At 41.5% G+C, this 141119-nt stretch overlaps 12 protein-coding genes, 1 long non-coding RNA gene and 1 pseudogene across 20 annotated transcripts; 9 read left to right on the top strand and 5 right to left on the bottom strand.

The window, feature by feature from the left end:
• Positions 1-112: 112 nt before the first annotated feature.
• Positions 113-3006, top strand: sumf2 (sulfatase modifying factor 2). Of its 2 annotated transcripts, none has more exons than XM_056406549.1 (9): positions 113-305; positions 392-539; positions 630-744; positions 1109-1153; positions 1253-1403; positions 1601-1656; positions 1934-2018; positions 2174-2315; positions 2418-3006. In XM_056406549.1, exons 1-9 carry the CDS (start codon positions 206-208, stop codon positions 2518-2520), a joined length of 945 nt encoding a protein of 314 aa, XP_056262524.1. In that variant the 5' UTR covers positions 113-205; the 3' UTR covers positions 2521-3006. The 2 variants fall into 2 exon arrangements, with proteins under 2 accessions (XP_056262524.1, XP_056262528.1); XM_056406553.1 differs by having other exon boundaries at positions 114-305; positions 395-539.
• A 100-nt stretch (positions 3007-3106) lies between these two features.
• On the top strand, positions 3107-9996 carry bicdl2l (bicaudal-D-related protein 2-like). Its single transcript, XM_056406535.1, has 6 exons — positions 3107-4886; positions 5413-5532; positions 5616-5777; positions 6343-6422; positions 6532-6652; positions 9057-9996. Exons 1-6 carry the CDS (start codon positions 4374-4376, stop codon positions 9414-9416), a joined length of 1356 nt encoding a protein of 451 aa, XP_056262510.1. The 5' UTR covers positions 3107-4373; the 3' UTR covers positions 9417-9996.
• On the bottom strand, positions 9920-17459 carry abhd11 (abhydrolase domain containing 11). 3 transcript variants are annotated; one of them, XR_008830594.1, is made up of 7 exons: positions 17208-17459; positions 15237-15372; positions 14696-14869; positions 14317-14487; positions 13347-13528; positions 10652-11963; positions 9920-10568 (listed from the first exon to the last, which is right to left on the bottom strand). XR_008830594.1 is itself a non-coding variant. In XM_056406565.1 (6 exons), the coding sequence occupies exons 1-6, from the start codon at positions 17348-17350 to the stop codon at positions 11828-11830; spliced, it is 942 nt and encodes a 313-aa protein (XP_056262540.1). In that variant the 5' UTR covers positions 17351-17459; the 3' UTR covers positions 9920-11827. The 3 variants fall into 3 exon arrangements, 1 of the variants encoding a protein (XP_056262540.1); XR_008830595.1 differs by having other exon boundaries at positions 11756-11963; XM_056406565.1 differs by having other exon boundaries at positions 9920-11963.
• A 6641-nt stretch (positions 17460-24100) lies between these two features.
• LOC130189140 (claudin-4-like) lies at positions 24101-31605 on the bottom strand. The gene is made up of 2 exons (XM_056407829.1): positions 29772-31605; positions 24101-25825 (listed from the first exon to the last, which is right to left on the bottom strand). The coding sequence occupies exons 1-2, from the start codon at positions 30257-30259 to the stop codon at positions 25174-25176; spliced, it is 1140 nt and encodes a 379-aa protein (XP_056263804.1). The 5' UTR covers positions 30260-31605; the 3' UTR covers positions 24101-25173.
• Positions 31606-39674: 8069 nt separating this feature from the next.
• Positions 39675-42548, top strand: LOC130212284 (claudin-4-like). Its single transcript, XM_056443483.1, has 3 exons — positions 39675-40326; positions 41091-41100; positions 41922-42548. The coding sequence occupies exons 1-3, from the start codon at positions 39839-39841 to the stop codon at positions 42546-42548; spliced, it is 1125 nt and encodes a 374-aa protein (XP_056299458.1). The 5' UTR covers positions 39675-39838.
• A 1749-nt stretch (positions 42549-44297) lies between these two features.
• Positions 44298-45363, bottom strand: LOC130212299 (claudin-4-like). Its single transcript, XM_056443484.1, has one exon. The coding sequence runs from the start codon at positions 45361-45363 to the stop codon at positions 44731-44733; it is 633 nt and encodes a 210-aa protein (XP_056299459.1). The 3' UTR covers positions 44298-44730.
• Positions 45364-62196: 16833 nt separating this feature from the next.
• On the top strand, positions 62197-65173 carry LOC130191663 (uncharacterized). The gene is made up of 4 exons (XM_056411317.1): positions 62197-62314; positions 62528-62602; positions 62722-63062; positions 64877-65173. Exons 1-4 carry the CDS (start codon positions 62263-62265, stop codon positions 65171-65173), a joined length of 765 nt encoding a protein of 254 aa, XP_056267292.1. The 5' UTR covers positions 62197-62262.
• Positions 65174-67109: 1936 nt separating this feature from the next.
• On the top strand, positions 67110-80477 carry LOC130191662 (uncharacterized; annotated as a pseudogene).
• A 2792-nt stretch (positions 80478-83269) lies between these two features.
• On the top strand, positions 83270-83902 carry LOC130192052 (claudin-like protein ZF-A89). Its single transcript, XM_056411895.1, has one exon. The coding sequence runs from the start codon at positions 83270-83272 to the stop codon at positions 83900-83902; it is 633 nt and encodes a 210-aa protein (XP_056267870.1).
• Positions 83903-85072: 1170 nt separating this feature from the next.
• Positions 85073-90489, top strand: LOC130192053 (claudin-4-like). The gene is made up of 2 exons (XM_056411896.1): positions 85073-85579; positions 89171-90489. Exons 1-2 carry the CDS (start codon positions 85173-85175, stop codon positions 89391-89393), a joined length of 630 nt encoding a protein of 209 aa, XP_056267871.1. The 5' UTR covers positions 85073-85172; the 3' UTR covers positions 89394-90489.
• A 1839-nt stretch (positions 90490-92328) lies between these two features.
• Positions 92329-93613, top strand: LOC130188706 (claudin-4-like). 2 transcript variants are annotated; one of them, XM_056407181.1, is made up of 2 exons: positions 92329-92967; positions 93247-93613. In XM_056407181.1, exons 1-2 carry the CDS (start codon positions 92329-92331, stop codon positions 93292-93294), a joined length of 687 nt encoding a protein of 228 aa, XP_056263156.1. In that variant the 3' UTR covers positions 93295-93613. The 2 variants fall into 2 exon arrangements, with proteins under 2 accessions (XP_056263156.1, XP_056263150.1); XM_056407175.1 differs by having other exon boundaries at positions 92329-93613.
• Positions 93614-96079: 2466 nt separating this feature from the next.
• On the bottom strand, positions 96080-109023 carry nf2b (NF2, moesin-ezrin-radixin like (MERLIN) tumor suppressor b). Of its 2 annotated transcripts, none has more exons than XM_056407161.1 (17): positions 108844-109023; positions 108353-108468; positions 107460-107585; positions 106773-106895; positions 106296-106379; positions 105895-105963; positions 105726-105808; positions 105514-105589; positions 105273-105410; positions 104045-104119; positions 103840-103953; positions 103605-103727; positions 102337-102554; positions 100934-101036; positions 100236-100375; positions 99986-100157; positions 96080-98586 (listed from the first exon to the last, which is right to left on the bottom strand). In XM_056407161.1, the coding sequence occupies exons 2-17, from the start codon at positions 108440-108442 to the stop codon at positions 98539-98541; spliced, it is 1782 nt and encodes a 593-aa protein (XP_056263136.1). In that variant the 5' UTR covers positions 108443-108468; positions 108844-109023; the 3' UTR covers positions 96080-98538. The 2 variants fall into 2 exon arrangements, with proteins under 2 accessions (XP_056263136.1, XP_056263126.1); XM_056407151.1 differs by having other exon boundaries at positions 108709-109022.
• Positions 109024-109630: 607 nt separating this feature from the next.
• mettl27 (methyltransferase like 27) lies at positions 109631-118363 on the top strand. 3 transcript variants are annotated; one of them, XM_056408686.1, is made up of 7 exons: positions 109631-109815; positions 110535-110658; positions 110890-111018; positions 111351-111486; positions 111682-111774; positions 111904-112151; positions 112895-115235. In XM_056408686.1, exons 2-6 carry the CDS (start codon positions 110539-110541, stop codon positions 112110-112112), a joined length of 687 nt encoding a protein of 228 aa, XP_056264661.1. In that variant the 5' UTR covers positions 109631-109815; positions 110535-110538; the 3' UTR covers positions 112113-112151; positions 112895-115235. The 3 variants fall into 3 exon arrangements, with proteins under 3 accessions (XP_056264661.1, XP_056264644.1, XP_056264651.1); XM_056408669.1 differs by lacking the exons at positions 109631-109815; positions 110535-110658; positions 110890-111018; positions 111351-111486; positions 111682-111774 and adding exons at positions 116397-116480; positions 116774-116902; positions 116979-118363 and having other exon boundaries at positions 112125-112151; positions 112895-115826; XM_056408676.1 differs by lacking the exons at positions 109631-109815; positions 110535-110658; positions 110890-111018; ... (1 more) ...; positions 111682-111774; positions 111904-112151 and adding exons at positions 116397-116480; positions 116774-116902; positions 116979-118363 and having other exon boundaries at positions 112893-112965; positions 113116-115826.
• A 1258-nt stretch (positions 118364-119621) lies between these two features.
• On the bottom strand, positions 119622-123351 carry LOC130189754 (uncharacterized). The gene is made up of 3 exons (XR_008830864.1): positions 122732-123351; positions 120340-120438; positions 119622-120046 (listed from the first exon to the last, which is right to left on the bottom strand). It is a non-coding gene; the product is annotated as an uncharacterized LOC130189754 (long non-coding RNA).
• Positions 123352-141119: the final 17768 nt, after the last annotated feature.

Here is a 141119-nt window from a genome sequence, read left to right as displayed (position 1 = left end):
TCCGTTGTTATACAAACTAATAAAATAACGTGTGTGAAGTTTTTAATAATTCCGAACTCTTTGTTTTACACGGAACCTTTATCTCGTAGCACATTTCCGTTGCAACGGTCAAATCCCTCCGACGGAGAAATGTGACCAATCGAAGGAGAAGTTTCGCTGCTAGTTTACTCTTCAACTTTGTGTTTGGATAAAACTATTACAAAATATGCTCAATGTCAAATTAACGTCGTCTAAAAGCAGCTCGTCAAAAATGAACGTTACTCTTGTGTCGTTGATGTCTGCGGTGTGTTTACTGTCAGCGGCGGGTAAGAAATCCCCTTTTAAATTTCTAACCGCACCAAAACATATATTATATCCACATGATGGAGACCAGTCTCCTCTTCACAACCAGCAGCAGGTGAGGTGTTGAATATTCCAGGAGGAACGATGTTAATGGGAACCAGTGCAGCTGATGCGAGGGACGGAGAGGCTCCCACCAGGGAGGTTGAGCTGCAGCCCTTTGAAATGGACACACATCCGGTCACAAATGCCGATTTCAGGTAATCCCACTTGACATCTCAAATTGAGATGTTTTTGATAATTAATGAAAAAATAAAAAAGATTTAACAAAGTAAATCACTTCCCCACAGAGACTTTGTGAGAGCGCAGAAGTACAAAACTGAAGCCGAGACGTTTGGTTGGAGCTTCGTGTTTCAGGACTTTGTTTCAGAAAAGCTGAAGAAAAAAGTCACTCAGAGGATTGAGGTACTGGGGTCCTGAGTTTGGATTTAGTAAAAAAATAATCGAAACACAATTGTTAGTCTGATATCAATTGATTAGTAATTAACTTAACAAGTAGCTGTTCTGTATTTTATATGAAAAAAACAAGCCAATAATTGTATTGAATAATTTAGTTGTGGGTATTTTTTAATTATTTTACGGATAAATAGATCAGTTGATAGTGAAAACATACTAAGTAGTTGGTACTCTATAACATTACAAAAACATTTGGCTGCTTCACATACTTTCTGTACACTATTCCAATTCTCTTGACATAATTTATGGAGAGCAACTACCATTCGAAAGGCCTTCTTGTGAATGACCCTTGACCCGTGTTCCTCCCATCCAGTCAGCTCCTTGGTGGTTGCCCATAGAACGAGCATTTTGGAGGCAGGTGAGGTCCCGAGTGAATCCCTATCTCTTCTTCTATTATTTTTGTACATCTCCTCACCTCATTGCCCGCCTCTCACTCCTTTCCCCCGGTACCGTCTAGCCTGCAGGACCCGAGTCGGGCATTCGAGAGCGCCTGAGCTTCCCCGTGGTTCACGTGAGCTGGAATGATGCTCAGGCCTTCTGCCGGTGGAAGGGCAAGAGACTGCCTACTGAGGAGGAGTGGGAGTGGGCGGGGCGAGGGGGGCTGCAAGGTACACCGTTTATACACTGAATACATGGAATAAATACTGTCTGCACCAGCATGATGATGAGTAGTTCTACTCTTTACAGAGCTTTGATTTACGTTGACACTTCTCCAGTCAAAGACAAAACACAGGACGCTCAATAATCACTATATATGTTAATAGTTTGCTGTCCTCTTATGGCTTTGCTTCCTCTTGTGTCGTAGGTCGGACTTATCCGTGGGGAAACAAGTTCCAGGGCACCAGAACCAACCTGTGGCAGGTCAGCCGACAATAAAAATGGCAAAGCGGCTTTGACAAGGGATTCACTGACATGTTTAACTTTTTCACTGAAGATAGTTATTGCGCTAAATATGTACATGTGGGTGCACAACTTCTTACACTTTATAAGATCTACCTATCTAAAGGTAATCATTTGGTTTAATTGCCCATGTGGACTCGACCTAAGCACTCATTTGTATGAACTGACATACATTTTAAAAAATGTTTTTGTGAAAGCATGTGAAATGTTCCTTGCAATAATCGTCGTTATGTTTTAGGGGTCGTTCCCAGATGGAGACACTGCAGAGGACGGATACCACGGCGTCTCTCCTGTCACAGCATTTCCTTCTCAGAACAGTTATGGTAATTGTCCATGTATTAAAGTTGAAAAAAAGAATAATAAGACTTCAGAAATGTTCATACCAAAGAGAGACATGGTCTTAATATAATTATGTAATGTTCTGAAGATTGCTGTGTGCTTCCCAATAGTAGACGAGTGATGTTGATTCTTCGTGCAGGGCTGCATGATATGATGGGAAACACGTGGGAATGGACGTCCACTTCCTTTCCATCAGCACAACCAATGTACGTGCTGCGTGGCGGTTCCTGGATCGACACCGTGGATGGTTCAGCCAATCACAAAGCACGAACCACAACCAGGTGAGGGATTTATAAACAAGAGAGACTAAATGTTAAGACTCTTAAGTCCACAAAGCATCTGTGCAGCAGTCCGGCCTGACTTTATGATTCTGTGTGCTAAAGGATGGGCAACACTCCTGACTCCGCCTCCGACAACATGGGCTTCAGATGTGCTGCCAGCAACGGACACAAACAAGGGAAGAAACCAGTCAAAACTGAACTCTAGCAACTCACAGGAAGTCCAAAACAATAATACAAGGACAAGAATGTTCAGAGGAGCAAAGTAGAGAATAAGGGAAATAAATCCAGGGACAGAGTAAGTATCAATGACTAACTTTGGATTTGAATGGATGACAGGAGGAAACAAACGGCATTTCTCCACAACTTTTTTTTTAATGAATTACAAGAATAAACACTTTATACCGAACATTCAAGAAAGACACATTTTTGCATAGACTGAAGAGACTTCTCATTGCATAATGTCACTGGATGTAAGAAGAGCCTCTGACTGTTGTGGCCTCTCTTCCTGACGCACTCTTTGTTGATCCTTTGATGTGACTGGACTATAAATCAGTCTGTTTATTCACGGCCGCCCATAATCCCGTCTTTGTCTTTCTGTTTACTTTCTCATCATGAAAACCCCGCTAAGCGGAACCTTTGGACTCATTCTGTCACGCAGCAAAAAATAAAAGTTTTTTTCATCTAAACTCCAGTTTTGTTTGAGTTTTAAATAACTGCATAAGTTAGTTAGTGACCATGTAGTCTTAAGCTTGTCACGCAATACAGATATTATGAAAGTGACAGTTTTTAGTAACATTTTGTGTTGCCAAATATTTACATAGGGGAAAATCCGATGCTTACCATGTTGAATATTAATCAACTCGTTATTCTTGTGCAGAGATTTGCTTTTTTTGTCTTGTGAATAACAATTGTTTCAAAAAAACATTGTAGCAGCAAAAGCTCCTGGAATTAGAGGCACTGCCTACCCAACAGGCAGACATTTTACCATTTAAGAAATAAGGCTGAATCTGAGTATAAATTAAGTTTGACCTGTTTAGAATAATATTTCAAGTTACTGGGTGTAAGGAAGAAGAAAATAATACAAGAGTTCTTCTCTCAAGACTGCACCCTCCGTACGTATTAAACAAAGATGTGCACAAAGTGTGCGCCACAAACAATCTGGCGTGGCGCTTTAAGAGGGAGTCAGAAGAATCAAGACGTCAAGCACAAAAAACTTGGTCTATTATCACATCTCATATCTAATTGTTGTACACAATGTTATGACCACTAAGTGAAGAACAGGACAACTCAGAACATTCTGTGGCCCTCTAAAATGATATTAATAATAATACAAGGTCATAAAGTTGTTTACAGTAGATTAACTAGTAATTGGGGTGTATTGCTGTTCTTTGGGTGTGACATTTAAATCAACCCACACCTGCATGATGCTTTTTTAAAATCTCAAAACAAAAACATAGCAGAGTAATCACTTTTAAAACGAGCCGTGTTCGTGTTACTGACTTGTCTTCGCTCATGTGAGTGGGAGGTTCGTCACCATCTCGACTCTAAAAATAAATTGATGACTAAGCGAAGGGGGCAAAAAATACCGATAAGTTACACCACAGAGATTCAACATGGATTCCTTTGACCCTGACGAAACAACTTTATCTGTTTTCGGTGGTCACCATGTCCAGCCCTCTGCTCTGTTTAATGCACATTTAAATCAGAAATCATGAGTCTAGCCTTTAATAATCTGATCGAAAGTCCTCCTCCCTTTGTTCCCCTGCAGCTCTGGTATGTTTGCACATCACGTGTTTGACTAGCAACTGTAAAGGAGGAGGAGGAGGAGGAGGAGAAGCACACAGGCCACGTCCAGCCACAGGCAGCGGTGACATCATGTCATGTCGCGCGTTGGTGAAGACGTAAGCAGTTCAGGAAAAACCAGTTGGGAGACATTCTGTTTTCACCTTCCCTCCTTGTTTTACTGTCTCGCGCTTCCCATCGTTCTTAATCCTCTGACGGTATCGGCGGTCGGTCGGGTCGACTCAGCTCCTGCCTGCGACGTGGACCGAGCTGAACATGGACCACACTCAGTCTTTCTCATCCCTCAACTCGAGGCTGAGGCCTCGAGTCACCAGCAACGAAAAGATCTCCTCTCTGAACAAGCTGGACGACGGACGGGGCGCGTCACTCGGGAGGCAACGTCTCCACAGAACCACATTCCTGCCCACAGAACCGGAACCAAAGGCCTCCGAAAGCGAACCTGAAGGCGTCACGCAGAAGCGGGAAGAGTCGGTCGGCGATGAAGACAACTGTGCCGATCGGATAAACAACACCGTCTTCATCACGAAGTTAAAAGACTCTGGAGAAGAGGCGGTGGAAGACAACAGAAGCGCGTCCTCGTCCGAGGAGAAAGACAACCCGGGGGAGCTGACCTCGGAGAGGTCAGGTCATTCCTCACAGGGCAAAGCTTCGGACGGGGAAGGAGGGAGCCCCTTCGAGACGGGGCTCATGAACGGGACTTTACCGGACTTGCTCAACGGCGGCAAGCTGCTCAGCAGACGGCGGACAGTGGGACACGTCTCCGAGACGGTAGGATGACGCTCTGCGTGTTTGAAATCATGGAGCGTTGGTGAGCGTCCGCGGAAACATGTTGTTATTCTACAGCGCATGAAATTAAATCTCATGTGCGACACACGGGCTTGAACAACGCGACCTGCTCAACAGGAGTATCGTGTACTCGACAGAAACGCATTTAAAATGTGTCCCGCAACACAATGTAGGGTGGGAGCGTGACGCCGCAGAGCAATAACACCTGAGCGAAGCGTTATGGTTTTACACCTCGTGTTGACAGGCCTTGATTTGTAGTTCAGAGATTGACAACGGAAACAATATTGCTGTGGAATTGTGTGCGTCATGTCTTTGTTTATGACTTCTAGTTCCCTGTTATCTGCATGTGTCTGAGCGCGTGTCAATGAATGCGTTCATTTGCGCATATTTGTGATTGCTGAATCACTTGTTTACAGTTTCACTCAGGAATCTAGATTTGCAGTTTCTGTTTGGATCGTGTCACATAAAGGGGGGAAATGAACCGATGTGATGTTTTTCTCGTTTGCAGCTCAAAGAAGTGCGCAGAGAGGTGGAGCTGTCTCGGAGACGAAGCATCAGGCTCAAGGCGCAGGTGGACAAACTCCAGGGGAGCAAAGACGGACCGGGATGGAGCAAGTCCAGAGAGAGGGTACGAATCCACGCCGAGCGAACATCGCCGACGCACGACTCTGCAGGAGCGTTGTTGTTTACTCCTGTTCCTTTCTACCCCAGGTCAAAGATGAGGTTCTGTCCATTCTGCGGCTGCTGCACCCGCTCACAGAGGCGGGGTCCGGCATGAGTCCTCAACCCTCTCCCGAGGACCAACACCTGGACACGTCTCTGGCCCAGCTGCAGAATGTGGCCCGCGAACTGGCGATCAGCCACACCAAACAGGTGAAGGCAACACCCACCGAGATACAGCGCGTTAGCCGGCAATCATGTCGAATCTCGGAGTTCACTTTATTATTGGGCGTGAAGAATGTTCACTTTGCACGCACGGGCAGAACCAAAAGAGAGGAGGACTGGCGACAGTTAAGGGAGATAATTATAAGTGACTCTAGTCACTTATCATGAATTCATTGTTTCACCCCGTCAGAGAGAGACGTGAATGCATGTTTGGAAACGCAGCGAGGAATTCATACCATGAACAAGACAGTTCAAATGACAGGAGCCTTGAAAGAAGCCCTGAGGTCTGTAAGAGGATGTTATCGCTCACGCATGGGCACATGAGCCCTCATTGGCTGGATGCTGAGGCCCAGCTATGTGGCCAGACAGGTTTACGAGCAGCAGTATCAGTGTTCGGAGTACTTCTGGTTTTTTTACTGTGGAGAATGTCACGAGGTGTCTGACTGACGTGCGGCATGAGATCAGAATCCTGTTTGTTTTTAAAAAACAGATTAGAAAAAGTTATGTCTGAGTCAGAATAATAACCTGCCTCCCTCTCCGCTTCATTCACCAGTTCAAATCTGGAAAAGGAAAAGGAGAGGAGAGCGCCGTTCTGCAGCAGGCGCTACGGGACCGAGACGATGCCATCGAGAAGTAAGTGCACACGGAGTCACAGCGAAGGAATCAAGAGGAGGAAAGAGGAAGCGAGGAGACATGAATCTATTTCGAGGAATGTGTCATTCTTTCTGTTCCGCTCGTGCAGGAAGAGGAGGATGGAGGCCGAGCTGCTGCGGAGTAAAACAGAGATGATGTTGCTGAACAACCAGCTGCTGGAGGCCGTGCAGAAACGCCTGGCGCTGTCGCTGGAGCTCGAGGCCTGGAAGGTAAGACCTGAGACCAGTGAATGTTCAACGGGAATAAACTGAACGGGGAGCAAATAAATCACTCAAATATAAACTAAATATGGAGTTTTAAAAAAGAGTTTACACATACACACACACACACAATTAACCCTCCCATTACCTTTAGGGTCAATTTGACCCCATTCAATGTTTAATGTCGGTGTTCTTTGGGGTCAATTTGACCCCAGGCTGTTTTTCACTGTGTCAAACATATAAGAAATATCAACTTTTTTATATATTTAAAGGGCTATTTAGGTAGTCAACAAACAAACTTAAAGTACCTCACACTTAAACTTGGGAAACAATATTAATTCTAATAATTTTCTGGAGGTTTTAATTGCTGGGGTCAAATTGACCCCGAGGGTAAAATATGTTAGTAAATGTAAAGGTAACAGGAGGGTTAACCCTTGTGTTGCCTTCGGGTCAATTTGACCCAATTCAATGTTTCACCCTTCTGTCGCCTTCGGGTCAATATGACCCGATTCAATGTTTAACCCTCCTGTTACCTTTATATTTACGAACATATTTTACCCTTGGTGTCAATATGACCCCAGCTATTAAAATCTCCAGAAAATTATTAGAATTAATATTGTTTTCCAAGTTTAAGTGTGAGGTACTTTATGTTTGTTTGTTGACTCCCGAAAGAACACCGACATTAAACATTGAATCGGGTCAAATTGACCCGAAGGCAACACAAGGGTTAAGTAAACGTGATGTTCAGCCATAGAACACACACACAGGGCTCTCAAGTTTTGAAGACAGGCAAGAGTGACATTTCCATCAGCCCCCCCCCCCCCCCCGCCCCAGAACGAAATTTTCGGATATTTTCGACAGTCGCGCGCAATTCCAGGATGCTTTATTTTCATTGATTGCTGGATAAAATCTTACCCAGATACGGGTTTTTTTCTGATTGGCTATTGTGTAGCCCATTTCTTTTTTTTGATTGGCTGATAAGTGGCTCCTCACAGCAGAACTCCAGGGGAGCGCTTGATTCCTCCACGGTGAGGGCAGCGCGGCCAGCTCATGTTTGCGCGCTGCGGCACATTAAAACATTAAATAGCCGAGAGTTTTTTTCAGCGTGAGAAATACGATGTGTGGCGGGAGTGCGTGACTTCAGACCGAAATGCGTGAGTCTCACGCTCAATGCGTGACACTTGAGAGCCCTGCGCACAATACATGAAACAGTTGGAAGTCCTAACACATTACATTCAGCTATGCCAGCTGGTTTTCTGCCAGGGTTAATTGGCCGCAGTTAAACTTAAACTGCTACGCTTTGAAAGTGTTGTTGAGTTTACTGGTGATCCTTGAAATCCAAACTGATTTCACTTGAACTGCTTTGTTTGCTATTTGGAGCTAAAATACCAACATGTGAGTATTGACATGACTTTAAAGAAAAATTCTGTCGGTAAATTCTTTCTCTGAAGATGATTGGATATTATTTAACCCTCACCGACTCCATTTTCTTTGAAATGTTTTTTGTAAAGTTTGCACTGTGTACCCTCCTGTCTTTAAGTCTTTTGGCCGTTACATTACATTTAGCTTTTATCCAAAGCGACTAACTATAAGTGCACAATTTCCTCAAGAAAGCCAAACTACAAAGTGCCATTTAACTAAAGAGCTACTTGTTGGTTTTTTAAAGTCAGAAGAGACGTGTTTTAAGTCTGCGGCAGAAGATTTAGAGACTTTCTGTTGTCCTGATGTCAGTGGGGAGCTCGTTCCACCAATCAGGAGGCAGGACAGGAGGTCGTGGGTTTGTTGAGTGTTCAGCTTCAAGCCGATTGGCTGATGCAGAGCGGCGTGAACGGGCCGGGGTGTGAGCCTTGACCACGTCCAGGATGAAGACTGGCCGATCTGTTCGTACCGATGTGGTCAGACAGTGGAACACAATAACAATATGAATCTTTGTGGATTGGGCTTTTCTTTGTTCAATGTCAGTTCACTGAATCTTTTGTTGACATTTTTATTGTCTCAAATTCTCGTACTGACTAGATACTAATTGTTTCCACCATTTTTTAAAAACAGTAATCACCAAAACACACACTAGAACTGGAATTAGTCATTTATAAATATATGGAGAAAAAAACATTAGGGAGATGAGAGATACAAAATAATAATAATCGTAACCTAATATTACGCATTTAACTTAAAAAAATGATAAAAGTCCTAAAGTGAAGGGTATGACTTAAAGAAAAAGGCCCTTTATGACCAGTTTGCACACCAAACCCACCATCTGTGACAAATTGATGATTTAAAAACCTTATTGTTGTATTTATCTTACTATGCAGCCCCTTATTCACTTTGAATAACGACCATATTTGTCCACCTTTTGATCACAGTTTATAGGTTTTAATAAATATATCTGCCTGTGTTTCTTCCTTTGATTCAGGATGACGTTCAGCGGATCCTCCAACAGCAGCTGCAGAGTCAGCAGCAGGCCGAGCTGGCCCAGAAAAAGCCCTCTCGCCTGGGCATCCTGAGGAGGAACATCAAGCCCCCCATCCAGCGGCCAACAAACTTCCCCTGGCTTCAGCCCGTCTCTCCCGTCACCAACCCCAAGCAGATCTTCATCCCCAGAGCAGCGGTGCCCGTCGCCGCGCCCGCCTCCCCCAAACTAAACTGGAGGGACAAGCGGAGGAGGCCCAAGAGGTCCGAGAGTCCCGATCCGGGCCAGAATGCAGCGGGGCAGGCGGCGGCGGCCGGGGGCCAGAAGGATGGAGCCGTCTTCCAGGTCATATCCCTCGATTGAAACCGAAAGGACTTTGCACGTCGCCCAACTCCTCACGTCTCGTAGTCTGAAGTCCCCCTTCAGTCACACATGTATTTATCTTATCGTTACTGACGCCTGAAAGCTGTTTTCACATTAATCTGCTGGAGGGGGAAAGTTTCTCTGTGATTATTTAAAATAGTTAACCATCCTGTGTACGTAGATATATGATTTGTGACATCACAGATTGTAGTCAATGGTGACTTACACCAACAGGAAGGCTCCAGTCGGGTTATAGACTCGATGAGGGGGAAGTAGATGTCAATCTAAGAAGTGTTAACAAGGTAATTGGACCTCTTGAGAGGGGATCTTATATATACACTCTTGGGAAAACGTGCTTTGGCTCTTTGACTATTGTAATTTATTTATAACTGACCCATCTAATTGTTTAATACCGTGACAGTTGAATGCCTTACACTTCACTTTAGAGCTTTTCGATGTCTTTTTATTGTTGTATTTTCAGGATTCAAAAGAAAAAAAGCACAAACTTTGTCACAGATTTGTCATTTTATTGTATAATATTTTGTACATTTTCAATTATATATAATTAACCCACTCCTCCTATATGCTTCTTTGTCAGATTTCAAATGTAATATCGAGGATGAGTGCCACCATTGTGACGACGTGTTGAACAAACTGAGACGTAGATAGCACAGCAAAGTTACACCTGATAAGAGAAAAGGCATGCTCATAGTGGAACAATATTCAAACCCTGAACAGAGGATTACAGTCTAACAGCTTTTCAATATGATTGAATAAATTCAATTGCCTATATTGTTGACACAGAGCGTTCCCCCCCTTAGAGAGAGATACTCGCCCCAGTGCAACGCTACAGAAGCTGCAGCCTGCACTCCAACATCACTTCATAATGTGCAACAAGACAAATCTGTCCTGTAGTTGAGGAGGGAGAGGGGGGGGGGGGTGTAAATGATGCTTCTCCACTAACTTTATAAAAAAATAATGAGGGTTTTTACTCAACTCAAATCCGATCGTTTGAAGCCTTTTCAGACTTCTGTATTCACATCAAACGAACATAAAACACCGATTGTTGTAAACATCGAGCGCCATGAAGGGACACGCCCTCATCCGTTCAGCTTCCTCCTCCAGAGACCGCACACAGAACTGGCAACCCAGCTGCCAATCGAAAAAGTCCGCTAGTTATTTTTGAAGAATACAAATGTAGTTTTTTTTTAAACAATTTTCTCATCAAGACTTACAGAAATGGAAAAAAGGAGCTCTCGACAAGAGGCACACCTTTACGACACCCTGCTTATTCATACAGATGGCAGTTTCACGACGGGACTGGCTCCAAACGAAGGAAACGGAAATAAAATGATAACACTATTAAGACTAGATAACGACACATTGCAGCATCTACTTGTGAGATACCCATAGAGCCTTGCCTTTAGCTGGAAAGATAAGTGAGATACAGATAAAAAAAATCGGAAAAACATGTTTAATCAAAACACTGTGGACAAATACAAAGACATAACGACATTACCACGGCTTATTGACAGACAGGAGAAGAGTATAATCGATTAATTATTAGCATATCCACTTATAACCTGAGATATTCAGGAAACAGATTGTGATAATACCGCATTTAAGTGTTTCAGATTGGTTTTCATAGAATATGTTTATAGATCATAGATTATGTTGCCATACAAATATAACCTCGAGTCATTGACCTGTACATCCTCATCTCTGACATCCAGCAGGTGCACAGGACCTTGAGAAATAGTTCCATGGCCAAAATATCGAATCTACATTACAATTATCAACATCAAAATAAGTCTCTACAACAAACCATCTGTACACGTAAAGTCTCTGCAGAGCCAAACCTCCAAACTCCCTCGGCAAAGAAACATCTCTTTTTCTCAGAATATTCTTAACTCGGCTTCTCATACACTATTTGTTCCATTCCAGTGCCGTCAAAAATGAATTATCCAACCGTTTTACTGCGTGTCCACCTCAGCAGTCCCAGATTACACTCGGCCTAACGCTGCGATTCCTACTGGCATAACATAAAGAAAGCACTCTGCAAATGAGAGCGTCTTTGGATTAGTACATCGCCTCCAAAACAGCCCCATTAAATTATATATTGTCAACGTACCGACCAATAAATCAATGACACGTCTAAGAAGCAGCCAATCTGGTTAGACTACCCCGTCTAGCAGAAAGCAAAATAAATCTTCTGCTGCGCTACGCTAATACTGTTAGGAGGAGGATTGGCTGCTGTAGAGTACATTTGGTCCAGTGTTGGCAAATATTAGCATAATTCATGGCTCCACTTGCTCTTGCTGAGGCTGCAGAATACTAACCGTCATTTTCAGTGCGGGCTCGCTCAGGAGTGCTGAGCATTGAAAAGGTCCCGAGGTGGAGGCAGGAGGCAGCTAGGACTGGAGGAAGGAGCCGACGGAGCTGATGAAGTCTAAGGGTTTATCTGCGTGGATCCAGTGGCTCGCATCTGGGATGTACTGGATGTCGGCGTTAGGGAACAGCCTATGGATTTCTGGGTAATCGTCAGAGCTGGATCAGGAGCGAAGACACGGGGGAGGGGGGAGGGGGTCATTAGAATATCAGGCAAAATGAGGCGTGTCAGGGGGGGAAGAGAGGAAGATGAACGATGAAACACAGCTGGTGTCTTCAGACATGCGGTTGCATCCAGTATGAATTAAAAAATTTGACTCATCATTTTATCAGGCGTGTTGACACGGTTATTATGATTGTACCTGGTTAAATTGTCGATTTATTGTCATGTTTCTTTTATTGCATATATGTACGCAATTTATATTTATGGACGACATACTTTCCAGTTTGGGCACCTAAATATGTGTCTGTACGTGAGAATTAACTGTTGAAAGTTGATTTAAATTGTTCTTATGTATGTTTGTATGCGAACAATATAAATCAACTTTCAAGAGTTCCTTCGTGCTTCCAACGGTAAACGCCCACAATATTTCAAGTATCCAATCACAACCCTCGAACAAGTGGGAAACGATCCTCCGCAGAAATCCAGAAGCGAGTCTCCGAGACGCCGGCTTCACTCCCGGTGTAACGGTTTAAGGAGCGACTGTGTTAACTGGCGACTTTGAACCGAACGCGTCCGTTGTTGGGGGGAAGCCGGTCGGCACTTGACGCCACTCGGTGCGAGCGCGCTCGGCAGCCCCGCCCCCTTGTACTCAATGCGTGCAGACAGCGTGACGTGGAGCGGCGCTAAATCGTATTGTTTTTAACGTACGGATAACTTGTTGGTGTGGATACACCGTGCAGCGTGACAGCAGCAGATGTAGCGGGCTGACATTCAAGCTCGGCACGTCCCATCAAAGATGTTTTATTGCGAAGAGCGCCACTTCACACTTTCTCCGCGTCTCACGGCAATCTCAACGCCTGTTCGGTTGAATAACTGAAAGCTGAATAAAGTTGTGATCGATTTAGTTTTCGCAGTGCTGATGTTTGGTGACATGTCTGTCATTGCTATGAGGTGTAAGTTGACGTTATATTTCATAATTATTATTTGTCATGTGTGTTAGTGCCGTTTGTGGCTTAAGAAAATCTGACTGATGGAAACGTTGCGCAGCAGCAAATATAAAAACATTGCGACAACATAGAACAGTGTGCAAATGATACTTTTTTTGCTTTAAATCATGGAGAAATCGATCCAGAATACATTCAGTTCAAGCTTAACCTAAGACTCAAAGATCTGGACCTCCGGGACCGGCACGATGCAGGTTGTTTCGACTGAGTTTCTTTCATGAAAAGGTTGTTCTTGCTCAACCTCATTCAGGAACAAGCGATACAACTAGGCTGAGGCTATGAAAGATATAATAGATGGCATGTTCCGTATTCTAAGCTTGTGTATCTAATCCTATAAAAAAATTTAAAAAAACATCCGCCTGAGGTGTTTCATACCTGATATAAGCAGAACTGGCTCCCCCCAAAAACAATGTAGGTCCGTCATAGACCGTGTCGAAGCTGGGGAAGCTCATGATGTCTTCAAGGTGCGCCGAGATGACCTCCAGGTTGACCCTCCAGCCGTAGTGGCCATTCTGTTCCACCAGGTTAGTGAGCAGGAACTGACGCACTGAGCGCTCCTGAGGGAGGCAAAGACAAATAATGAGGAGACCGTTTTAAAAACAAATACATTTTTTGTTTGTTTCACAGCTTGATTTTAAAAGCAGCTACAATCAAGATTTTTTACATTAAAGGATCTGTATTTGATATTCAGAGCATTAATATAGCAGCAACCAACTATTATCCATGTGGGAAGATGCAATGGAGTAGAATCTACCTGAGCAGAGAATGACATCACTCTGTTATTATGCAAGCCGAGTGTACATGGGCAGGCCGGCAAGGCATGCTATTATTGCACGTTCAAACATGTTCACACATGTTCACACATGTCCCACTGGCTAACGAACAGCCGAACCCCACAACCCAGGTAAACAGTGTTGGCTGTGGGCTATTAGCGTAGCGTTGCCATTAAAGAGCCAATAGAAATGCTCCCAATCCCACATCCTGCTTCTTTAACAGTGGATCACATGACTCCTTGTATGTGAAGGGGCTTGTTTGTAGAGATCACAAGAGAAGTGTCCGCCAACGCTGCACCGTGTCTCACAACTTTCAGCTCATCATTTTGGTTTTATAGCGCACAGCTTAACCGTTTTGTTTCACTCTCACTGCTATAATATAGGTTTTTTTTTGCCTTAGAAGGCAGCCATAAGACACATATGATGCAAACTATAGGCTTCCAGCTCAGGCCATAACATCAAATAAATACACACACACACACACAATATAATATATAATTCATAAAGTTCGAGACAGAATAGTTCACGCCATCTTCAAACTGCGAGGGGGTGAGAAGAGGAGGAGTCCTGACCTTGACTAAGCTGCGCAGCTGATCCTCAGCCATCCGCCTGGCGGTGGAGCGTGGGATGTCACTGGAGATCTGCACCGCCTTCATGGCCTGGATGTAATAGCGAAAGTTGGTGCGTGTGGTGGTCTGGGCTGGACTGATGTCCACGACCACCAGCCGCTCCACTAAACCAGACTGCAAACAGAGACACATAGAGAGGTGTGAACCGGTGGGGAGAGACGAGAGATGAGATTAGGGAGAATACAAAAAATCAATGAGAAAATGGAAAGGCGAACAGCTCGCTGTGGCCTGAAGACCAGAGGAGGATTATTCGGTCCAGAGAGGACGGGGATGCACAGTGAGAACTCTCAGGTGACATCAGTAAGTCACGGCGGCTGCTCACCTGCGACAGGGCGGTCGTCATGGCCGTTTTCCCTCCCATGCTGTGACCGATGAGGACACACTTGTCAATGTGCAGCTGGGCGAGGAGGTGCGTCAAGTCGTTGGTCATCGCTTCATAGGTCAGCTCCAAACTGTGAGGGCTGTTGCCGTGGTTACGGGCATCTACAGTCAGCACCTAACTGGACAAAGGACAGTTAGGACACTTGGAATGGGGGGAGAGAGCCAACGGGAAACAAAAACACTTTGACGTCAGCTTTTATTTTTGGGGTGGTTTTGAAACTGGCAACACAAACAAAGACTGCATTGTGCACATCAGGTGATGAGTTTCCTCCAGCAAGCCAAAGGGCAGATTATCTCTCAGTGTGTATTACAACTGTGCAGACTGGTGAGGAGTCGCGTCACGTGACCCGCAGCACACTGGTCCATTGTGCTTTCGTAAGAGTGCTATTGTCAGGCTGCTGGGAACAAACTCAAACGCATAAAGGTGAAGTGTTTTCGGTGTCAGGACACAGACGGGCGTCACGTCTTCATCACTGCATTACCTTTCGGCCTGTGCGCTGCACCAAGGACTTCGCGATTGAGTGGAAGTTCGATTTGCTGCCAAAAAGGCCGTGAAGAAACACCAGGGGAGTGCTCTCCCCCTTCCCATCGAAGACATCGTAGGTCAAGTTCACCGGGCTGAGAGACAGAAAACACAGTTAGAAAGAGCCGGGAGAATCTGGTAATGCCTGTGGTGAGATATGCCACAACTACAGGAAAGTTACAAAACTCTGAACACGGATTCATCTGCAGCCTCCATGGCGTAAACACATTTGCAGAGCATATTGTTCTCCTAAATTGACGGATTAAAACAGGATATAAGGGGATACTCTATAAAGAGAAGGCAGTGCCATCATTGTTCAACGACATGTGACGTGCCTATTTGAAACCGTTCTGAATATACTGGTTCAACATTAGGAAAACCCACGTGTAGTAGAGTAGTTTTGTTTTAAAATGTTTAAATAGGTTTTTAATGAATACATAAATCACTTAACATTCATGTATGATTTGGAAACGTCATTGACTTCAAATGTAAATGTTCCACTCTAGATTGGGTACATGAGCACCTACAGAGTAGCTCTATAAACAGTCTAACGTGAAGCTTTAATATTCAAGACTTGTTGAGACAATTTAATAAAAAGTGTTGACGCAACTCAAATATATGCTTATTATTTTTTGGATCCTTCGTTTATTTACTCAGTCTTTAAAATGTGACAATAGGGAAAAATGCAAATTTCGGTTGCTAATATAAGAGGTGGAAGCACCACTTTCCATTTACTCGTGTTACTGTACAAGTCGCTCGTTGTTTACTTGTAGACCAACATCAGTAATTCTATTAATTATTCGAATGTGCCCTATTCATCACAAGTATTGTTCCTCCCTACATATCAAGTTTCACCTGTTCCAGAGTGAGAACAAAAGAACCACGAAGAGAGATGATTCTGCAGCCGAGAAGAAGAAGCTGCTGAAGTGTGTGTGTGTGTGTGTGTGTGTGTGTGTGTGTAAACTGCAGCATCTGCTCTGCAGTAATACACGTGTAGTGTCGTCCACTTTGAGGATGTTTTGTTCTACGGATTAAAGGAGTTTTAAAAGCCGTTTTGTCCAAAGCTCGTTATATTTGTTGTCGGTCATTTTTGTTTCATTGTCTGAGAGTTTCAGATTGTAATTCTTGTGAGGCCACACAGAAGAAGGCGGTTGTATATTTAAAATACACATATTATGTATAATCCATCAGTTGTCTGCACAGACTGCAGAGGTCTGTATGGACACAACTTGTTGCTGATGTTCAACTCGTGTACATGCAATCTAGTTTGTAGACTACTCCTTAATTTAACAGTATATTTACATCACATTATATACTTACAATTTCACTAAACTACTTTAGCACATTTTAAGGTATTTTGCAGGAGTACAACGTCTTTAGAGTACCAGTACTTTTCCCTGAGTGTAATATTTTAGGACTCACCTCTGCTAATAGGAGATTGCATTAAATCCCCCTCCATGTGGTGGACACTCTCAGTATAAAATCAATATCCCAGACATTAGGTTGAAACCTCCCAGTGCTACATGAATATAGGATGCATTGGAAGAGGGGTCGTGTTGGACTGCATTCATTTGGCTAGGTTTGGCTGCTTAGCGTACAAGTAGCATCGCGTACTAAATACTAAATATGACACGGATCATCGTCTTGTATAATAACCAAATACAATAAAGCGTCACGCACATAATCCACAACTGAAACCCCCCTTTAGATAATCGCGGTGCTGCGATGAACCCTCTTGCTAACCGTCTGAATGTCATATGTGTGTAAACTGTGTAAAAATAACAGACACATTAGCTTTTAGAGAAACAAAGACACGGAGAGATCATTTCCAACGGAAGCGGCCGCTTTGAAAGATAAACACCGAGCCGCCCACGCAGCACCATCACCCCGCGCAGAGGGCATCAGTTAGCCGGGGAGCTAGCAGGGGTACCTGGATGAGCTGGCTGTCCGGACCGCGAGAGCCACCGGGGCTCTCGGGGGGCCCCCGTACAGGTCTTGCTGTCCGGGGAACACGCGGCACGACGGCCGCAGACTCAGCAGCCCTCGGTGGAGCAGGCGGCAGAAAGCACTCATCGCAACGTAGACTCCGTTACCGGGCGAACGACCAACCGCATGTGCGTTTCTAAACGGCCACAATGACAGCGGAGACTCGGAGCGCCGGGAGGTCGAGGAGATTCAACGGAGCTCCGCTTCGGTTTGTGAACAGTTGATGCTGCGTCATGACGTGGCACGCACACGGTGGTACCGGGCGTGGTGCCCTGAGTTTAGTCTCTCAGGCTGTATTATGCCATATAATGCGCATAACCCTGTCACAAATATATACAATATTTGATATATATATATATATAATACAATGTTACATACAAATATATATATATATATGCTCTGACCTCAAGGTTCTATGCTCTCTGACCTCAGGGTTCTATATAGCATAGAACCCTGGGTTGAGAAAATATATTCTGACCTCAGGGTTCTATGCTCTGACCTCTGAGTTCTATGCTCTGACCTCTGAGTTCTATGCTCTGACCTCTGGGTTCTATGCTCTGACCTCTGAGTACTATGCTCTGACCTCTGGGTTCTATGCTCTGACCTCTGGGTTATATTTTCTCAACTCAGGGTTCTATATTCTGACCTCAGGGTTCTATGCTCTGACCTCTGAGTTCTATGCTCTGACCTCTGGGTACTATGCTCTGACCTCTGGGTTCTATGCTCTGACCTCTGGGTTCTATGCTCTGACCTCTGGGTTCTATGCTCTGCATTCAGGATTATATGCTCTGACCTCAGGGTTGTCTAATCTCAGTGTTATATGCTCTGCATAATAACGCTTTTCATCTTATTTGGTTAATATTAATTTAAAACGACCATTGACATGGATTCTAATTTGTAATTGTTAAATATGGTTGTAGTCAACACACGTTCCTTCTTATATACATGCACTTTGAATTTAGACAATAGAAGAGAAGGGAAAAGCAGCACTAAAGTACAAATATACACGTTACTGTGTTGAGCCACTAGGTGGCGCCAGAGCGGCACGATGTGAGCTACACCTTCTCCCCCTCAACAGAAGGACATCCTTAGTGCACTGAATGGAGCTGCTCCCACTGTAAGAACAGCTGGCCGGAGATGACCAGATCTTTCATTGCCTTGTAGAGGACACACACGTCTTAGTGTTTGATGTTTAACTCAACAAGCTGCTCTTTTATTGTGAAAAAATATAAAACCCCACGTTATGTTGGGGACTGCTGCTGCTTTGGTTTCACACTGTACATCAGGAGAGTTTACTTATGTGTATTGTATTGTATAACTTGTTGTGTATCATTGTGCATAGTGCTTATGTGCATGGCTCTTGTCATGCAGGAACACACAAACAAGCAGACTACGGGCCCGGAGAGCCTGGCCTCCTTTGCAAAACATGCATTGCTATGGGAGAGATGTCTGCTGGGATACTGCCGTGAGCTGTCACCATAGTGACGCCATGAGCCGGAGGCCGGGGGGAGCGCACGGTACACATTCAACTGAGAGGAGAAAAAAGGTAACTGGTGGATTCATTTATCCATTCAACATTCGGCCAAAGCTCCAGTCTTAAACCAAGTATTACACAGAACCAGCACCATGGTACTGATAGTCCGACCCGGTGGCATTTCACCTCTGCCCTCCGTACTGCGGTTGTACTTCTTGACTGTGTAATGAAGCTGAGCGTCAGCCAGCCGACGTCAGCTCTTCTTCACGCCACACCGAACACAGCAAAGACAGTCTTTGTTCTCAAAGTGCCTGCACACACACACAAACACACACACATGACAAGCAGGTTAGTGATGTGGCTTTTTCTAGTTTACTGTAACAAAAACATCATGAATGCTTTAAACATCTCATTGTAAAAGGAAAGTAAATGAAAAGTATTTGCCTAGTTTGACTACAATACTTATAATGGAGGTTTGACGCTGTTGACTAACTTGTTGTTGTTCCAAATACATACAAGTACATACATATACTGTCTATTGTGAAGAGATATGGAGACAGAAAACTTGGACTTTATTCTCATAGAAACTGATGAATCAGAACAATGATGCTCTTTTAGTTGAAGCTCTTAAACTGTCCCACATACTGTATTCAGCATGTTTCTATTGTATTACATAAGATTATTGGACCTGGACAATAGTTAACACAAAGTTATCTGGACAAAAATTCCCCTACAAATAAAACAAAATAACATATTTTCTAATTGATATCTAATATATACACACCCGATAGTATAGTACACAGTAATAAATAGTACTCAGACTATATTTATGCAACAGTCCATACAAAAGAAGAAAAAACATGCAAGGAAAGGAAAGGAGGGATCATTCAGGAAATCATTTATTTTATTTGAGTAAACTTTATAAACCACAGAGCGAGACGATGAAATCTTAAACGCTGTTCCAGCAGAAGAAGCTGTGTTTGATGATTTACTAAACTGTCACATAAACTTACAATGAAATATGATGCTGTTTACAATACAAAGGATCTTGACTTCTGCTTCTCTGATACTTCTGCTTCTGCTCGGAAACCTTTGTCCACTTCCTAAATGTTTTCATTTGGATTGTATTCCGAAATATTCAGTAAAAAAAAAAGAAGGGCCGTAGTATTAGTTCATGGAGAGAAAGGTCAAATGTTTGTTTAAAAAAGCCTTAGTGTTTTAACAAATTGCAAATATCCACATTAATAAGTCTAAGGCGCCATTTCTTTGTATATTGTGGTATTTATATGTATAAATGGTTATAAGAAATGATTTATAAATCTGTATAAATATGTAAAGTCAGACCTTTTCCTGGAAAAGTTATTTCTCTTAACAGATTTGTTGTCAGCGCCCTGATATCAAAACGGAGTCGGCGGTATTTATTTTGTATCTGTCTTGTTATATAAACAGTTATATCAAAATATTTCTGTCCAATTAGTCGCCATATTTGTATCTCACAACACCTCCGATTTATCTGTATTTACAGACATATAAATAGTTTGAAGACTTTTCAGTCATGAAGTCATAAAAGACAGCTCGACGCTTCCTGATAAGAACTTCAGAATCATCAGGAAAGGAATGTTCTGCCTTCTGGGAAAAACACGGTCAGGAAACCAAAGTCGGTGCACAACAACAACCACAACTTAAAAGCGGAGCCCCTCTTGCGGCGCGATCACACGAGACGCAATGCCAAATGTAGCCACTGGTGTAAAGTAGGAGGGCCATGGCCCTTTCCTCCCTTCCTACCCCCTTACCTCCTGTGCCCTTGATCAGACCACACCCATCTTCGCCCCCCTCGTTTTTTGTTCTCAACGACACACCTGGACAAAGTTCTTGTGACGGCATCTTACACATGTGTGACGCTATCGCACTGACAAACCCGTCCAACAATCAGAACAACTCTGATCGCTCTGGGGTCTTTTTCTCTCAGATAAATAATTACATTTTCTAAAACATTTGTCATCAGTTTGTGTTTTTGGCACTGGAATATTTAATGCTTATTTAATTAAATTTTCATGACATTACTGAAGCTTTGGGCTCTGAGGGATCCCAATTATTACCAGAGAGACCTGCATCTTTATTTCAAGATAGAAGATTTCGAGCAAATTTATGTTTCAAACATCTACAAAAAAGGGAATTTTTTTCTGTCACTAAAATGTGATATGTAATTGATATATATATATATATATATATATATTATTGTGTTTTTGCTTATCGCATATCTTTCACCTTGTGTGGTAGTAACCACATCTCCTCTGACTCCTTTGTAATGAATAATAATATCTAAAATGCAACATGGCCGATGAAGAGTTTGCAACAGATAGTTTATCTACTTTACACAACTTTACAATCCATCAGTCAGCGAGGTTAAAGAAACCTGCGATAACCTGGGCTCATGCTTTCTAGAGTCTCTATCAGGGACCTGTTGGACTTTGCCGTTGGGTCCTCATCTTGTTCGTCAGAAATCTGCTCCCTGTCAACTTCACGTGTTCCTGCTGGAAAGAGAAGGTGAAATTCAAATGTTCAATCAATAACATCCGTGGCCTTTATCATCTTGTCATAACTCCTTTTTCCTGCCATGTCACGCAGCTCTAGTTCTCACTTTGTTCAGCTGTACATTCACAGTGATGAAATCCCTTGTTGTATTTTTTGTTTTTCTTTCATATTTAATTATTTGAATGTATGCTAAAGCTCATTAAAGGTACTCTGTGTTTTGACCACTAGTAGAGCTATGGAGCAATGTTTGTACACGCAGGCATGATACTGGAGTTTAAATAAATACATGTTAGCATGTTGCCGACGAATTTTTTCATTATTGATTTAATACATTTCTAAACAATTTAAACGCCAACCAAACAACACGCATACCATGATTGGTGACTTTCTGGTGTATGACAGAGATCCATAGATTACTCTATGGACGGAGGAGGTTGCAACAGATTCTCACCCCAACCTAAATAAACTTCGGTCTTCGGAGGAAGTTAGGGTTTAGACAACAAAACCACGTAGTTTCAGGAAATGACAAACGAGTCACGTGACTTGCGATTAACAACAATAATTACTTCAAATTTATGCACAGGGTGTCCTGGACAAAAGTACTGTGTTTTCTTAAGCTGCCCACCCTGTGTTGACTATCTCACTCTTTATACGTTGTCTGATAAAAGGCGATTGACACCATTTAGCACCTATTTCTGTGAACATGGTCCTTTATGATTACAGGGGAATGGCGAGGTGCGTGTGGATGTGATGGCAGAGAACTGCCTTTTGAAGGCTGATGAAGTGTATTTGTTTTTATTTATTACTTTTACATTCATTTATTTACATTTTTACAAGGCTGTGAAATATCGTGTCTCTAGTTTAAACCCTCATGTGATGTTTCCTGGCTCATCAACAGAGACAATGTTGATATTTAACCACATCCTGTTGTATCCTATCCAACAGAGACAACAATATTATGCTTTAATTCATATTAATTGATAAGCAATATCTAATGATTACAATTTTACAACTAATATGTAAAGACTAGGGCTGTGAAACGATTAACATTTTTAATCGGGTTAATCACAGGTTTCTGTGGATTAATCATGATTAATCACATATTACCGATATTCTCGGTATATTTTGTGAGAACATAGAGATTTATGACAAAAGACGGATATATACATTTATACATTCTTCTTTACAATGGTGCTGCAACTCAGCAGTTATTTAGCAGTTTTCTTCCATATGGAACATTAATACATCTTCATCCTAAACAGAATGTTTAACCCTCCTGTTACCTTTCGGGTCAATTTGACCCCATTCAATGTTTAATGTCGGTGTTCTTTGGGGTCAATTTGACCCCAGGCTGTTTTTCACTGTGTCAAACTTATAAGAAATATCAACTTTTTTATATATTTAAAGGGCTATTTAGGTAGTCAACAAACAAACATAAAGTACCTCACACTTAAACTTGGGAAGCAATATTAATTCTAATAATTTTCTGTAGGTTTTAATTGCTGGGGTCAAATTGACCCCGAGGGTAAAATATGTTCGTAAATGTAAAGGAGGGTTAACCTCTTCCACTCCACTGAGGACGCCGGCGTCCTTAAGACCCTCCCCTTCCCTTTAAACGGCTCGCTCACGCAGACCAGGTCAATAAACATGGGCATGTTTGGTATCCCAGCATTCAACATATCCTCATCTTTGCAAAGAACATATACATTTTCTTTTATTTCGTAATAATTTTTCACAAGAGGAGCCCTAACACACAATGTCTAAAGTCGCGATCAATGCAGCAAGTCGGGTCTTGCAACATTTCGACGGAGAAAACGTACAGAATACACTTTCTAAGTAGATGTATTAGCGGAGGTATTAGCGGAAGTACTAGCGGAAGTTAGCAAAGAGCTAGCGGAATCAGAAAAGGTAAAAAGTTTTACAAAAAAACTTTTTTTTGGTGCGCTGTGTCTTCCCTGACAGTAACGTGTTGAAGCCAGGAGACCGCGCTGTCTTTGCCCGGGCCATGAACACGGTGATTTGCTCCGTTTATGTTTGACTACATTTTATGAGTAACAGTTAGGGGGGTGCTAGTGACTTTTCATGCGCGAAGACCGGCATCTGAACTCTGCGGCAACCGCGATCGACATATTGAGCACCCCTGCATTAAAACATTGGTGCAAGTGACTTTTTTTCGTCCCGATGTGCGCACACACGCCGGCATCCGGCGAGACGGGGATCGGAGTCGTGTTAACGTGACACGTAGAGACAGAATGACATGCTGCTGGTTCGAGACGACCAACAACAGACGGATTGGAAGCTCATTCTGCGCATGCGTTAAATGCGTTAAAAAAAATAACGAAGTTAAACCTGTAATTTAATTAACTGAGTTAACGCGTTATTTTTCACAGCACTAGTAAAGACTAATTATTACATTTACATTAGACTTTTACATTTGTTGTTCGATAAGTTGTTCATCAGTTTGTCCAAGATTCTGCTTTTTGTCAAAACTATTGGGAACATTGTTGGAAACGGTTGCGTTATTCTTTTTCTGTTTTAATTTTCTTTGAGAGGCGTATGGCGGCCAAATGAAGCCCACGACACCTGCTACACCGAAAGTTATTAAGAACTAAAGAGAGAGATGAATAAACTCCCTAGTAACGCTAAACAAAGAGCCCAACTCCCAAAGCCCAACCCTACTTTCAGCTTTTTTTACTATTTGACTTGGACTGAAGCGTGTTTGTTTGGTGGCACATGCTTCGTGAGATCGCTCCTAAATTCTTCAACTAAAATAAAAAGTTTATTCTGCCTTTATTGAGCAATGAAAAAGAACCGAAGCAACTCACATACTACTTAGCTTGACTTTTATTAAAATCTTCTACACATTTGAAGCACTACTATGAAACATTTAACCAAGCATTTATTTTATAAATCCGCTCATTTACAATGTTTGATGACTAAAGTATAAAAAAAAACTGAACACAAAGTCCAAAGAACAAGAGATGGATATGCATTGATGAAATATTTGGTAAATATGAACCACAAAACACATCCTTTTGATGTAGAAACAGCTATAGTCATATTGCCTCAGGCTGTCACACACACACACACACACACACACTGGACCTTTGGCTCTTTGTTTGAGAGCAGGTATACAGGCCGATGATAAAGATAGATGTACAAACAAAAAAACAATACAAATCTATTACACACACAGTGGAGTGTACAGAATACATTTAAAAAACATTTCATGACAGACATATTAAATACATGTGCATATAATATAGACACATGAAAAGTCTCTGTTTCACAACTGAAACCGTCTGTAAACAGGGAAAAACCGAGGAAGGAGATAGCGTTGCTACCTGGGGCCGTATCATGGATCCATCTTCAGTTTCAATCTCGGTAGAAACTCTCCTAAGCAAATATACATGCAAAGCACAAACACACACACACACACACACACACTGAACAATCGCACATTCAAATCTATGTAAAATGAGAGCGAGCTTGTCAGCGGCGCACAACATTTTAAATAAAGGTTTCACTGAAACACGACACCAGCAGGCCGACAGCTAATGAGATGGCGACACACACTCGAGAGGAAGGTGTTTCAGATTCAGAAAATGCCACCGAAGTTAAAGCATAAATACAACGAGTATTTCCTGGAAAACCGGTTCTCGTGTCCATCTACAGGAAGGTGGAGCGTCTTTAACCGGACAAACCTGCTGCATGAAGCGGAGCAAGACTTTAAAGTTCAAAGGCGAAGCAGAACATTCTATCATTGTACACACATCTTCATTTCGGAGTCTTTTTGTGGGGTTCACCCTGTGGTTTTAGACAAAAAATATATACAAAGACACACAAAAACACTTGTGTGCAACAACCATCCTAATTTCATCCTGCTTTCCAAATCCATCTCTCAGACATAGTCTTTCCTGTCGTACCCTCCCCCTGCACTGGCGCTGCGCGGCGCGGTGTAGGCCATCCGGGGCGGCTTGTACTTCTTCTCCTTGGGCGGGCAGCTGCTGCACAGCATGGCGCCGCCGATCAGGAGCAGGGTGGCCGCTCCCCAGCCGATGTAGATCGACGCCCCGAGCTCCCTCTTCTGCGCGCTGATCAGGAGCGGGTTGTAGAAATTCTGGATGACGACGGTGGCCGTCCAGGAAACGGGGATGAGGACCAAAAGGCCGGCGAGGACAAAGAAGATTCCCGCGATGATCATCACTTTGGCTTTGGACGCCTCGTCTTCGATGCAGTTGGTGCACTTTGCGCCGACGATGGAAATCATGACCCCCAGCACCGCGAGGATGATGGCGACGATCATCATCGCTCGGGAGGCCTGCAGGTCCGGTGTCAGGGCCAGCATGGAGTCGTAGATCTTGCACTGCATCTGGCCGGTGCTCTGGGTCACACAGTTCATCCACAGGCCCTCCGAGATGGTCTGAGCTGTGATGATGTTGGCTCCGATGAAGGCCGTCACCCTCCACATGGGCAGGATGCACGTAACGATTGCAATGATGAAACCGATCACTCCAAGGGCGATGCCCACGATCTCCATGCCCATCGACATGCTGGCTCTTGGTGTGATGACAGAACTGAATGGAAACGGCGAGTCCACTGATCTCCCAACAGACCGTTCAGATTACAGAGGAGGTCCTTCTCCTCGGTCGTTCTGGCGTCCTTTAAAAGTGCGAGCAGCACCTGTAAAGAGGGCGTGATGTTGCTATGAGAGGCTGCCACAGAAACCAGAGCTGCTTTATACCTCAGGGGATTGAGGAGGAGCCCCCACGGTGATGATGTCAAAAGGAGGCTGTCTTCACACACACACACACAAAAAGAAGAAGAACACACCACCTGTGCACATATTGGTGGAGGAGGGGAGCTGGAGGCAGGACGAGTGAGGAGGTATGTGATGCTGGGAGGGTGTGGCTGTGGTTTGGGGGTTGGTCACCAGTAAGATGGCAGTCTCTTGAGAAAAGAGAACGAGAAGTTCTGTTTATTTTGTCCAAAAAACAACATGTGAAGTTCCTTTATATATAAACACAGACTTGCATAATGCAGTCGTTACCCGCAGTGCAGCACAGAGGTAGATTCAGCCTCTGGCTATACTTGAAAAGTGTGTTGTGAGTCAGCACAGAAACGTAAACACACACACACACACACTCAGACAGACTGTCCCTCTGATACTGATGATTTGTCGTTGCTTCCTGGTTGCAGTCTTGAAACAGTCCCAGAAACTGCGGTGGAAACCGGAACAACTGCACCCAGAACAAATATGAGCCGAGAGAACACATGACAGGCGGCTTCTAGGACACCTTTAGCATACAGACAGCGGAATCCTCTCAGTATCGGTTAAACTCTTTACTCTGAACAAATGATTCATGTGTTGTGTATAACAGGAGGAAAACACGAATAGCTTCTGGTATTATGTGAATTGTGTATTACGTTAAAGATTTGACAAAACTTAACATTTACTAAATTTGGAAAGTAAGGATTTTTGTTTTTCTTCTGTGAAAATGTTAAATACAATGTGTGTTTAAAAGCTAAAGGAATGAGATAAGTGCATCGAAACTGTCAGAGTCGATTTGTTATTAACTGTAAATCCAATTTAAATCAGGAAGCTCGACATTTTTTCAGGCATTAAAAGTTTGACAATGTTCAGGATGCGAAGATAAAGGATTTAATCACGGATCTTAATACAAAACCAAACAATAAATGGACAGTGGTAATTCTTTATTATTGGGATAAATCGTGAATGTAAGAATGACTTGAAAAAAGTGTCTAGCTTTTCTTTTTTGTAGTTTACGTAAAAAGGTGTGCAATACAAATATTTGTTTCCGAGCTAAATATAAGGGAAATCAATTTCAATATGTTTTAGTGGCATTTTAATAGTTTGTTTTCTATGATTATCTGGATAATATTGTGAATAGCAGTTATTTTGTCTGGGATAACAGTGAAATCTATAATTTTCATATGATCCCATGTCCAATGGCAAAATGTCCTGCCATAATCTATGTATTTATGTACTAATATTTGGGGGCATTGGTGTTGTCTGGAAATGAATAGCTCCATCTAAATGAATGTATTATTCTCTCCAGATTTTCTTTTGTGTCCTTATCCAAAGAACAAATGTTTGCATGTGCAGAGACTAATACGTATAATCAACTGTAATTAAAGCAGCCGCTGCCTCCTTTGCCTCATAAGCTTCAGATAAACTTCTGAAAAAAGGAGACGGTAAACCTTTGCCCCGCATCACTGACATTTCAAGCAGGAAGAAGTCTTCTAATGACCAGAGAGAACTCGATACAGCGAGATTTATAACCATTGTGAATCTATCCGTTATTTATTTGAACAAGCTCCACTCTCCTCATGATTGGTAATCTACACTATCCAATAAATGTGTTGAATTTAAAATAAAATCACCTCTGATGTAATGATGTTGTCATTATCAAGAAGACCACACATCAGGGTCATTTGAATCTTTTTGGAAACATCACTCCCTCCAAACCTAAATCTCACGAGGCTATGACTGCTCGTCGCCAACTGGCTGATGCAAAGTGTGTGTCAAACACAGTCGGCCCTTACAACGATTAAAAAAGACACACGCTCCCCAAGGCTGAACAACAGGGAGGCTCTTTTTGTGCCACCGTGTTGATTTAACAACATCGGTTGATGCGCTACTGCAGAGATAAGAGCGATAACCTGAAGGCGACCTGTACCAGAATACCTGCGTTAACAAAACCAGAGCGGAAGTTGCCTCTGTTTCTGCTCGCAAATGTAAATTCTCCAAATGTAACTAACTATTATCAAAGTGGAAGAATGCAAGTTCAAACTAACACACGATATATGTACAAATTGTTATGTCACCAGTGGTGGGAGGTAATTCAGTATCTTCACAACGTATAATCAACCAATAAATGATGATTATAATATATTAAGTTTGGACTTTATTACAATTAATCAGTAAATGTTATGCAATAATATAGTGTGTACTATTTTTTAATGGCTCTGCACAATGAAGATCCTTTTGCTATTTAAAGTATATTTAAATGCCATTACTTTTTATTTTCTGTAGACATTTTAATGCAGGACTTGATGTTGATTTACTTGAAACAGAGTATTTCTACACAGTGGGATTGCTTTTTTCATTTATTAAGTTTTTTTTCGACACTCCTGTGAATATAAAGTACCGCACAACACACCCAGTGGTGAAATAAGTACTTTTACTTAAGTTAAAGAGCTTTGTTTGGTGTTCTCCAGAGGAGCAAAACTAGGCTGTGTGTAGGAGGATTAACAGGCTCGGCTACCTGAGCACACCTGCCAGAACACAGAGGGTTAATTTGACTATTCAAAAGAAGAAAGAGTTGGTTTCAGACACCAGACGGAAGAAACTTTCCTTCCCATCACAACAACATCTTACATCTGTAATTATTATCTCAATAATTGTTAATATGAACCCGGATAAATTAAGCCCGCACATAATGTTTCACAGTTAAAATCTTTATTAATTCATTTATTCTAAAGTCATTTCAATAATTTCAGTAGATCTGAAACTCAAAATGTTCTCTCAATATTGGCAAACACATACAATCTTAATGCATCAAAAGCCACACAAGCCGTCAACCTTATTAGACAATGTCTAAACACAGCATTTAATGCGCAGAGAAATGTCACCCAACCAAATATCTATTTTACATAACTTCTTTTTACAGTCAACTCCGCCATGCTGTGGAGCCCAATGTGAGCTCCGTTTTGCTCAACTGCATGATGTTTCACGTCCATCAATACATCTATATTTTTTGTAATAATAGCAAGAAAAATATGAAGTCCCGACAGTGGGCCTTTACAATAGTTGACAGTATGATACTTGATATTTACACAGCATTGATCAGTATATATATATATATATATATATGTATATATATATATATATATATACATATATTTAAATATATGTATATATATACATATATATATATATATATATATGTATATATATAGATACATATAAATATATTTTTAAAGAAATATATATATATATATATATATATATATATATATATATATATATAAACAGGACCATCAAACATCTGTATAGAGCTTTCAAATCTATTTTTCAAAAGCATCAGAAAGCTACCTGCACATTTACACTTTGCTCCATAATATTCTCATACTCTTCCCAAAGGCTCTTTTACCATCTTACAACAAGTTATAATTCATCTTCAGGTCTGTGCTCATTTCCGGACAATGTCCAAATAAGCAGCATGCAAGTGAAAATAATACAAAGGAGGTCACACTTCTTCCCCCTCCCCCCTCGGTCCTGTCCTCTGCCCTCACACGTAGTCCCTCTGGTTGTAAGCGCTCGGGTCGTTTGACTTCTGTGCGACGGAGTACGCTATACGACCCTGAGGGTTCACGCTGTACCTCATGGGCTTCTCTTCCCGTGGGGGGCAACTGCAGCAGAGGATGGACCCTCCGAACAGCAGCAGGGCCGCGGCGGTCCAGCCGAGATACAGCGCCACCCCGATCTCCATCTTCTGACCGCTGTGGATGAGTGGGCTGTAGAACTCGATTATGATGGTGTGTGCCGACCAGGAAACGGGCACCAGCTGCATGAGAGCTACCGTGATGAACGCGCCGCCCGAGGCGGCCATCACCCTGGCTTTGACCCCTTCGTCCTCGATGCAGTTGGTGCACTTTGCCCCCACCATGGATATGAGGAGAGACACCGCCCCCATGATGATGGAGACGACAGTGAGCGCCCTGGCGGCCTGCAGGTCCTGAGGTAAAGCCAGCATGGAGTCGTAGACCTTACACTGCATCTGCCCCGTGCTCTGGAACACGCAGCTCATCCACAGGCCCTCCCAGTACACCTGAGCTGTGACGATGTTGGAGCCAATGAAGGCCGAGACCCTCCACATCGGCAAGGCGCAGCTGACCACACACAGCACCCAGCCGAGCACCGAGAGAATGACGCCGACCAGTTCAAGTCCCAGAGACACCATCGTGCAATCGGACAGGCGTTCCTCCTCTTGGATAAAAAGCTCTTATGAGTCCTTCCTCTCGTCTCGGTTACTCTTTATCTGAGTTTCTCTTTCCCTCGGTTTTCCTTGCTTCCCTGTCCTCCGTTGGTTCTTCTTGCTTTCGCCCGTCCAGCTCTACACTCGGTCGACCCTCTTTTTCCCGCCAGGTGCGTCCCCTCCTCGTCTGCGGCTACGAGCGCCCGCTGCCGAATCCAGAAGAGTTGATTTGTCGACGTGTGCTTCCTCCACAAACTCTCCGCTCAGACGTCGTTACCCTCTGTTCTTCTGCTCTCCGGCAGTCGAGGACCCTTATCTGTGCATTGTTTTATGACCGAGGGGTCAGGCCCTCCTAAGAGATGACATCACTCGTCAAACCAAACCAATCAGGCGAGGTCTGGGCATTGGCCTCGTTTACTACCTGGGTGTGTTGGTGCTCGTGAGTGTGTGCTGTTTCACATGAAGAGTAGTTTTATGGTTTAACCTTTTGCCCATGGTAGCTCTGGGTGTGTCGGCTTTATTGCCGTCAGGAGGTAATGAGTGACCAAGAAAAACTTGTTATGTGGTTGATAGGTGACCAGATGAGACTGTTTGGAATATACAAACATGTATTATAATAGCTGTGTGTGTGTGTGTGTGTGTGTGTGTGTGTGTGTGTGTGTGTGTGTGTGTGTGTGTGTGAGTGTGTGTACATGTTTGCTCAGTGTGGGATTGTGTTGGAGTTAGACTGAGGACGGGGACTTTGGCACATGTTATTGCAAGCAGGCTTTCTCCGTCTGTTTTCTGTTTTATATTTTCTGTTTTCATTCTTTTTTGTTGTTGTTGTGACGTGACATGTTTTTATAGCCGCAACTAAAATATGATGCGACAGTTTTTACGGCTGTTTTTATAGCACATAGCTTCTCCACTGGGTCACACACGTGATGGGAAATCATAAAGTCAAATTCTGAGTTAATGACAAACTAGAAATGTTGCAAATATATTTTATAGATGTGACTCCTGTGAACTAAACTAATCCAACGATGTGTTAGTTGGTTCTCTTCCCTGTTTGTGACACAGCACCAAGCCCATTGGAAAAAGACTTAATATGAAATATTTTAGAGAGTCACAGATATACACTTTTGTTTCAAAGACTCAGTACTTTCCTAAAACAGTTTCTGACAAAATTGACTTAAATCTGTGTAAAAAGTGTATTTTTTTAAGATTATTTACTGCGTTGGAATAATAAAACATTTCAATCAGGAGAGACAAATGAATGAAAAAAAGATTGTAATTGATAAATAATAATAAAGTCAAGGCAGCACGTCTTTAATGTGGTTCTGGTTGATGATTCTGCTGTGACTTTGTAAGCAGTCAGGTTTGTTTATTTTAGATTATGTATTCTTTAAACACGTGTTTATGTGTTACTTTGAACTCGTCTGGTCTCCCATTCACGGTGAGTCTCGGAGCCGGGTTGGAACGACTGGAATTGCAAAAGAATTAAGAAAAAGCCAGTGGGATGGACTTTTAAATAGGATTTTGGATTATTCCAGAAAATGAACATGTAATCTAATATGAATGATGTAATACAGACTGATTTCTTGGACAGTTTGAGGTATTATCGTCATGAATCATCTCCCTCCTCAGGTTATGCTGCACGTTAATGTGCGGACCTGCGTTTCTTAACCAAAACCAAATGGGTGAGACCTTTGGAAGCTTCAAAATGAATGAGAGATGTGTTTACGATAAGTAATTAATATTGGTCTTGACATATCTGATGCAAAATGGTAAACATGTCTTCATCTTGTTTTTCAAGCATCTAACCAAAAATCCACTACCTTTGAGATGAGTGAAACAATTTCTGGGTTTTTAGGACACATTCCTGCAGCACTTTATTATCGGTTTTAGGATCAGCTGCTGATAAATATGTACAATCAATAGAAGTATCCTTTTTAAACCTTTAAACATTGTAACATCTCTACATAAAAACAAACATTATTAAACAAAATTGAAAACCAAAATGTAGAAAATGTCACTCAGAAATGTAAATGAGCTGCCGCTTTATGGTCGTGATGTTGGACTTTTGAATGTAATATTCTCAAATAAGGCCGATAACGATTTATTTATCCATGACTCCGGTGCCACTATCACAGTTTTATCTGATATACGTGACGCATTATCCAACTTTATCCTTACACTTGACAACATAACAATAGTAAATATTACACGTCAACTGAAGAGTGGTTAACACAGTAACCACGATAAGATAAAGCCTGATAAAAGGCAGTTCATTGAGATTATTCTGGTTTTAGGAAGAAAACAAACAACCTGCTTACAATTCAAATCATATTTGACAGTCAATAGTGATTCTATATTTGCATGCCAAGCAAGAAATTATTGACTTTGGAGTCGCTGATCAACAGCTACGGTGTGTACTCAAGTAAGCTGCGTCTTCTGCACAAAACAAAGACAAAACTGATATATTATTGTTGAATAAAATGGTTAAATCAAGACACTTTTTTATTTGCAAGTAGTATTTGAAGTCGTGTTTCTTCACCAACTGAGAAAGTCCAATATTCACTCTTGTTTGAGCTTTTGCTGAAGGAAATATCTGAATCTTGTTGTGGCAAATTTAGTAATATCAGTTATCTGGTCCGATGTCGGGGCGAAGGAGCTCGCTCCAATATACGAGTGTTCTGGACATGCAGAACTTTCCCTCCCACTCCTCATGGACACATATCACTCTCTGGAACTGTGCCCCCATCGGCTGGTTGGAGCAAGCATCCATAATCCTTGTTTCTGGTGGACTTTAAACCACGGGTGCCGAGGAAAAACCAAATAACATGAGACTCTGAGAAGTGCTGCAGCGATGTTGAGTTCAAACGTATCACAATCTTTCACAGAGTAAAACAACCGGCTCTGTATCTAAAGTACATTTATTGGTTTTATTTGTATATTCTATGTTTGTACAGGTTTTTATTATGCAAATTATTTCCCCCCCAAATTAAAGACATAAATCTATAACAAACAAAAAAATAGGGTGCAAAATAGAGGTAATTAAGGGGAGTGGGATTTATCTGTTACCACTTCACTTGCAAGGTTGGACCAACCTCATCACACCACAGATGCCAGCGTTAAACACGGAGCCGCCGACTGCAACGTCCATCATTGTGGCTGCGACTGCACCGTCTGCCGCCGTTGGCTGAGCAGGATATTTACAGACGAGTCTGCAGCAACTCTAAGGACGTAATCTGTGGTTCACAAAGCAGTTATGTCACTTTACTTTTCTGTATTGTTTCCCTGTCACACTGACACGGTGACAGTTGGGCAGGGCCACTTAGAAGTGTCAGTTTATAACTATGGTAACGCAGTGTGTTGGGAGTAACACCTCAACGATTATTTCATTTCATGTGTTATCCGTGCTGAGATATGTAATGGTAAAATATAATAATGTCATATTATGTGAAAGTATAGCTTAGGTGATCAGTAGTTTATCGGGAGAGTGATCTAGGGTAGCGGGAGCATAAGGAGTCGACTAGCCTGCCGTCGTAAAGATATAGGCTTTTCACAACGGGGGGTTTAGGAAACAGAGAGTGTTAGGGGAGCAGATACAAGTTCTCAGGGGGCCTTATCAAGATAAGGAGCTGACCTTTCAGGATGTAGGAGAGAGGACTTCTTCTTTGAAGTTGTCATATAATTTATAATCAACACTTTAAGACTTTGTTTGACCGGGGCTGAGAGGTGTAACCTGAATCTGTGTAAAGTAGGCTGTGACTGTTGCTTTGTTAAATCTGGTGTCACAGAGTTCCCTGAGAGCTGTGAAGGACTTCCTCCTTGCACGGAACAAAACAGATGAAGGCCATTATGATTCAGAGACTTTGTTCCTTCTTTCCAGATTGACAGAGAAAATCATCCACTACAGATAAACTGTAAGATGTGTGAACTGGGTTGTGATGACTTGAGTCTTAGTTTTGGTTTTATTCATGCTGTGATCTAAAAATATTGTCTTTTTTCTTTTTTAAAATATTGTTTGTTGCTGTTTTATGTTGTATTGTCTGAAACGTTGTGTAACGTGCTACTGCTGCTGTCTTGGCCAGGACACTCTTGTAAAGGAGATTTGTAATCTCAATGAGGCATTTCCTGGTAAAATAAATGTAAAATAAAATTTACATTTAAAATACACGTATTTGTGTAGTCAACGGTCGACGTTGTGAGGCTTTACTTAACTGTATCTTTGACAATATTAGTAGTTTTTTTCCTAAAGATTACTCTCCCCTTACCCAGCTCTATGTAATTACATTTCATTTACTTGCAATGGCCTTCACCCTTTGTTATACTCTCCTGGATATAGACTTAACCTCCAACATATTAAAAATAACACTTTCGTTAAAGTAAGTTTAAGCAACCGTGAAATTAATAATTTCGCAAAAGAGGAAACAAAAGGAAACTTGTGCATGACTACAATAGATACATGAATAAAACTTCTTCTTCGATTTATATTAAAGAGGACAAGCTTCTAAACTGAGAGTGGGAGTATAACTCAATAGAAACTGTCGGCCTGAGAGGGCCTGATAAAGATGTTACAACCTGGTGGTGGGCGTGGCTAGGCTGTGGGGGAGTGGCTCAGGGAACAGGTGCTGGGAAGAGGCCTAATTGGTCTCAGCTGCAGGGGATCAGGTGATTGTGTCTCTTCCCTATATGAGGTTGGATAGCACAGGAGAGCACAGGAGAGCACAGGAGAGCACAGGAGAGCACAGGAGAGCACAGGAGAGCACAGGAGAGCACAGGAGAGCACAGGAGAGCACAGGAGAGCACAGGAGAGCAGCGTCTGTACCATAATAAAGGATATTATGAAATATACACAGAGTGTGCTCATCCTTTTGTGCTGGGGGGGGAGAAACCTGCATGTGACAGCCAGGAGCGTGTTACAAACCTATGTTTAAACAACGCAAAACAGTGAAATTTTATTTACCTTATACATGCTTCCTTTGGGCAATATTATCAGGAAACACTCCATAAACTTTCATTGTTATGCAGATGACACTCAACTATATTTATCGATAAAACCAGAGGAGAGCAACCAACTCTGTAAAATTCAAGCATGTCTTAAAGACATAAAAACATGGATGACCTGCAACTTCTTGATGTTAAACTCAGACAAAACCGAAGTAATTTTAATCGGCCCTGAGCACCTCAGAGATCAATTATCTGGTGATGTGGATTCTGTGAGCGCATTGCCCTGGCATCCAACACCACTGTAAAGAATCTTGGCGTTATCTTTGATCGGACTTGTCCTTTAACTCCCACGTAAAGCAAATCTCAAGGACTGCATTCTTTCATCTACGTAATATTTCAAAATCAGGCACATCTTGTCTCAAAAGATGCAGAAAAATTGGTTCAGCGTTCGTTACTTGAGACTGGATTACTGCAACTCCTTATTAGCAGGCTGCTCTAATAAGTCTCTTAGGTCCCTCCAGTTGATCCAGAATGCTGCAGCTCGTGTTCTCACTAAAACTAAGAAAAGAGATCACATCACTCCTGCACTAGCTGCTCTGCACTGGCTCCCAGTAAAATCAAGAATCACTTTTAAAATTCTTCTCTTAACCTACAAAGCCTTGATTGGTGATGCTCCATCATATCTTAAGGAGCTTGTCGTACCATATTGCCCACCTAGAGAGCTCGCTCACTAACTGCGGGACTACTTGTAGTTCCTAGAGTCTTAAAAGTAGAATGGGAGCCAGAGCCATTAGTTATCAAGCTCCTCTTTTATGGAACCAGCTTCCAATTTCAGTCCGGGAGGCAGACACAGTCACCTCGTTTAAGAGTAGACTTAAGACCTTCCTCTTTGACAGAGCTTATAGTTAGGGCTGAATCAGGTTTGCCCTGGTCCATCCCCTTGATATGCTGCTATAGGCTTTTAGCTGGGGACGTTTTAGGATGCACTGAGTACCTATCTCCTCTTTTTCTCTCCTTAAGGATGAATTTTCATCTCTCAATCACACGTTACTAACTCTGCTTTCTCCCGGAAGTCCTTTGACTTTACGTCTCATGGGGTCATCGGACCCTATGAGACGGCATAGATCCTATCTGCCTGATGGATCGTCTGGTCGTGGAATTCCTGCTCATGACTACGCCACTGTCCTGTTGAGACTCCCCCTCCTCCCCACCGCCATCTGCCTGATGGATCGTGGAGGTCTCCATCGTGGAATATGCCTACTATGAACTATTCATACACTCTGTCATATTCATTGAATGTATTTTAACTCTAAATCTGTCCTTCTGTACACATTACATCTATTGCATCTGTCCATCCTAGGAGAGGGATCCTCCTCTGTTGCTCTCCTCCAGGTTTCTTCCTTTTTTCCCCTGAAGGGTTATTTGGGAGTTTTTCCTGGTCCGATGTGAGGTTTTGGGGCAGGGATGTCTATGTGTACAGATTGTAAAGCACTCCGAGACAAATTTGTAATTTGTGAAATTGGGCTATACAAATAAACTGAATTGAATTGAATTGAATTGAAACAAACTCACTTTAACACACCAATATGTTGGTCAAAATCAAACGTATAGGAGGAATATAATAAGATAGGAGGAATAGCTGCTCGCCAATCACCAGCCTTTCACTTTAAACATTCCCATTTCAAACAAAGATGGGGATTTCCACATGCAGCCTTTTCTACGTCACTGGTCGGTGGCGAAACTGCTCCATAAGGGGACTCTCTGTTACTAAGTAATACGTCTTTTGAAAGAGGTAGCCTTGGATTTAATGGCTGCTTTGAGATTCATGGAAACATTAAATGCTGTTTGAACACCGGGCGATGCTACACCGCCCCCGACATCCTTCGTTCTCTTTGTGCAGAAAGCTCCAAACGAAACCCGAGTTGTATATTTTATTGCTGCGTTGTGGACATATGAAATGAAATCAACAGGTTCACATACATGACCATGAACTGGGGGTATAAACAAATCTAACTCTGGTTCCTCTTTGGTTTAAACCTTGAGTGACTTTCTGGGAAATGAAGTGTGTACTCCACAAAACACACACACACACACACACATGCACAAAGCATTTTGAAAGGAGAGGTTGCTGCCTCCCTTGGGCAGAGCGGTGAATAGCAGACAGGGGTCAACATGTGTTTTTCATGTCAGGGTTACAACATTCATTAGTAAACCCAGGCCTGTCAGATACATCATAACACTGACTCTTTTTTGTTGCCTTTTTGCCCTCCGCCCACACCAATTTCCCAGAAATATCTATTTTTCTGTGATCTTCTCTGAACAAAACAACCTTATATGTTCACACTTACAATCAGGCCTCTGATTCACAGAACACACCCCAAGAACTAACCTCCTCAAACGTATTGTTATCTATCGTGCAATTACCGCTTGGAACTTACTACCTCCTCGTTTAACTCGCACGAGTAATAATTTGTCATTCAAAAAACAATTAAAGGCGCACCTAAGAACATTCACCACTTGACGTATTCTATTGCTTTTTAGTCATCTGATTTTCTTTTTCTTTGTATGAATTAAGTTGAATTGCATAACATATATCTTATCCTTCAACTGTACTGAGCATCTGACTGCACTATTTGTTAAATTTGTTGTACTATTTTTAACTGTTGGTTTCACGATATTTTTTTAAATGTTTTTGTATGTATTGTATTTTGTCCTTTCTGTGGACCCCAGGAAGATTAGCGGTCGCTAAGACGTCAGCTAATGGGGATCCAATAAATAAACAATAAACACACGCAGACTGAACACAACAGAGCTTCCCTCAAAGCCTTTTTTCACTTTTTACTTATTTGTTTTGAGAAATGTAATTCTGTTTCTTAAAGTAACAAAATAACAATCGGCCCATTTCACCATTTTACAGACTCTGTGATTATCTAACCCCGGAGGTCACATGACTTTGTCTGTTTCCTTATGTAAACCTTTTTATTGCAAGGACACACTCTGTGTACTATTGTCACACCAACACCGAGCATGGCAGAATACCTGCCATTGAATACACTGAAGCACATCAATGTTTACGCTTTTTACACAGATACGTCTTTGAAACAACACTGCACATCGTGGACACAATCAACATTTTAATTTGTAGGGGCGTCACACTGGGAAATTGATGTTGAATGACACAAAGAGGGTCACGAAGAATTGATAAATCACAATATGTTCAAGTAGATGATTTGTTATCTGGAGCAACAGGTTCATACTTTTGGACCAATTGTCTTGCAATAATAAAGAAAAAAAGAAAAATGAAATGCGATTTAAAAAAAAGTTTACTTTACATAAGGGACAAGGCTCACAGAATCAGTAACTTCGTTTAAATCAGTTCTTAAAACTTAATTTTATAAAACAGCTTTTAAGTGATGGCGTCCTTTAATGCAGATCTTTGGTTGCCCTAATTTAGTTTGTCTGTTTTTTATTTTATATTTGTATCTTACCATTCTATTTGTTTGGCTTAGAGCACTTTGTAAACTTAGTTTTTAAAGGTGCTATAAAAATAAAGTTATTATTTTTATTTTTACATATTTACAAATTGTGACAGGAAGGTCGTCTGTTCAATCCACTGAACCTGCAGGAATAAATTAATAATTCACAATTTATTTTACAGAAATTCATTTATAATCTAGTTTAAATTTGTTCTCCTACAATATCCTATTTTGCAATAGCGTCTCCGCTCCTAGCAATTAGGACAATTATTATTATTACTATCGCCCTATGTCAGCTGGGATCGGCTCCAGCGCCCCCGCGACCCTAATGAGGATGAAGCGGTATTGATAATGGATGGATGGATTATTATTACTATATTCATGCTTTGATACTTTGTTGACTTCAATTGAAACTACAATCTTTCAGACAGTAAAACAAACACAGTTGAGTGAAAACATTCCAACAAGTTATTTAGTAGCAGTACGTCATCCACAGTTTATAAAGATGTTTCACACCTAAATCACTGAGGAAAAGACCATATTTGGTCTGTCGGAAGTGTTGTTACAGAGGTATTGTTACTCCAAACAGACTGAGTAATCTCTCACTCAGCTCATTACTCCCCCCTCTTGCTGCCTCAGGTGAAATTGAAAATGGAGGAGGGGAGAATTAAGAGGAAAAACAAATAAACGAAACAAATGTTCTGTTACCCTCATTTTTTCTTCAATAAGATGCTCATATTGTTTTCAAATTGTGTGTTCAGTAATGCATGTGTAGCCACATGCAAAGCAGTTTCACATTCCTTCTTTTGTTGAACTTAAACAGGATGGTTGGGGGAGGGAGAACAGGTTTTGGTGTTTGTGGGTTTGGGGGAGTGAACCTGAAGAGCAGGCGCTGCCGACGGTGAGCTGTTGTTCCTCCATGGCCCCTCCCTTCTCAGTAAGACAATCCTATGTACCTGCTCCTCTGAATCCTCTCCCATTTAGCAATCTCACCTGACTAACAAAGGACCTGACTCCATCCCCAGAAGGAGACAAACAACCCCCCCGGCTTACGTCACTGCCAGAGAGGAATTCGTCTACGGGGAGGCCTTTCAAGTCACGTTTTTCAAAGAGTTTCAGTTGAAGCAACTCAACAAGAAATCGGCTCTCCACGATGGTGTCCACTGGGATACAGATTCTGGGCGCAGCTCTGGGGCTCCTGGGCTGGATCGGCGCCATCCTCGTGTGCGCCCTTCCCATGTGGAAGGTGTCTGCGTTCATCGGCAGCAACATTATCACTTCGCAAACCATATGGGAGGGTATTTGGATGAACTGCGTGCACCAGAGCACGGGCCAGATGCAGTGTAAGGTCTACGACTCCATGCTGGCCCTCAGCTCTGACCTCCAGGCCGCCCGGGCCCTGACCATCCTCTCCATCGTGGTGGGCATCCTGGCTATCCTGCTTAGCGTCGCCGGGGGGCAATGCACCAACTGTTTGGAAGATAAAGCGGCCAAGTCCAAGGTGGGCATTGCAGCTGGAGTGATGTTCATCATAGCTGGGATCCTCTGCCTCATCCCCCTCTGCTGGACGGCACACACCATCATCCAGAACTTCTACAACCCGCTGTTGGTCAGCTCCCAGAAGAGGGAGTTGGGTGCCGCGCTCTACATCGGGTGGGGGGCGGCCGGCTTGATGCTGATCGGAGGAGGCATGCTGTGCTGCAATTGTCCCCCGAAGGATGAAGGCTCCTACACCGCAAGGTACAAAGCTGCCAGCTCCGAGGCCTCAGCACCAGCGTCCGGGAAAAACTTTGTCTGAAACGGATCCAAAAAAGTCTGTAAATAGATCCACAAAGCCAAATTTATTGGGACAGATGCACTGGTGCTACTGGGTTGTGTGTGATATTCCTGGGTGAGCAAAAAAGTATTTGGAGTTTTACTCCTCATGAGAGCCTTTGATGGGAATACAAAATTGGGGAATAAACCTCACCCAAAGAGTAAATTCAATTTTATATGTTAACACAGTTATTTGTATCAGTATGGTTGTTGATATGAATATTAGTAATTTGTAAGTCTTATTTGAGTCGTAAAAAATATTATATAATCTGAAAAAGCTGTATGTGGGTTATTTTAAAAAAATCATATGATGTACCATGTTATACTGTAATTAAATATTTTGTTTACAAATCAAATATCTTTTGTGCTTGCTTTTTATTTCCCCGACATGATTCATCTAGTGCTCTTAAAATGGAACAAATCAATATACAATTCACATAAATTCATGTACTGTATTCACAGTTTGTTAATTGTACCTTTTTCACATGCAGTGGCACAAATGTTGAAAAACAATGTACCCTCCAAGCATTTGAGAGCCATCTATTGTGTGACTTCCTTGTTCATCAGGTTTAGGTGTGGCAGGAAAAAAGAGGCAAGGTGGTTGGAAACTGGTCTTTGTTCAAGCTGTGAGCCTCCAGGCTGAGCTCGTTGCACCTCAAAGGGCAAACCTCTCTCTTGTTAGGAGAGTAAATAATGCCAGGGAAATATTAATATGTTCCTCGAAAAATCGATCGTGAACAAAACAATTATAGTCCCTTTAATTTAACATGTCGAGATGATCCACTTGAATGAAAATTAAAATGTTAAAAGTTATTTAAGGGTTAATTCTCTGTTGTTTAAATAAAGATTGGATAGCATAACTTTTTTTTCTTTCAGAAACATCCACTTCCTGGTTGTTTTTAAATGAATAAAATGACCTAAACCGTGGAGTTTAGAGTTTGTGTTTGCTCAAGACTTGATCTGATAGGGTCTGTGTGTGTGTGTGTGTGTTGGGGTGTGTGTGTTTGTGTGTGTGTGTGAGCACAGGTGGAATCTGCAGCCATTGTTCCCTCTTCCAAAGTCTTGCTGGAGGTAACAAAGCTTGTATGTGTGGGGACAATGAACAGAGAGAGAACCAGCTTTGAGGATATCAAGTCTCAGCTTTCCCCTTTTGTCTGGGAGCACAGAAACTCCACCCTGAAAGTTTGAGCCGCTATGGGAAGCAGACCTCTTCTCACAGTGGGACCTCAGAGCGCTGCAAAGTCTTCCTCGAGCAGGTGTGAGCGTGGAGTGTGTGTGTGTGTGTGTGTGTGTGTGGTGTTTCCGGCTAACAATCTTCAAGACGCGAACATTTCTGCAAGAGCAACCTTTTGCCTCCCGGCTGCAGCGGCATCATCATCATCATCATCATCATCATCATCATCATCATCATGGTTTCTCAGGGCCTCCAGATCATGGGTATGCTGCTGGCCTTCATCGGCTGGCTGGGCACCATCATCACCTGCGCCATGCCCATGTGGAGAGTCACCGCTTTTGTCGGGGCGAACATCGTCACCGCCCAGGTGATCTGGGAGGGCCTGTGGATGACCTGCGTGGTCCAGAGCACCGGCCAGATGCAGTGCAAGATCTACGACTCCATGCTCGCTCTGCCCCAAGAGCTGCAGGCCGCCAGGGCCATGGTGGTCATCTCTGTGATCGTCGGGGTGTTCGGCATCCTCATGGCCGTGGTCGGGGGAAAGTGCACCAACTGCATGGAGGACGAAGTGGCCAAAGCCAAAGCCTGCATCGTGTCCGGGGTGATCTTCATCATAACGGCCATGATGATCATGATCCCCGTGTCGTGGTCGGCTCACGCGGTGATCAGGGACTTTTACAACCCCCTGGTGATTGCGTCTCAGAGGAGGGAGCTCGGGGCCGCACTTTACATCGGCTGGGGCTCCGCCGGGCTGCTGCTGCTGGGAGGAGGCCTGCTCTGCAACAACTGCCCCCGGAAGGATGCCGCAAGACCCTACGCACCTGCCAAGTTCGCCCCTGTGAGAACCGCGTCGTCAAACGTCGACTATGTGTGAGTGTTCTGGCTGCAACTGCGGCATCGAATGTCTCCGTCTGTGTTCATGATCTCGTGAAGTGGTGGCACAGAAGGATCTGTTGCTTAAAAATGTTGTTTTATGTACACTACCGTTCAAAAGTTTGGGGTCACTTAGAAATATCTTTATTTTTCAAAGAAAAGCACTGTTTTTTCAATAATGATAACATTAATCAAAAATACACACTATACATTGTTAATGTGGTAAATGACTATTCTAGGTGGAAACGTCTGGTTTCTAATGAAATATCTCCAGAGGTGTATAGAGGCCCATTTCCATCAACTATCACTCCAGTGTTCTAATGGTACATTGTGTTTGCTAATCGCCTTAGAAGACTAATATCTGATTAGAAAACCCTTGTGCAATTATGTTAGCACAGCTGAAAACAGTTATGCTGGTGATATAAGCTATACAACTGGCCTTCTTTTGAGCTTGACGTTTGAAGAACAAAATTAATACTTCAAATATTAATCATTATTTCTAACCTTGTCAATGTCTTGACTATATTTTCAATTCAATTTTCAATTCATTTGATAAATAAAAGTGAGTTTTCATGGAAGACACAAAATTGTCTGGATGACCCCAAACTTTTGAACGGTAGTGTATTTGTCTTTACAAGAAATCTTTGTATTTGGTTGAAAATGAATCTCAGAATTGTAATCACTTTAACTCGATAATAAATCCGGAGCATGAAAGTGACAACATACAGCAAAGTAAAGTCACATACATTGTCTGGCGTCTTGGGTCAAAGGTCGACATGCTTTCAATTATCTGTAAATCTAAGGTCTGAAAACGTGTAACATTTTTCTGAAACAATACGCTAAAGAATATGTGAAAGCAATGATCTTTAAAAAGTTAATTTGAATAATAAACAATATGCGGTTGATGTAACTTTTTTGATGACTATATGATGATATCATGATCACTGTTGGACTTCCAATTGGAAATAAAGCCTCTTTGTTGATATGCTCCTCTCCCGTCTCCGCTCTGCACCTCCAGACAACACTGTGATCAAACTGAAACTGAACTTCTCAATAAGCGCTGATGATACGGCACTCAGGAATCCAGGGCAGTAGACTCCTGGGAATGTACTCACTGTATTTGTTTGAGATGCCATAGTGGAATCCCCTGAGACAGTTATTTACAGTTTCTGTCTCCAGTAAAATGGACGTCCCTGCCAGAGACAGTGTGCTGTGTATGCTTGGATTCATGTTGCCAAGGAACTGTTGTATATCTCCAAAGAATGGATATTTACACTTTGCCCAGTGAGAGCACATCTGCCAATTCTTGTCAGGTTGATATATTCTAAACCTCTTTAATGGGTTTCTTTTCTTTACAGACATTTTCAATTAGAACCAGTCTGACAAGAGAAACTAAATCCCCTATAACATGAGGAGGCCAGGGGTGGAAGTATTCAGATATTTTAGTAGCTGAGACACCCAAGAAGTTACATAAAACAATAAAGTGTATTGTAGAAATAGAAAAGTATATAAAAAAAGGTAGATTATAGTACAATGTTAAACTACAAAATCACCACTGGAAATGCTGTATGCATGTTAGATTATGAAGTGAATGTAAAAGCAACATGTTCATGTTTTAGCTGGTTGAAGTGCAGCTAAACTGAATTATAACTTATAGTCACATAGCTTTACAATCTTTACACCAGATGACAATTTAGATAGTTTAATCTATAACAATGCTTTGTGTTTGTGTACAAATCTTAATCTTTATAGTAACTTGTAACTATATGGTATACAAAGTGCATCATTTCTCTCTGGAATTTAGCATTAAATAACTCTCTGAAAACTTTTACTGAACCATATCGCTTAAGAAAATGTACTTTGTCATGTTCCACCAGGTTTTGCAAAAGAAATCTGTTTATGATCGTAATGAAAAACAAAATTACAAATAAATCCCACAACAAATACATAAAAATAACATCAATGAAAACATCATCAGTTTGATATTGAATTAGTATCAAAACAATGTCAAAAGAAATTACCTAATGTTGCATTGTTGTAACATGGCACATATCTTTAAAAATCACACTTATTAGTAAGAAGAAAAAAAAAATGCAAATCACAACTTCATAAGCCACATGTTTTGACTGTGTGTAAAGTCAGATGCTGCCGGTCATGTGATGCCTCTCATGTGATGCAGCCACTCAGACAAATTCCTTCCCGGGCGTTGTGGATTTAGGTGCGGAGTACTTTGCTCCATTATAGCGGTCTCCTCCTGACGGGCACTGACAGCAGAGAAGAGCTCCACCGATCAGCAGCAGTCCCGATGCTCCCCAGCCCACGTACAAACATGCGCCCAGCTCCCTCCTCTGGGCGTCAGGAACCAGGGGGTTGTAGAAGTCCTTTATGATGGTGTTGGCAGGCAGAGACACGGTCACCAGACACAGAGCCCCACTCAGCAAGAAGAAAACACCGGCGGAGATGGCCACTCGGGCTTTGGTTACTTTGTCCCCAACGCAGGTGGTGCACTTCCCCCCGACCACAGACAGCAGCAGGCCGAACAGCGAGAACAGGATGGCGATGACCACCATGGCCCGGGCCGCCTGGAGGTCCGCGGGCAGGGCCAGCAGGGAGTCGTAGACCTTGCACTGCATCTGCCCGGTGCTCTGCACCACGCAGGACATCCACAGTCCTTCCCAGATAGTCTGAGCCACCACGATGTTGTTCCCGATGAAAGCAGACACCTTCCACAGGGGCAGGATACAGATGAGTATGTTTCCAATCCATCCGAGCACCGCCAGCGCCACGCCCAGAATCTGCAGCCCTAGAGATACCATTGCAGTTTGGTGGTTGTTCTTCTCTTTTCTTGCTCCGTCTCAGTTCTTCACTGGGCTACCAACTAAAAGCTCTCCCACTGTGAGGAAGTTTTATATGACTCGCAGATGCTCTCCCCCCCCCTCAGTAGCCCCCTCCTCATGGTGGGCTTTAGCTTCAGTGCCAAGACATAAACATCCATCATGCAGCCTTTGAGCTCAGAGGTGTTTCTCTCCGACAAAGGGCCCTCTGGTGCCCCAGCAGGGCTCTGAGAAGGAGGCGCTTCAACAGTGTGGCTTAGGCAAAGGCTTGTCTGATGTTGTGAAAAGGGACAAACTACCTTTACAGAGTATAAAAATGAACTGGAGAATATAAACATCGTCTAAAATATGAACATCAAGTTTTCTGCAAACCAGTCATGTATTAAATCATATGAATCTCAATTAAGGGTTATGTTGACTTCCAGTATGAAAAGTAGATCTGATTAAAATCTATATTCACATATGCGTTCATAAGGAAAACAAATAGGATTCCAAACTGGTGCGATGGTGATTTTTACTAGAATTATTGTCAGAATAACCAGTAAACCACCAGGCATGACGAAAACACAGGAGTCAGTTTTAACTTTCAAACACTGCTGCATGTGAGAGGTTGTGAACATTTAAAATGGGTTACAAAGTGAGCAGAAAAATTAACAAAGAGAGCTAAAAGCCATAAAAGAAAGTCTCCAGCCTGCTAGGGAAGCTTTGAGGCTGTACCTACTGTGTTTTGAGCTCCATGACAATGTCAGTATGTTACCAACACAATTGAAGCCTGTGACATGCTGACGTCATGAAGTCAAAGGGGAACGTACAGAATGGGTCATCAAACCAATTTAGAAACCAAAGGTTAACAAAGACAAACACCAGGCATGTGAATAGAAATATTGAAAGAATTATCCAAAACAGAAAACACCAACAAACTAGAACGGGCACTCGGTAGAGCGCATACCTTCGCATATCACACGATTGGGCATTGACTTATGAACATTTTGCCATTTGTTGCATGCCAATTGGATAGAAATTGACCGCGCTATGGTAAAAAGAAGATGTTGACCTTTTCATGACCTTGACCTTGACATTTGACCCGATTGATCCCAAAATCTAATCAAATGGTCCCCGGATAATAACCAATCATCCGACCAAATTTCATGCGATTCGATTTAATACTTTTTGAGTTATGCGTGTTACTCGCATAATTCAAAAAGTAAAATATCTAAATAAATACACAGCGATCAAAATATAACCTTCCGCATTTTCAATGCGAAGGTAATGAATGTACCAATGAAATTTAAAATAATCTCTAAACTAAAAATACAAATCAGCTCAACCATGGAGTGGTCATTTGGTCCGTTCCACTTGACCACTTCCTGTATTTAAAGGCTTTAATTTAGGGGTTGAATCTTTTGCAATGTCCACCAATGCAGCAAACATAGAACACTGAAGTGTGTGCAGGAGGGTTCAGATCTGCTGTGTGCAGCAGGTGCAACCATCACAACAATCTATCCTGACCCACAGACACCAGCAGAAGGAGTTTGATTTGGCCTTTTGGGAAATGCATGGTCGGAATAGAGATGACCTTTGTGGTATTCAGGTCCCGTTTCAACTGCCTTCAGCCAAAACCTTAGCATCACACTTACACGACAAATATACACGTATGTACTTTCACCACCAAAACACTACATACCCTGGACAAACAAGTTGCCAGGATCATCTTTGATGTTCCCTTACATCCCCTCCATTGCTGCAAGAACGTGAGGAATAAGACTGGAGAAGAGCCAGCTCCACAAACTGATTAGTCCATTGATATTTATCATACAATATTTAGTCATTCAAATTAATTCCACTTGTAAGCAACTTCCACATATCCAATTTGAAACAGTGTCCGACCTACATGCACTTCTTGATTGCATTAATTTGAAGAGCTGTAGAATGTGCAGTTGTTCATTTGAAAATAAACTGCAGGCATTGAATGGTTAATTAACAGTTTTATCTTATTATGGCACTTGGCAAACAGTTTCGGGTGCATTACCGCCACCCTCTAATCTGTGGGTTTAAGGAAAGTAAATCTCTTATACGAAAACCAAACAAGCAAACAAATTAAAAATAAATTATTCTCAGATTCTATTCATTAGTCTTGTTGGCTCTAAATATTCCAGAAGAATGTTCCAATATTTATCACTAAAGCTTTTCTTTAGTACATTAATTATATTTCCCTCTCTTAGCCCATTTCTTTTGTATTTCTCTCGCCTGACTGGTACCTCTGACAGAACAATAAAACATGATCCACCGTTTCTTCTTCTTCACAGAATTCAAACTTTATATTATTGTGTTTTATAATAACATAGAGGGGAATATTAAGACCAGTCTCTTAGTCTCAATTGCACTATTTGTTGAATAGTTGTTATGTCCTTGTAAACTGACCCAATATGGAAATATTATCCAAACTTGTCTTCACTCCAAAGGCTTTTCCACTATTTCTACCTGCAATGCCGGCACAGATGTTGTTTTAAAGGCTCCACTTCAAATCCTGAATGCTTGTGCTTAATCATATCTAATTTCTCTAATACGGTTTTAGACGCCGACCTACACGTCAATGCTATTGGTCTGTAGTTTGATGGATTAGTGGGATCTGGTTTTCTGGTGGGTACTATAACTGCTTGTTTCCAAAGTCCTGGTAATTTTACTTCCTAAAAAACTTTATTATACAAATGCAAAATCACCTCTAATGCTAAATCAGACAGATGTCTCAACATGACGTAGCAGATCTGATCTTTCCCTGGAGCAGTTAGACCTGCTTTACTTATGGCCTTTTTTTATTTCTTCCAAAGTAAAGGGAGTATTAATTGCATCTTCCCTCTCTCCATCCGTTTCCAACAATTCTTTATTTGCTTCCCTTGTTCTACATCTTACCCTCCTCTGATATATTACCATAACTATGGACCTCAATCAGAGCTCCAGATAACATTTCTGCCTTTGCTTCATCATTGTTAGCCACCATTCCGCTTCCATTTGCCAATACTGGATACCCACACTCCTATTTTCCAAGAATATTTACTCATTTTCTTTATCATTCCCCAAAATTGATTAAATGCAGTGCTTCTCCCTATTGTGTTACAACATGATCTCCAATACTTCCTTTCAATATTTTTGATAGTTTTCCATATTACTGCTTTCATTCTCTTGTAAATTTTTTTAATTTAAAAGCCTTATTCCGTTTCTTCATTACCTCACTGCATGGAACTAACTTCTGCCTCTTTGTACCAGTTTTCCTTTAAATTGTCTGATTGGCAGCTCCAATTATTGCTTCTCTCACGTTTTCACTAAATATGTCCATATCCTGTTTTCTTTTTTCCTTAGTTTCGTCTGCTCCCCACGAGCCGACGTAAATTAGGCCCGTGCACGTTTAACTGCCGGACAACCTTTCAGTTACTGAATAAACTCTATTGCTTGAATTGAGCTTAAACGCCTCGAACTCAATCTGTTTTAGGATATTTCTCGCTCAACGGTGACAAAAATATAACTTGAAAAAAAATTAAAATTGAAAATAATTTGAGAGGAAGCGTTTCACAGTGGTGCCGTTCAACTCCCGCCAGTGCCTCAAGAATCGGATCGTGTATTTGAATTTTTTGCTTTTGTACTTTTGGTAGAGAAGAGAACTTGATGCAGTATGAAAAGGAAACTTCAAGTAGGCGCTTTGGCTTAGTGGGTTGAAGCCTGTGTTTGGTGAAGACGAAGTCCTGTGTTCAAGCCCCGGCAGTGACAAAAAAAAAAGTGTAACAAAATAAGCGCAAGCAGTTACAATAAAAGGTTGAAACAAAAAAATCTAAAATAATTTGAGAAGAAGTGTTTTACAGTTGTGCCGTTCAACTCCCGCCAGTGCCTCAAGAATCGGATCCTGTAATTGAATTTTTAGGTTTTGTACTTTTGAAGAAAAAAAAATCAAGCCCCCGGCAGTGACAAAAAAAAACTTGAAACAAAAAAATCAAAAATAATTTTAGAAGAAGTGTTTCACAGTGGTGCCGTTCAACTCCCGCCAGTGCCTCAAGAATCGGATCCTGTAATTGAATTTTTAGGTTTTGTACTTTTGAAAAAAATAAAAATCAAGCCCCGGCAGTGACAAAAATCTAACTTGAAAAAAACTTTAAATTGAAAATAATTTGAGAGGAAGCGTTTCACAGTGGTGCCGTTCAACTCCCGCCAGTGCCTCAAGAATCGGATCCTGTAATTGAATTTTTAGGTTTTGTACTTTTGAAAAAATAAAAATCAAGCCCCGGCAGTGATGTGGATAAAAGATACATTTATGCTATGCTATGTTTGAACACATGTTATATTTAGCTCATTGCAGAATTGTAACCGTACAGAAGAAGGTTAAAATACTTCGGGCCGTCTAGCCTGCACAAAGGAGAAGTACTGACTGTTTCGAAAGAACGCTCTCTGTTCCACTTCCTTTTTCTACGCTTAAGCCGCTCATGACAGGAAGTGGACTCATGATCGCCGCTCTCGAACAGGTGTACTGATCTAAAGCTGCTAAAGAACAAATGACACACGAAGAAGGAATCATGGACGTGAGCCAGTGTGGGTGGAGATACCCAGTGCTCCAACCAGGCCGCTCTGTTTAAACTTAGCTCTGCCTGCAGCTTTGACTTTGACCAATAGGCTCCCTTCAGGAGAACCTATGAAACCCGCTGCGCACTATTGATTAAGCGCCTTTTTTCCTTAGTTTCGTCTGCTCCCCACGAGCCGACGTAAATTAGGTCCGTGCACGTTTAACTGCCGGACAACCTTTCAGTTACTGAATAAACTCTATTGCTTGAATTGAGCTTAAACGCCTCGAACTCAATCTGTTTTAGGATATTTCTCGCTCAACAGTGACAAAAATATAACTTGAAAAAAATTGAAAATTGAAAATAATTTGAGAGGAAGCGTTTCACAGTGGTGCCGTTCAACTCCCGCCAGTGCCTCAAGAATCGGATCGTGTATTTGAATTTTTTGCTTTTGTACTTTTGGTAGAGAAGAGAACTTGATGCAGTGTGAAAAGGAATCTTCATGTAGGCGCTTTGGCTTAGTGGGTTGAAGCCCGTGTTTGGTGAACACGAAGTCGTGTGTTCAAGCCCCGGCAGTGACGAAAAAAAATAAGCGCAAGCAGTTACAAAAAAAGGTTGAAACAAAAAAATCTAAAATAATTTGAGAGGAAGCGGTTCACAGTGGTGCCGTTCAACTCCCGCCAGTGCCTCAAGAATCGGATCGTGTATTTGAGTTTTTTGCTTTTGTACATTTGGTAGAGAAGAGAACTTGATGCAGTGTGAAAAGGAAACTTCGTGTAGGCGCTTTGGTTTAGGGGGTTGAAGCCTGTGTTTGGTGAACACAAAGTCCTGCGTTCAAGCCCCGGCAGTGACACAAAAAAGAATGTGGAAAAAAAAAAAGCCCCGGCAGTGACAAAATAAGCTTGAAACAAAAAAATCAATAATAATTTGAGAAGAAGTGTTTTACAATGGTGACGTTCAACTCCCGCCAGTGCCTCAAGAATCGGATCCTGTAATTGAATTTTTAGGTTTTGTACTTTTGAAAAAATAAAAATCAAGCCCCGGCAGTGATGTGGATAAAAGATACATTTATGCTATGCTATGTTTGAACACATGTTATATTTAGCTCATTGCAGAATTGTAACCGTACAGAAGAAGGTTAAAATACTTCGGGCCGTCTAGCCTGCACAAAGGAGAAGTACTGACTGTTTCGAAAGAACGCTCTCTGTTCCACTTCCTTTTTCTACGCTTAAGCCGCTCATGACAGGAAGTGGACTCATGATCGCCGCTCTCGAACAGGTGTACTGATCTAAAGCTGCTAAAGAACAAATGACACACGAAGAAGGAATCATGGACGTGAGCCAGTGTGGGTGGAGATACTGTTGGAGTTGGACAGCGACACACCACCTGGACGACACTCACTGGAAAAAAGAGCGGTAGACTTCTACGTTACATCTATAAGCGTTTTATTCAGAAATCAGGATACAAGTAGACATCATGCATGGACCCCCCTCCTGAGCTCTGACCGATGGCCTCAGCGCTGGAGAAAGGATGCCGGTTCAGAGTGTGCAGCCATTTTAAATAGCCGAAAGGACCAGTTCTGATTGGTCAGGAGATAAGGGGGTGGGGTTTTCTCATTGGCTCTTGTTCCTCTGCTTCCGCCGTTGTCGCTCCTTCATTGGTTCTAGTGGCCAGCCAATGAGAGCATATGTTGTGAAAGTGTGAGAAAGGAAGATGGAATTCACATGTAGCTTCCTTGACTGAGCTGGGGAGTTTTCTAAGATAATCTTATCTCTTCCGAGGTGGGACGAACTGAAGGTCGTTCCCAGGATATTTACAAAGGGCCAGTGTAGGTGTGTGTGTGTGTGTGTGTGTGAGAGAGGGCTGTGGTTGAATCCGGATATTAATTGTCAAAGCTGGACCTTTCCTTATCTTATCTGCGCTCAGTAGTTGTCTCTGTGGCTCTCCTGTTCATGAGTGTTGCTTTGTTCTATTCAAATCTAGGGTGAGCGTTGGTGCATAAAGTTCTTTTGTGTGTCACTGTTATCTTCTTTGATCAGTTCAGGCGCCGGAATGCCCTGCTGATGTTTCTAACTCTCGTCCAGTGTTTTTCCACTTTACACATAACATTTATGCACAATACACTACTAGGCTATGCTAAGCTATAATATATATTCTTTACAAATCCCTCTTTTCACATCCGCTGGATGTGAACCCTTACTCCGGGAATATTTATTTCCCTCTTTATGCCAGATCTTGTCATGGCCTGGCCTCCCTAAGTGGCTATGTGTCCTGGTCTCCTCGTCCTGTCTTAGCTCTGCCACTTGACGTGAATGAGTCTCCTGAAATATGATCTCTCGTTGCCTAGATTAAGGTCCCATAAGACCTGTAAGCTCGTAGTGAAAACTTTTATGCCTTGCTATGAACGGTGGCTTTGGGCAGATACCTATTTCTCGGGGAGAGAGTCTCTCTCTGTTAGGGATGGGAATAGGGGCGTGGTTTCTGTCATGTGGTACCCCGATCCACCCTCTTAGATCTTCCATCCTAGGGAAGTCAGTAGGTCTGTGTGCGTTAAATCTGTAATGTGCAGGTGTCGAAGGAAAGAGGTGAAATTGAGAGTGGTCAGGCAGGCCTGGGTCTTGTATCCTAGCGGCTGGTGAGTAGCAGGTTGGCATCCTGATAACCAGTTGACGATCCGGTCCCTGCTGCAATTCATCTGTTTCAACCCTGTCTGGGTCCTGGAACTCGTCTGCTTCAACCTGGTCTGGGTCCTTCTGGTCCTTCTGGTCCTTCTGGTCCTCTGGTCCTCTGGTCCTCTGGTCCTCTGGTCCTCTGGTCCTCTGGTCCTCTGGTCCTCTGGTCCTCTTCTTCGCTGCTCCGCGTCAGCGTCTCCTCCGGCTGTCGATGGGGTCTTTTATCCGGTGGTCTCGAACTTGATTTCGTCTGGATCGTCCTGGTCAGGCTTGTTGTTCTTCTTCCACTGGTGTCGCATGGGCCCTGGATTCGACATGACTCCCATGGGCAGCATCGTGCTCTTCATTGGCTCCCAGCTCCTCTGCTTCCTCAGCCTTCCAGCATCGAGATATCTGTTGATGAGACCCCGCTATCTCTAATCCCCAGAGTCTTAGACTCAAAATCTGCCAATCCTCACTCAAAGGTGAGTCCAGCCTTTAACACCTAGTGATTAGTTCAAAGTTCCGTTTAGAACAATGGAGGGGTCAAATGTCACTAACCCACGGTCAAAACGTCACTTCCGGTCAAGTCACTAACCAAGTATTTTCAAAATAAGAGTCTCGTCTTTGTTATTGTCCGCATTAAAATCATTTTCACAATAAAAGTCCTGTCCTTGTTATTGTCCGCATTAAAATCATTTTCATCATAAACGTCCTGTCTTGTTATTCTAAGTCACTTCACGTAATTCAACTGGCTTCGTCAATCTATAATACTAACATGCAGTCACTCTCATGCAACATACATTAAAAACAATATTCTCCCTAATCTTTTCTATCATGTCTTTTTTGGCAGGTTCTTCTCTAAACCTCACATGACTAATCCTACGATAATGGCAAGGGTTCGTCCCATGACTATTAGAACATTTTGGCTCATTCACAACTATTCCTATAGTGGTTTGCGGGGGGACCTTCTAGCTGGGCTATCAGGCTCCCCGAAACACCTACGGAACGACCTCTGTGGCATCAACATTTTTCGATCTGATTGTGTTTCTGTCAATGTCCCTGTTGGACAGGTAGCTGGGGCACAATGTGTCAGGTGGTGTCAAGGTGCCTCTGCCTTACCCTTGACCTGGACCGAGTGTGAAGTAACCTCCTCCACTTCGTACAGACCAGTCCACCTAGGCTCAGTCCACTTCCTCTTGTGAACGCTGACCCTGACCCAGTCACTTACTTTTACTTTGGTTGCTCTGCTGCCTCCTGATCGCTCGTCTGGGCTCGAACAACCTGGTTTGAGAGAGCTTTGGTGAGAGAGAAATTAGAGCTTTTATGTATTCTGACATTTCAATTTTGCAGACATCCAGAGGTGGCATATGACCTCCATCTCTGGGTGGCTCTGGCATACTTCTTCCTGTTAACAACTCACTTGGTGACGTCTTCCCCCCTGGTAATGATCTCATGGTCATCAATACCAGTGGAAGCGCCTTCGCACATTATCCTCTTAATAATTTGATTGGCTCTCTCAACCAATCCTTGAGACTGAGGGTGATATATGGACCCAAACTTGTAGGTTATGCCCAGTGCATATCAACTTTCCCCAGCAGTTTGTTGTTAAAATGTGTTCCGTTGTCGGACCTGATGCGTCTTGTAACTCTATACCTTGAGTGTGTGCATGTGTGCACTATATGGGATGTGGTCAAACACTAACAAGTTATGTGTACAGGAGTGGCGGCTCTTCTTCGAATCCGTCGACGTTGAACCCCATCTACTATCACCACAACTATGGAAGGAACACAAATAAGATTACATCTTTTCATTTATCAAGAATATTATGATTTCAAAAAATTATTTTTATGGTTCTCTGGGGTCACTGATTCTAAACCTACTGATATCTGATCTATTAGTCTGTAATTGTCTGGCCCTCCTCTTAATAGTCTGTCCTCAACATAGATTGTTGTGTGCTTCTATCCCTCTTTTGAAATAGGATGGAATTCCTAAATCCGTCCTTTTCAATAATAATAATCTTAATAAACAGTCATCCTCTCGAAGAAAAGAGAGAAATAAAATTAAAAATGCATGCGTCTGTCAAATCAATGCAGGAGAACCATGTCTTGTCTGAACTCACAGCGTCATCATTGTGCTTGGGTTAGGAATGTCATAATAAGTCGGCCTAATTAGTAAAGAGCGGGTTACAAATTTATTTATTGGCCCCAAATCAAGGCCCATTTTCCAGGTTTAGGAAATTAATTAATTAATGTATTCCAGGGAGCCCTCGTCCTCTCCATTACACCTGCCTATAACAACCATTCTATGGTTTAAAAAATATATATCTACAGTTTGTTCCATCCTTAAGGGATGCTGGTGACGATTAAATTGGAATCATATGCGGTTTTAAATCTATCTCTACGGGAGCTATCGGAGTCAGTCACACATCAGTTCACCCTTCAGTCCTAAAGGTGTCTGGAAATAAGTTTAGCATGTTGTCAGTGTCCCCATGATCAGTGTTCTCTCTACTATGTGTGTGTCTAAGCATGTGTCTTAGCATGTGTCTCTAATATTAACTGGACCTCCGATGTGTGTGCAGTTCTTTACATGTTCTCAAATGTGGAGTACTGCAAGTGTTAATTGTGTGTGTGCACCCAGTCCGTAGCCTCAACCTCTGCTTTCACCATTGTTCTTCTCTGTGCCTCCACTCTGGACCAACACTGTGATGTGGAGCTGCGGCGTCAACGACTGCATACAACCTGCAGCTCTGGTGTTCATTCACGAGCCGCTGCTACTCCTTGCTTCTCTGCATCGATCTCCAAGCCTCCTCAGCTGGGTCTTCACGAACCTCAATCTCGTGTTGCAGGCAGTCCCTCAGGAATTCAGATCTCATCTTGTATCAAGGAGGAGTTAAGGGCACAATGTCTTTGGTCCCCTGGTGGCGAGTCGGGATGCAGGACTTTGAACCAAAGTCTCCACTGCTGGATGTTGTCATGCAGAGGTGTGATGTCATCATCATCTACTCTGTCCCACCGGACCCTTTGCTTCCTGTTCAGTGTCTCTTTAGTCTCCAGTTGAATCATTGGGTGACTAGTGGGTGTGGCACATTTCTGTTCAGTGAGTACAGTTCGCTGTCAGCTGTTGGATCTGGGCACGCCTAATGTTGTGTCTCTGGTCCGGGCCTGGTGCCGTGGATCACTATTGCCTTGTGGCTGTGGCTATGTGTTGGGTGCTTGTTATGGCGGGGTAGACATTATGGGAGCACTGAAGCGGTCCTGACTGAGACTGCTAACCCTGTGGTGGATAAGGACAAAAATTAGCCCAATGTCCAGCCTGACTATAATTAAAATGTTATTAATACTCGTCTAAAGCCTCCGTTGCCCCAGTTGTTACCCCTCTTACTCCTGAACGGGCTTCTTTTATGCAAATTCTCTCTCTGTCGTGGGCCCCATTTATGGGCTGCTGACCCGCCTGTTGCGGGACATAAGGTTTGAGGGAACTAAGCTTGAAGCGGTACAAACGTGGCTTGCTGTGGCTGTTGATAGATCAGTGCTTATGGATTTGGAGGAGGGGATGGATACGGACTATACAGGACTTAAGGTCCATGTAGTTGTGCTGCAGTCTGCTGCACCGCGGCTTGTGCCATTTACTTCTGCTTTGGTCAGGTTCATCTTTTCTCTGCTCTGTTTATTTTTATCTGTTTGGCGTCTGACCTGAGCTTCCCAGTCATAAAAGTTCATGTACTTTAGTCCTACTGTCATCTTTCAGCTCAGTCTGTATGGTCACAGTCACAGATGATTCTATTGATAACCTAAAAACGGTTTAGTCATGCTATCCTCAAGGAAATCTTTCCCTAGTTTGTCGTTCTACAACTCTCTGATTCTATCTAAATAGGCTGCTCCTCCCTCACCATCCAATGGTGGCATCATCATTATCTTAGAAACATCAACCTTTTTCTCAGTTTTTCTTTTATTATTTTTATCTGAACTGCTAAGAGAGGTGCCTTGTGGCTGAAAAAACTGCAGTTATGCTTGAAAGGGGTCAAATCTTTAAGAGAGACTGAGGAAAAATTATAATAAAAATATAAAATAGATGACTATATAAAATAATAAAGGGGATCAATTTAAAACTGAATAACCTACAACCTTTGAATTAGAAGTCTCATTCTCTACCGACTGAGCTAGCCAGGCAACTGATTAGTGAATTTAAAGAAAAATAAAAAATGTGGCAAAACAATGCATTTCTTTAAAACATTATTTCAAAAAGTAAAAGATGGTCGCACACTCTACTAATTCATAGTTATCTTCAAAAGGAATTCTTCCGTCCTTGTTCTTGCTCTGTTATTCTGCTCTCTGCTCTGTTATTGTCTCGCTCTGTGTGCCTGCAGGGTGTAAAACGGCACGCGCAGCTAAATGGGGAAGGGAGGGGCTGCTCTGTCTGTGAAGGCGCGTGCCCTCAGCGGAGCCGCGCAGCAGCTCACAGGTCGTCTCTCCCTGTGTGTTTACGTTTCTGCGTTTGTATTATTGCAGTGTTTAAGATGAGTTTCCTCGTTGTTTCTCAGTATCCTCCTCAATCTCAAACTCATAACTGCTCTTAAACATATTATATAATTGCCATACAATGTGTTCTTTACTTGACAACGTGTCTTTCGGAACACTAAATCCTCATTTATCACTCGTGCAATTCAACAGACCAGAGCTTTCGTTGACACCGTGAGGTTTCGACTTCGCTCTGTTGATTCCACTTTGACAACATTTATTCACCACCGGTATTCAACATTCATTCACAGATTTATACATACACATGTGTTTAATTTCTATGCGGCCTCAGTTTCCTTAGAGGTCTACCTTCCAGCTTTTTAGCTGGCCTCACTTATGTTAGAGGGCTTGACTAAATGCGGCCTCAGTTTCCTTAGAGGTCTACCTTCCAGCTTTTTAGCTGGCCTCACTTATGTTAGAGGGCTTGACTAAATGCGGCCTCAGTTTCCTTAGAGGTCTACCTTCCAGCTTTTTAGCTGGCCTCACTTATGTAAGAGGGCTTGACTAAATGCGGCCTCAGTTTCCTTAGAGGTCTACCTTCCAGCTTTTTAGCTGGCCTCACTTATGTTAGAGGGCTTGACTAATGCGGCCTCAGTTTCCTTAGAGGTCTACCTTCCAACGTTAATCGCTGGCCTCACTTATGTTAGAGGACTTTTGTGTCAAACTGTATCGTGATTCCCTTTTTACGCTTTATTCTATTTATTTAAATCAAGTCAAAAATTTGGCAGTTTCAATACTCACTTCCAATACTCCTGATCAAATTTAGAGTGTTCAATTTGACTGATTTGAAATAAACAGGTTCAGTCTTACCTTATTTGGACACCTGCGCAGGTTCGATCAGTTTCTCGGAGCGGGCCTTGAAAGCAGTGGTCCGTCCGGGGCTCTCGGGTGCTGTCCTCCTCAGGTCTCTGGACCGGCTTTCACAACCATCCTCTGCTACCATTTGTTGGAGTTGGACAGCGACACACCACCTGGACGACACTCACTGGAAGAAAGAGCGGTAGACTTCTACGTTACATCTATAAGCGTTTTATTTAGAAATCAGGATACAAGTAGACATCATGCATGGACCCCCCTCCTCAGCTGGGACCAGTGGCCCCAGCGCTGGAGAGAAGACGCCGGTTCAGAGTGTGCAGCCATTTTAAATAGCCGAAAGGACCAGTTCTGATTGGTCAGGAGATAAGGGGGTGGGGTTTTCTCATTGGCTCTTGTTCCTCTGCTTCCGCCGTTGTCGCTCCTTCATTGGTTCTAGTGGCCAGCCAATGAGAGCATATGTTGTGAAAGTGTGAGAAAGGAAGATGGAATTCACATGTAGCTTCCTTGACTGAGCTGGGGAGTTTTCTAAGATAATCTTATCTCTTCCGAGGTGGGACGAACTGAAGGTCGTTCCCAGGATATTTACAAAGGGCCAGTGTAGGTGTGTGTGTGTGTGTGTGTGTGTGTGTGTGTGTGTGTGTGTGTGTGTGTGTGTGTGTGTGTGTGTGTGTGTGTGTGTGTGTGAGAGGGCTGTGGTTGAATCCGGATATTAATTGTCAAAGCTGGACCTTTCCTTATCTTATCTGCGCTCAGTAGTTGTCTCTGTGGCTCTCCTGTTCATGTGTGTTGCTTTGTTCTATTCAAATCTAGGGTGAGCGTTGGTGCATAAAGTTCTTTTGTGTGTCACTGTTATCTTCTTTGATCAGTTCAGGCGCCGGAATGCCCTGCTGATGTTTCTAACTCTCGTCCAGTGTTTTTCCACTTTACACATAACATTTATGCACAATACACTACTAGGCTATGCTAAGCTATAATATATATTCTTTACAATACCCAGTGCTCCAACCAGGCCGCTCTGTTTAAACTTAGCTCCGCCTGCAGCTTTGACTTTGACCAATAGGCTCCCTTCAGGAGAACCTATGAAACCCGCTGCGCACTATTGATTAAGCACCTTTTTTCCTTAGTTTCGTCTGCTCCCCACGAGCCGACGTAAATTAGGCCCGTGCACGTTTAACTGCCGGACAACCTTTCAGTTACTGAATAAACTCTATTGCTTGAATTGAGCTTAAACGCCTCGAACTCAGTCTGTTTTAGGATATTTCTCGCTCAACAGTGACAAAAATATAACTTGAAAAAAAATTAAAATTGAAAATAATTTGAGAGGAAGCGTTTCACAGTGGTGCCGTTCAACTCCCGCCAGTGCCTCAAGAATCGGATCGTGTATTTGAATTTTTTGCTTTTGTACTTTTGGTAGAGAAGAGAACTTGATGCAGTGTGAAAAGGAAACTTCATGTAGGTGCTTTGGCTTAGTGGGTTGAAGCCCGTGTTTGGTGAACACGAAGTCCTGCGTTCAAGCCCCGGCAGTGACAAGAAAAAAATGTGAAAAAATTAGGGCTGTCAATGGATTAAAAAAAATTAACTAATTAATCGCACATTTTGAAATTGCGATTAATTAATCGCGATTAATAGCGCTTAAAAGTTTGTTCCTTCTTTTTAAAGACAAAACTTCACACAGAGCTGTGTTTTCAAAGAGGCTCCTACATATACAGTGCCAGCGAGGTATTTAATATCGTGGACGACACATTGTTTCTTCAGTGAAACATCAGATTACCGTAGTAAAAAAAAAAGTATATTGAGACCCCATTGGTCCTGTCATCTTTAACACTGAACAACAGCAGAACCAGTGGCCTTGGTAAACTAACTGACATTCAAATATGTCACGTTAACCCTCTGGAGGCTGAGGGCATTTTCTCCATTTTGCAAAAAAAAGTAAATTCATCTTTTAAAGACTTTTGCATATGACACACCCCCACGTGTTATACATCAAACATTCCAGAACAATCTCAGCTCTATATATTGAGGCACATTGTCCTCGCGCCGTGTTCTCTGCTTCTCTGACTGACAGGTTGCTCATGAGCCTCACATGTGTGGTGGAGGTCCTTGTGATTTACTGAGTGATCATTGGTTGTTGTTTTTCGCAAAATGTTGACAGACAAACGGATTGACCAATCACGTTGAAGGTTTCGTGTGACGAGTTCTTTCCGCACCGCGTCACCCGACACGTTGCCCCTCCGTTCCTCTGTGTATCAGAGGGGGAGACGGGAGGAAGGAGGAGCAGGAGGAAACCCGACTGATTCATCCACGAGTTTAAACTGATTTATGCTCCTTATTTTCGCGGAGAAATAATTGTTTTAAAAACGGAAACAGTGTTAAACCGTACTGCCGCGGCTTGACACTCAGAGGAGTGTAAAAACTTCAACGAACACCGGAAGCAAGTCGAAGTGTCCTTGAGCAAGGCACTGAACCCCCAGTTGCTTCCCGGGTGCATCACTGCAGCCCACTGCTCCTTAATAACTAAGGATGGGTTAAATGCAGAGAACTAATTTCCCCTTGTGGATTAATAAAGTATATATATTTTTTAATTATAAAAAAAAATAAAAAAGTTGCGTTAATTGCGTTAAAATATTTTAGTGCGTTAACGCGGCCAAATTAATCGCATAGATTAACGCGTTAACGCTGACAGCCCTAGAAAAAATACAAGCCCCGTCAGTGACAAAAAAAAACTTGAAACAAAAAAATCTAATATAATTTGAGAAGAAGTGTTTCACAGTGGTGCCGTTCAACTCCCGCCAGTGCCTCAAGAATCGGATCCTGTAATTGAATTTTTAGGTTTTGTACTTTTGAAGAAAAAAAAATCAAGCCCCGGCAGTGACAAAAAAAAACGTGAAAAAAAACAAGCTTCGGCAGTGACAAAAAAAACGAAAATAATTTGAGAAGAATCTTTTCACAGTAGTGCCGTTCAACTCGTTCAAGTATGCCAAAATAAAAGTCATAGTTTAGTATGTTCAACTTGTTCAAGTATGCCAAAATATGTCAAAATAAGTCATAGTTTAGTTTGCCAAAATATGTAAAAATAAAAGTCATAGTATAGTATGCCAAAATATGTAAAAATAAAGGTCATAGTATAGTATGCCAAAATATGTAAAAATAAAAGTCATAGTATGCCAAAATATGTTTAAAAAAAGGTCATACTATAGTATCTCAAAATATGTAAAAATAAAGGTCATAGTATAGTATGCCAAAATAGTATAGTTTGACAAAATATGTCAAAAATAAAGGTCATAGTATAGTATGCCAAAATATGTCAAAATAAAAGTCATAGTATAGTATGCCAAAATATGTAAAAATAAAAGTCATAGTATAGTATGCCAAAATATGTAAAAATGGGGGGGGGGGGAGTTCACCTCCATGTACTTTTCCACTAGTTGTTCAAAGGGCACAGGAGATGAGGGGGGGGGGTAGCCTGCCTGCCTCAACAAAGGACTTATGGTTCAGAAACTATATTGTATGGAAACAATGCCTGTCTATAGCGTATTAATATACTCTACTCTTTGTCATAACAGGAGAGATGAGCAGACATTTGTTTTACCCTGGGAGAATGGCAGTTCCACTCCGTCAGGGACCACGGGGATTTCTCCGCCAGGATCCGAGCGATGCAGCCAAACTGGGACCATGAGCTCCTCTCCCACATGAAGCAGGACTCGTCTGGTGTCGACCGTGTTCTGGTCGTGTTTGTCTTTTGGTGTTCCACCTGTTGTCCTAGTGACTATGAATTGACTCCGGTCCTGATGAGGGTACGTATCCGTCATTGTTTTCGCATGTGCATGACAAGAAACTGCTGTGCTCCTAACACCTACTTGCATGTGTTTGCTGTGTGTTTGAAGTCAAGGTGCTTCCTCTGCCTAGGTGACATTGTGATGACTGTCTCCTGAATATTAACCCATTGCAACATGAACACATGTGTATGAATGAAATATTCTCTGTACGTAATAATGTTAGAAACAGTCTGATTGGATTTGGCTGAACAAAGCAAGTGAAGTAAAGATACTTTCTGCCTTTACTCACAGTAGTTTTTGTGTACTGTCAAAGTATAAATAACAAACAAAGGTTTTTCCGTTGCAGTACCATCTGCTACACAGGCAGCACTAGCCTAGGCTCAGGGTCCACCAGTAGATGGTAAATGTATCAACATTGTGCACATTCACTGAAACATGATCTGTTCTGAGTCCACTGTGCTCATCTTAGTTCTGAACCAGGAAGTGATTCTTGTGTTTGATCCTTCTCTCTCGCAGCCCTGCATCTCCATCTGTGACGAGACCTGAGCCCGTTGCCCAGGAGCTCGTGTGTCTGATGCCAGAAGCAGCACGTCATCCGTCAGCAGAGCCGACTGTCACACTTCCTGGTGTGTGTAGTACTTTACCTTTATTTGCATCCTACACATATACACGAGTAGTGTACATCAAAGCCGTTGTTTATTCTTCAAAAACTTCATGGTTGTATACTAGATACTGGTGCAGCTCGCTGAGTTTCACCAACTACAGCGTAGATGTCATGTTACATTCTGGCTTCATCTTGTCAACAATAATAATAATAACATGTTCAATGTTCTCTACAGTGTCAGAGGGGCTCCTGATTTCTCCTGAGACATCTGCAGAGCCCGGTCAACTGCCAACTCCACAGAGAGGGGAAAGTCAGTATTTTAATGCTTTTATTATATTTGGTTGTGTACATTTTAAAAAGATGAAACCAAGTCACACCTAAAATCATACTAATTTCTCTTTTACTACGTCTTTATTCTCATCTGACCAGGTGAGCCATTACCCAGGCCAATAGCCTTCCCCACCGGTCCTCCTCCACAGCTTCCTGGCTGCCACCATGATGTCGGCCAGTGGACCTGTTCACAGCAGCAGAGGTCTGATGAAGACGAGCTGGAAGCTATTGGTTGCTTCTGTGGGATGGGACTGAAGCAGGGCCCAAACAGTCCTCACATTCACACCGGGTTCCCTGAGGTAGCAGGGAAGTACGTTTATTGTCCTGCCAAAGTACTTTCCCTGTACAGAGACCAGGGCATGGAGAAGGAGATGACGTGGAGAGAGTTCCAGGCGTCTGACTTCTATGAGACGGGAAAAACAGATGGGCCGTTGACAAGAGCAAATAAGAGAGATGGGCAGTGTTTTGTCATCTATATATCTTTTCTTATTCTAATCATTACATTCTTTTATATTATAAATTATATTTGTTTGACTATTTTTATTGTTTTTATTGTTTGTGTGACCTTGCACTATGGGCTGTGTGTTCAATATTTACTGTCCCTGTTGTGAATAAATATATTTCATGGACTAATGTCTACATGTGTCATTAATATGTGAATCATTACAGTGAACAGTAAAGACATATTTAATTTAAGTAATTGCAATTCAAATGTTTATGAGAAGAAAACTGTAATATGTGACATATACAGGACTGTCTCAGAAAATTAGAATATTGTGATAAAGTTATTTATTTTCTGTAATGCAATTAAAAAAACAAAAATGTCATGCATTCTGGATTCATTACAAATCAACTGAAATATTGCAAGCCTTTTATTCTTTTAATATTGCTGATTATGGCTTACAGCTTAAGAAAACTCTAAAATCCTTTCTCATAAAATTTTAATATTTCCTCAGACCAAGTAAAAAAAAGATTTATAACAGCTGAGTGTTTGTCAAGGCTCAGGAAACCCTTGCAGGTGTTTCGAGTTAATTAGACAATTCAAGTGATTTGTTTAATACCCTACTAGTATACTTTTTCATGATATTCTAATATTTAGAGATAGGATATTTGAGTTTTCTTAAGCTGTAAGCCATAATCAGCAATAAATCAGAATAAAAGGCTTGCAATATTTCAGTTGATTTGTAATGAATCCAGAATGCATGACATTTTTGTTTTTTTAATTGCATTACAGAAAATAAAGAACTTCATCACAATATTCTAATTTTCTGAGACAGTCCTGTAGGTTATAAATAAATAAGTCAAGTACTGATATGATCTGTCTGCCACTGGGATAAAGTGACACTCCAAAAATAGCAAAGTAGGAAACACTTTTCTTGATAAACAGCCCAACTGAGTCTCGAACCTGCGTCCAAACGTGGCTTTTCAGGACATTGGACAGCGTAGATAATACTGCAATTTCATTGGCTGTCAGTGAGTTCCCACTATCCACGTCTTGCCTCCGCGAGAGGGCCGTGGGTTCAATTCCCGGTCTGGGCGGTCCTTCTTTGTGGAGTTTGCATGTTCTCCCCGTGGCAGCGTGGGTTTCCTCTGGGTTCTCCGGCTTCCTCCCACAGTCAAAAGACATGCAGTCAGGTTAATTGATCTCTAAATTGCCCATAGGTGTGAATGTGAGAGTGAATCGTTGTCTGTCTTTATGTGTGCCCTGAGATGGACTGGTGGCCTGTCCAGGGTGTCCCCTGCCTTTACCCTATGTCAGCTGGGATCGGCTCCAGCGCCCCCGCGACCCTGATGAGGATGAAGCGGAATTGAAAATGGATGTTTGATCTTTGATTAAGTAATGTGGGTTAAAATAAATATAATGAAATTAAATAGATTTATTGTATAATATTAAATACATTTGCATATATAGTTATACATTTATATAAGTACACCTAAATAAACAATAAACAAATGCAAAGACAGTTATTTAACAATATGTTCTGGAGTAGTTAGAATTATACCGTGTTAGTGACAACCGGCCCTTTGAGGGCAGCCATGAGGCCGATGTGGCCCACGGTGAAAATTAGTTTGACACCCATGCTCTACAAGAAGGCTCCTCACCACAGAAACCTTGCGAGCCTCCTCCTAATGCAAATCATCTGGTCCAACTCTAAACAAGGGTATTCTCTACCATGAACATCTTGTGGGCCTCTGAGCGCATATCTATGTATGGCTTTATCTTTCAGAGCTGTAATGCAAAATACACTACAAGACCAAGAGCAAGGTAACCATCGCTGCGGGCGTGTTCTTCATCGTCGGTGGCATCCTGTGCCTGATCCCCGTGTGCTGGTCTGCACACGTGATCATCAGAAACTTCTACAACCCCATGATGACGGACGGCCAGAGGAGGGAGCTCGGAGCGTGTCTGTTCATCGGTTGGGGATCAGCAGGACTCTTGTTGATTGGAGGGTCACTTCTCTGCTGCCAGTGTCCGCAGCGTAAAGACAGCGTATACCCGGTCAAATATTCTGCCCCACGCTCAGCAGCTCGTGGAGGAGACTATGTTTAAAACGTCTTGCTCTAGGAAACTAGACTGAACTCTTCACACTAAAGTTTTAGGAACTTAATTTGTTCAAAATTTTATTTTTACCCATTTTTGTTTTTAATAAAGTATATTGTGCTTTCAATTGCCTTGGTTGTGTCTTGAGTAATAACCTTAAGGTATGATGGTTTAGTCTTTAGAAACCCTTAGTTCTTGGCTGCCTTCAACCTAGTTGGTATGTTTTAGTTTAACTTGACGGGTTAAGGGTCTGGAGGTGGGTGGAGGTCATGTGAACTCATGCAGTAGGTACAGTATAGACAAAATGCCTATACTGTGAAACAGAAGTACTTCAAAAGTCCACTTTTCATCAACCACGGTTCAAATGCCCGGATGTGACTGATTTGGCCATTTTAAAGGATTTCTCCAAGGTGACTTGTACGTACTTGGGGAAAACCGATATTCCAGAATGCATTTCACACCAGCGACGGGGAACAATGGCGGAGGAGAAAATGTACAAGTGAAACTTGACATTTTCAAAATACTCTTCGTCACAAATATAATTTTAGGATGGTCTGTCAAGATTCAGTCGAATTCAAAATATACTCAGACTATTTCGTATATTTGAGGTCCTGCTCGTGGGACCGGGCCGTCAGCGCTCATGTCTGCTGGGAACAGCCTGATCTGGGCATGACTTGACTCCGATGTCTCCGACGCAAATAAACGGTTATAATTCAGTTTGAAGGATCTAACGAGCAATCTTTGGTCTCAGTTTATTTTTTCATATGTAACGTTAAGACTAGATGAGGTCAAGGTTAAGATTGATAACTCTATAAATACATTTATTAACACTATTTACAATTATGTGTCTGTCAACTAGTTCAAAAAGAAAAGAGTTTGCCCTGTGAGAAATGTGGACAGCCTCTAATATGTCAAGTATGTGTGGATGTGTTTATATCTATATATAGATATATACACATATATGAATATATAAATACATATATGTATATTTATATATAGATACATATATAAATAGATTTATATATATACATATATACGTATATATACAAATACGTATATATATACATGTATTTTTTATAAACACATATATATATATATATATAAATGTATATATATACATGTATTTTTTGAAATACACATATATGTATATATACACATATATATATATATATACGCATATATACATGTTTATACATATGTGTATATATAGAATAGTATATTGTCATTTCGGAGGGAGCTATATAAAATGCATGTTTCATTCCTCAGATGCTCAAATAAGTGGTGCTGTGTCAAGATGTATTTTATGCTAACAACTAGCGTGGCTCTGTCCAACATTTGCTACCATCCCCTAAAGCACTAAAATAAACATTTTATTTCTTCAATCTGAACTAATTGTTTGACCTAGCAGGAAGTAATCTGCCACATATCCTCATTTAAACATCACGCTAAAGCAAAGATACTTGGCTCTGTCTCATAGTTCACTCCTCAGGTCACCTGACACTCACTGGCTGATCAGCACAGGTGTAATCAATCAGCTTGATTGCTGCTCTGGCCAAAGTGCGTGAGGTTGGTGTTATCATGCAGGCATTCATCAATGAAATATATTGTTCGTAAACAGGCGAATTAAAAAAAAATGTTTTTACGTATTGCAGAATGTTGTACGTGCATAATACCATGTCTTATTTCTGTAAATAAGCACATATTTGATTGGTAATGTCATCACATGCACTTCAGGCCAAAGCTACACAGACGTCATCATGCTTTGTGATCAAAAATGCGGGACTAGCTTAATGACCACAGGTGTTTTCAATCAAACAATTTTGAACAACCAATCAGGAACGGCCACGACCTACCATGTGGGTATAAGAGCTGCAGGTGAGTTTTCAGACCCCGTATTTCATTGTTGCTTCTTCTCACCTTGAAGCAAACAACCAGCCAAACAAACATGGCAGCTGCAGGTCTCCAGATTTTGGGCGTCTTTTTGGCAATCATTGGCTTTGTGGGCGATGTCATCATCTGCGCTCTGCCCATGTGGAAGGTGTCTGCGTTCATCGGGAGCAACATAGTGACGGCGCAGACCTTTTGGGAGGGCCTGTGGATGACCTGTGTGATGCAGAGCACCGGGCAGATGCAGTGCAAGGTCTACGACTCCATGCTGGCCCTCCCTAGTGATCTGCAGGCAGCCCGGCCCTCATTGTGATCTCCATCCTCATCGTCTTGATGGGAATCCTGCTTGCTGTCGTCGGAGGAAAATGCACCAACTGCATTGAAGATGAAGAGACCAAGAGCAAGGTAGCCATCGCTGCGGGCGTGTTCTTCATCGTCGGTGGCATCCTGTGCCTGATCCCCGTGTGCTGGTCTGCACACGTGATCATCAGAAACTTCTACAACCCCATGATGACGGACGGCCAGAGGAGGGAGCTCGGAGCGTGTCTGTTCATCGGTTGGGGATCAGCAGGACTCTTGTTGATTGGAGGGTCACTTCTCTGCTGCCAGTGTCCGCAGCGTAAAGATGGCGGATACTCTGCCAAATATTCTGCCCCTCGCTCAGCGGCTCATGGAGGAGCCTATGTTTAAAACGTCTTGCTCTCGGAAACTAGACTGACCTAAAGTGTTATGAGCTTAATTTGTTAACATTTTTATTTTTACCCATTTTTGTTTTTAATAAAGTATATTGTGCTTTTAATTGCCTTGGTTGTGTCTTGAGTAATATCTTTACGGTATGATGGTTTAGTCTTTAGAAAGCCTTAGTTCTTGGCTGCCTTCAATCTAGTTGGTATGTTTTAATTTAACTTAACGGGTTAAGGGTCTGTGAACTCATGCAGTAGGTGCAGTATAGACAAAATGCCTATACTGTGAAACATAAGTACTTCTAAAGTCCACTTTTCATCAACCACAGTTCAAATGCCCGGATGTGACTCTGATCTGACTGAAGGATTTCTCCAAGGTGACTTGTACGTACTTAGGAAAACCGATATTCCAGAATGCATTTCACACCAGCGACGGGGAACAATGGCGGAGGAGAAAATGTACAAGTGAAACTTGACATTTTCAAAATACTCTTCGTCACAAGTATAATTTTAGGATGGTCTGTCAAGATTCAGTCGACTTCAAAATATACTCAGACTATTTCGTATATTTGAGGTCCTGCTCGTGGGATCGGGCGGTCAGTGCTCATGTTTGCTGGGAACAGCCTGATCTGGGCAAGACTTGACTCCGATGTCTCCGCAGCAAATAAACGGATATAATTCAGTTTGGAGGATCTAACGAGCAATCTTTGGTCTCAGTTTATTTGTTCACATGTAACGTTAAGTCTGGATGAGGGCAAAGTTAAGATTTTTAACTCTAAATTTATAAACTATTTACAATTGTCTGTCAACTAGTTCAAAAAGAAAAGAGTTGTGCCCTGTGAGAAATGTGGACAGCCTCTAATGTGTCAAGTATGTGTGTATATATAGATATATACACATATATGAATATATAAATACGTATATATATATACACATATATAAATAGATTTATATATATATACATATGTATATATATTAGGGCTGTCAATCGATTTAAAAAAATTAACTAATCGCGCATTTTGAAATTCATTAATCGCGATTAAAAGTTTTTTTTTCTTCTTTTTAAAGACAAAACTTCACACAGAGCTGTGTTTTCAAAGAGGCTCCTACCTATAAAGTGCCAGCGAGGTATTTAATATCGTGGATGATAAATTGTTTCTTCAGTGAAACATCAGATTAGTAAAAAAAAAGAAGTATATTGAGACCCCATTGGTCCTGTCATCTTTAACATTGAACAGCAGCAGAACCAGTGGCCTTGGTAAACTGACTGACATTCATTTAAATTCACCTTTTAAAGGCGTTTGCAAATGACACATACCCATGTGTTATACATCAAACATTCCAGAACAATCTCAGCTCTCTATACAATGAGGCACATTGTCCTCGCGCCGTGTTCTCTGTCTTCTCTGACTGACAGGCTGCTAATGAGCCTCACCTGTGGTGGGAGGTCCTTTGTGATTTACTGAGTGTTCATTGGTTGTTTTTTTCGCAAAATGTTGACAGACAAACGGATTGACAAATCACGTTGAAGGTTTCGTGTGACGAGTTCTCTCCGCGCCGCGTCACCCGACACGTCGCCCCTCCGTTCCTCTGCGTATCAGAGGGGGAGACGGGAGGAAGGAGGAGCAGGAGGAAACCCGACTGATTCATCCACGAGTTTAAACTGATTTCTGCTCCTTATTTTCGCAGATAAATAATTGTTTTAAAAACGGAAACAGTGTTAAACCGCACTGCCACGGTTTGACACTCAGAGGAGTGTAACAACTTCAACGAACACCGGAAGTAAACAAAGTTGCGTTAATTGCGTTAAAATATTTTAGTGCGTTAACGCGGCCAAATTAATCGCATAGATTAACACGTTAACGCTGACAGCCCTAATATATACACATATGTATCTATGCATATATAAATGTATATATTCAATTCAGTTTATTTGGATAGCCCAATTTCACAAATTACAAATTTGTCTCGGAGTGCTTTACAATCTGTACACATAGACATCCTTGCCCCAAAACCTCACATCGGATCAGGAAAAACTCCCAAATAACCCTTCAGGGGGAAAAAAAATGGAAGAACCCTTCAGGAGAGCAACAGAGGAGGATCCCTCTCCAGGGTGGACAGGTGCAATAGATGTCATGTGTACAGAAGGACAGATTTAGAGTTAAAATACATTCAATGAATGTGACAGAGTGTATGAATAGTTCATAGTAGGCATATTCCACGATGGAGACCTCCACGATCCATCAGGCAGATGGAGGTAGAGAGGAGGAGTGGGCGGAGTCTCAATTCATCTTTAGATGTGCAAACAACATAGCACCTTCTGTACTCTGTCTTAGTGTGACAAAAACGTGCACCAGGAGAGTGGCCACTAGGGGATCAGTGGGTGGCAACTGCACAGCAGAGATGCGCAAAACCACTTTCGGTCAGTCATGTTTCTCAACAAAAGGGACCCGATTCTGGAATGACTTACCAACGGAACTAAAAACACAAACTGAACTGAAAACATTTAATAGCAAGGTAAAACTCTGGCTAAAAGTAAACCAGGGATGTCAACACTGAAACACACGCCCAGCCTGCACACACCTTTACGCACACACTCAATTTAATGGGTTTTTATTGTATTGTACGGGTTTTATTGTATTGTATTAACTGTGTTTAGTTTAGAGGATCTACTACCTGTGTTGCTCTTGTATATATCTTATTATTTTATGATGTGTATGGTTAGGTGTATGAACACTCAGTCTATGCATGGATGTTTTGTCAGGTCTTCTCTATGTATGGAGAGCTGTCTGCACACATACACCACTTTTAGATTAGTTTTAGATCTAGACATGTTTCTTGTTTCTGTTTTGTTTTGTTAGAAAGGCCTGACCAGGGACTGGGGTTGCAAATTAGCCAATTGGCTAGAAACCTTCTGTATCACATGTACACTTTGTGTAATAATGTGCGCTGCTTTGTCCCTGACAAATAAAATTTATAAATAAAATAAAAAACAGTGGGCGGAGTCTCAACAGGGCAGTGGTAGTCGGTCGCAGGAATTCCACGACCCAGACCTCGATGATCCATCAGGCAGATAGGATCGATGCCGTCTCATAGGGTCCGATGACCCCATGAGACGTGAAGTCACAAGGACTCCGGGGAGAAAGCAGAGTTAGTAATGTGTGATGGAGAGATGAAAATGCATACCTAAGGAGATAAAAAAGAGGAGATAGGTGCTCAGTGCATCCTAAAACGTCCCCCAGCAGCTATAAGCCGATAGCAGCATATCAAGGGGCTGGACCAGGTGAACCTGATTCAGCTCTAACTATAAGCTCTGTCAAAGAGGAAGGTCTTAAAGGACCCATATTATGCCCATTTTTCCACAAGTTGATATGGTTCCTTGGGGTCTTAATGAAATGTTTGTAACATATTTTGGTCAAAATACCACAAGAATCATTTCAAACAGCACCCTTTTTACCCTGTCAAAAACACCTCCCCACAGATTAACCTGTTTTGAGTGCCTGTTCCTTTAAATGCTAATGAGCCAGCTCCCCCCTCCCCCCTCCTCCACGAGATGCGCTCGCCGAGCTGCTGCCTGCCCAGCTAGCCATTACCTTTGTAGAAATATGGCTACTGCAGATGAAGATAGCGTCGTGCAACCATATCGTTTTGAACCAGAGTCAGACCCTGAACAAGAAGAGGCTCCCGAACAAGTTCAAGAAGTTAGGGCTCAACAGGACGTTTCTGAATGTCACTACTATATTTTTGTTTGTTTGTACATTGGCTAAGGTCTCACAGTCTTGTTAGCGGGTTTGAGAGCATAGTGGTGCTAGAGATTCGAGTACGTGAATAGTTTGTGCATGTATGAGTATGTAGCAAATACAGTGTGTTTATGTAAGTTACTGTTTGTGAAAGTGTTTGTGTAAATGCAAGTAACGGGAACGCCATAAAGATATAAATGCTACATGAGTAAAGTTCCATCTGTAAACTAAAGTGTTATCTGACAACAGTAAGTGACCAAGCAAGGGCGGGGGTCACGTTTTTACGTCCATTAATTAGCGTTTAAACCTTGTTTACTTATTAAATTGTTGTATTTGATGACTTCTGACTTATTTGATGACTCATGTCTGTAATATGAACACAACTTTCAAATAAACTTTACCTGCAAAGTTGTGGTGGGGGGCGGTCCAAGGCCATGTAGCCAGACTCCCTACATGGGCGTGCTTCAAAATCTACGTAGACGTTGGTGGTGATCCCATTTGACGCACTCAAGCATATCGTTTCTAATATAGAGGAACCACAACAAGCCGCGTGAGGTTCTTTTTCTCCAGCGTTTTTGTGTTGGGAGACATGCCAGATACCCAAATTAACGTATAGAAGCACTAAAAAAGTGGAATTTTCATAATATGTCCCCTTTAAGTCTATTCTTAAATGAGGTGACTGTGTCTGCCTCCCGGACTGAAATTGGAAGCTGGTTCCATAAAAGAGGAGCTTGATAATTAAAGGCTCTGGCTCCCATTCTACTTTTTAAGACTCTAGGAACTACAAGTAGTCTCGCATTTAGTGAGCGCAGCTCTCTAGTGGGGCAATATGGTACTACAAGCTCCTTAAGATATGATGGAGCATCACCAATCAAGGCTTTGTACGTTAAGAGAAGAATTTTAAAAGTGATTCTTGATTTTACTGGGAGCCAGTGCAGAGCAGCTAGTGCAGGAGTGATGTGATCTCTTTTCTTAGTTTTAGTGAGAATATGAGCTGCAGCATTCTGGATCAACTGGAGGGACCTAAGAGACTTATTAGAGCAGCCTGATAATAAGGAGTTGCAGTAATCCAGTCTCGAAGTAACGAACGCGTGAACCAATTTTTCTGCATCTTTTTGAGACAAGATGTGCCTGATTTTTGAAATATTACGTAGATGAAAGAATGCAGTCCTTGAGATTTGCTTTACGTGGGAGTTAAAGGACAAGTCCCGATCAAAGATAACGCCAAGATTCATGTATTTTTTATATACACATATATATGTAGGCCTACAGGACTGTCTCAGAAAATTAGAATATTGTGATAAAGTTCTTTATTTTCTGTAATGCAATTTAAAAAACAAAAATGTCATGCATTCTGGATTCATTACAAATCAACTGAAATATTGCAAGCCTTTTATTCTTTTAATATTGTTGATTATGGCTTACAGCTTAAGAAAACTCAAATATCCTATCTCTAAATATTAGAATATCATGAAAAAGTATACTAGTAGGGTATTAAACAAATCACTTGAATCGTCTAATTAACTCGAAACACCTGGAAACACATTTTCAAATGTTTGATTTTGTTTTGCTGTTATAAATCTTTTTTTTTACTTGGTCTGAGGAAATATTCAAATTTTATGAGATAGGATTTTAGAGTTTTCTTAAGCTGTAAGACATAATCAGCAATATTAAAAGAATAAAAGGCTTGCAATATTTCAGTTGATTTGTAATGAATCCAGAATGCATGACATTTTTGTTTTTTTAATTGCATTACAGAAAATAAAGAACTTTATCACAATATTCTAATTTTCTGAGACAGTCCTGTATATATACATATACGTATATATACATGTTTATATATATGTGTATATATAGAATGGTATATTGTCATTTCGGAGGGAGCTATATAAAATGCATGTTTCATTCCTCAGATGCTCAAATAAGTGGTGCTGTGTCAAGATGTCTTTTATGCTAACAACTAGCGTGGCTCTGTCCAACATCTGCTACCATCCCCTAAAGCACTAAAATAAACATTTTATTTCTTCAATCTGAACTAATTGTTTGACCTAGCAGTCAGTAATCTGCCACATATCCTCGTTTAAACATCACGCTAAAGCAAAGATACTTGGCTCTGTCTCATAGTTCACTCCTCAGGTCACCTGACACTCACTGGCTGATCAGCACAGGTGTAATCAATCAGCTTGATTGCTGCTCTGGCCAAAGAGTGTGAGGTTGGTGTTATCATGCAGGCATTCATCAATGAAATATATTGTTCGTAAACAGGCGAATAAAAAAAAAATGTTTTTACGTATTGCAGAATGTTGTACGTGCATAATACCATGTCTTATTTCTGTAAATAAGCACATATTTGGTAATGTCATCACATGCACTTCAGGCCAAAGCTACACAGATGTTATCATGCTTTGTGATCAAAAATGCGGGACTAGCTTAATGACCACAGGTGTTTTCAATCAAACAATTTTGAACAACCAATCAGGAGCGGCCATGACCTGCCATGTGGGTATAAGGGCTGCAGGTGAGATTGCAGACCCCGTATTTCATTGTTGCTTCTTCTCACCTCGAAGCAAACAACCAAACAAACATGGCAGCTGCAGGTCTCCAGATTTTGGGCGTCTTTTTGGCAATCATTGGCTTTGTGGGCGATGTCATCATCTGCGCTCTGCCCATGTGGAAGGTGTCTGCGTTCATCGGGAGCAACATAGTGACGGCGCAGACCTTTTGGGAGGGCCTGTGGATGAACTGTGTGATGCAGAGCACCGGGCAGATGCAGTGCAAGGTCTACGACTCCATGCTGGCCCTCCCTAGTGATCTGCAGGCAGCCCGGGCCCTCGTTGTGATCTCCATCCTCATCGTCTTGATGGGAATCCTGCTTGCTGTCGTCGGAGGAAAATGCACCAACTTCATTGAAGATGAAGAGGCCAAGAGCAAGGTAGCCATCGCTGCGGGAGTGTTCTTCATCGTCGGTGGCATCCTGTGCCTGATCCCCGTGTGCTGGTCTGCACACGTGATCATCAGAAACTTCTACAACCCCATGATGACGGACGGCCAGAGGAGGGAGCTCGGAGCGTCTCTGTTCATCGGTTGGGGATCCGCAGGACTCTTGTTGATTGGAGGGTCACTTCTCTGCTGCCAGTGTCCGCAGCGTAACGATGGCGGATACTCGGCCAAATATTCTGCCCCTCGCTCAGCGGCTCATGGAGGAGCCTATGTTTAAAACGTCTTGCTCTAGGAAACTAGACTGAACTAAAGTTTCATGAACTTAATTTGTTCAACATTTTATTTTTACCCATTTTTGTTTTTAATAAAGTATATTGTGCTTTCAATTGCCTTGGTTGTGTCTTGAGTAATAACTTTAAGGTATGATGGAGTCTTTAGAAAGCCTTAGTTCTTGGCTGCCTTCAATCTAGTTGGTATGTTTTAGTTTAACTTGACGGGTTAAGGGTCTGGAGGTGGGTGGAGGTCATGTGAACTAATGCAGTAGGTACAGTATAGACAAAATGCCTATACTGTGAAACAAAAGTACTTCTAAAGTCCACTTTTCATCAACCACAGTTCAAATGCCTGGATGTGACTGATCTGGCTGAAGGATTTCTCCAAGGTGACTTGTACGTACTTAAGAAAACCGATATTCCAGAATGCATTTCACACCAGCGACGGGGAACAATGGCGGAGGAGAAAATGTACAAGTGAAACTTGACATTTTCAAAATACTCTTCGTCACAAGTATAATTTCAGGATGGTCTGTCAAGATTCAGTCGACTTCAAAATATACTCAGACTATTTCGTATATTTGAGGTCCTGCTCGTGGGATCGGGCGGTCAGCGCTCATGTCTGCTGGGAACAGCCTGATCTGGGCATGACTTGACTCCGATGTCTCCGCAGCAAATAAACGGATATAATTCAGTTTGGAGGATCTAACGAGCAATCTTTGGTCTCAGTTTATTTGTTAACATGTAACGTTAAGTCTGGATGAGGGCAAAGTTAAGATTTATAACTAAATTTATAAACTATTTACAATTATGTGTTTGTCAACTAGTTCAAAAAGAAAAGAGTTGTGCCCTGTGAGAAATGTGGACAGCCTCTAATGTGTCAAGTATGTGTGTATATATAGATATATACACATATATGAATATATAAATACATATGTATATATATATACACATATATAAATAGATTTATATATATATACATATGTATATATATTAGGGCTGTCAATCGATTAAATAAAATTAACTAATCGCACATTTTGAAATTCATTAATCGCGATAAAGTTTTTTTCTTCTTCTTTTTAAAGACAAAACTTCACACAGAGCTGCGTTTTCAAAGAGGCTCCTACATATAAAGTGCCAGCGAGGTATTTAATATAGTGGATGATAAATTGTTTCTTCAGTGAAACATCAGATTAGTTAAAAAAAAGAAGTATATTGAGACCCCATTGGTCCTGTCATCTTTAACATTGAACAGCAGCAGAACCAGTGGCCTTGGTAAACTGACTGACATTCATTTAAATTCACCTTTTAAAGGCGTTTGCAAATGACACATACCCATGTGTTATACATCAAACATTCCAGAACAATCTCAGCTCTCTATACAATGAGGCACATTGTCCTCGCGCCGTGTTCTCTGTCTTCTCTGACTGACACGTTGCTAATGAGCCTCACCTGTGTGGTCGGAGGTCCTTTGTGATTTACTGAGTGTTCATTGGTTGTTTTTTTTCGCAAAATGTTGACAGACAAACGGATTGACAAATCACGTTGAAGGTTTCGTGTGACGAGTTCTCTCCGCGCCGCGTCACCCGACACGTCGCCCCTCCGTTCCTCTGTGTATCAGAGGGGAGACGGGAGGAAGGAGGAGCAGGAGGAAACCCGACTGATTCATCCACGAGTTAAACTGATTTCTGCTCCTTATTTTCGCAGATAAATAATTGTTTTAAAAACGGAAACAGTGTTAAACCGCACTGCCACGGTTTGACACTCAGAGGAGTGTAAAAACTTCAACGAACACCGGAAGTAAACAAAGTTGCGGTAATTGCGTTAAAATATTTTAGTGCGTTAACGCGGCCAAATTAATCGCATAGATTAACGCGTTAACGCTGACAGCCCTAATATATACACATGTATTTTTTATATACACATATGTATCTATGCATATATAAATGTATATATTCAATTCAATTCAGTTTATCTGGATAGCCCAATTTCACAAATTACAAATTTGTCTCAGAGTGCTTTACAATCTGTACACATAGACATCCCTGCCCCAAAACCTCACATCGGATCAGGAAAAACTCCCAAATAACCCTTCAGGGGGGAAAAAATTGAAGAAACCTTCAGGAGAGCAACAGAGGAGGATCCCTCTCCAGGATGGACAGAACAATAGATGTAATGTGTACAGAAGGACAGATTTAGAGTTAAAATACATTCAATGAATGTGACAGAGTGTATGAATAGTTCATAGTAGGCATATTCCACGATGGAGACCTCCACGATCCATCAGGCAGATGGAGGTAGAGAGGAGGAGTGGGCGGAGTCTCAACAGTGGGCGGAGTCTCAACAGGGCAGTGGTAGTCGGTCGCAGGAATTCCACGACCCAGACCTCGATGATCCATCAGGCAGATAGGATCTATGCCGTCTCATAGGGTCCGATGACCCCATGAGACGTGAAGTCACAAGGACTCCGGGGAGAAAGCAGAGTTAGTAACGTGTGATTGAGAGATGAAAATTCATCCCTAAGGAGAGAAAAAAGAGGAGATAGGTGCTCAGTGCATCCTAAAACGTCCCCCAGCAGCTATAAGCCTATAGCAGCATATCAAGGGGCTGGACCAGGGCAAACCTGATTCAGCCCTATCTATAAGCTCTGTCAAAGAGGAAGGTCTTAAAGGACCCATATTATGCTCATTTTTCAACAAGTTGATATGGTTCCTTGGGGTCTTAATGAAATGTTTGTAACATATTTTGGTCAAAATACCACAAGAATAATTTCAAACAGCACCCTTTTTACCCTGTCAAAAACACCTCCCCACAGATTAACCTGTTTTGAGTGCCTGTTCCTTTAAATGCTAATGAGCCAGCTCCCTCCCCTCTCCTCCCCTCCCCCCTCCTCCACGAGATGCGCTCGCCTAGCTGCTGCCTGCCCCGCTAGCCATTACCTTTGTAGAAATATGGCTACTGCAGATGAAGATAGCGTCGTGCAACCATATCGTTTTGAACCAGAGTCAGACCCTGAACAAGAAGAGGCTCCCGAACAAGTTCAAGAAGTTAGGGCTCAACAGGACGTTTCTGAATGTTACTTCTAAAAAAAATTGTTTGTACATTGGCTAAGGTCTCACAGTCTTGTTAGCGGTTTTGAGAGCATAGTGGTGCTAGAGATTCGAGTACGTGAATAGTTTGTGCATGTATGAGTATGTAGCAAATACAGTGTGTTTATGTAAGTTACTGTTTGTGAAAGTGTTTGTGTAAATGCAAGTAACGGGAACGCCATAAAGATATAAATGCTACATGAGTAAAGTTCCATCTGTAAACTAAAGTGTTATCTGACAACAGTAAGTGACCAAGCAGGGGCGGGGGTAACGTTTTTACCTCCATTAATTAGCGTTTAAACCTTGTTTACTTATTAAATTGTTGTATTTGATGATTTATGACTTATTTGATGACTCATGTCTGTAATATGAACACAACTTTCAAATAAACTTTACCTGCAAAGTTGTGGTGGGGGGCGGTCCAAGGCCATGTAGCCAGACTCCCTCCATGGGCGTGCTTCAAAATCTACGTAGACGTTGGTGGTGATCCCATTTGACGCACTCAAGCATATCGTTTCTAATATAGAGGAACCACAACAAGTCGCGTGAGGTTTTTTTTCTCCAGCGTTTTTGTGTTGGGAGACATGCCAGATACCCAAATTAACGTATAGAAGCACAAACAAAGTGGAATTTTCATAATATGTCCCCTTTAAGTCTACTCTTAAATGAGGTGACTGTGTCTGCCTCCCGGACTGAAATTGGAAGCTGGTTCCATAAAAGAGGAGCTTGATAACTAAAGGCTCTGGCTCCCATTCTACTTTTTAAGACTCTAGGAACTACAAGTAGTCCCGCATTTAGTGAGCGCAGCTCTCTAGTGGGGCAATATGGTACTACAAGCTCCTTAAGATATGATGGAGCATCACCAATCAAGGCTTTGTACGTTAAGAGAAGAATTTTAAAAGTGATTCTTGATTTTACGGGGAGCCAGTGCAGAGCAGCTAGTGCAGGAGTGATGTGATCTCTTTTCTTAGTTTTAGTGAGAATATGAGCTGCAGCATTCTGGATCAACTGGAGGGACCTAAGAGATTTATTAGAGCAGCCTGATAATAAGGAGTTGCAGTAATCCAGTCTCGAAGTAACGAACTCGTGAACCAATTTTTCTGCATCTTTTTGAGACAAGATGTGCCTGATTTTTGAAATATTACGTAGATGAAAGAATGCAGTCCTTGAGATTTGCTTTACGTGGGAGTTAAAGGACAAGTCCCGATCAAAGATAACGCCAAGATTCATGTATTTTTTATATACACATATATATGTAGGCCTATATATACATATACGTATATATACATGTTTATATATATGTGTATATATAGAATGGTATATTGTCATTTCGGAGGGAGCTATATAAAATGCATGTTTCATTCCTCAGATGCTCAAATAAGTGGTGCTGTGTCAAGATGTCTTTCATGCTAACAATTAGCGTGGCTCTGTCCAACATCTGCTACCATCCCCTAAAGCACTAAAATAAACATTTTATTTCTTCAATCTGAACTAATTGTTTGACCTAGCAGTAAGTAATCTGCCACATATCCTCGTTTAAACATCACGCTAAAGCAAAGATACTTGGCTCTGTCTCATAGTTCACTCCTCAGGTCACCTGACACTCACTGGCTGATCAGCACAGGTGTAATCAATCAGCTTGATTGCTGCTCTGGCCAAAGTGCGTGAGGTTGGTGTTAATAGGCATTCATCAATGAAATATATTGTTCGTTGTCTTTATCGACACTTCAAAATGTAAACAGGCGAATTTAAAAAAAAAGTTTTTACGTCTTGCAGAATGTTGTACGTGCATAATACCATGTCTTATTTCTGTAAATAAGCACATATTTGATTGGTAATGTCATCACATGCACTTCAGGCCAAAGCTACACAGACGTCATCATGCTTTGTGATCAAAAATGCGGGACTAGCTTAATGACCACAGGTGTTTTCAATCAAACAATTTTGAACAACCAATCAGGAACGGCCACGACCTACCATGTGGGTATAAGAGCTGCAGGTGAGTTTTCAGACCCCGTATTTCATTGTTGCTTCTTCTCACCTTGAAGCAAACAACCAGCCAAACAAACATGGCAGCTGCAGGTCTCCAGATTTTGGGCGTCTTTTTGGCAATCATTGGCTTTGTGGGCGATGTCATCATCTGCGCTCTGCCCATGTGGAAGGTGTCTGCGTTCATCGGGAGCAACATAGTGACGGCGCAGACCTTTTGGGAGGGCCTGTGGATGAACTGTGTGATGCAGAGCACCGGGCAGATGCAGTGCAAGGTCTACGACTCCATGCTGGCCCTCCCTAGTGATCTGCAGGCAGCCCGGGCCCTCGTTGTGATCTCCATCCTCATCGTCTTGATGGGAATCCTGCTTGCTGTCGTTGGAGGAAAATGCACCAACTGCATTGAAGATGAGGAGGCCAAGAGCAAGGTAGCCATCGCTGCGGGCGTGTTCTTCATCGTCGGTGGCATCCTGTGCCTGATCCCCGTGTGCTGGTCTGCACACGTGATCATCAGAAACTTCTACAACCCCATGATGACGGACGGCCAGAGGAGGGAGCTCGGAGCGTCTCTGTTCATCGGTTGGGGATCAGCAGGACTCTTGTTGATTGGAGGGTCACTTCTCTGCTGCCAATGTCCGCAGCGTAAAGATGGCGTATACCCGGTCAAATATTCTGCCCCACGCTCAGCAGCTCGTGGAGAAGACTATGTTTAAAACGTCTTGCTCTAGGAAACTAGACTGAACTCTTCACACTAAAGTTTTATGAACTTAATTTGTTCAACATTTTATTTTTACCCATTTTTGTTTTTAATAAAGTATATTGTGCTTTCAATTGCCTTGGTTGTGTCTTGAGTAATAACTTTAAGGTATGATGGTTTAGTCTTTAGAAAGCCTTAGTTCTTGGCTGCCTTCAACCTAGTTGGTATGTTTTAGTTTAACTTGACGGGTTAAGGGTCTGGAGGTGGGTGGAGGTCATGTAAACTCATGCAGTAGGTACAGTATAGACAAAATGCCTATACTGTGAAACAGAAGTACTTCAAAAGTCTACTTTTCATCAACCACGGTTCAAATGCGGATGTGACTGATCTGGCCATTTTAAAGGATTTCTCCAAGGTGACTTGTACGTACTTGGGAAAACCGATATTCCAGAATGCATTTCACACCAGTGATGGGGAACAATGGCGGAGGAGAAAATGTACAAGTGAAACTTGACATTTTCAAAATACTCTTCATTATGAATATAATTTTAGGATGGTCTGTCAAGATTCAGTCTTCAAAATATACCCCGACTGTTTTGTATATTTGAGGTCCTGCTCGTGGGACCGGGCGGTCGGCGCTAATGTCTGCCGGGAACAGCCTGATCTGGGCATGACTTGACTCCGATGTCTCCGACGCAAATAAACGGATATAATTCAGTTTGGAGGATCTAAGGATTAAGCTTTGGTCTCAGTTTATGTTTTCATATGTAACCTTAAGACTGGATGAGGTTAAGATGTATAACTCTATAAATACATTTATAAACACTATGTACAATTGGTCTGTCAACTAGTTCAAAAAGAAAAGAGTTGTGCCCTGTGAGAAATGTGGACAGCCTCAAATGTGTCAAGTATGTGTATATATCTATATATAGATATATACACATATATGAATATATATACATATATGTATATTTATATATATATGTGTATATACATGTATTTTGTTTATCCACATATGTCTATATACATGTATTTTTTTTATAAAGACATATGTATATATACTAGGGCTGTCAGCGTTAACGCGTTAATCTATGCGATTAATTTGGCCGCGTTAACGCACTAAAATACTTTAACGCAATTAACGCAACTTTGTTTACTTCCGGTGTGCCTTGAAGTTTTTACACTCCTCTGAGTGTCAAACCGCAGCAGTACGGTTTAACACTGTTTCCGTTTTTAAAACAATTATTTCTCCGCGAAAATAAGGAGCAGAAATCAGTTTAAACTCGTGGATGAATCAGTCGGGTTTCCTCCTGCTCCTCCTTCCTCCCGTCTCCCCCTCTGATACACAGAGGAACGGAGGGGCGACGTGTCGGGTGACGCGGCGCGGAAATAACTCGTCACACGAAACCTTCACCGTGATTGGTCAATCCGTTTGTCTGTCAACATTTTGCAAAAAAAACAACCAATGAACACTCAGTAAATCACAAAGGACCTCCCACCACAGGTGAGGCTCATTAGCAGCCTGTCAGTCAGAGAACCAGAGAACACGGCGCGAGGACAACTGAGCCTCAATATATAGAGAGCTGAGATTGTTCTGGAATGTTTGATGTATAACACATGGGGATGTGTCATATGCAAACGCCTTTAAAAGGTGAATTTACATGTTTTTGTAGAATGGAAAACATGCCCCCAGACTCCAGAGGGTTAATGTGACATGTGAATGTCAGTCAGTTTACCAAGGCCACTGGTTCTGCTGTTGTCCAATTTTAAAGATGACAGGACCAATGGGGTCTCAATATGCTTCTTTTTTTTTACTAATCTGGATGTTTCACTGAAGAAACAATTTATCATCCACAATATTAAATACCTCGCTGGCACTTTATATGTAGGAGCCTCTTTGAAAACACAGCTCTGTGTGAAGTTTTGTCTTTAAAAAGAAGGAAAAAAAACTTTTAAAAGCGATTCATGAATTTCAAAATGTGCGATTAATTAGTTAATTTTTTTTAATCGATTGACAGCCCTAATATATACATATATATATACATGTTTATACATATGTGTAGATATAGAATGGTATATTGTCATTTCGTAGGGAGCTATATAAAATGCATGTTTCATTCCTCAGATGCTCAAATAAGTGGTGCTGTGTCAAGATGTCTTTTACGCTAACAATTAGCATGGCTCTGTCCAACATCTGCTACCATCCCCTAAAGCACTAAAATAAACATTTTATTTCTTCAATCTGAACTAATTGTTTGACCTAGCAGTCAGTAATCTGCCACTTATCCTCGTTTAAACATCACGCTAAAGCAAAGATACTTGGCTCTGTCTCATAGTTCACTCCTCAGGTCACCTGACACTCACTGATCAGCACAGGTGTAATCAATCAGCTTGATTGCTGCTCTGGTAAAAGAGCGTGAGGTTGGTGTTAATAGTGAAATATATTGTTTATTGTCTTTATCGACACTTCAAAATGTAAACAGGATAAATTTTTTTACATTTTTTTTTACGTCTTGCAGAATGTTGTACGTGCATAATACCATGTCTTATTTCTGTAAATAAGCACATATTTGGTAATGTCATCACATGCACTTCAGGCCAAAGCTACACAGACGTCATCATGCTTTGTGATCAAAAATGCGGGACTAGCTTAATGACCACAGGTGTTTTCAATCAAACAATTTTGAACAACCAATCAGGAACGGCCACGACCTGCCATGTGGGTATAAGAGCTGCAGGTGAGTTTGCAGACCCCGTATTTCATTGTTGCTTCTTCTCACCTTGAAGCAAACAACCAGCCAAACAAACATGGCAGCTGCAGGTCTCCAGATTTTGGGCGTCTTTTTGGCAATCGTTGGCTTTGTGGGCGATGTCATCATCTGCGCTCTGCCCATGTGGAAGGTGTCTGCGTTCATCGGGAGCAACATAGTGACGGCGCAGACCTTTTGGGAGGGCCTGTGGATGACCTGTGTGATGCAGAGCACCGGGCAGATGCAGTGCAAGGTCTACGACTCCATGCTGGCCCTCCCTAGTGATCTGCAGGCAGCCCGGGCCCTCATTGTGATCTCCATCCTCATCGTCTTGATGGGAATCCTGCTTGCTGTCGTCGGAGGAAAATGCACCAACTTCATTGAAGATGAAGAGACCAAGAGCAAGGTAGCCATCGCTGCGGGCGTGTTCTTCATCGTCGGTGGCATCCTGTGCCTGATCCCCGTGTGCTGGTCTGCACACGTGATCATCAGAAACTTCTACAACCCCATGATGACGGACGGCCAGAGGAGGGAGCTCGGAGCGTCTCTGTTCATCGGTTGGGGATCAGCAGGACTCTTGTTGATTGGAGGGTCACTTCTCTGCTGCCAGTGTCCGCAGCGTAAAGATGGCGGATACTCGGCCAAATATTCTGCCCCACGCTCAGCGACTCATGGAGGAGCCTATGTTTAAAACGTCTTGCTCTAGGAAACAAGACTGAACTCTTCACGTGTTATGATTTTAATTTTTAATTTTCAAGATTTTGTTTTTACTGATTTTTATTAAATTATACTTTGCTTATTTACCTTGTGTCTTGGTTCATAACTTTACAGTTTTTTTTTAAGAGTTTAGTTTTCAAGCCTTGGTTCTTGGCTGCGTTCAACCTAGTTTTGACTGGTTAAGGCTGTGTGAACTAATGCAGAAGGTCTCTTAAAGAACTTTTATACATGATAGACGCACATGCTACTAATTATGTCCCGGTTAACTAGCATGCCTAATACCAGTATCTGATTCACTGGTTATGTGAGCACTAGATATTTTATCTGGAAGATGTGGGATTTCTCGTTCCCATACATCCAATACACACTTGACTAGCCTATAGGTGCTTTAACAATGCTGACTGTGCTATTAAAATGACTAGTGAGCAAGAATGCACAATACAAGAAGCCTGAATTCAATTTAGTTTACTGCAGAGACTTGAGTGGTATTGATCTTAAAGAACAATTTGCAAAATGTCAAACTATTCCCGTGAGTAATCTTTAGAGATGAAACCAAAAACATATTTGGCCCCAGCGCAGCTGAGATATGAGGATGTGCAGGAAAAGCATATATTTTGTGCAGATATCCTATTTTATAAATATTACTGGTTATATTCCTTTTCTCCAAAACACAAATTAACAATTTGTATAATTTATCAATATAATTAATATTATCTTTTTCTGTGGCTCAAGGTGGGGCCAGACCCCGTGGCCCTCTATTGGCCACTGTATATCCGTGTGCTTTATTCCCCTGAATATATATAAAAAAATTTTAAAGAAACTATTCATTCATTTAAATTCTCAGGATTCAAAATGTTTATTTAAAGTCTGACGAAGTTATGTGAAAATTTACCTTTTCTGAAAATGGTGAAAATTGCTTTTTCATTCCATTTACCATTTGTGGTTCAAGCCGTGTCTGTTGTTTCACAAAGCACTCTTTTGTTCACAGCTTTCTCCTCCTACTTATTCATTGTGAGCAGGAATCAGGACAAGCAGGAAACCTGATCTACAAACTAGAAAAGTCTCCTCCCTGTTGCTCTCCCTTCTCATACCAGCAGCGCTAAACACAAGAGCTGTGTTTACAGCCGTGTAAAAGCTCGTGGTAAAAATGATCTGCGGCTCAACTGAAGGTGGATTTCATTGCCGTCTTTGACTTTTTTTTGGGCTAACATTTGATTCATGCCTTGGATCTCTTTTTTGGCAAAATGCAGACGCAGCTCGTCGGTGTGGGTTTGGCAATCGTCGGCTTTCTTGGCACCTGCCTTATCTGCGGACTGCCTATGTGGAAGGTGACGGCCTTTGTCGGGGCCAACATCATCACCGCGCAGGTCTTCTGGGAAGGTTTATGGATGAATTGTGTGATCCAGAGTACGGGTCACTTGCAGTGTAAGATCTACGACTCCGTTCTGGCTTTACCGCAGGAACTGCAGGCTTCCAGGGCTCTGATCTGCGTCTCCATTGCAGTCAGCGTGGTGGCGCTCGGGCTCACTGTGGTCGGGGCTCGCTGCACCAACTTCTTTTCAAGAGACAGACTGAACAAGTCCAATATCGGCCTGGCTGGAGGTCTGGTGTTTGTTTTAGCAGGGGTCCTCTGCATTATTCCCGTCAGCCTGTCGGCTCACAGCATCATCACGGGTTTCTACAACCCCCTGGCTACCTCGGAGAGGAGGGGAGAGCTCGGGGCTTCCATATATGTGGGCTGGGCGTCTGGAGTGCTGCTCATCATCGGAGGAGGGGTGTTGTGTAGCACCTACCGATGCTGAGGATGACGCCATGTGACCATTTGGAAACGTGTTCACTGTGATGGACTTTGTTTTGGATGACAGCTTCTTTTTCAACTTTTAAGTCAACCTTAGTTAAATGCACTATATTGACGTTTTACAACTACAGTAATCTATGTAAAATATTAAATAGTTTAACACACTATAAATTGCACGACAAGGCCATGTAGCTGTTTGTAAAGTGAAGGATGATAAAATGAAGTTTGGTGAATCCAATAGTTGTAAAATGTGATATTTTAGAATGTTAATTGAAAAAAAGACATCAAAATGTATGTGATTGTGTTAGTATGTGAAGTGTACATTATGAATGCTGCATTAAGACAACATTTATATATCTTTAAAGATCAAAGTGTCGAGTGTATTAATATTAAACAGTATTTTTTTTTAATGCCAGTGAAATATGTCTCTTCAACAATACAGTTTTACTTGTTTTAGATATTTTGAGAACTACTTTTTAGCTGCTTGAAACAGTTATAAAGTTAAATAAATTAGCTAAATAAAAAGTTATCATTACTCTTATCACACAAGTTTAAAAAATTAAATTGATCAATGTTTTTGCTGTTGTTAGACACACCTTTCCATGTGGCCAAGTACAGGAAACCTTTAATGTGTGTATGTATCTTAAACCAATAAATTCACCTTTGTACATTTGTATTTATGTAGAAAGTTCTTCATCTCGTATTATTTTTAAAACATGCGCATTTAGCAAGTTAATAAAAGTTGCTTTGAAAAAAGATTCTCTGCAGACATGTTATTTGGCCTTGTTGCAAATATGGCAAATTAATGTGAATTTTTCGTGGGTCAAAAGTTCAGCGTGGAAATCCTGAGGCACAAAGTGTGAACTACAAGACCATAGAATTAGTACAGACGTAGCTTATATGTTTAAAGCAGATCCACAGAGACACCAGGGCCGTAAATCAAGTCGGCGGAGATGGAGGGAGTTGATTTTAATGTCAAAAAGAGTGAATGTGGGGATGAGTTAGGTGCCTCGTATCTAAAGAAAAGGGGTCCTGTGCTGTTATCTGAGGGTTTTTACGACCTCAACCCTCTGTATGAACCGACCAGGTGCCACAGACATACACAGAATGTATGCATCCCACTTCCTATGTTATCCAATTAAATGTATTAATTTAAAAAATCTTTGAATTGTGTTTCCAGCTTTCATAGCCCAACTATCTAGAACTAAGATATGATATTACTGCGGATTGCATAAACATAAGCAGATATTAGTGTGGGTTAACATGCCTGTATAATGACTGTCTTTTACACTATGATGTAATGTATGTATCCAATATATTCTGTATCACCATGCAAGGCCTAACATACATGTCTTATCTCAAAATCCTGTATGAAAGGAACCGGGAAAGGTTCTTCCCCTAAGTCTGAGTTATGATGAGGTACACGAATAGAGGGGTCAAGGATTTGACCAAACGTCATATAAATGAGCTGAAACTAGTTATCTCTCTTTGATGGAGAGCACTGGGGCCTCTCCGCTTCCTCACAGGACGAGGAAGGGGGGGGGGGGGGAATCCCCACCGGGACTGCGAGGGTCACGTGTGTCCTGCGAGAGGGAACGGTGAGCCGAGGGTATAAGACCTCAGATCCAAAAAGTGTAGAGGAGTTGGTTTTTGGGAAGAGTGTAGGCCGGTTGGACTGTTTTATCTTGTCATGCATTTTTCTTACATTTTTCTTCTTCGTTTGAATAAAATACTCCCTGCCTAGCAGTTTGTAAACTTTATACTCGGTTGTCGAGCGTCTTGTTTGACCTCCTCTTTTTACGCTTTTCCTCCACCGGAAATCCACCTGCCGGCCGAGAGGGATCCGAGACCAGCCCGTCCAGCCCCCGAGGTGAGTCCGAGCTACGTCCGCACGGCTACACCTACTGACCTTTGGGGACATACTGATTATTCACACACACTGGCATTTGTACTGGGAGAGATATATATTAACTGGGAGACCTCCGGCTCGACTTATGTGGAAATAAAAGGGAAACACTGGCTGTTCATGGCTTTAACACATATTATTATCAAAACGAGTTAACAGGTTTCCCATTTTCTTTTATCTTTATCTAGAGAGGGGTCAAGAACACATTTGGAGATATCGTTGTGTTAAGTGTTGTGACTATAAAATGGCGATTTAGGTCAGATTCAGGTTCACTGCACTGGCTCGTCTTTATATGGAATAAGAAAAAAATTATTTCTCTTTACTTCATATTATCTTTTGTTACAGATAAACTCCACTTTGATACAAGGACTCAACTGAATGACGGTCGGCTATAGAGTACCACAACGTCAGCAAAGCGCCTCAGTGTCAGATTTGTGTTCAAGGACAACTTCTGCAAATATCTGCCTGTTCACTCGCACACGGTGAATCCTGACCACAGGCGGCGCTCTGCAGCCTCGCTCCCTCTGCAGGGAGAAGAACCCGAGGCGGGCGTACGTTGTCATGTGAGCATCCAATCACATCCACGTGATTACACTCGAGTAACGAGAGCCAGCGTGATCATCCAGGAAGTGTGACTCAGATGCGCCGTCTGAAAACCATTCCTAAAGTACCTGTGCATAAACATTCACTGTGAATGACTGTCACATATTTAAGTGATCCTGTAAGAATTTTGATTTCTTAATAGGAACTTCTTTACTGATTGTGATTTTCTATTAAATGCATAATGAATGGATGATCTCACAGATGGCTTTATTTGAAATAAATCAAGTGGAAACTGACCGTGAAACTGAGGGCTACCACAGCGACATTTCTCTCAGTAATTTCTCAGCTGCATCGTTGATTTGATTTGATTGGATTTGATATTCCTTTATTTGTCCCACAGTGGGGACATTTAAAAAATCACAGAAGCAGAGCATTAATGAAAATAAATATAAAACACAATAACAATACTAAAAAACTAAACACTAAATACTTATACTAAACACTAAATATACAGGGGGAAAATAAAGTAAAGTGCTGAGTTTGCCAGGATCTCCAGCGATCAACTGCAGGGAGGAATTCGTGGTACCTCTCCCTCAGACACTGGGGATGAATCATCCGGTGGCTGAAGGAGCTGTGCAGAGCTGCGAGTCATTACTGATGAGAAATGTTGTTATAAACTTAGAAACAAACCATGCTGTTGTGTCGATAAGAATTAAAGCATTGTTTATGCAGTGGGTTTGACCTTTTAGGGGCCGCCGTGTGCATCTCTGTTGAGGAGAAATCTGGTCAAGTGACATTTCTTCACAAACCAGTTTCAGCTGAGAGGCGAACGGCAGGAAACTCCTCCTCTGACTTCTCCCATAGAAAAACATGTAAATGAGGCAGCCACTCAGTGGGCAAGTGTAACCCCCCCCCCCCAGGGAAAAGAGCAAAGTGGCCGTGGCGTCTGGCGTCATCTTCATCACCGCAGGCCTCTCGGTGCTCATTCCCGTCAGCTGGAGCGCCAGCGCCATTATTCGTGATTTCTACAACCCTGTGTTGACCAGCGCTCAGAAGAGGGAGCTCGGGGCCTCGCTCTACATCGGCTGGGGCTCTGCGGGGCTGCTGTTCCTGGGAGGGGGCCTCCTCTGCAGCTCCTGTCCCCCCAGAGATGAGAACAACGATGATGTCAAGTACTCGAAGGCGAGATCTGCACACAGCAGCAAGGCTTACGTTTAGGTCCAACGTTTCGCCTTCGGTGTAAGAGGACTCCTCTATTTAGAGTCTGTAATGAGGTTAAAGTATAGGAGCATTTGTAGTATCAGTGTTACTGAGGTACATTGATAACATTTTATATGATGTAAAATGTGAATACACAATGTTTTTTTCTGTTTAATACTATTAAATTTCACACAGTTTTCCTTGTATGTTGTTTATTAGTCCTCAGTAATACCTCCTGTTTTCATTAATACGTGATATTCAGAACATGACTGCTATCAAGTCAAGTATATACATATAGTATATATATTTATACTTGTATTTTTATGGAACTTGCATGTATAGTTACTGTTTTGTGTGTAAACCTGATACTTTCTACTTTTTCTTTATATGACCAGCATATTGATGATTATGTTACTGATGCACAACATGGAAAAGACAACGCTCATGTTATGATGGAGGAGGAGGAGGAGAAGTAGGTGAAGAGGAAAGTGGAGGAGGAGAAGGAGAACAATAACAAGGACAAGTAGAAGAAAGAAGGACAAGAAGGATGAGAAGGAAGAAGAGAAGAAGAAAGGAGAAGGACAAGAATAAGAAGGGCAAAACGGACAAGAACAAGAAAGACAAGAAGGAGGAGGAGAAGACGGACAAGAAGAAGAAGAACAAGGACAAGGAGAAGGTCAAGAAGGAGAACAAGAAGAAGGATAAGAGGTAGGAGAAGGTCAAGAAGAACAAAAAGAACTAGAAGTAGAATAACTAGAAGAAGTAGAATAACTAGAAGAAGAAGTAGAATAACTAGAAGAAGAACAAGAAGAACAACAACAACAACAAAAAGAAGAAGATGAAGAAGTAGAATAACTAGATGTTTGTTGTTGTCGACTCGAGGAGAGTTTTCGTTAGATTAGTTTTTCCTTCGTAGTACACATATTTGTGAGAATATGAGAAAACATTTCTCCTAAATCTGTAACTATCTTGTCACTGCATTTAAAAAAGAAGAAAATAAGAGTTACAGTGAAGACATGAAACAGTGATGACAATAAACTTGTTTCAGGTTTTTCAAGTGTGTCTGAAACAGGTTGTGTGACAAAGTGTTTCCTGCCTAAGAAACGTTGCAAAATAAAATGTGATAACTGTGTATTTAGTATTCCCTCTTTTTTATCTTGGTAAACTAAGCACAAGAAGAAGAAGAAGAAGAAGAAGAAGAAGAAGTCATGTAAACACAAGTATTATGCAAAAAATTACATTTTTGTTTGTCATTATGTGAGGAACAAAATGAACAGTGTGTTCAATTCATTCAGTTTAAGATTTGAACATAGCTCTTTTTTCTTGAATGAATAGGACTATATTAAGTTGAGACTTTATTTAATATTAACATTTTCATCTTCAATATATTACCACTTTCTTCTCGACTTCTAAGATAACACCGATGAGGGGGAAGTGTTTTGAATGTGTATAAACTTTGGACAATGAGCAGACATTGTGCTGACACTCAAGCTGCAAAAGTCCAGGGGTTAATAATAATCATAATAATAATAATTTGTTCATCATTAAAATGAAATGTGCCAACGTGTGTGTTGACATAGTAGAAATAACATTGAGTGAGAACATTTGATCTACATGAGAATGAATATTTGAAACCAATACAGAAAGCCTGCATCATTATATTTTATATGTGTATGTTTTCCTTTACATAAATACATTTTCACCATAAATTAGTGCATGGAAATTCATCAGAATGTAGGAAATGAGATATTTGACACTCAAAATGTCCCATAAGAGGAACCTCAGACTATTTATATGTGTGTGAAACAAAACCAATGCCCTTGATCAAAAGTATCTCTCTGAACTTTAGAATGACAGCAAGATTAAAGATTATTTTGAGCCATATTAAAAAGTTAAGTATGCGTGTGTGTGTGTGTGTGTGTGTGTGTGTGTGTGTGTGTGTGCGTGTGTGCGTGGGGATGGGGCTTTGCATAATTCAAACAGGTTTTCCGGCACGCTCGGCGCTGCTAGAATGAAACTGGTTTTCTCCCAGGAGATTGTGTTCCACATTATTCTCCTTTTGTTACAAAAATACATTCTGCATGCATGCATTATTCACATTCACAAAAGTGTTGCCAGAGGATGTGAATACACACACACACACACACACACACACACACACACACACAACACTGAGCTCACTCCTGTATTAACTTTTGAATCGAATCAAATCTGAAAACGACTTAGCGCCTCATGATTGTCCATGTTGTAAACGTGCTGTCTACCCAGAGGCCTTTCATTTGTTCTAAGCTTATCGTTACCAAAATATTTCCATGAGACAAAGATGATAAGGAAGGGAATTGATGATGTTCCGGTTTCACATCTACAAGTCTCTTCCTCTCCCTCTCTCTCTCTTTTTTTCTTCCGTCAGCCTCCTCCCCCTTTTGTTTCCCTGCCGAGTAGGTGCGGTGCGTCCACACCTGAACCAGTAGCACACAGGCACCCACTCAGGTGACAGAGAAGATAGAGAGAAAAAAAGAGAGGAGACAGACAGAGACAGAGAGAGAGAGAGAGAGATAGAGAGAGAGAGAGGAGGGACTGAAACAAAGAGAAGTGTGCTGTAAACAAATGAACTGAGGCTGAGAGAGACACACCCGGAGTCGAGCTACTGGAGGCCGGACGCACCACTGAAGGAGTCGGGCTGGGCTCGGCGTTCCCTGGGACAGATACCTCCACGGCATCGCCACCGTGGCAACAACAACAACACAGGTGAAGAAAAGTGCACAGAAATGGAGGTGAAGGAGAACGGCGACCTCACACTTTGAGAAGGATTGAAGAAAAGGATACGAGAGAGGAGAAGAGTCGCCGGGAGTCGACGCCAAAGAAGCTCCACATACAAGAACAGACCATCGAGAGGATCTCTCGAGCGCCTTCAGAGATCTCCCCAGCCCCTCCCCCCCCCCCCCCCCACGTCATGGCCTCCATGGGGATACAGATGCTGGCCAGCGCCCTGTGCCTCCTGGGTTGGGCAGGGGTCATCATCAGCTGCATCCTGCCCATGTGGCGGGTCACGGCCTTCGTGGGGACTACCATCGTCACCTCGCAGACCATCTGGGAGGGCATCTGGATGACCTGCGTGGTGCAGAGCACGGGGCAGATCATGTGCAAACCGTACGACTCTCTCCTGGCGCTCAGCAGCGACCTGCAGGCCGCCAGGGCCCTCGTCGTGCTCGCCGCCGTCACGGGCGGCGCGGGCCTCGTCCTGGCCTTCGTCGGGGGGAAGTGCACTCGCTTTTTGGACGAAGAAGGGGGCGGGGTCAAGGGCAAGGTGGCCGTGGCGGCGGGGGCCGTTTTGATGGTCACGGGGCTGCTGTGTTTGATTCCCACGTCGTGGACGGCCGGGTCGGTGGTGAAGAAGTTCTACAGCGCCGACATCGATGCCCAGCGGAGGGAGATCGGAGCGTCCATCTACATCGGATGGGGGGCGTCCATCCTGCTTGTGCTGGGAGGGGGGTTGTTCATCAGCTCCGCGTGCCCCCTCAATGCCCACAACACAGACAAGAGCCCCTCGGTCCGCTACCTGGTGGTCCGCTCCTCCAACGGGTCCAGCAGGGTCGCTCAACCCATCAGAGTACCGGCGTCCACGTCTCAGCCTGCGGGGGCGGGGCCTCCCAGGTCTCAAAGCCACGATGGATCGTCCACGAAGCCGCCGGTGTACGCCAGGCCTCCGTGGGAGGACGGGCCCGAGCCGGACTCGAGAGCGGAGTCGGAGGGATCGTCGACGAAGTCTCAGAAGAAAAGAGCGGAGTCGACAAAGTCCGAAAACAGCGAGGCGCCGTCGACAAAGTCTCAGCTGAAACGAGCAGAAATGGAAGAGGTGTTATCAGTTGAGAGTGAGAACGACGACGCCTTCTCCAATCCAACAAGAACATACTTATGATATGACATTCATACTTCGGATATGACATTCACATGTTGATATACGCTCTTATGTTGAACACACAATGCAGAGGTTTTGCATATCGGTGTTATTTAGGAGTATAAGTTTACTTATTTTGTGACAATGTACTGGGGAATAGTAGTCCATTGTGTCGATATGGTTTTCTTTATACTTGATACATGTTTATTGATACAAAGACAGAAAGAAGGATGCATGGGCTACATTCTCAAGAGGAGAATAGCAGTTTTACATTGTTGTGTGCACTGAAAATGAATTGAAAACCAAACACAATAACAAACTAAATCCAGGTGGAAGTGAAGTATGCTGGGGTTGTTGTCTTTTTCAAATCTTTTAAACATGGTTGGCAATAACGTTGACATGTTGTGGGGCAATACACCGATACACATTGTTCTCACTATTTAAATGCATGAATGAGGATGAATTCATCCACATTAACAACTTTCTCTTAGACTTTCTAGCTTGTTTGTTTCAGCAACCTGACATAAGCTACATAATAATAATAATGAAGCAGCAACATATTCTAGCTTCTTTTTAAAAACTTTTTTGTATCCAATTATGTGCTAATTTTATAAGATATGCAGCCATGAAAAACTTAAATATATAAATAGTTTGACTTTTTAAGATTGTGATTTTGTCACAATTATAAAAAGTGCTTCTGTGTTTATTTTATTTGTACAGATAGTGAAAGATCCCACGTGACGTGAAACCAGACTTTCTTTTGGACATTCATTCTAAATTATATACGCCAAACTGGTTTGACAGAGAGTGTGTTGACAGCGGAGATGTGCAGCAGGCTGGAAGAGGGCGGTGTGTTTGTAGAGGACTTAAACTCAGTTTCAGTTAGACCTGTTCACGGAACATTTTATTTATTCATTCGCTCATTTAAATATGCAGTAGCATCATTAGCTAATATAATGCTGCCAGTTATCTGGAATACAAAATATTGAAGTTTTACTTTGTGTTACGGATACATATATAAGTAAGGAGGAAAGTTGAGAAACGAGTACTATACATTAAAACATTAAAGCACGCCAACAAAAATGAAATAAAGCGTTACGGTTTTGAACAATGTTTTGGTGTACAGCATGGCATGATGCCATGCTCACTTAATACGTTTGACTAATGTTCACACTCGTCTCTTGCTATTGTGAAATACTGCCATCCCATGGTCAGCATGGGAAATATGATCAGAATAATAATCCATGTTTCAGATCCTGCTGGTCCCAATTCCAGGCCACAAACTAAATATATACCATTGACTGTCACTATTAGGTTATATATTGTTTTTCATACAACACAGTTTTTTGCAATTAGCATCCAAATCAAACCACTTACTACATTAATAGGAAATAATTCAATATATATGCGATTGGGTGCCAATAAAACTCCAAAATGAAGCAAAATGTTTTTCCAACACTTATTATTTATTTCTGCAGCTGTGTCTCCATCATCCAGTTGTCAGCTGTTTGCAGCTCCTCTATTCGCTTTGCACATTTCATAAGTTTATTAAGTCATTCTTCCCATCTGGACATTGTCAGGTGTCATTGTAAAAAAACATACAACAAATTCAGTTGACGACTCATCAGTCAGTGCAGCAGTCAAATTTAAACACACATATATGTATATATATATATATATATATATATATATATATATATAAATTAAGACAGGACATTCAAATTTAAAACAAGACATTTCAAAATTAAAATAAAAAATAAAAACACAGGCATCAATGATTTTAAAGAAAAAAAGTGTCCAACGTCCGGTGTGAGCTGGGTGGGGGTGGGGGGTGATGGAGGACACCGCTCTAAGTGAGGAGTGAGTGAACACAGTAAGCACATCTGTCATATTAACTGTGCTTTCCTTTTGTTAAAGCGGCATTTGATGGCCCTATTAACATAAAATATAGTTTATTAATCATATTGACACTTTGACAGGTAGCCGCTGTTCTCCCAAATTGCTTCGCCTGAGGTACAGCCTTTGCTTTTGGGCCTCTTCCAACTAGCTCATTCTTATCCATTAAAAGAGGCAGATAAGAAGAAAAAAAGCCGAAGGAAGCGGAAAAGGGGACACGAGATAAGATCCTCCGAGGGACAAAGAAGTGAACAGTTTCTCATCCGTGTTGCACACTAACCTTTGTCTTGTGTATCGCACTCCGAGCAAGTGACACAACTGTTGAGAAAGGTTTACCTTCCGTCTTGAATTATCTTCTGTTTCCATGTCAGCTGAACAAATATATTGTCCTGATTTGGCTGTTTGTTGGTCAGGTTGTAACTAAAGGAAAATAAGAGTCATTATACAGCATGACTATTTACCAACAGTCACTTCCCCACTACAAATGTATCTATTCTTTTCTTGAAAACCTCTAAATACTGTTTTTATTTTAATAATCATGCAGTTTGACCAAACACACAGTGTCTTGTATCATAAATTCAAAAGTCCATTTAATCACATCTTACAAACTATTGTGTCACACAGGGACGTACATCGCTCCAGCCATAAAACTATTACTAAGACTATAAATTATTCCATTATTTTTTAACTGCTCGTCCTATTCAGGGGTCAAATCCCAGCTAACGTGGGTGGAAGGCGGGTCTGGACAGGTGGCCGGCCTATAGCAGGCCAACATATCGGGACCGACGACCAATCACGTCCACGGGCCACTCAGAGCCCTTCATTTGGGATTATTGTTTAACAAAATCACAGCACAAACTGGTAGATTATTAAAGCGCAGCATGGCTATGATGAGGTCATTACACAAATATCAAAGTAGGGTACATTTTTATTTCATTCCACACAAATCCAAATGGCTTTAGTTAACACAAAAATGCCTGCGACTCCATTTCAATGTGAATATTTCTAAATGCATACACACGTAGCAGATTTCATGTTCCAATGTTTTGCCCTGAAATACAGCTGCTTTAGGTTTGTACCTGAGCGGTTAGCTGATGATCGGCGCTCTTTACATTTCATTATATCTATAAAATAAATCCAACTGTAATCAGCTCCATGCAAACATGATCTGTATAAACGACTGGATGTTGTGGTAATTGTCTAAACACTGGTGTCATGAAATATTAGTTACAAATCAATTTTGTAACTACTTGTTGATATCAGATTGAAGTGTAAACATCCGAGTCATTCTGAAATATTGAAATTATTAATTCCGAAGAATTGTCTATCAAAAGAACATTTTCCCTCCGAAGGAAAGATGACGACATTTACATCGACAGGAATTTGTTGTGCATGTAAGAAACAAAAAAAACATCCCTTCGGGTAAAATATGGTTTTAGGTGTCAAATATATATATATATATTTAAAAACTGGATTTAAAGTTGGCAAGAAAATCCCATTTGAGAAAATGGAAACAAAAACTTCCCACAATGACCTCATGAAAACATTAATTGTGATGTTATTTCAGGATTTATAGGACAAATAAATAAAAAGGTTAAAAATACTAATTGAAGCACTTATGCAATGGGTTTAAAAAAGAAGGAAGAAAAAGGGCATTTTCACTTGGACATTTAACACAATACCAATTACACAATAGTTCACCGTTCAGTCCATAAAGAAGTCCAAATAATGGACCTGCAGCGTCTGTGGCTGGGCACTCAGCCTCTCTCCCTTCTGAGGATGCAATGAGGAGTGCAGTCAAATAAACATTCACAGAGTTTATGCCGGTCTATATTTGTGAAATTCAGCAAAGACGCCGCTGTCGATAACCTTTACCATACGAATGACCTATTGAACTTAACCAACTTAAATGTCAAACAAGGTCAACGTTAATGGCGTTTATCTCAGGGGAGAAACGATTAGATTCTCCTTGCAGCGATCGACCCTGAGAAGTACGAGAGCGGAGGAAAAGAAGAGAACCGGAACGCCATGAACGTGTAAGCCCGTCGGGAATCGGCATCAACCCCCCAAACGCGAAGGACACCAACGCTAAGACACACGGGCACAATGAGAGCAAAGAAAATCAAAGCAACTCAAAAATCTTAATAGTACAAAATAAAGTTCAAGGCACATCAACAATCTACAGTACAAAATATAAAACACTTGAAATGGCAGCGCTCAAGCTTGTAAATAATATTAATAAACATGTCTATGAACTGCTACGATGATGAAGATGAAGAGGCACGATGCCGTTGACAGAAAAGGAAGTGTGTGAACCAACAGAACAGCAAACCAACTCAAGTGGAACACCGGACCTTTTTAAGGGAGGGTCACATCTCGGCATTGTCCCGGCAGATTTGGACTTTCTTTCCGTCGCAATTTCTTTAGTTTTATGAATTTCCCTAATCCGCACAATTACAATGAATTTGTCCCCCACATTAAAACTTAATGATCAAGAGTTGTTTTAACCCTCCTGTCGCCTTCGGGTCAATTTGACCCGATTCAATGTTTAATGTCGGTGTTCTTTCGGTAGTCAACAAACAAACATAAAGTACCTCACACTTAAACTTGGAAAACAATATTAATTCTCATAATTTTAATAGCTGGGGTCATATTGACCCCAAGGGTAAAATATGTCAGTAAATATAAAGGTAACAGGAGGGTTAGACATTGAATCGGGTCAAATTGACCCGAAGGCAACAGGAGGGTTAAGTGTATTTAGTGTTCAAAGCTATATTCAACAATAGCTTGGTACAGGTATAATCAGAAATATGGGCTTTAAAAATATATTGTATTTATTATTTTCAAAAGTGAAGTTGGAGAAACACTCTGCCGGTTTGAAAGCGGATGACCAGATTCACAACCAGATTTCATGACCAGATTTAGAACTTTTCAGAATATCCTCAAGCCTGAAAAGGAACATTTACCAAATGACATTCAATACAGGAACTTTGCCTCGAACATGAACCTCAATCCCAAAATGTTGTTCAGGTATCGATGTGGAACTTGTCATACGACATATTACAGCCGAGTATCCCTTAAAAACCACAAAAAAACATCAGCAACTCTATAATAAATCCATTCTCAGCACCATGTCCTGAATCAGCGTAGGATACACACATTAGTGTGTTCATTGAATACATAACAACACATGTGGAAGGTGCGGGACGACCGGAGCGAGTGGCCGTTTGTTATTCAGATGCCTTTACGGTCTTTCCGTCGCGGTGCTCGTGTCTGTTAGTTTCAGCAAAGTAAAAATCAAGAATCAAAACATGTTAGGAAAGCCCTGAGTCACAGCAGCCGGTGCCCTCCTTCCTCCCATCGCCGGGATCACACTTCTTCAAAGAAGCCCATCTGAGACATGTACGCAGAGTTACGCTGAAAAACAAGACGGAGACGAGCCGTTTAAAAATAGCAACGTGGACGACGGTTTGTTATTTAACGACAGAGGAGAAGGTTTGTGCTCCACGTACAACAATGACAATTCTGATCGGAAAGTCGACATCTTTGTACCGTCAAATTAAATAAATCATGCTACTTTCATTTGGGAAAAAGTCGGCTGTGGTTTCCTCTGCGGAGCCAAATAATATTGTTGGAGCTATTTAATTTGACTTTTGTATTGAGGTTTTATTGTAAAGTAATATTGATTATTTATTGCTTATTACCTTCGCATTGAAAATGCGGAAGGTTATGTTTTGATCGCCGTGTATTTATTTATTTATGTATTTATTTATATGGGTGTTACTCGCATAACTAAAAAAGTATTAAACCGAATCGCATGACATTTGGTGGGATGATTGGTTATTATCCGGGGACCATTTGATTCGATTTTGGGATCGATCGGGTCAAAGGTCAGGTCATGACATCTTATTTTCACCATAGCGCGGTCAATTTTAATCCAATTGGCATGCAACTAATGCCAACATGTTCATAAATCAATGCCCAATCTTGTGATATGCGAAGGTATGCGCTCTACCGAGTGCCCATTCTAGTTTAGGTTATGTTTTGAGATGTTAGTTGTTTCTTAGGATAGTTGTAATTTAGTTTAATATATTTAGTTGTAGGTTCACTGATTGGGTAACACTGGGCACATGTGGTTATATGTAGAGGTGGATAGGCACAGGACCAGCATGCACCAGGGTGGCCAATGGTTTTTTACCACAGCACAGGGAAGTGTCAACATTTTGTTTGTTCTTTTTTTGTTGGTTTAAGAAATAAATTATCAAAATACTAACAGGCGGAAATGGACAGTACTTTCTTTTGCATGCGTCAACACCAAAACCCACGGTGCATCAGTGGCGGTTTGATTTATCTTTTTGTTTGATTACGGACGACAAATGGCCACTCCAAATATATAACGATAAAAAGGGGTAAAAACTATTTAGTATTAGCTCTATTCGCTGATTATTTACTCCATAAATCACTCTGGCAGGTAATCAATCAGTACAACTTATATTAGTAATAATCATTCTACCAAGCTGCTACAATGTAACAATATTACTGAGACGCTTTACACAATTGCACTATGAAAACAGCACACATTCTATCTTATTTTACTTGGTACCGTTTTTTTAGATTTTTATTATTCCTCGTGTATTTTTATGTGTACATTTTTATCCGTGTTTTTTTTTATGTGTACATTTTTATCGTCGCGTATTTTCTTATTGTACTTTCTGCTTCTGGCTGGCTGTGGGCCATCAAACCAAAATGTCGTTGTACAACAACAACGACGATAAAAAAACCTCTTTATCTTGAACACAAAGGAGATGATGCGTACGTTGCTGTGCGGCTGGTAGGCGGGCTCGGGGGGGTATCCCCGCGCCTCATTGAGGAGGCTGTAGACGCCCGCCTGCTGCTGCTGCTGCTCCTCCAGCTTCAGAGACTCGATCTCCGTCTTCAGCTCCTTCAGCTGGTCCTGCAGGTGTTTGCTCTTCTCCATGTACTCCAGCCTGGATTATGAAAACGCACGTCACGCCATCGCTCACCGTCCTCTCGAAAGCAACGTTGCCAGGGGGATCTGATCTCACCTCTCTCTCTCGATCTCCATAGACAGCCGCTTCATGTCGGAGTCCTTGAAGTCGAGGCGCGAAGATGTCGACTCGTATGCGAAGTCGGGCGCTTCGGGAGGAGCGGGAGGGGCGGGGGGGGCAGAGTAGGCCGCTATGAGCTGGGAGACAGGCAAACGGATGTCAAGTTAGGTCGTAACACACGGACACAAATATAGAACGTGCATTATACATTTTGAATCCCGTACATGCAATTTGACAGATGTTATTACAACACTAAATGAAAGTGAACTATTCCTACACAAATGAATCTAATCGATAAGAAAACGCTTAAAATAGATGTTGGTAGTGCATCTTGTATTTGGGTTTATATTTTCTCGTTCGGTGGTGTATTTATTTGGTGAAATTGTTTTCTGTGGGAAAATGTAGAATCACAAAGGATTCTTTTCTTGTATGAACTTGATCGAGAACTCAGGAAATGCACCAACCATCACCGATTGGGCATTCATACACGAGAAGTAATAAAAAGAATATAAATGACATTTAAAAGCACAGCGGGTAGTCACTGACCTGCGCTAAGGAAATCACTGAGAGAAGCTGTATTAATATGGCAGAGATATTCAATAACAGCCTTTTAAACACAAAGACGCTAAATTCAGCCACACGACTAAAGACCAGCGGGCGTCACACGGAGCACACATGCGGCGGCGTCACCGTACAGGGTACGTCGTTTTGGTGATCTCCAGCAGCTTCTGCTTGGCTCTCCGCTCGGCGTCCTTGGCCTCGGTCAGGTCCTGTTTCAGGTGATCTGCCTCCTTCAACCTGCAATGAGAGATCCGGTTGGTTCAAGGCTGACGGACGACATCGTTATGAACATGCACTCAACAGCTGGGAAGTATTATAACCGGAAGACTTATAGGCTGCTGGGGGACGTTTTAGGATACACGGAGCGCCTCTCTCCTCTTCTCTCTCGACTTATAGATGCATTTTCATCTCTCCATCGCACATTAATAACTCTGCTTCCTCTCTGGAGTCTTTGTGACTTCACGTCTCATTGGGTCCATTGGACCTGGCTGGGTCTGATGCCCCGCCCACTCCTCCTCTCTACCTCCATCTGCCTGATGGATCATGGCGGTATGGATCGTGGTCCATGCCTACTACCAACTATTCATACACTCAATCATACTCATTGCATGTGTTGTAACTCTAATGATTCCTTCTGGTCACATGACATATATTGCTTCTGTCCATCCTGGAGAGGGATCCTCCTCTGTTGCTCTCCTGAAGGTTTCTTCACTTTTTTCTCTATTTCTTGGGAGTTTTTCCTGATCCGATGTGAGGTCAAAGGTCAGGGATGTCGTATGTGTACAGAGTGTAAAGCCCCCTGAGGTAAATTTGTAATATCGGGCTTTATAAAATAAACTGAATTGAAGACTGTCTGTTTTTTCCACTCACTATGGATACATATAACTACAGGACTGTCTCAGAAAATTAGAATATTGTGATAAAGTTCTTTATTTTCTGTAATGCAATTAAAAAAACAAAAATGTCATGCATTCTGGATTCATTACAAATCAACTGAAATATTGCAAGCCTTTTATTCTTTTAATATTGCTGATTATGGCTTACAGCTTAAGAAAACTCAAATATCCTATCTCTAAATATTAGAATATCATGAAAAAGTATACTAGTAGGGTATTAAACAAATCACTTGAATCGTCTAATTAACTCGAAACACCTGGAAACACATTTTCAAATGTTTGATTTTGTTTTGCTGTTATAAATCTTTTTTTTTACTTGGTCTGAGGAAATATTCAAATTTTATGAGATAGGATTTTAGAGTTTTCTTAAGCTGTAAACCATAATCAGCAATATTAAAAGAATAAAAGGCTTGCAATATTTCAGTTGATTTGTAATGAATCCAGAATGCATGACATTTTTGTTTTTTTAATTGCATTACAGAAAATAAAGAACTTTATCACAATATTCTAATTTCCTGAGACAGTCCTGTATTACTTTTCATAAAAACAAATTGAATGCATAGGGAAAAAAAATCTGTAAGTGAGTAATAACTAACTAAAACAAAAAGTCATGAAGCGACACCAGTCCAAATGAGTCAGACCTTCTCTCAGACTGCTCCACCAGTTTCACAGCCAGCTGCTCCGCCTCCCTCATCTTCTGCTCCATCTGCCTCTTCTCCTCCTTGGTCTTCATGGCGGTGACCTCTAACCTCTGCCTGTCCTGCTCCGCATCTGCAGCCTTGTGGGCCAACAGCTTGGCCTCTTCTTCAGCTATCTGAGCCTTCTCTGCCAGCAGGTCTGACGTCTCCTCGGATCGCAACTGGAGGAGATTGGAAAATTAGAACATTAGAAACAACACTTTTAATTAGAAAGTCCTTGCCTGAATACATGGATGGACGTTACAGTGGACATTCACAACATGCAGAAGAGAACGGCATCAGTCAACGACAACTGGAACAGGTTTTGACATATTTAGACCTGATTTTATTTCATAAATCAATGAATGTACAATAGAGAATAGATCACTCCCTAGTTATACACTACCGTTCAAAAGTTTGGAGTCATCCAGACAATTTTGTGTCTTCCATGAAAACTCACTTTTATTTATCAAATGAATTGAAAATTGAATAGAAAATATAGTCAAGACATTGACAAGGTTAGAAATAATGATTAATATTTGAAGTATTAATTTTTTTCTACAAACTTAAAGCTCAAAGGAAGGCCAGTTGTATAGCTTATATCACCGGCATAACTGTTTTCAGCTGTGCTAACATAATTGCACAAGGGTTTTCTAATCAGACATTAGTCTTCTAAGGCGATTAGCAAACACAATGTACCATTAGAACACTGGAGTGATAGTTGATGGAAATGGGCCTCTATACACCTCTGGAGATATTTCATTAGAAACCAGACGTTTCCACCTAGAATAGTCATTTACCACATTAACAATGTATAGAGTGTATTTTTGATTTATGTTATCTTTATTGAAAAAACAGTGCTTTTCTTTGAAAAATAAAGACATTTCTAAGTGACCCCAAACTTTTGAACGGTAGTGTATAACTAAAATGAGCATCATCTAAACATCTGCACATGTAAGGTCACTCATCTGAAAGACATCTGTAAATATCTAGTTGAGGCCTGCTTCAAATTAAAAAAAGAGAGTAAAAAAGAAAAAGAAAAGCACTTTTACAAACTAGTATCGTTAAACACTAAGATAAGGTTGTGGAAGAGTTTAGAGCTTAGCGTGATGGAGAAATATGTCTACGTATCATTTCTTGCAACTCTCCACAGGAGCGTGTTGCCCGAACAGGAGCTCACCAAACATCTGGCAGAGTCAAAAACAAACTGTTGTTCCACATGAAGCTCTCACCAGCGCCTCGTTGGCCAGCCGGGCCTCGTCCTGCAGCTGGAAGAGTCTTCGCTCCATCTCCTCTTTTGCCCGCTCCGCTTCCTCTCTCATCTGTTTTTCTCTTGCCAGGATCTGACGCTCCATCTAGATGGAGGAAGAGAGGAAACTCGATGGAAGCCACACGTGTGTCTACGCAGTGCCCGTCACGTCTCGTCTGCTCTTCTCACGACTTCCCTGGAGATGAGAGAGCACTGACCTTCTTGCGCGCCTTCTCCTCTTTGGCTTGAGCCTTCATCTGTTGCACTTCGATGGAGTCCACCTTCCTCCTCCTCATGAACAGATCGTGGTTACCGATGCACAACTGCAGGATCTAAAAAAAAAAAAGACGCGAACGTACTTCACACCACGTTCATCCAACGTCGTCGTCGTTGGACATTTGCATGGACAGAGAGACGACCGACCAGCTTGTTGACGCGCAGTTGAGACGAGTAGAACTTGAACACATCTTTCTTCTTGTCCAGGGGTTTGATGGTGAACTGCAACACGGGAACGGTAACGGGTTCATTTCGACCACACGACTGACTCGAAATCCAGACTGTTTGCTGTCCTGGCTCCTCAGTGGTGGAACGAGCTCCCCACTGACATCAGGACAGCAGAATCTCTCATCTTCGACTGAAAAACACACCTTTTCCGACTATATCTGGATTAAAACACAGATTAGCACTTCAGTGGCACTTTACTTATACTTACTTTTGTAGTTCGTTTTGTTTGAGGAAATGTTAAATGTTACTTCCTGTATTCTTGTTGTTCTTAGTTTGGTTGAAATGTTGAAATTTGTAAGTCGCTTTGGATAAAAGCGTCTGCTAAATGACATGTAATGTAATGTAATGTAATGTAACTCTTTAGCATCTGACAGACGGCACGACTGTGCGGCCTTTAGAATCCTGTTGCAGATGTTATGAACAGCTTTAAGCATCAGCAGTTTTTCTTTTGCACATATAAAGTCAAAAAACAATATTCAAGCATAGTTTCCTCATCAAATAATTCTGGATGTGGTATTTACACTACCGTTCAAAAGTTTGGGGTCACTTAGAAATGTCTTTATTTTTCAAAGAAAAGCACTGTTTTTTCAATAAAGATAACATTAATCAAAAATACACACTATACATTGTTAATGTGGTAAATGACTATTCTAGGTGGAAACGTCTGGTTTCTAATGAAATATCTCCATAGGTGTATAGAGGCCCATTTCCATCAACTGTCACTCCAGTGTTCTAATGGTACATTGTGTTTGCTAATCGCCTTAGAAGACTAATGTCTGATTAGAAAACCCGTGCAATTATGTTAGCACAGCTGAAAACAGTTATGCTGGTGATATAAGCTATAACTGGCCTTCCTTTGAGCTTGAAGTTTGAAGAACGAAATTAATACTTCAAATATTAATCATTATTTCTAACCTTATCAATGTCTTGACTATATTTTCTATTCAATTTTCAATTCATTTGATAAATAAAAGTGAGTTTTCATGGAAGACACGAAATTGTCTGGATGACCCCAAACTTTTGAACGGTAGTGTATATGCAGCTAAAGAATAATTTAAAAAAAGGTTGTTGCCACTGTTTATTGTACCCATTTCTCCTCTAAGGTGGAAGTGAAGTTTGCTGCCAGAAGACCACTGTTTGCATTTACCTCCTTTTCGCTGTAAGAGATGTTGCGAATGCCGCTCCACGGAAAGGATTTGTTGGGGTTGAGTTTGCTGTTGGGGTTGTAGATGTGAAGTCCTTGAGCGTCCACTCCAAGTAACAGGTCCGTGTCCCTCTTGTTTTGCTGTCAATGGGATGTGTGCAACAAATGTAAACCAGCATGGCGGTAATGATTAAGATGTAACATGTAGCTTAACTGACACATCAAGGCAGTCGTTTACACTCACTGTAATGGCAAAGTAGCTGACACCGTACATCTCAAGGTCTTGAGCAATTTTGAGGTATTCCATCTCAGCTTCATCTCTGTATGGACAATGTGAACACATTCAATCATGAGCGGGATACTTTGAACACGAGAATCTCCCCACACCACGTTTTGTAAAGGTGTTAGTTTCTCTCAACATGATGGATTTCAGGATTATTTCGGGGTCAGTCCCACCTGGCGATGCCTCTGTGCTCTGCATACCACGCTGTGATCTTCTCTTCCCACATGTCAGCAGTCATTTGGTATTGCATCAAGACCTAGGGCGCAGACATAAACATGATATCCTGTGCACACGCACACAAGTGAACAACAAAAGTTAAACGCGCACGTAATGTAAACTTACTCTTTTTGGCAAAAGCTCATCTTGTGCCAGGAAGCCCGGCTTGTGAAAGTTTGGGTCATAGTCTCCGTACTGGGAATGAAATAGAGGGAGAGGAATTAAATAATGTGTACAGTTGTGCGTTCTCCTCTTTTGAGGACACAAAATCACCGCCCAGACGGGATGCAAATATTCGGATGCTTGTAAATTTTGCATGACTGTGCTCCATCTGTGCCGTTACGCCACACACACACAGAGCTCCTCAGCATACTGATGATAAATCGATGTTTCTTAAAGTGTATTTGCATAAAGCATCAACTGTGAACTGCAGGTGGGCGATATTGATTGACACACAGGTAAGACAAACATCCTGCAGGAGCAGCAACTGATAGAAAGAGAACATTAACTCTGGAGGGCTTGCTTACCTTGGCCTGGACGGCGTATGACGCCAACAGAACAGATGCTTCAGGGGAACAGAATATCTCCTCATCTAGGATCTGTTTTTTCACCTATAGGAGAATGTGAAGAAATGAACAACAAATGAACAATGATGCCAAAGAAGAAATGCACCAATACCAACTAAAATGTCTACGTCAGGTATCTGCAACAATGGGGCAATCTGGTTTATAATTATAATCTTTAATTATATCTGTGTATTTCTATGGTATATTTCGTTCCAGTTAAGCCTGACATTGTCTTAACCATAAAAAGTAATCCTAGTTTCTTCCACACAGTCAGGTTTATGGTTTAATAATTAAATACTGGTGTTAGCTCGGTATTCGATATTGGCCGATACCCAAAGCCCAGAAATCTGTATCGTCCCTGAAAAAGTCTGATCAGTGCATCCCGAGGCGAAAGTTATAATTTATTTATTTAACAACACATATTATCAGTTATATTACCTGTAAGAAGAAGAGGTGCTGCGTTATCTCTTGGACCAACTCTTCTTCTACTTTTTCTGGGAAGAATTTAGCCAGGAAATGAAATGTTATGGGAGAGTCCTTCGGAACCTCCTGGTCCAAGACCTTGGAAGAACAAAGAAACCGCAGAGGAGAAGTTAGTTAGACCCGACTCCTGCTTAGGTTGAAATGTCATGATTAGTAACATGATGATTAATTAGGTACTAATAACACTTTTGGTAATACATTTTAGTTGGTCAACTTATGATTTATAAACAATTTCAATTAATTACAGTAGTTCATCAAGCAAACATGACAAACATTGGCCTGCTCGGGCCTCTCTGATTTGAGAAGTTGCTGTTTTATAATATTTTAAACTGAATATCTTTTGGTGGAAGACTGATTCTCAATTTAAATATGTTACCTTGTACACATTTTATTTATACGGGTATTTTGTTGTGACATTTTGTTGACGAAACAATTGTTTGACTGAAAAATAGTAAAATAATAATCTTATAATTAGTTGCAGAATTAATTTCAGACCCATAATCCAGATTATTTTTACATTTTAAATGACGGACCACACAAAGGAATAATCTGCATTGTGCAAAACATTTTAACCACATTTAACCATGTAGTTGGAGTCGTGTGTTTTTGAAGCCTCTTCAGCCAGTTCACGCCTTCACTCACCCGTTTCTCTTGCTTCAGCCAGGCGTAGGTGTCCTTCACCGTGTACCGGAGTCCAAAGAACCAGGTCTCCCGCAAACCTACCGTGCGACACACCAGGTCGAACAGGTCTTTACCTTTCCACTTCACCTGAGAGAAACAGACAGTGATGGAGACCAGCGAGTTAAGTGGCCGAAAGAAAACATGTTGTTTTGCAGCTGCTGATCTGTACCCATTTCCTGGTAAAAGCAGCCCAAATATGAACGTATATGTCATGATCTTTTTGTGGAGAACAGAATATCTCTTCTACTCATTGTGGTCAAATCTTGAGTCAATGTATTTTAGAGTATTTTTCCAGTAACTTGTAGTGGAGGTGTGACACCTTGCTTAAAATAAAGACTTGGTTCACTAACCTAAAACATCAATACACTTCATCAGGGGGAAATTAAGCAGAGACACTATTAACAGAGCATATGGCACGTATTTAATGAGCGTGACTATCAATTAGACAGCCTCACTAAGTAGTTTACAAAATGAGACCCACCAGAATCAGGGAAGCTTAAACATCTGCTTAACAATTTCCCCGGGGAAACCCTGACTGATACGATTCCAAGGAAGCCGTACAACTTCGGCCACGCTATGTTTAAAAAAATGTAAACAATGAATGTAAAACAGAAAAAAAGTGCCAAAATAATCTTTGTTTATTTGTTACAGGGACTTAAACTCTCATTTCACTTTATAAGAGGAAGCATACTGATCTCGTCTCCTACGTTCAGCACAGTAACTAAAAGCTTCAAAACGAATTCATAAGGCAATGGATAAGTCTGCACATCATGATTTATGAATAAAATAAAATATTTAACATGCAAGTATATTTCCGGCCATGCTTCAGTGAGCTTGCCTCAATAAATCCATACCTCACAGCTGAACTCCATTTCAGCATCCATGGTGACAACTTTGACTTTAAAAGTCTTTGGCTGTTTCTTCTTTAATCCAAGGATAGACATGTTTGGGATGTTGCAGTCAACGAAACCTGTGGAAACACATTTGAAGTATAAAACACGAAGAGTGATGAGAAGGATGCATCCAGAACGAGCCAGTGAAATGTACACTTTAAAAACTTTTTGAAAGTGCCAAGCCACAGTTAATCCAAAGTGAGCTGGAAACAAGCGAGGCGATAACAATGTGATGTTTTAAGCAGTTTTAGAGAGAAAAAACACATCAGTTAACGTTATTGTACTCTTAGTTAAAGACAGAAGAAAAGGCCGATTACCAGCGAGTTCAGCTACAAACGTCTACCGTCCAACAAGCTCAGAGGAGGCTGGACTTCTTTAGCTGGGAGTCCAATGCTAAGCTAACTGATGATACTAGACAACGTCAGCTCTTCAGCTAAAGCACAAACACGCACCAAAAGAAGTTGTAGACAGAGCGTAACTTTGGAGAGATCTCCATTATGAAATGTATCCAACGAATTAACTTTGTACGCTATTAAAGTTTGTTTTAACAACTTTGTAAATGTTCTCTGCAGCTGCGTGCTTTAGCTGGTTAGCTTGCTTTCACATATCAGGACTTTCCAGAATATTTTTGTTTTGACTCCGAAGTCACTCTACAGGTGGCAACACGAACAGCAGCCTGAGGTAAAGTCACTGCGCATGTGCGCGAAATTGAGACATTGCTGCCTTCAATGGTTGTCGGAAATATCGCAATTCTAGGCGTTTCAGGGCAGGAGTGTGGTGGCCGTGAACGCAGCATCACGCAGAATGAAAACTTCGATGCAGAATTATCTGTTTGTCTGCTGAAACGTCTATACATCAGGACTTGTGCAATAAACAAATATTATTTAGCAACTATTTTCTCTCAGATTAGTATATGTGTGTCGATTAGATACTCTTTGGCAATTCATTATCTATTTATGATCTGATATTTTTGTAGGCCAGCCCAGCTTGAATGATCATTGCATATATATGTGCATTTGATTGAAATAGAGGATTTTTGTTACCAATAATTGGTATATCTCCATGCATCGCTTGGGGCAGCCTGTCACCCAAAGAGACCAAAATGGCGCGAGCGCACGGGCCGTCGTGTCGTGACGGGCTTCTGTACAGACGCGATTTTTGTAGTTCATCTTCGGGACATTGTAGTACAACCATGGCAGACGTAAAACCGCCGCCGTCGCATTTCTATGACGTAGTTTAGTAATCCCTCTTTCCTTCACTTCATGAGGACTCTGCAGCGAAACGCGTCGCCTCCACACTTCCGTGTTTTCCTGTCACACTTACAGTTTGCAGTGTTGTTCCTTCGTCTTTCAAAAATTGTTTGAGGAACCAATTTAATAGCCGATTGAAGAATACTTCGGAAAAGACAACCGACAAGGCTACTGGTAACTCTCACTGCCATGCGTGTTCATTCTTTACGGAATGCATCAGCGGGCTATATTAGGCTTTATATGTTTAAACAGTATATATTTTATAATCATATAGATGTCAGACAAGTCAAGCCATCCAGACACAGCAATTCAGTGTGCCTAGTGTTGCACTCTAATTGTAGTGAGTGACCCCGTTGACTATCAAAAAAAGGTCACTATGGTTGCTTGGAGGTTTAGTTTCGACTCGTGCAATAAACAAATGCAATGTCCAGTTTTTAATGTGAAAGGTTTTTTATATCTAAAGTTTCATGGCTTCCAACGCAAACCAAAATATACGTCCCTTGTCCAAACCCATTGGTCTATTCCCAAAAAATTAAAGAAATCAAAACACATTGCCACCTGTCAAAAAACGGTGTCCTGCGAATCTAGCAACACCTGACCTTAGTGCTCCTCCCGATTATATTGGACTCTATCTTAATTGACAGTGGCCCTACGCCCCCTGCTGGTGACTTCTCCAGCAAAACAACAACAACAAAAATGTCTCTTACATTATTAATGGCATTAAGCAAAGGAAACTGATCCACTTTCTTGTAGTTGCAGTGTGGAGTAGCGACTGAGTGGCAATTTCCATTCAGACTTCAAACTTAAACTCAATAATGATCACGTTTCTGATATCTGTCATTATTACCACTATATTGTCTATATTGTTCTTTTTCTTTCCTTGTTGTCAATAGCATAATGGCATCAGTCAGTAACACGTTTGAAAATGTGAAAGCTAAAGTCCTATCAGCTCATGAAAGCATCACATTAGGAGAAAAGGTCGACTTCTACAACTCCTGGGCAGAGAACTTTGATCAGGTGAGTTTATGAAAGTATAATAAGATGAAATGAGCAAATGTATTGACAGTTTTTTGTCTTACAGTTAAATTATAGGATTGGTTTAACTAATATTATTGTGCATGGGTGATATTAAAAAGATGTCTTCTAGTCTCTTTAAAACTAGCCAAATGTGGATTTGCAGTGCTCACGTTTACCTTCTCTATTTGAGTCAAAAGCCATCGGTCTGTATTGTATGACTGGGTTGAGCAGGATGTAGCGGTTCTGGACTACCGTGCACCAAGTCTGGCAGCAAACAGCATCTCCTCCCATTTCAGCGGTGACCGTGAAGCAGCTGTAGTGTTGGATGTGGCCTGTGGCACAGGACTGGTGGCCAGACAGGTAACTCACAAGATACAAGATTGAGGCAGTAATACGTCATATAATGTTGTAGAAGAAGAAAAAAAGTTCCAAACGAAAAATATTCAGCTGTATGAAATATGACTTATGTGTCAATGTCTAGTCTGTGTCAGTTTAGAGATATATTTCCAGTGAATCTCCTCTACATGCATATATTTTCATGTTTGGATCAAAACCTTTTATTTAAAACTTTTCCCTTTATGGTTTTACAATATAGACTGAGAGAAACCCAGTCACCTCTCAGTTTTTAATCTCCATGTTCAATTGATTTGACCAGTATGACTGTTAAACAACCAAATGCATCTGTCGTACAGATGAAGAAACATGGATTTGGACATTTTGTGGGGATTGATGGAAGCGAGGCGATGTTGACGTTGGCCAGAGAGAGCGGGTTATACCAGGACCTGAAGCAGTCCATGCTGGGGGAGGAGCCACTACTGGACCAGAAGGGTAATTTTAGGGTTTAAGTCATGTCACATGGGTCATTCGTCTCTGAGGTTCAGTCGGGGATCCTCAAGCGGGGTAGGTTAGACAACTTTTCTTTTCTTCTTGCATGATATTATGGTTAATTAATATTCCTAATCATTCCTGTTATTCACACTAGTCCTGCAAACTGTCTTATCATCCTCCCCCTTCCTCCTGCAGGTTTGTTTGATGTGGTTGTGATCGTTGGAGCTCTCAGTGCTGGTCAGGTCCCGGTTAATGTCGTCAGAGAGTTGTGCGAGGCCACCACACCTGGTGAGGATATGTCTTTTGGTTTCACGCTGCCTCGACTGCAGTTCTAATCCCTGGTTGTTAATCAATATCTCCTCACCGTCGGTGGATTTTAATCAATCAAAAACAATGACTGTGACCTGAATCCACTAGGTGGCCACGTTTGCATGACAACCAGAAGTAACCTTGAGAACCTGGAGTACAAAGCGGCCCTGGAGCGTGAGCTGAAGCAGATGGAGGACGAGGGGCTCTGGACTTGTGTGGAGGTGGCTGAGGTGGAGGAATGGGAGAGAGCGGTGTCGGAGCAGGAGGACGGCTACATCTCTGGGGCTGTGTACCTCTATAGGAAACTACAACGATAGCACATCGCACAACAACGAAGGCGTGACATCACACCAGAGGTACAAAACAACAAGATACAACATTTTCAAATTACTCTTTTTACTCATCTTTTGGAAATGTCAGTCACTTACGGACCCAAAGTTAAAGATGTGGAGCTTCATTCGTAGGTATAAATGGGAGACTTGAAACATTTATGACTCAATGTTTGAGTTTCGCTTTCAACAGTCTTCATGCTGCATTCATAGGCATGTTGCAGTAAACTCCGATTCTTATGTACATTATCTTGTGGATGTGTCGTACATTATTCCTGTAGAAGACAGACATGTATTGTATTGTGTGCTGCAACAACATCTAGAGGAAAGTGTGCTATCATGTGCATAGTTTTATATAAGGCGTAAATTAAAACTGCAAAGGTGGCACACCCATCCATCTCCCTAACACGAGTTACAAGAACGCCAGACGTAGATAGACACAGCGACCTTGTGCTGTTCCACTATGGACCGGTAGAAAGAAGACTGTAGAGCAAGGACCGGCATGCTCAGAGAAAATTCCGATAAGAGAGGTGACCAGGGGGGAGAGGTCAGCAAGAACCGCTACATTCCTTGTGGACGGTGGCTGCACATGCATTGAGTGTGATGTTATGAATAATATGTCAATGTATTGGTTCGAGAGTTGGGAAAGACGGATGTGGAGGGAGGTTGTTGTCTTTAATACCGGACCCAACTCAGGTTTATTTGTGGAACTGTTGGTTACGAATAAATCTACGTGAATTGAACTCTGATCCAAACTCTGTGTCCTGTAGGTGTTTGATTACTGAGGTCCTGGTGTGAGGTGTGAGCATCCTGTGGCGTCTCACCGGCTGTCAGACAGGAGGTGGATACAGGTTTATATGCGTCAGGTTAAAAGATTAGTCGGCATCGATCAAGAAGAAAGAAATCCAGCCGCAACATTCGTGATGATGGTGATTGTATAAACATGAGAACCATATGATAAATGAAGGAGTAACCTGTGTCTTTAATGCAGTGGTCACCAACCTTTTTGAGCCCAAGATCCCTGACCTCCGCCTTCATGACCGGCAAGATCTACCTTTGAGGCGTTGAGAGAAAACGACTGTCCAGACTGGACTTACAACTTTTTATTTGGCCTAATTGTCATTTTGGTCCAGCATTCAAATTGATGTGACCAGGTACACAGAATTTAAGTGTAATATAACAAGTGAGATATTTGTTAACCGCACACAATATGAACAAGAAAAAACACATTTGCAATGAGCAGCTGGATGAACTACCAATATAAATGTTGTATTTATTTACATTACAACACGACACTGACAACATGATCAGTCAGTGCAACTCATGTAAGTTCAGCTCTCATCATAATGCCATCAAGCCATGTGACTCAAGTCAGTGTGATGCTGTGACTGAACTCTGTCTGTGAGCTTGTAGTTAGTTCATAATCACAGACAGCCAGTCTGAGGCAGTCTGTCAGCTGTCTGTCAGTAATCCAGCACCTGGTCTTTGATTTGGTGATTTTCTCAACTTCACTGACGAGTTTTTTGGGGCAAAATTGGTATTCATGAAACTTTTCTCATCTGGGATTGGTTCTGAAATCTGAACTCAGACCGTTGGTGATTACGTTCACATCAGCTCTATAGACATCCTCAGATTTAAATAATGTTCATAATAATAAATATGAGAATCACCATTTGTGAATCCTGCATCTGTCCCTTTTCAAATAATAGAATAAATGCAATTGCAATCACTTTCAAGTAAACCAGATTGCTCTATCAGACAAGAAAAAAAGCTCAATGTTGAGCTTTTGTTTTGAAGGACAACAGCAGAAAAGCCCAACTCACGGAGGTAAGACCTGGCAAGTCGCCAAGAATCTCGGCTGTCGCACATACGCAGGCGTAATCTGTTAATGCCGTAACGTAAACATGTCCACGAAGGTACAGGCATTTCAACATGTATTTATTGATGACTTCGTTTTATGTCGGTGTACTTTGGTAATATGTGAAGTTATCAATAAAGGTCTTCCTGCATTTCCCCCTGCGTCCCACCTGTAGTGGTACGTTCCCCTCTTTCAGGGAGCACAGCTGAGAGCACGGCTGTGTAAGCGAACCCGTTTTCAGGCGTTCATGAATCAGGCGGAGATCTTTTCTGACCTCAATCTTCCAGTCAGAAAGAAAACATTTCAGAAGACACCTCAGAAAATGTTCGAAAACAAGGAACAATGTGTTTCTGAATTCATTTTCATTTTATTTTGGAGATCGACAGGGAACGTCTCCGAGATCGACCGGTCGATCGCGATCGACGGGTTGGAGACCACTGCTTTAATGCATACATATCTGCTCCACATTAATCGGTTTAATAGGAATATGAAGCATGCACTTTGTAACTCGGCAGACAAATTCAGATAACGGGTTCAGTTAACCCCAGGCAACCCATTCGCCATGAAAGCGTCTTCATGATTAAAAGAACGTTTGAACGGTCAAGTAAAAAAACGTTGAAGGATTTCATTTCCGTGAAGTGTTCGTACTCATGAACTTGGATTGTGAATATACTGTATTTAGTGGACTAAAAACCCGCTCTGGCACACCATGTATTTCTTCATCAAAACACGTATACAAACCTTGTGATTTGATTGAAGGTTTGAGTCCAATTTAACAGTTCATACACGTGAACATAAACAGTGAAAATACTCGAATGAAACAACCAAAAAAGAAAGAGGAGAGCGAAACCTTCAATAATGAAACAGGATTCTCCAAATGTGTTATTTGGATCTGAATCAAAGTAAACATGGTGGAAGATACTGATGGTTAATGTTTACGAGAGTTTTCGTCAACTGAACTACAGCCGGAAGAGTTTCTATAGTGTTGTTCTATAAAGCTTATGAAAGGCACCTTTTCAGGTGTTGTTGTTTAATGTCTTAAACTGGTCACTAGAAAGCGAAGTGACGATCTGACCTCTGACCCCCTGACCGTGGATCAGCAGCCTGAAGGACTTTGTTCTGTCCAGATTGAGGTGATGTATTTGGGTTGCCACCAGAGGGCCATGGAAACCGTATTGACTCTCTGTGGGCTTCAATGGTTTAACAAATGATTTCCAATATGAAAAATAATCAAAACATATGATTTAAAGGACTATCGCAGTGTTTTCATTCATAATATATCAGAGAGAAGAGAAAAGATTCACTCCCTTCTCTGAATTTCATCAGATAATCCTTAGTCACACTAAAAGGCCTCTGCATTAGGATACGTGAGTGTGTGTGTGTGTCTGTGTATTAATAATTTGGGTGTATTCACAGGTGCACAAGGGTTTTTTTATAGTGAAAGTGTTCCAACAGTATCTAGCAGCTTGCATTTTCTCACCAGCACCAGAGGCCTTGAATCAAACTATCAAACAAAAAACACCTGTTGCTTTTCCCATTACTTCAGCCAGCTGACGTTTGGAGACTATATAAGACGGTTCAACTGTGCACTTAACACTGGACAATGAGGGTTGTTCTTGCTTTGCTGTTGGTTCTGCTCAGTCCGAGTGGGTCGGGGACTCAGGGGCTCGCCGCAGTGGGCGAGATCAGAGAGTCTCAGGACACGGCGCCAAGAGACACAACTGACGAATGGATGGAGCGGACCACACCGCTGCCCTCTGAGATCTGGGCGGAGGTGAGGGCTCTGAGAGACACGGTGGTGGTGCTGAGAGTGAACCTTGAGCTGCTGCAGAGAGATTCTTCTGGTAAAGGCTGGTTACTTTTCCTGTTGAGTGTTCATAATGTTGTCGTTTAACAGTTAGATTGAAGGGTTTCAAGTATATCTTTGGAGTATTGGATCAAGAGATGCATATAGGAGTCAAGATGTGGTGCACGAGAACAGTTTGCTCTACTCTGTAATTCTCTGTCTTTGCATTAACTCCAGATTTACCGATCAGAACAGCTCGGAAAATCTGTGTTATGGATAAGATTAAAAGAACATGCTTCTAGCACGGTCAAACATTCACACACAATAAACCGGTGAAGTCAACTTTAGTCTTTAACGATCAAAACCTCCAGCAACACTCAAAGTATTGAGAACCACTTTATTAATTTGAATCCACTAAATAGTCTTAGTTGCCTAACATTTTGGACGGTCAAATGGGCATGATTGGACAGTGAGAGTTAAAGAGGGTTTAATCTTGTCATCGACATTTCAGTCTGGTAGACTTACTGGTTCAACAGAAAGGATGAGAGCCACGATGTTGTACATCATGTGTTGTGCATGTGAACAGTTTGCTCTGCTCTGTATTTCTCTGTCATTGCATCACCTCCAGACTTACAGAGCAGACTGCGCAGCAGTGAGACTGAACTTCTCGTTATCAAGTCAAGGATGGACCAGTTGGAGAGAGAAAACGCAGGTGAAGGAATATTCAATTCAATTCAGTTTATTTTGTATAGCCCGATATCACATATGACACATTTGCCTCAAGGGGCTTTATAATCTGTACACATACGACATCCCTGACCTTTGACCTCACATCGGATCAGGAAAAACTCCCAAGAAATAGCAAAAAAAACTTTCACAGGGAAAATAAAGGGAAGAAACCTTCAAGAGAGCGACAGAGGAGGATATGTCCGTGAACCGATGCACTGGTCGAGAGCTCCAGCTTGAGCTTTACGACATACATTGTTATTATTTTTGTGTTAACAGGGAAACCAAAGGTGGCCTTCTACACAGCTCTTACTGATGCGGGATATGTCGGACCAAACACCGCCGACATCACACTGAAATACAGCAAGGTCTTCACCAACATCGGCAATGCTTACAGTCCCGCCACAGGTAAACACGTCAGGACACGCGGACATGTACGTTTACATGAATCAATAATCATCTCTTTTAATTTTCTACTCTCTAGGTTTCTTCACAGCACCAGTGAGAGGGGTCTACTATCTCCAGTTCACACTGTGTGCTAACCACACAGGCCTCATGGGTGTATATGTGTACAAGAACAAGGAGAGGATCATGTATAACGTGGAGTGGAAGGAAGAACAACTTTATAAGTACTTCACTAACTCCGTTGTCTTGGAGCTGATGGCAGGAGACTCCATTCACCTGGTTCTCCCATCAACCTATTCGCTCTATGACGATAGAGATAACCACACCACCTTCAGTGGCACGCTTCTCTTCCCGCTGTGAGGATGTCGTTTGGGCTGTTGTGGGATTCATTTAATCACAAAACCTGTTGTTGTTATCGGCTACGCTGCGATTTAGTGCAGCGAATAATGGAATTCTGGATCTGACTTCTATGTCATCAGATGAAAACATCCAAATAAAGCTGTTATCTTCATATGGAACATGTCCATGAACTGATGTTCACACATTAAAACAGTTCAACGTCTCAAACGAGTCCATCCATTTTACAGAGTGTCGTTGTAATAGGCTATTATGTTACTGCGTTATTGTTACTAACACATGTTAAAATGGCATTATAAAGTTGAAGGTGGAGATAATTCTAACTTTGAATTCCCTTGAAGTGTAGCGGCATCAAAGTAGCATAGAATGGAAACACGGTATATCTAATAATGTTCCTCTCAGCCATTGTTTTCCATTTACACTGTAATTTAAACAAGCCTGGCTATCAGAGTATGTAATGAAGTCACATGAATGTACCTATATTAGCATAAATAGAAAAGAAATAGAATCTAACGGATATTTATTCAAATCACGCACATCAGTGTCTTGACTTTTTCTTAGAAGTATTTGTGATCAGGGGAAAACAAATAATCATTGTAGCTAACACAGATCAAATCTATTTATTCCTGTCAAGTGCTAACACAGATCAAATCTATTTATTCCTGTCAAGTGCCTCTTTTATTGTCTAGAAAGTGAGTGTTGCCACTTCTGAATCACATCACATCCATGCACACATGGGGAGACGGCTTCACCTGCTCAGACCGCCTGCAGTGGCCACATGTCCTGAGTCCATATTTATCCATAATTACTATTCCACGGCCATGAGGCTCCAAGGAAACAGAAACATGTGAATGTGTTTCTTTCTTAATAGTGTTAATGCAATTACTATTCAACTTTATTTCAGACTTATACGTCCACATTTGAAGGATATCATTACAACCTCTATTTTGTTGACGTTATTTGTTCACCAGTTAAATGAGTAATGTTGTTATTTATTTGGAGCTATGATTGATGTCAAGTAGTTGATCTCTTTTATCTTTGTTTTATAGAAGTTATCTAGTTTTTGGTCTATGCCAGTTCTTTAAATATATTTGAGGGGAATATGTAGATGTTTTGCTGCTAAATGTTCCACACTTGTTGGTATGTGTCAACCGTTGTGGTTGCGTGTCACGGGGTTTGGTCCATTCCCAAAGTCTAGGGACTCACCTGTCCCCTAAATGCTTGATACAGTATAAATACGAATGGGACAGTATTCTGCTGCCACGTATCGTATCGTGAATATGCTAAAAACATTGTGTACTATTGTTGGTTTCAATATTTTACTTCCTGATTTGAATGTCTTTCAGGCAATTATCAAATAATCAAGGTACTCGTTTTTGTCAAAGAGCTTTAATAAGCTCACGTTAGGTGTGCATTATAGCATATATTTGAATTCCTCTGATTTCATGTGTTTGGGGGACACCATCCTGAGTCTTTAATGTTTCATGTGACATTTATTAAGGCTGAACACCCATTTGCAGTCTTCTCCGTTAACCTCTTTTTCTCTCAGCCTGCGGTCTTCCCTGCTAACTGCTCGTATTAACTGTCCCAGGGCTATGAATTGTGAATAATTACCTCTGGGAAAGTCTGTGTTTGAAATCCCCATAACATAATACTTTTATTAAGTTTAATGTAAAATTGCAATATTTTTGCCCAATGGTGGTTGGTGTTTTGTAAATATATTATTTGACTATTACGTTAGATGGTAAAATCAGGCAGTAAAACATGTCAAATCAAAACCCGCAGTTGTACATAACATGTATCGGGGTCGTCAAGGTAACAAGGTATATCGCCACTGTGCCATTTGTTTTTACACCATCTTGAGCGTTTGTTGCCTCGTTGCCGTGCGCCCAGCAGGCGCAATAATAGTCAAAACAATAGTTTGAAAACATAAATCAAATCTTAGTTTTATTAGTTTTCGAGCTATATTGCTCTAAACATTTTTTCCTTGTAGGACAATAACGAAATTATCTGAACTGAGATTAACAAAGAGTATTTCTCACATGAGCCTTAGATTATATTCAGCCCAATGACACTCTGAGATACAGTAAGAAGGGACTTTGATACAAAATAAAGGCAACATAGACATGTTAGTATGGATGAACCCATCAACGTTGGCGTGTTAGTGCATGGACTGTCCAACACATTGTAGTAAGAGTAAAATAGAAATGAGTCGGCTGTGTGGAAACCGTGTACCCAAATGTCAGACTTCCTGTGTCTTTGCTTTTGTGCGTTCCTACTTTTGTTTGATCTTAAAAAAAAGCTACAATTAGGTCGACTGGATGCTCCACAGTAATAAAAAAGAGCTTTTTCATTTACAGAATCCCTTTAAGAGCCATTTTGCTGCATTAACTGTCTCAATAGCAATGATGGGATTATGATTACACACAAAAAAAGGATTTTCTAAGAACTATAGAAGAGTGACGGAGGTAAGTGGATGAGGGAGAGGGCTTCCCTCACAGGGACTCATCACAGCGTGATGTCCAACAGCCACAGGAGTATCAGATTTAGGGGAATGACTCTCATTCGCAGAGTTCATTTCCCTTGGAGATGAGCTTGCTTCATCTCTTACGATTGATACCCTGAGATCATTTCTCCCATCTTGTTTTAACTGTGGCATTCAGGCACACAGATTAGAGCAATGTAGGAGAGAGGGGAAAAAGCGGTACATTTAGAGACTGCAAATTGCATTTGAGGCTGCGCTGGCTGGAGAGGAAGGGCTACGAAGACATAAAGGAGTGAGATCACGTCCTGCAGAAAGAGAGAACAGGCTGATGAAAGGGTTTCGCTGCGAAGGAATTTTAAGGAGTGAAATAATTGGATGCTGGAGGCCTGGTCTCAGCAAAAGCAAGAATGCAAACTCCATTCTTTCCACGAGTGTGAGGCATGTAGAGGTGGTGAAGGCAGGTGACAGGAGTTGTCATCCAGTAAAAATCAATACCTATATATTTTATCTTCACACATTCAATATGAACAGAATTGGGGCAGTTTTTTTCTGCAGAATTGTATCTTGGCAAGGAGCCAGATTTTCAGGATCTACATACCCTGTATTGTTTCTTCAGAGGTATTGATCCTTTGCTGGGGTTTCTGCTCTCTTGCAGAAGAAAGCGAGCTGCTCCACCGCCTGGCAACACCGTGGTAAACTTAGCAAAGAATGAATGAATGAGAAAAAAATTGAGATGGTGTAAGGAACAATAGTACAGGCACTGGGCACGCTTCATCTTATTCATCCACATTCAGTGTATATGGTAATTAGTTGAAATTTTGGCTCATATTTTATTCAAATGTCACAGTTATTCCCTTTGTCTCAAAGTGTGTGTACAATGTGCGGTTAGTATCGGCTTAGATACCGAGAACCAAAGTCCAAACTACTGAAAGCATCTGTTTCACTCTATCATCTTCTCTTTCTAACAAAAATATAAATGTCAAAAGTTCCTAAATGAAGAAGGCTGAGGACCATTTTAGTGAAACTATTTTTGGACTTCACTGTCAAAATTCATATTTAGGATTAGGTCTAGCTCAGAGTATTATGTCCGGCATTACAGGGATTTAAAGAAATAGTTCCATATTTTGGATTCATATTTATTCACTTGTTAAGAGTTGGACAAGAAGGTTTAACAGCCTGTCATGTTTGTGCATTCAGGATGTTGCTGGCGAATGGATTGGAGTAGATGAGCTCAAGATAAAGACTGAGGACAGCTTGCCTGGCTCTCTCCAAAGTTTAAAAGAGCTGTATCCAACATTCATATAGCACTAATACAGCAGCAAACAACTATTATCTGTAAATGTAAAAGATATAGAGGAGTAACGTAAATCGGATCAGAGGATGAAGACACTCTAACCCTGTGAATGTTAATATCTGAGCTTCTCATATCTGGGCCTGCCCAGTGTGCTTTTACTTCATGCTCGTGCACGTGAGCTGCTCTGCACTGCTCTCATACAGCGGTTACAGCTGATAACGCCGTGGATCAGTCGGCAACCTCCAGTTCTGAAAAATGAAGCTTTGGTAAGTACCTTAAAGCTGCCTTCCCTCTACTGGCCAGCAGGGGGCGACTCCTCTGGTCGCAAAAAGACATCTGAGAAATCCTTTGACCCATCCTTAGTTTTTTAAGGAGCAGTGGGCTACAATGAAGCGCCCAGGGATCAACTGGGGGGTTAGTGTCTTGCTCAAGGGCACTTTGACGTGCAACTAATGGGGAGAGCGGGGATCGAACCGGGTACCTTGTGGTTGCAGGACGACCACTCCCCCCCCTTGAGCTACAGCCGACTAAACAGCCGACCAAACTACAAATATTAATATCTACTTCTCACTTTATTACCTCAGCAGACATTGTAAAGATTAGTTTATGGTCTAGTTTTAATACCTCTTCGAAACAGCATGATTTTCATTTTGTAAATGATGGTCCCAATAGCCCAGGGGTGTCCAAACTTTTTGCAATGAGGGCCAATTGTGATAAAGTCAAGATGCCCGAGGGCCAATAGTTCATTTAAACATTTTTTTAAACCACAAAAGTTACATGAATATAGACTGTTATAAAACAATGTATTTTAACTGTCACAATTACTTTTATTTTTTAAATGACAATGTAACCACATATAATAGAACCAAGTCTGCCTTTCATTCAGTCAGATAACAATGAAAACGCTGTATATAGAATACCTTACATTTCTATGAGTTACATAACGTTGCTTAATGAACATTTTAAACAGGAGTTATAAGTAATGCAAAGTGGTCTGTTATCATTACACTTACAAACTAATTAATTTTGCGCTTATCTTTGACTAGATCTTTTCAGAAACACAATAGTTTGTCACATCTACAGGTTTTTCACTGTTAATGACATATGTTACCGTTCACACACTTCACATTTAGCTTATTGTGGTTGCAATTAACCTGTTTTGCACTGAATACCTTTTCAATATAATATCAATAAAGTGCAACCTGTGACAAATTAAACCAAATAAGATCAAGATTTTGGGCATAAAGAGTTTTACTGAGTGTTAGTTACACTGCATATATTTTCAAAATAACAAAAACGTGCAACCTTTGAAAAACAAAACAAGTGCAGATATGTTTGAGTCATCACGTTTTACTCTGTGTGATAAAATGGGCTTTCCACTTCACCTCTTTTTAAAACGGGGTTGCAGGCTTGATACGGCCACTCTCAATAATGCTCAATGTTGAGCTCTTGTTTTGAAGGGCAACAGCTGGAACGCTGAGGTAACACCTGGCAAATCGCCAATAATCTAGTCTGTCGCGCATGCGCAGCGTCACCGGTTAACGCTGTAACATACACATTTACACGAAAGTAGGCGACAGGCATTTCGCTCTTTATTTATTAATGACTTAGTTTTATGTCCGTGTAGTTTGTAATATGTGAAGTTCTCAAACAAGGTCTTGAAATAAAAGAATCTGCATTTCCCCTCGCGCCCCACCTCGTCTCTGCTCTTGAACCCGGAGCAGAGAGCTACTCTGAGACGACGTGTCTTCACCACCGTGGGAACGCAGAGGTGTCGGTTTGCTGTTCCCGCGACATATTGGACGCTCTCTGCCGGCTGGTTGGAGCGCGCTCACCTGTATGTGCGCACCTGTCTGTGCGCATGGGGGCGGAGCTCCGCCGAGATACCGAGAGCCAGGAGAAGTGTGAATGCCACCACGTAGAGACAGAAATGACATGCCGCTGTGTCGATACGATCAATAAAATACGACCGTTTAGTTGAATAAAACAACCTGACATTACTTATGTTGTAATCTGGCGCTATAGAGAACATGTCAGTGGGGCGGACCCCCACTCTGTTCTCATGGGAGGGGAAACACTCGTAATTCCCACCGCTCCTGAAAGCGGCGGCCCTCACTGTCAACTTTTCTCCTTTTTTTTGCCGTCGCCATGGCAAATAGGTTTCGAGAAGGGTTCACGCCACGGATGCAGAGCCAGATACATTAGAAAGGAGGAATTACGTCTTTCAAGTTTTTATGATTTATTTATTCTGACAGATCTGGCGGGCCACAAATAACACATTATATGACCGATGTCGCGGGCCATATGAAATCTGACCGCGGGCCGCCATTGGCTCGCGGGCCGGACTTTGGACACCCCTGGTGTACTGGTTCAGTAAAAGCTGTTCACAAAGCCCCTATTGTTGTTTTGTACCCACATTACCTGCTACATCGTCAATATCCAAGCTCGTCTGATAGATCCTCATTACAAATATTGGGGGAGCGTGGCTGAATGTGTTTGCATATGCTTATACTGTGGGAGTGGATGTGTGCGTGCGTGCGTGTGTGTCTTGTCTGTACCTGGCAAGGTTAATGTTGGACATCAGTCATCTGGGCCGGTGGGGTTTCTCTATCTGTAAACTGCAGCAACAGTTGAGTGCACAAAAACAAATGGTAGATACAGACTGACTGTTTTATATCTACAGGGCTTGTCTCAGTCTGACGTATGTGTGTTTGTGTGTTATATCTGTATGCTTATTTCTTTGTCGAGACAAAACTATACACTACCGTTCAAAAGTTTGGGGTCACTTAGAAATGTCTTTATTTTTCAAAGAAAAGCACTGTTTTTTCAATAAAGATAACATTAATCAAGAATACACACTATACATTGTTAATGTGGTAAATGACTATTCTAGGTGGAAATGTCTGGTTTCTAATGAAATATCTCCATAGGTGTATAGAGGCCCATTTCCATCAACTATCACTCCAGTGTTCTAATGGTACATTGTGTTTGCTAATCGCCTTAGAAGACTAATATCTGATTAGAAAACCCTTGTGCAATTATGTTAGCACAGCTGAAAACAGTTATGCTGGTGATATAAGCTATACAACTGGCCTTCCTTTGAGCTTGAAGTTTGAAGAACAAAATTCATACTTCAAATATTAATCATTATTTCTAACCTTATCAATTTCTTGACTATATTTTCTATTCAATTTTCAATTCATTTGATAAATAAAAGTGAGTTTTCATGGAAGACACGAAATTGTCTGGATGACCCCAAACTTTTGAACGGTAGTGTATATATATATACCGTATATATACTTCATCTGTATTCTGTAACCACTGTGCAGCCTCAGAAGCAACTAACAGGCTACAAAACTGAATCTATTATTGTGTGCTTCCAATTTGCATTGAGGCAGTAAGACCAGGAGAAATAGATGCCTTTATTGGTTTTATATATAGATATTTTGTATGATTCAAATGAGCCGTTATGGAGTCTTTCTGGTGGGGTAACACAAAGAGTGAGCGGCTTTTTCAGCTGATACACTTTGTCAATGAGATGCAAATCCATGCCGCACTGACGAAAGCTGAGAGCGACGCCGTACTCACTCACATAAACACACGCGCACACGCAATATTTAAGCCTTGCTTTCTTCTTCAAATGCTTCAAACAATACATGCATTTGCTGGGACACGGCATTGTAAGAAGTTCTTTCTTCTTGACAAGTCACTTAGTGCTTCACTCGCCGTCGGCGTCAGCTTGCAGCACACAGAGCCGTCCGGGCCGTCCTGTGCACAAATGTAATCAAACCAACCGTCCTTAGAAAAATCCAATCTTCTGCAGTACAGGTACTCCATTGTGGTGCCTTATTCAATAACAGAATAATTGTATTCTAACACCAATTTCAGCTTCAAAATACGTCATCAACTCTGTGGAATTGAAGTGGTATTGGATCTAGTTTATGTATTTTCACAACAATGGTAAATCTATCTAAAAGATATAAATCCCCTCTGTCACAGAGACTTTACTGTCCCGCCTGATAGCACCAACATTGTTTACGTTTTAATCATGGCGATACAAATCCAAGTGCACTTGGAGCCATTTACTGTCACTGATGAAGATGGGTTATTCCATTTATCAAGGGCAGAGGGTGACCTTGCACCCACAGTTGATGAATGCATATGCTTCTCAAGCAACATGATAGTCATTTGCTTCCAGTTTCAATTAAATTAAATCAAACAACCTTCCTCTTTGGTTTCACCATGTTTGCAATTGTGCACTAAAAAGTGATCTGTGAGGTGAGGTTGAGGTCATGGAACAGAAGTTATGGTTGAAGTTGTCTAACAAATATTTGGCATTTATATACAGTGGGTACGGAAAGTATTCAGACCCCTTTAAAATGTTCACTCTTCGTTTCATTGCAGCCATTTGCTAAAATCAAAAAAGTTAATTTTATTTGCCATTAATCTTCACTCAGCACCCCATCTTGACAGAAAAAGACAGAAATGTAAAAAATGTTGGACATTTATTAAAAAAGAAAAACTGAAATATCACAAGGCCATAAGTATTCAGACCATTTGCTGTGACGCTGATATTTAACTCACATGCTGTCCATTTCTTCTGATCCTCCTTGAGATGGGTCTACTCCTGGGCTGCTAATGATAAATAAAATGAACTTTTTTGATTTTAGCAAATGGCTGCAATGAAACAAAGAGTGACACATTTCAAGGGGTCTGAATACTTTCCACACCCACTGTATAAAGGAATGTGACGATGGTCCACGCTGCTGTAGCAGAGGCTTGAGTGATATCATATTTTATATAATTTTTTCTTGTTTCCTTTGCATTTTTCTACCAATATTTTTACCACGGAAATTTAACTGCACATAAAATGTTATAACGCACTACATGGGATTTAAAAAAAACAATTGTCCAACTTTCATTTCCGTTCCCTCAGTCCCTTTATTCCAGCATATTCTCATCTGATCCAAATACCATAAAAGCAACAGTAATATATTGACAACAAGGTCATGCTCCATAAAAAACAAACCACATGGCCTCCATCACTCCTCTGTGATTAGAGGTCAGTGTGTGTTTTGCTTTGCTCCGCAGATCCTGTGAAGGTGACGGCTCTGTCAAATTAGATATTGATCTCGAAAGTGTGTGAGGTGAGCTTATGTGTGTTTTTTATAATGGATTTATCTAAAAGCTTTCTAGCATCTATGACCCACATGTCATTCTTTGATATCAAGTTAGCAATCAGCCAGTAGCTTGTTGAATATTTGACGTTGTCTCCCTTCTTTAAGTGTGAGTTGGTTCGTTCTGTGTCGTGCATTCAATAACTATTAGTGGGTCGATTCTCATTTGTGTGGACAGCCCCTCCATGTGACGGTTGAGTCCTCCTTATATCCGTTCTGCAGCTCGCCAACATGAAGTCACACTGTTGATTTAACGATGGATCAATAGGACAGGGTACTGTTAAACCAGAAGATAATGAGGCACCTCTGACACTCAGCCGTATGTGTTTGCTGCCATTGGGAATGCATTTAGTTTGGTGTCATTTTCTCCAAGGATGGGATATTTCTAGCACTTGTTATAGTGCAAACCTGTTTTTACTGTGCGTTGTTCAGTCAAACATTGATGTTGTTTTACTATCGCCTATCATTTATGTTCATTATTGTGCTTCATTATCACTTTACAAAGTGTCTGTGTCCATTGTTACACTCTATTGTTCTCTCCTAACAAGCAGTAAGATACAGAGACCTTTACTACTTTTGTAACTTTCCCATGTTCAATGGTCAGTCTTATCTTTTGAATAGAATTTAAAAATGGAGTATTTAACAGCTAAATAGAGTTCAGAGTTGGTGGAGGACCTACGTACGTTCACCATTGAAACATGTAATGAAATGAATGCTCATGCTGCTCCATGATGGCAATGCGTCAACTTTAAAGTGATAATATGTCAGTGTTGTGTTTACAGTGTGCTCCACAAATTCTGAAATATAGTCTTAAAAAGTAGGATGGGAGCCAGAGCCTTTAGTTATCAAGCTCCTCTTTTATGGAACCAGCTTCCACCTTCAGTGCGGGAGGCAGACACAGTCTCCTCATGTAAGACTTTCCTCTTTGATAGTCTTAGAGCTGAATCAGGTTCACTTGGTCCCGCCCCTAGAGATGCTGCTCTCGGCTTATAGGCTGCTGGGGGATGTTTAGGATACACTGAGCGCCTCTCTCCTCTTCTCTCTCTACTTATGGATGAATTTACATCTCTCCATCGCACATTAATAACTCTGCTTCTGATTCTTTGTGACTTCACGTCTCACAGGCTCCTGCCTGGTGGGCCGGCCTCCTGCCATGGCCCTGCTGATGCCCCCGTGTTTAAAAACACAATTTGGCACGTACGAGACAATTTGAAGGAGATGGCTAAGTAAAGGAAACAGTACACAGCAGAAAGATTGATATTTGTACAGCAACCAGCTGCAGCTCTGGCCTTTGTTGGAGGCTGACATGTGTGAAGGATCTTTCCATGTTTTTTTTAATCCATGAATTGTTTGCACGTAGTTGTGCCAGCTCAAACTGACTTATTATTATTTTGACACAAGAACTTGAGAGGAAAATAACTATAATTGTTTTTCTATTCTACACTTTTCAAAAACAGGTTGCAGTTTATCTTTAAGATATGTCAATGGATTGATAACAAGAATGTGTGTGTGTGTGTGTGTGTGTGTGTGTGTGTTTCTGTGTCTATCTGTGTCTGTGTGTGTGTTTTGGCTCAACCTCCTAAATCCTCAGGCTGTTCATCTTATCATTTGAGAGTTGGCATCTTCTCTCTGTTTGTCTGTGTACGTATATTTAGATATTAGAATATGTGTTTGTGCGTTCGTGTGAAGTCTAACTATGGTTTCTTATTCTTACCTTCTCTATCTCTGGTACACGCACGCACGCAGACATGCACACACGCACACACGCTCCTCTGTGTTGGCCTACTTCCTCCCTGATCATGTGACCAGCAGCAACGGTGATTAAACGGGATCATGGCCCATTGATGCCTGAGGTTACTACAGGTCCCAGGAGGCCTTTCTATTTTCCTTGCGCTCTTGAGAATACTCACGTCAGTAATTAGTGAACACTGCCTCTGGCGTGTGTGTGGGGAGGGGGGGGGGTGTGTGCGTGTGTGTGTGTGTGTGTGAGGAGATACTGTATGTTTTTAGATTTTTGTTTGTACTTGGAAGACAATTTTTTTTAGACGAGCTGTTTGCCTCTTCAGTCTAAACCTCTATTTATTGCGTATTGGTATGTCTCTAAATCTGCTAACAAGATCGCTGTGTTGTAACATTAGATCTCCTCTTTAGATGTACCCGTGTCCTTTCCTTTTATGGACTTTTCTCTCATCCAATAGAGACTATAAAGAGACTTCAATGTCTTGCTTAACTGCACTTCCGACAGGATTCGTGACTTCCGAGGAAATTTGCTACTCATGTGCAAGGATGGAAATTTTGACCTTTGAATCACAATCACCGTTTAACACATCTGAAATAGGACCCATAATTTACAGCTTCCTTTTACCTAAACTTTTATAAAGTTGTTGTCACGACCGGGGTGTGGTGGGGCAAATGGGAACAGACAGGAGTCGAGGTGAGGTGCAGCAATAATTAACTTCACTGGACAGAGTGTGGAACACGGGGAAACCTAGAAAATAAGGCTTGAAGACGATGTGAACACGGGGGTAAAGACAATTTTGCAGGGGACATGGGAAAGAAGGGGAAACCACAGGTGAACAATCAGGAAACACACACACACACAAAGGAGGCAGGGGTGTGGCTAAGGGCATGTGAAAGGAATGAACATTCAGGAGACACACACACACACAGGAGGCAGGGGTGTGGCTGAGGGCAGGTGAAAAGAATGAACAATCAGGAGACACACACACACACACAGGAGGCAGGGGCGTGGCTGAGGGCAGGTGAAAAGAATGAACAATCAGGAGACACTAGGAAGACACACAGGGTCACACTTGTCAGCTGTTCTGACTTGTTTTTCCTTTGTGTTTTACAAACCACAACATTCTGGATGGCCATAATTGAGAAGGTGACGCAGCTTATGATACCAGCAATGCCTGAACATATCATCGGCCCGATGACCGATGAGCCTCAAGGGGCCAGGATTTATATTTCTGGGCTTCTGGTGTAGCCAGAAAATATCCGGGCCAATAACTCCTTCTCCGTGCCCATTTTTAACTCATAAAAATCTAAATCATTGTCATGCGACTGCATTTCGGCAAATGCGTTCTGCCTCTTTTGCTCTCCACAAGGACTGTTTCCCTGCATTCAACCAAAACCCAGCTGGAACACCACAAGACGCTTCTACTTGGACTACAAATGGGAACCAGAACTGTTCCCATAACAAACATCTTGTCCTTCTGCCGTCAGCGTCTACATGTGAATGCAGGATATGCAGAATATGTTTACAGATATTGGATACAAGGAGAGACATTGCAATTTCTTTGTTTGGTATGGTCAGTTGTGGGACTGACAACAAAAAGTGTGATTTAAATGATGTGCCCTGGCTTTGCTAAAAACTAATTAAAAACAGTTGTATTTGATTGAAATTCACTCAGAGTAGTAACACACATCGAATAAGCAAATAAGTCTGCTTTTAACTCTGAAAGTCTTTTTCTCTGTAGAATTATGAGAGCTTCTTTAATGTTTTTAGCTTATGTCTCTCCCACCTAGCTGCTGATAACATGCCCTTGACCTCAGCTGTACCAGTAAACACAGAGGTTGCAATGGAAAGCTGCTTGCATGAACACAATGATCTGGATAAATGTGAATATGAGCTGAAAATCACTTTAAAAAAGGAAGAAACATCCTCAATCGTCTCTTTCTATCAATTTTTTACATTTTTAATTGTTGCCGCAATTACAGGAACGAGAGACTTTAAGCAAGTGGCACTCAGAGAGACCGTTCCATATTAAGTACGCCCTTGATCCCTCCGTCCTTCTACTGATGTGGTCCCGAATCAGATTATATACTCTTCAGCATGCACACCTGCACAGACGTGCGTGACAAACATACAAAGACCCACAAAGACCCACACATGCACACACGCACACACTTTCCAAATTCGTACCCCATCATGTCGCTGGTCCAGGCACTCCCTTTTATGACCACGCTAATAAGCAGACAAAGGTGGAGCAACAAATCCAATTAGTTTAGACACAACCCTCATTATTTACATTCACAGCACCAGGACATTGTAATTTGCAGACACGCCTTGTTGTCTCTTCTTCCTCACCTGCTCCATTTAAGTCTGAACCCCTGAAGAGAACAAATGATTCATGTCTCTCTCTCTCTCTCGCTACCTCTCCTTCCATGCGGTCTGTTATGTTCTTTGTAAGTTTGCCCCACATAAAAAGAGTGAGTGAATATTATCAAGAAGATGACATAGTTAGCGATACACACTATAGCCTTGTATTGTGCACTAGAAAAGCTTCTTCCTGCATGTCGTTGATTCTCTTGCTGCAGAATTAATACAAAGCAGACTAACACGAATGCACACTGACATGATCACCGTTACCAACTCGGGCACAAAGACACACACACACTGATATTTGCAGAAAATCAATCTTCCATGTGAAAGTGTTAGTGTAGCTGCTGCCAAGCGTTTCACAATGTTGTGTTGATCAGAATTATTGAATAAGAAAAACATGTGCTATTTGAGTTATGCTGTACTACCGAGGCGCTCTGTGTGTGTGTGTGTGTGTGTGTGTGTGTGTGTGTGTGTGTGTGTGTGGTGTGTTTCGTGTGTGTGTGTGAGAAATCAATGATGATGTAACACTTTCCTGCTGTTCTTCTTGTGGTTTTTACAGGTCCACTCTCCAGGATTGTTGACATATTTTTTTTTTATGGAGATGTTGCTGCACATGAGATGGACGTGTATACTGGTCTCTGATTGGCTGTCCCAGATCAAGGCGAGCTTCCCCCACCCTGTTCATGTGTCAGTCAACTGACGCTGGCTATTACGTGAGCTGGCTCCTCCTTTTCATTATGGTGGACTTAAAATGTCTTGAGTATAAATAAATAAATACATGCATGAATAAATACAGGAATAAATAAATAAATGCTTAAATAAATGTTTAAATAAATAAATACAGGAATAAATAAATAAATGTATTCCTGTATTTACTTGTTATTTATACATTTATTTAAGCATTTATTTATTTATTCATGCATTTATTTATTAATTAATACATTTATATATATATATTTATATTCTGTCCTCCATATTTCATGTGCTGATGGGAAGGTTTCATATTGGGCTTCCAAGTAGCACTGAATTCACTTGCTATTTTATTTTCAAAATCGGACAGAAAAGTAAATAATAATCAAGATCATATAGGCTGGCCAACTCTAATTATCGCTTTAAGGTTGATTGGTATAGTTTATAGTTTATAGTAGATACAGAAATAAATGTTGTCCACAGTGCTGCAACAGTTAAACTGAATGTGAAATATATGTCCAATTACATGTAAAAGGAAAGCCGATGAGCATCTGTGCATGTGTACATGCAGATGGGAAGTTGTGTTTGCAGTGTGAAAGGTGGTGGCTTGCAGAAGGTGGCCAAATTAAAATTCAACCCCGACATGCACAAAAGGTATTCGTACAAAATATCCAGCATACTTCGACGTCCTGGTCAGACATTACTGAAGCTGAGGTGAGACATTGAGAAGTGTCATGTTTGGGACGATAGAGACCAATAAAAGCAGTGTTAAAGGCATTATTGACAGATAGACAGTTTATTATGCGGTCATTAAACTGGCAACAGATGGAGACCTTTGCCCGCTGTTGTAGTTCAAGCAAGGAGACATATAATCAGTCAGCCCTTTTGTCCCTGGTCAGGCCTTATTAAGCTGTGTGTGTGTGTGTGTGTGTGTGTGTGTGTGTGTGTGTGTGTGTGTGTGTGTGTGTGTGTGTGTGTGTGTGTGTGTGTGTGTGTGTGTGTGTGTGTGTGTGTGTGTGTGTGTGTGTGTGTGTGTGTGTGTGTGTGTGTGTGTGTGTGTGTGCACTCGCTCGTGCTTGATGCAGCAACCGGTCTATGCTTTACTCATTAGTATGAATGAATCACACACTTAATACATCTGCTTCATTGCCTGTGTCTCTTTCAATTTATTACAGGTCAAGGAGACATTGTTCATAAAGTCAAATTATGAATAAAATATATATGTTACGCCTTGCCAAGTATTTTCTTTGCTCTGCCATCATGTGATCAGTTGAACTGAGCAGTTCAGGCGGAGAGCACGCAACAACCACCACCGTTTAGTGGAACACTCTGAGACACCTGCCAGCCAAGCACACGCTTGGCACGAAATACGACATTTTCGTCACATCATTAAGCAGCAATAACAAAGCTCTTTATAGCAAAGATGAGGGTTAATATCAGACTTACATTCACCAGGTGGATGAATAAACAACACCAGATGAACGCTTATGCTGGATGTTTAAATAGGATGTTTGCTAACACCTACGCCACAATAACTGTGTCAATGTTGAGTGTGCAGTTTGTTCTGTTGACCACAAGTTAGCAAACAAAATCTATTGATCTCACTTCAAGATGTTATAGAATAGAAGGACAAAAATTGAAAAGAAGAAAGATGAACTAATAATTCATCTGGCTTACTTTTTAACCTTTTTAAAGACCTTGAATTATGAATAATCAAAATTCTTCTTTACTATCTCCCTGGAAATCTCTGGCTATCTGGTTCTCTTGTGTTTATTCTGTTCTATACAGACACTCTCTGGACCACCGGAGAACCCCTAAACCATCAACCAGCTGCATCCTCGCATCCCGACGCTGGGAATAAAATGTTAACTTGTGTTGTGACAAAGCTGACCTCCTTTTCTGCATCCCGGGGGATTTTGCCAGCATGAGGTGAGAAGAGAGGATGGGGATCTTGGGAGGTCTCTCTCATGAGAAACTGTCGACGATGAACCGGTGAGATTGGGTTGTTGGGAGGAAATGGTGAGGAACAGGAGTTAAATGAAATCTCAGGTAAAAGAACTGGAATTAACCTGTAGGGGGGAGGGACAGGATCAATTGTGGGGCAAGGCAGGTCGACGGATTGGGGTGAGAGGAACAGGTTAAAGCCCATGGGAGGGGGGGGGGGGGAGCATGTGGAGGTCCATCAATTCCTCTTGTTTCTGCCTCCTTGAGCCTTTAGCGTTGATTCACTGCCCAGCACCGAGTGAAGATCCCCTCCGCGTTCGTCTGCATCTGTCTCCCGTTTAGTGCTTCCTCCCTGGGGTGATATTCGGAGTAAACACGGTGCTTCAACTCACCTGCTGCAGCGGGGGCCTCATAGAGCACTTGGAGAGGAGGAGCATTACCCACAAAAACAGTGTCGTACTAAGTAGTCGCAATTAAATGTTCTGCGTTGCAATAGCAGCACTCCACAGCGCCACCAGAACCTGATGGAACAATGCACACTTTTGTTTTCCGGTACATTTACTGTAACATGACATCGATCTGGTTTGGTTTCAGCTGCAGGTTTGGGCCAATGCACATATAACTCAGAAAGCTAATATGTTACCATGGCGATTCCCATGGCAGCTGAGTTGAATATTCCTTTCGCTTGATTCTGACTAGCTGGCCACACATGAAACGACTTGTATTTCCATCACATTATATTCTGCTCAGATTCTGTGTTTTACAGATTTAGACACACACACACACACACACAGACACACACACACACTCTCACACACACATGTCCTCCTGACTCCTCATCAAGTGTTTGTTTACTGTGACCTTCCTGCTCGTCCTTCCTCTTCCCTTCTCAATTATTTACTCTTTCTCCTGGACTCCACCTTCCTCTTTTCTCTCATCTTCCTCACCGCTTTCTCTCCCCAACCTCTCTTTCACCTTAGATAGAGATAAACTCTTATAGCTGCCTGTCTTTCCGACCTCTCTTCTTCCCTGCACAGCCCTCACATCCTCTGCTCCACAGTGCTGTTTCATTTACTTTAATCTAGTTTGATGTTATTTAATTTAGAGAGCCGTGACTTGTGATGGCTCAGCGGGGATTTGGGGGGTGAAGCCGTTTGAGTGCGATCACGCGCATGTGCGTGCATTCGCAGGTCTGCAGTCTGCACACGTGCACAAATATGCCCTTCGGCTGGAGCAGAGATGTTTGATTTTTGCAGCCTGAGTTTGTCTTGAAGAAAACAAACTAACTCTAAAGAATCACGCCACAGTGGTCATTATTTATTTACACGGAAGAGTCAGGAGACAGTGAAGAGCCGGATGGAATGGATGATGAGGGATAATAGTGAGACAGCTGTTGTGGGGAAGAAATAAAGGCTGCAGGACAAGAAATAGATGAGAAGAGGAAGCCGAGGAAGAGAAGTGACCTTGGGGAAGCCAAATAAAGAGATATATTGCGATTAATACGACCTCATGCAATATTGACACGGGAATTATTAGCTGGAGGGAATGGTCTTCACTTCTTAGTCCTCGGACTGTTTTGACATGCTGCTATATACAGTACGCTAAGGAGACACGAGATTCTATATTCTATAAGCTGCAGAAGACAGATCCAAAAGTCTGAGATGAATAGAGTCTTGTACGTGCTGTGTATCTGTGATGTGTATCTGTGATGTGTATCTGTGATGTGTATCTCCTGAAACAAGATGCCTCCAGCAAAGACATGCTTGAGCAATTTAGTTGAACCTGTGGCTCCAGTCATATGAGAATATTCCTGTCAAGAGAAAAAGTTGTTTGTAGCAGCAACTATCTCATTGTTTATTGACCATACAGTTGTATAATGTCACTATGCACTGCAGTGCCGTGCAGCGTCGATGAGTTGCTTTTCAAACCAATCAACAGAAAGTCCGTCAGGTAACCAATAAGAATAAAGGGAATTAAAAGGTGTAGACTAAGATGTGGTGCGGGGTTGCGTCTGCTGCTTTATTCTTCTTCTCTTATGCGTGAGAACTCGTTTGCCGTTGGGTAGCAGAATTGTTTGTTTACTTTCATCAAGTTTTGAGCTCAGATGAACTTGTATTCGTGTTTATTTTCATTCCTCAGACCGTTCCCTGAGAGCAGCAGTGACGCCAGAAGCATTACCATATCATGAATTAATACTTTTAATAGTCATGGAATCGTGTTTTAATTAATCCTCTTTTAGGTCTGTTACCAGCATGTGGTGTGAGTGTGTGTGTGGGGGGGGGGATGATAGGATTGTATTGCTTTTGTGAGTAAGGTGAGTGTGTGTTTTTGTGTGTCTTGTCCGGATGAGTGACTCCAGCGTGAGTTTTTAAAGGAAGTCCTGCCGTGCACGTCCTCGTGATGCTGCTCAGACGGAGGAGGGCTACTTGGCTGCACTCGCAATTCGACCTAATTTCATTGATTCAGTTACTGTTTCCATTTTTCTTTTCGTTGCTCGTCTCTTGTCGTTGTTCCTACAGTTACACAAAGAGATGTATAGAGATCAAGCATCACTCTCACAAATTATGTAGAGAGAACTTGTATTTGTTTGTTGACTCTGTCCACGTACATGTTCACGTGTGTGCTTATTTTGGATATAAATTCCAACTGATCCAACCTCAAACCATATTTGGAACCAGACAGCATACGAAGATCTCTGCTGCAGCTGAATTTGGGTGTCTGGACGGATGCTTGACTGGCAGCTGCTTGCTCAGAAGAGAAATAGGACAAGAACAGCTTAAACGGAGTAAGGTGTGAGATTTATTCACGCTGTGTGTGTGTGTGCGTGGGTGTATGTGTGTGTATATGTATATGTTCGCCAGGGTTCCGCTGATATAGGAATATGGCTGATTCTTGATATTTTTGCATCGACAAGATTAGATTTTTCATGCAAGAAATATTATATTTCTATCTATCACTCAATTTGTCTCAGGTAGAAAGAGCTTCTAAAATAGCATTCAAAGTCTCACGTTGAACTAAAACATCCCCTGAAAGCCCATTAAAAATGTAATTGCTCCCAGGCTTAGAATCTCCTCTTGAATGGCAGGAGGAACTGTCGGGTAAATTGAACTTTTAATTTACCAAAACATTACCAGATAATTAAATGGGGGAAAAGATCTGCAAAGAGCATAAAGAATGGATCTGTGCATCAGTCATGTCCGAAATAAACAACACTGACTGACACGGAGCAGGATGATATATTGTGCTATATTGGGAGCGTGTGTGTGTGTGTGTGTGTTCCTGAGTGTATCCATCTATTTAAGAGAGATGATGAGTCACTCAGTAATCTCCAAATGGAAGCATTGTTACATTCTGAGGACACATCCATCATGTCTCCCTGCAGGTACATGCAGGTCATCGGTATGTGCAGTGCACACCTCTACCAGCCTCTCGCTTTGCCTATTACTCCTCCGGAGTTGACAGTAATTTCTAATTTTATGGTCTGTGAACAGGCCCGGGTGACAAACTATGTTTAAGTTACCAGGTCTTATATCATTTAAGGCTGTCAAACACATTGTACTTAAATCGTTTGGTAATTTAGCTGAGAGCTTACAAACAGTGAGCAGGTTTTGCTTCATTGACTTAAAGACACTCCTCGTGTGGGTTATAGTTTCATGCTATATACTAATACAATCAGTGTGTTCATTATGCAAATACAGCACATTACGAGTGGGGGAAAAAGCTTGAATCAAATATGCTCATCCATGAAATCTAAAATTGCCCCATTTTTTATGTGGTGCAGATGGACCCCATGCATTTCCCCCTTGTTCGATCTGCAAAGGAAATAGAGGATTTGCTTACAGCGCTAAATAATGATTGGAAAATGGTGGATGGTGTTTAAAGTATCGGAATTTAGTTTGCCGAGTATACAGGACTGTCTCAGAAAATTAGAATATTGTGATAAAGTGCTTTATTTTCTGTAATGCAATTTAAAAAACAAAAATGTCATGCATTCTGGATTCATTACAAATCAACTGAAATATTGCAAGCCTTTTATTCTTTTAATATTGCTGATTATGGCTTACAGCTTAAGAAAACTCTAAAATCCTATCTCATAAAATTTTAATATTTCCTCAGACCAAGTAAAAAAAAGATTTATAACAGCTGAGTGTTTGTCAAGGCTCAGGAAACCCTTGCAGGTGTTTCGAGTTAATTAGACAATTCAAGTGATTTGTTTAATACCCTACTAGTATACTTTTTCATGATATTCTAATATTTAGAGATAGGATATTTGAGTTTTCTTAAGCTGTAAACCATAATCAGCAATAAATCAGAATAAAAGGCTTGCAATATTTCAGTTGATTTGTAATGAATCCAGAATGCATGACATTTTTGTTTTTTTAATTGCATTACAGAAAATAAAGAACTTCATCACAATATTCTAATTTTCTGAGACAGTCCTGTATATGTAAGTTATTCTATTTCTAGATAAAATGAATTAGGGAAGTCACAGACTGACAGGAAAGGGTTTTACTTCTTCTTACAAAGTAAATATGTGTGTAGCCAGGAATATAATCCTCCTTAGTTCTCAGCAATGTATTGTCATCACATTCAGTTACTTTTACAAATTTAACATTCAACATTGATACCTTTAAGATATTCCGTTTTGTTTGCAAGTATAATAATATTGGATACCAGGTTAACATTTCAAAGGTTTGCCGCTGTTTATACATTCTCTGACTATCTTGCTCTTGCTTTGGTGAACTAAAAGAACCCCTCATGATTCCTTAAGTGACAGAGGAAGTACAGTACATGTGTGTTTTGGGAATATATTAGCATGTACCTTGCGGGATCACATATCAGATTTAATCCATCTTCTCAGGCTTCAAGTAATGCGTGTTGTGTCTGGCAAGCCGGTGCATGGACCAATCAGTGTCTTTTCTCAATGGAAAATATGTTTTCATTCTTCTCCTGACTGGCTTCTGCAGAGTTTGATTGATACATAGTTCATTCACCTTAAAACCCGAAGCTAAATGATACTTTCAAAAAATGCTATTTAATTTTCGACACAGCCCACAATTCCACAACCTACACAATGTCAGTCATTTTTATTGTGTAAAGGTGAATCTTAATGTAGATTATCTTGTTTAATGTGTCCCGTCTGTGTCTGAACAAACATGTGGAGACAGTGATGCATAACTTATGAGGTGTTGCAGACGTACCCTCGCTGAGGGGATCTTCACATTTGACCCATTTGAGGGTACCGCGTTGTACATTTTATTGTGCATTTCTATGCAGGAAGCAGTTTGAGATCTTTTAATAAGGAAACATGATGATCAAGCATGTTGTTTTGCTGGTTGACCTTTGAGCTGTAATGTTGTGATTGAGTTATATTTACAGTATGTCAGGTCCAGGTCCAGCCTTCATCTGTTTTCCACAGATGCCCCTTGATCTCTCTCTTTTTCTTCATTCAGCAATTATTTACACGTATGCACACAAACACACTATATCACACTTATCTGCTGATTGTTTTAGTTTCTCCCCTTGCTCAAAATCCTTGGTTCATAGTCATTTATGAATTAAATAGGGGTTTTAAATGTAATTATCGATGATGCCTACTTGGAATAAGCATAGGGTTATTGATGATGACCATATTTAAATGCTAATGAAAATGAGGTTAGATAAGGAGATATGTTGAATGTATTACACCGCAAGGTTGTGATGTGAGACCATGATATGCTTTCTCATGTTCCTGTGGCTGCCAGGTTCCCACTTTACTTTACAGTATTACATTCCATGTCATTCAGCAGACGCTTTTATCCAAAGCGACTTACAATAAGTGTATTCAACCACGAGTACAAACTCAGAACAACAAGAATCAAGAAAGTAATATTTCTTCAAGAAAGCCAAACTACAAAAATACAATAAGTGAGTGCCACTCAAGTGCCACTGAAGTGCTAATCGGCTTTTTATTCAAGGTATAGTCACAAGTGAGCAGGAAACAAGATCAAGGCAGTTAGAACTTGACAAAGTAGATAGAATTCATATCAGAAGTAATTGAGGTGCCACGCGTATAGAAGAGGACCGAGTATTAACCGTAGGCCTACAGTTTTACACTGCAGTACAGTTAATTTCCTATTATCTCCAGTTTCAGTTTTATTATCCTAAGACTCAACTGAAATCACACACTGTACCGCCACTGACGATAATCCTTTCATTCTGATAAATACACCGCTCTGAAAGAGGCTATTAAAGCAGCACATTGTCGCCACCTTTCACTGTCGCGGAGGAAATATGAACTTTGAAATGCTAATGCACTTGTTCAGAAGACTGTTGTGTTGTGACCTCAACAAAGACTATAATTCAATCTATGAATTCGCTCTGGCCCTTCTTTTCTTTGTGTGCCTCCACGCTGACGACAGCTGACGTAGCGGGCGTCATGTTTTCACGTTGCGCGTCCGTCTTATTCTTTTGAATGCGATATCCCATGAACGCCTGAAGGAAATCTCCTCAAATTTGGAAGCACATTTTTTCAGGCCATAATTCAAGAATTCCTATGCTAATTTCACACAAATGTCTAATAAAATAGAATTATGACATGGGTGTAAACTGCAACTTGGTTGGCGGAGGCATACAATCGCGTAGGATGTCATTTTATAAGCTGTTCATATTGCTTAGTTTATATTCCATTTGGCTTTTACGTGAACCACTTATTATTGTTATCTTACCTATTTGCTGAGTACATTTGACTGGATTTGAGTCCTGGGGACATCAGAAATGCCCTTATATTTATTGGCACACTCCACTGTCAACAGTCTAAATTCAGAGTGTTAAGTCTTTATCTTCATGCGATGTCATGGTTATCTAGTGAGCAATAAATGCTCTGACAAAAAAAAACATTACTTGAAGAAATAGGGCAGCTACTTTTGATTGCAGACATGACTCCCTTTATTGATTTATTGTGAGTGTCAGGGATACGTCACAGGTAGCGAGGTGCAGGAGCTCATGCGCAGAGAAACAAGCCGGATCGAAACTTCAATAACGAAAAGGCGCTCTTTAATGAGGCAAAAACAGGTTACAACAAAAACCAACAAGGCCCAAAAGGGGCAGGCAGGCAGGGTCGAAAACAGGCAGGATCCACGATGGGAACATATACACAGGACGACGGGGAAAAAGACAACAATCCAGGAAAGAGTGGCACAATATATAGGGGGGGAAACAGGTGTACGACATGGAAACAGGTGTATGACATGAGACATTAACGAGACGAGAGTGGCTGAGGGCAGGTGCAGGGAATGACACAATCAAGGAGACAGAGGAGACACAAAGGAGACAGAGGAGACACAGTAGACACAGAGAAGACACAGTAGACACAGAGAAGACACAGAGTACACACAGAACAGAACCTTACAGTGAGGTCAGTAAGCATGTCCCGGTGGCTCTATTAGATGGTTTAGACTGTGTATCATGTCTTCTCTTTGTAAAGGCTGAGGTTTTTCCAATTGGCAATTTTCGGATCCAGCTGTGAATATAAAATCCATGTTGAACTCAAGGTGAAGTATATAAGCCAGTCAGCAGGGAACTGCAGCTGAGAAACAAGTCAAGTTCTCTGACTCTGTGAAGAGGAGTGGCTGACATTTTGTTATGATGTGACAGAGGGGTTTATTTATTTATTTTCTAATGGGAATTGCAAATCTCGCTTCTTTGCAGCATAATGAACAGTGTATGACCAATTCACCAGCCACTGAAAAAAAATAGCTGAGAAAATTGTGCTCACCATGAGATTAAAATGATCACCAGGCCAGATATCCGCAACACAACTGTGTCTAGTTAATGGACTCCATGATATGGAGACAACAAGGACCCAGATGGGACCCAGTAGAGGATTTAACTTTTTAGTCCGCCCTTCAATCAAATGATGGGCAACAAATTAAAAGAAACATGCAGGACTCACTGACGGGTTTGATGGGTATGTAATTGATGTGACACATGAGCTATGACCTTTCCAGTCAATAGATCTCAACTCATATGAACGGCGATCACAGATTTTGGAGCTAAATGTCAAACAGCCTTTTCCATCAAAATACCAAATGAATATTTTTTGAAAGAATGTTTTCCATCCCTCCAGTTGAGAGACTTGAATCTATGACATGGAGCACTGTTCAGTAGACTAGGCTGCATTCATT

The sequence above is a fragment of the Pseudoliparis swirei genome, chromosome 3 (genome assembly GCF_029220125.1).
Source record: "Pseudoliparis swirei isolate HS2019 ecotype Mariana Trench chromosome 3, NWPU_hadal_v1, whole genome shotgun sequence".
NCBI lineage: Eukaryota > Metazoa > Chordata > Actinopteri > Perciformes > Liparidae > Pseudoliparis > Pseudoliparis swirei.
The sequence above is the reverse complement of the archived record's forward strand: the minus strand, read 5'-3'. Positions and strand labels throughout refer to the sequence as shown.

What these genes read in the sequence shown, in the direction of transcription:
- LOC130212284 (XM_056443483.1), top strand. Translation starts at nt 39,839, where the DNA reads ATGGTGTCCACTGGGATACAGATTCTGGGCGCAGCTCTGGGGCTCCTG.
- LOC130192053 (XM_056411896.1), top strand. Translation starts at nt 85,173, where the DNA reads ATGCAGACGCAGCTCGTCGGTGTGGGTTTGGCAATCGTCGGCTTTCTT. An exon ending in TGCATTATTCCCGTCAGCCT is followed by an intron (nt 85,580 to 89,170) that starts GTCGGCTCACAG and finishes CATTCCCGTCAG; the next exon opens with CTGGAGCGCCAGCGCCATTA.
- LOC130192052 (XM_056411895.1), top strand. Translation starts at nt 83,270, where the DNA reads ATGGCAGCTGCAGGTCTCCAGATTTTGGGCGTCTTTTTGGCAATCGTT.
- LOC130212299 (XM_056443484.1), bottom strand. Translation starts at nt 45,363, where the DNA reads ATGGTATCTCTAGGGCTGCAGATTCTGGGCGTGGCGCTGGCGGTGCTC.
- abhd11 (XM_056406565.1), bottom strand. Translation starts at nt 17,350, where the DNA reads ATGAGTGCTTTCTGCCGCCTGCTCCACCGAGGGCTGCTGAGTCTGCGG. An exon ending in CGGACAGCCAGCTCATCCAG is followed by an intron (nt 15,373 to 17,207) that starts GTACCCCTGCTA and finishes TCTGTCTCTCAG; the next exon opens with CCCGGTGAACTTGACCTACG. An exon ending in GCCAGTTCTGCTTATATCAG is followed by an intron (nt 11,964 to 13,346) that starts GTATGAAACACC and finishes CTCCTGATCCAG; the next exon opens with CTCTGACGATTACCCAGAAA.
- LOC130188706 (XM_056407175.1), top strand. Translation starts at nt 92,329, where the DNA reads ATGGCCTCCATGGGGATACAGATGCTGGCCAGCGCCCTGTGCCTCCTG.
- nf2b (XM_056407161.1), bottom strand. Translation starts at nt 108,442, where the DNA reads ATGTCTATCCTTGGATTAAAGAAGAAACAGCCAAAGACTTTTAAAGTC. An exon ending in AAATGGAGTTCAGCTGTGAG is followed by an intron (nt 107,586 to 108,352) that starts GTATGGATTTAT and finishes TGTTTCTCTCAG; the next exon opens with GTGAAGTGGAAAGGTAAAGA. An exon ending in AGGAGAAGGCGCGCAAGAAG is followed by an intron (nt 103,728 to 103,839) that starts GTCAGTGCTCTC and finishes TCCTCCATCTAG; the next exon opens with ATGGAGCGTCAGATCCTGGC.
- LOC130189140 (XM_056407829.1), bottom strand. Translation starts at nt 30,259, where the DNA reads ATGGTGTCTCTGGGACTTGAACTGGTCGGCGTCATTCTCTCGGTGCTC. An exon ending in AAGATGGAGATCGGGGTGGC is followed by an intron (nt 25,826 to 29,771) that starts GCTGTATCTCGG and finishes ACCAAGAGCCAG; the next exon opens with CATGTCGATGGGCATGGAGA.
- sumf2 (XM_056406549.1), top strand. Translation starts at nt 206, where the DNA reads ATGCTCAATGTCAAATTAACGTCGTCTAAAAGCAGCTCGTCAAAAATG. An exon ending in GTGTTTACTGTCAGCGGCGG is followed by an intron (nt 306 to 391) that starts GTAAGAAATCCC and finishes CTTCACAACCAG; the next exon opens with CAGCAGGTGAGGTGTTGAAT. An exon ending in TCCTTCTCAGAACAGTTATG is followed by an intron (nt 2,019 to 2,173) that starts GTAATTGTCCAT and finishes TTCTTCGTGCAG; the next exon opens with GGCTGCATGATATGATGGGA.
- bicdl2l (XM_056406535.1), top strand. Translation starts at nt 4,374, where the DNA reads ATGGACCACACTCAGTCTTTCTCATCCCTCAACTCGAGGCTGAGGCCT. An exon ending in CGATCAGCCACACCAAACAG is followed by an intron (nt 5,778 to 6,342) that starts GTGAAGGCAACA and finishes TTCATTCACCAG; the next exon opens with TTCAAATCTGGAAAAGGAAA. An exon ending in CGAGACGATGCCATCGAGAA is followed by an intron (nt 6,423 to 6,531) that starts GTAAGTGCACAC and finishes CCGCTCGTGCAG; the next exon opens with GAAGAGGAGGATGGAGGCCG.
- mettl27 (XM_056408669.1), top strand. Translation starts at nt 115,586, where the DNA reads ATGAGGGTTGTTCTTGCTTTGCTGTTGGTTCTGCTCAGTCCGAGTGGG. An exon ending in GCTGCAGAGAGATTCTTCTG is followed by an intron (nt 115,827 to 116,396) that starts GTAAAGGCTGGT and finishes CATCACCTCCAG; the next exon opens with ACTTACAGAGCAGACTGCGC. An exon ending in GTTGGAGAGAGAAAACGCAG is followed by an intron (nt 116,481 to 116,773) that starts GTGAAGGAATAT and finishes TTGTGTTAACAG; the next exon opens with GGAAACCAAAGGTGGCCTTC.
- LOC130191663 (XM_056411317.1), top strand. Translation starts at nt 62,263, where the DNA reads ATGCCAGAAGCAGCACGTCATCCGTCAGCAGAGCCGACTGTCACACTT. An exon ending in GCCGACTGTCACACTTCCTG is followed by an intron (nt 62,315 to 62,527) that starts GTGTGTGTAGTA and finishes TGTTCTCTACAG; the next exon opens with TGTCAGAGGGGCTCCTGATT. An exon ending in CAGATGGGCCGTTGACAAGA is followed by an intron (nt 63,063 to 64,876) that starts GCAAATAAGAGA and finishes ATACACTACAAG; the next exon opens with ACCAAGAGCAAGGTAACCAT.